At 39.3% G+C, this 144179-nt stretch overlaps 1 protein-coding gene and 1 non-coding gene across 3 annotated transcripts; one reads left to right on the forward strand and one right to left on the reverse strand.

Moving 5' to 3' along the window:
• Positions 1-7337: 7337 nt before the first annotated feature.
• dusp23b (dual specificity phosphatase 23b) lies at positions 7338-103893 on the reverse strand. 2 transcript variants are annotated; one of them, XM_028797381.2, is made up of 3 exons: positions 103618-103893; positions 45729-46010; positions 7338-8119 (listed from the first exon to the last, which is right to left on the reverse strand). In XM_028797381.2, exons 2-3 carry the CDS (start codon positions 45996-45998, stop codon positions 7934-7936), a joined length of 456 nt encoding a protein of 151 aa, XP_028653214.1. In that variant the 5' UTR covers positions 45999-46010; positions 103618-103893; the 3' UTR covers positions 7338-7933. The 2 variants fall into 2 exon arrangements, with proteins under 2 accessions (XP_028653214.1, XP_028653215.1); XM_028797382.2 differs by lacking the exon at positions 103618-103893 and adding an exon at positions 102575-102656.
• Positions 102913-102995, forward strand: trnal-cag (transfer RNA leucine (anticodon CAG)). The gene has a single exon. It is a non-coding gene; the product is annotated as a tRNA-Leu (tRNA).
• Positions 103894-144179: the final 40286 nt, after the last annotated feature.

The following is a 144179-nucleotide window of genomic DNA, read 5'->3' on the forward strand; positions in this document are numbered from 1 at the left end:
CGCCAGATGTAATGGGACACACACCTTCCAAAAAGTTCAAATTTTGTTTTGCCAGTCCACAGAATATTTTCCCAAAGGTCTTGGGGATCATCAAGATGTTTTTTGGCAAAAGTGAGACAAGCCTTTGTTCTTTTTCATCAGCAGTGGTTTTCGCCTTGGAACTCTGCCATGCATGCCATTTTTGCTCAGTCACTTTCTCATGGTTGAGTCATGAACACTGACCTTAACTGGGGCAAGTGAGGCCTGCAGTTCTTTAGATGTTGTTCGGGGTTCTTTTGTGACCTCTTGGATGAGATATCGCTGTACTCTTGGGGTAAACTTGGGGTACACCACTGTTCCATGTTTTTTCCATGTGTAGATAATGGCTCTCACCTTTAGAAATGGCTTTGTAACCTTTTCCAGACTGATAGATGTCAATTACTTTGTTTCTCATCTTTTCAAGAATTTCTTTAGATCGTGGCATTATGTCTTTCTTTTTGGGGTCTTTTGACCTACTTCACTTTGTCTGACAGGTTCTATTTAAGTGATCTCTTGATTCAACAGGTCTGGCAGTAATCAGGCCTGGGTGTGGCTAGTGAAATTGAACTCCGCTTCCAAAAATGTGATTAATCACAGATACTTCATGATTTAACAAGGGGGCAATTACTTTTTCACATAGGGCCCATGTAGGTTTGGGTAGTTTTTTTCCTTAATAAATAAAATCATCATTTAAAAACTGCATTTTGTGTTTACTTGGGTTATCTTTGTCTAATATTAAAATTTGTTTGATGATCTGAAACATTTAAGTGTGACAAACATGCAAAAAAAAAAAATCAGGAGGGGGCAAATACTTTTTCACAGCACCGTATGTGAAAATGCAAGTGGAAACAAAGGGTGTTTTTGTTTAAAAGCAGTTTTTGAATGAAAACATAATAATGTTGATTCAAACTTCGGAGTAATGTTTTAGGAAACGGATTGAATACTGGAAGAGTGTGCCTCTGAGGTACTGCCTTGTGTGCCTTTAAAATTTGGTTCCAGTTTTGTGTACCTTGACTTCTAGATTAAATGTTTGCTTTCAGAAGCTGATTTAGTTTCAGCATTTTGTTTCAGAATTTGGATTTACTTTTGATTTTTTTGAGTTCAAGTGTTATTTATAATTTAGATTAGTTAAAATGTGTAAGAATTTCACTACAATATGCAAAAGTGACATGGTAAACCTATATTTGGAGGTTCTGCTTAAGTTTAGATTTAGAGTTTTCTATTCTTTTGATATTTAAGAGCATTTTCTTTCTTTCTTGAACTTTTGGATTGTTTATTGGCTGTCGAACTGATCATTTAGTTAATTAAAGCTTTATTTGTTCCTCTCTTTGTTCTATGAATTATTGTTAACTAACCAGGAATTGTTTCTTACTGAAACTGAAGCCAGGAAGCATTTCTTCATGCAATGAGTTATGGGACTCTGGAACAAAGTACTGAGACATGTGGATGAAGCAGAAACTTTAAGAAGAATCTGCATGAGATACTGGGAGAACTTAGCTATTAGCTAAACAAATGGGCTTGATGGACTGAATGGTCTCCTCTCTTTTGTCAAGTTTCTTATGTATGTTCTTATACAACTGATTTAAAAGTTAATCTTGTGTTTAATACATCCTGGATTGGCTGTCAGTCTAGCACTGGACGCTCCTGTCAACAAAAGGCAAATTTAGAATTGCCAGTTGACCTTTGGGGTGCAAAGGAAAACATAAGATTACTGCAGATTTCTGCTGCAGAAATGGAAACAAAAATGCGCAGGAGAAATAAAGCTGTGAGGTTTCTCTCTAGTGTAGACACGGTCTGGACCACAAGATGAATGAATGGTTTTACATTAATCTCTGTAGCCCTGGCACATATGACACATTATTTTTATTTATTTGCCTTCTCAGGCAACACCAAAAAACTCTCCTATGAGGAAATTTAAAAAACATTTTAAATTGCATAACCTCAGTCACAAATTACTTTAAAAGAGCATCAATAAACTTTATTATTCACTTTTTGTCCAATGAAGATGTCATTACTGTCTGTAGTAGGAAGACTTCTTTTCATTTTTAACACTGACAGATAAGTTCAGTGCTGCACATCCATCATGAATAAGATGCTCTAATTGTGAAATCAGGCACAGGTCCACTGAAGCATGCTTAATGGTGTCAATTGAATTAGTCTTTGTAAATATTGTCATCACACTGTCAAAACTGCTGCAGAAAACAACATGGGTGTCGTAGCAGATGCCAGGTAGGCATGCAGGCAGCTATAGAGAGGAATGGTTTTAGCTGGAATGAAACTATTAAGAAATAACTAGGAATCTAATTTCTTTTCAGGATTGTTGGCCGACTGGAAAGTGTTAAAATAGACGAAGGGTTTTGAAAGGAATCCTTGCAGTGCACATTCATGGCAGCTGCTGTAAGCTTGCAAATGCAAAGCTAACAAACTTGTATAATGTGCCCAAACGTTGACATGAGGATCAGCAGAGTGGTGGCAGTTGGCAGTGATAAACCAGAATAAATTTGGGAGCTCATCAATGTCACAGCTCAACATCCAGCCAGCTGCTAATGCTAGATATATTGTCTTCTGTTATGGCTTTTCACAAAATGTCTGTTTAAAAGAAAATTCTGGACTGGATGGTTAATAAATGTACCAAAAGAATATATTTGCCGCCTTCTGGCATGTGCGTTCCAGTAGAGTAACATAACATTCTCAAACCTGCCTATTCCAAATCAGCCTCTCAAAGGACTGGTGCCTGTCTTCACAGTAAACACCCCTGGACATGACACTAGTCTATCAGATGGCTCACACACACCCACAAATTCTCTCACACCATTAATCACTAACACTAATTAGCTTAACGCACACGTTTGAAGATGCATGCTTTCAAATATACAGTATATCCATTCATATCAGTAGTGTGGCAGACAGCGAGAGCCCTTGCCTGGCTGAGATGCCTCCATGCTGGGAAGACCAGGGGAGCAAGTGTGGCCAGAGTGTTATCTCCGCCAGAGTGCTAGATGGCAGCCCCCCTGGGTTACAGTGGTGCCTAGGACCTCCGCAGGGCTCCATGTGAGTTGGGAGTTTGGCGCAGCCCTGTTGGAATCCATGGGCGTCACCAGGGAGTGCTGCAGCAGCTACTGAGCCCTCATGGACAGTTCTTCCACCACACCCAGAAGTGCTTCCGGAAGTAGGTCATCAAGCACCTGGAGCACTTCCTGGTGCCTTATAAAAGGGGCCAGCAACCACTAGTGTTTGTGCTGGGTAGGGTAGCTGGAACGCCCCTATTGGTGCCACAGTAGGTATGAACTTTCTTGGAAAACAGGTTTGTTTGAAAGAAACCAAAAAATGGCAATCTAGCATGCAAAGAGAACATACAAGTTTATGCAGCTAAAGAAAGAAGTGCTTTTAACTTTCTTTTATTTAATATTGGCATGCTTACCTCTTCAGCAACCATGGATAAAGAAGGCCTGTTTGAAAAAACATGCCGATAAGACAGTCCTCAAGTCAGTTTTTCTTAGCATTGGATGCCAGGAGTAGACCAGATGTCTTCCTTAACAAGTTTTACTGATGTTTTAAACCAGGAGTTGTACACATGTTCTTGTCTGATGGGACACATCTTCAGTATTTATACCCTATTTTATAGCTTCAGTTCTTTGCCTCTGATTATCTAATGAGGCACTTCTGTACATAAAGGATTATTATGAAGCTGAACCAATATGTTATTTCTCAAAAATATCCAGTTTAATTTAACCCCTGTTGTAGCTTCACATTGCATTTTATGATCAAAACACACATGATTTACTCCAAATGTTTTATAAAGTGCCTTCCTATAACATTTGTTTGGCTGTGCTTGTTAGCAGTGGCATCTCTCTACAGTAAGGACTATTAAGGAATTGCCCCCCCCCCCCCCCAATCTCCCAGGACAGGTCACTATTGTGCCAAAACTGAAACTAGTAAACTCGCTTTACTAATTTTAACGTATTCTTAAAATATTTATAGCAAAATCAACTCAGTCTTCATGATCAAATTTTTTCTATTTTCCATGATGTGCTAAATGCAATTTCCATCCATCCATTATCCAACCCGCTATATCCTAACTACAGGGTCACGGGGGTCTGCGGGAGCCAATCCCAGCCAACACAGGTCACAAGGCAGGAAACAAACCCCGGGCAGGGCGCCAGCCCACCGCAGTAAATGCAATTTCTTTATCTAGAAAAATATTTCTTTTTAGAACTTCAGAATTTTTCTATCACTGCTAGCCTATTTCTAAATTGCTTCATCAGGCCCTTCGATCCTGAAATGCTCTTGGCATACTTTTGGTCATGTGTGCACACATGCTATTTGAATTTCAGTTACCTCTTGGGGCTTTAGCGTTAGAGACCTTTAAAGCAACCCATTAATTGATATTTTTGTGACATAATGTAAAATATAAATGAATTTGAACATTTGGGAGCAGTTGTCATCACATCAATTACTTGCTGTATTTGCAATTTTATTTAGGACTTTCTCATTGAACAAAATTGAGATATTTATGAATACTCATCTACATATTTGTGTTTGGTATTGTATCATATGATGTTTAGCTGTAGACTGTCTCATCGGCTGACCTTCAGTACTGCTGCCACCAATTTTTCAACTCCACTTCTATGCAGCTCCAATGATCTATTCTCTTCTCTGGTTCCACTGCCTGCAAATACACGCTGCCGGCTCCACCTCAGTTGCTCACTTGGGGTCAGAGGCAACACCATCTATGCTCACTTCTCCTGACTCCGTAAGCTGATCCAAGCCATAATCATTCCTGGGATTGTTATTACACCGTAGCATAATGGTTTGGAGTCAGAATAATTCCACGGGCCCTCACAAGTATTGGAAAATATTTTTGATCAGTTTTTATTAGCCATTAATTGAAATTACAGTTAAAAGAATAATTTATTTACAACTTAGAATTTTTTTTTGTCAAAAGTAGCAATCCAGGCAGTCTTTACATTTTATGCCCACTTCTTTTATCCAGAATGGTTAAAAGAATATACAGAATAAAATAAAATGTACTAATCCACTTTCATGCCATACGTGAAGTTTTTTTTCTGGGGAAAAACAAAAACAATTTCCACAGGAAAGGCATTGTTGTTGAACTCAAATTTAACCTCTGTCATATGAGTGATTAAAACCGTGTGAATGAAATGGTTCTATGAAAAAAAAACCCATGCCTGTCACGACCACCCCTTTAAATTGGGGGAGGATCTCATATTTCAAAAGGGAAACCAAAGTTATTGCTAATACTGTGCACTTTTCTTATTTTATGCAGTTTGAGATGTGCCTGGGTCAGATGTGAGCAAAAAATTAATTTTTTTAGTTTAAAAGTTGAAAAAATGTACTGGTATGATCTCAAGATTCTTTTTTATTATATAATACTTGGGATCCAAGTGAAACATGTGACACCTCAGAGCCACTGTGGAACATTTTTTTTTTTTTTTTTTACAGTGGCTGGAGTGCCAATCCTGCCACCAACTCCCAAGTTTTCCCTGTAAACTGGAGGACCTGCTTGCTGGGTTGGATTCAGATTAACGTCATACCCAGAACAAAGTAATTGCAGGTTAAGGTTCCAAGGAGTAGAGTCACTTTTGGCATTTTCAGGATTTGAACTGGCAACCTTCCGATTACTGGTGTGGATGTGACCAAATTTAAAAGGGATAAAACTAATAAGCATTACTTGTTTCTAAATACATTCATTGGTGTCAATTCAAAATTTGTCATTACCTGCTGTCTGGCCCAGCTAAATTTCTTGGTTTGAAAATCTGGCCTAATTGAATTTGTACTTGAATAGCTCTGCTCTAAACTCTATTACCCCAGTAGTACACATTGACATGTAACATGTAGCATATAAGTTAGTTGGTGCCCTATTGCCTTGGCTTTAATACCTTGATTTATACAAGTACCCAATCAGAGGCTCTAAATATGCCCAATGGACCTACTATGGTGTAGTATCAACCTACTACTTAAACCTGTACAAGTTAAAAAGATAAAATGGGAAATCTGGTAATTAAGTAGTCTTATAAACCAAGACTTTTTTGTGTATTGAAGTATTTTGTAGTTTAACTTTAAAACTGGCTGCATGTGTAAGTGTGTTATATAGCATAGAAAGAACCTGTTTAGTCTAAACCATGCATATGCGTTACTTGAAGCAAAGTGAGCTAGTTAGCAAAAATAAAGAAAGGCCAACATTTAAAGATATAGAGTTGGGAAAGTGGTATGCAAGACCTGAAAGTGTGGGGAAGACCTGCACTTGACAGATAATGTTTGTTTCTGTCTCTCTTTTCTTTGCTATTTCGTATTCTACTTTTACTTATCCATCCCTATGTATGTTGTTATCACTGAGTAGAGAAACTGCAATGTAGCTCACCCCATTTCAATCCATTTTCCAGCCTACTTTATAAAAATGAGAGTCATATAGAGCAGGAGACTATGCCATTAGCACTGTGCATAAGGCAGGAACCAAACATGGGAGTGTCACCTAGCAGAACATCACAAGGAGATTCATGTAGTCACCATTTTCACTTAAACTTTCAGTTGCCAAGATACACAAAGTTTCAACAAATTGTTTAAAAAAAAAAAAAAAAAAAAATCACACTTTGTCCTGCAACTATTTTAAAAATGCTGCAGTACAAACATTTTACGGACCAATACATTAGCATCCAAAGTATAAAGTTTTGGCAACAAATATGCTCAGGACAATTAGGATAATGGAATATTTTATATATAATTTTAACAGGATAAAAACAGATTCAATTTCAACTTCAAGACTTTTAATGGGGCCACACTCTACTCTGCTAAATACAAGTGCAATTCAGCAGAAAAATATAGTTTACTGAAGCTATGAACTTATGTAGAGTTTAATCTTCAAGTATCCTAATCTTGGAAATTTGTACTAATTTTTACAAAGCAGACCAAAGATCCTTTTTCCCCAGACACAATCTTAGACAACTGGCACTTTTCACAAACTGTAGCAATAAGTAAATGTGTGTTTTTCAGATGTTCACGATGGCACCAGCTGCCGTAATTAAGTATGGCTGTACATCTGGCAGAAATGAATGAACCCATTTGGGACAGCACTTGAATAATTTGAAGACACAATGTTTACCCTAAGAACGCAGGCAACCAATAGAACATTTTCAAAATGATTTCCCTTTCACATTCTAGCTGCCCATTATGATTTGTTTTCCAGCACAGAGTGAAGCTTTATGTTTTCAAGTAATAAACCAAAAACAATTAAAATAAATGTAGAATATAAACAATCACATTATGCTATTTCCCAACTGAATACACACGAAAATAACAAGTTATGAAGGACAGCATTTAATTGCTTGACTGATAGCTGTAAATAAATACAACAGAAATGTTTTTCTCAGAGAAAGGCATCATAAAACATCAATGTTAATTCCCAATAAACTAAAATTGTGCTTAGGTTTAGCTGCTTTGGGACAAGTCTACATTAGGTCTAAACAAAATGCCACTTTGAAGATAAAGCTTCTTGGCATAAAAGTAATACTCATAAAACAATTGAATGCATTAGTCCTTTATGCTATGACACAAACAAATAGTTAATGTTTAAAATTAAGAAACACAGACAAAACTGATCTCTAGATTTATAAAAGCCACCAACGTTGTCAAAGTCTAAATAAACTTGATCACATCCTTCTAAATATAATACTTAGCTCTCATTGCCATCTGATTAATACACAACCAAAAATCAACTGTCATATTTGTATAAAGAGTAATTACAACTGTTGCCTTTAATATTTAAAATGGAAAAAAATATATATTTTTTAAAAACTGCTTTTCAAAAGCTTGAATGTACATTTTTAGATCAAAAGATTTAAGTAATATTTTATAACCAGAAGTTTTACTTGCTGTAAAAACATGCTTCATGAGAAGTCTATTTTATATGCTGATAAAACTGCACAATAGCTTTTTCTTGTTCATGAGTTTCAATGGAGCCAGGTCGAAGTCTTCTTATTTCATTGATTGCATCAATGCCTGTAATTTTATTTTTCTTCACCAGATAACATGCCAGCATTGTTCCCGTTCTCCCATGGCCATGAAGACAGTGGACAGCAACCCCCTGAAATTACAAGACATCGTTACTTATGCGGAAGATTTAACTTTTCAGTCTGCCTCACTGCCCTTGTCCTTCACATAGTACAATTAGATGGATTAATTATAAGCCACAAGATGCAAAGCAATTTAGAAGATTCTTTTCTATCTATTTTCTGTCTACTCATGAATAGCTGAAAAAATAATCAATTTTGCAACAGCTGCAAGCAGTACGGAAAAGGTGATCTCTCCTTCTTTCGCCTTCTATTCTTCTCTTAATAAGTCCTTTCGCCTTCTATTCTTCTCTTAATAAGTCCTGTTTTACATGCTAGAACATGGTATTGTGCTGCCCCTCTTTGTAGCCAAAACTACAAATAGTGGCATATGTCCTCAAAGCAAATCTTTCTTTAATCTATATATATATATATATATATATATATATATATATATATATATATATATATATCTGTATATCTATACACACACACACACACACACACACACACACACGCACACACACACACACACACACACACACACACAGAGTGTTCCTTTTTTAAAGTGGCTAAATCCATGTAGGTACTTGTGATACACTAGCATCTGTTGTGTATGCAGAACCTACATGATTGTAGCCACCTGGTACAGCACAAATACCAAGAGATTGTATAATAGCAAATTTTATAAATAGTAACTTAATATAGGATTAAGTACACCTGTATGATAAGTACTTATGCTTTTAATTTTGGATATCTATGCACAGCCCAAACATGCATTTTTCATTACATTTTCATAACCACAGGATTGTCGAGTTTGCTTTATAAAACACTTTACTGGTATGCTCTCTGAAGCATAACAAAAATTGATTACAATAAAATTAATAAATAAAATTAAAAAAAAAAAAATTCTCAAACTTCTTAATTCACATCAGGGTCTCTGGGATCAAAGCCAATCCTCATTAGATTTATTTGTAAGACCTGAACCAACACTGGATGGGACACAACTCACGCACCTGCCTACATTTACTGATCTACAGTTATCAATTAACCTAACACACACATTTTGGGGATAAGGTAGGAAAGATGAAAAACACAGAAGAACACCTACACAGACACAAAGAGAACATGAAAACTATACAGAGAGTGATGCAGCTTAGCAATCAACCCTACTGTAGAATGTTGGGTCTGTGAGGCAGCAGCACTAAACACAGCACCACCGTGCCATTCTCAAAACGGTCCTCTATAAAATAATAACAGTGATTAATGGGCTGCGGTGGGTTGGCACCCTGCCCGGATTGGTTCCTGCCTTGTGCCCTGTGTTGGCTGGGATTGGCTCCAGCAGACCCCCGTGACCCTGTGTTCGGATTCAGCGGGTTGGAAAATGGATGGATGGATTAATGGGGCATGCATAATTTACAAATAATTTTTTTAGACATTTTAAAAGTCGTTAGGCAGTAATCGCCATAGCAACATAATACACTTGAACTTTTAAATGACTTAAGTTTTTCCTACCAAAATAATGAAATTTTAACTTTAAGTCCTAAGTACTAACTTAAATTTTGACACTGCTGTTCTTTATACTGTAAATGGGTTACAAAAGCAGCACTCCGAAACAATACTTTTGCATTCCAATTTGTATAATTATATCTAAACGCACAAAAGAGGATGCAGTTTCATTTCTAGTTCTGTCAGATTTTTTTTTAGAATGGATGAAAAGATTTGACTTAACAACTAATTATATAAAATATAAATAGTAATGTAATCAACATTAAAACAATTAACCAAAGATTTACTCTGAAGGTTTTGTTGTTCCATGTTATTCATCCTCTAAGCCATTCAGGTTCCATTGTAAACAAGAATTCACACGAATAGCAAAGTCTTACTCACCTCTTTTCCTAACAGTCAATTCATGCTGCCTGAAAAAGGCAATGCCAACACTGTACGAAAAGTCATGGTGAATTCAGTGTAATCTCAGCTCTTTTTTTTCTCTTTTTTCATTCTGTTGTGGTATGACTTTGGGCTATACAAGAAACAAACAGTTGTTCCTGTTGTATGTAAAACACATGCCATCATGACATGACAGACAATCTTCTGTTTGTGAGGTCTAAAACACCTGTGTTCTGTATTCCTTGTTGAAAATTAAGCACAATGTATTTCTGGATAAGCATTCATTGGTTGTCAGATGTCATGCAGAAAAAGCCCATCCCAATGAATAATGACAAAATCAAAGATTTTATTGGAGTTAGTCACTGGGTATGTGACATCAGGTGAATAGCTTCACCAGAGCGTGCTGCTAACCTGTTCTAACTTGCTAATATTATTTAAATGAAGTCTATGACTAAAATTAACTGGAAAAGTCATGTAATGTGACATATGCTTTAGAAAGAATTAAAAAATGTTTACAACATTTTTGTAGAGTATTGGATGTGGCAGATTTCCTCCTTTCTTAATAATGGTATTCACAATGTTCCCTGTTGTATGTTATACTGTACTTTTTTTATATTCTTCTCTTCATCTGTAACTTTCAACCATAAAATAATTAGATTATTTTCTCATCTCTTTGTGGACAATGGCTGTCTCTTAACTTAGAAACCTTCAGGGAAATATTACATGAACAGATGATTTTATTGAGGAGTAATCAGAATTAATGTCAAAAAGAGGCAAATTACATTTGCACATAATTGATTAAATCTGGATACTTTGGCAAAGTGTTTTGCTTAGTATTATTTTTCCTAAACCCACTCATTTGTCTTGTATATAGAATGATGGGAATGGCAGTAACACACACCTGATTGTCCAAAAACAAAGCATGGGTGAATAATGCCTATTCCTATTGTGGTCACAAGATCTGTCTTGAAATTAAGCAATCAACATGAAACCAAAGCAATACGAGATGAAAATAACTGATTATTTCAATGTTACTATGTTATATGTCTTATAAGAAAAAATGTTATTTCTGCATCCTAGATAATGTTATAGGTGGTCAGAGAACAGACCCCCTGGGTTGCTGCGGCACCATGGATTCCTGCAAAGCATACTGGGAGTTGGAGTTTGCTACAGCACTTTTGGGTTCCTTGCGTGCCACCAAGGGTTGCTGCGGAGCCCTACTATGTCAGGCTTCAGCCAGACTTGGGAGTACAGGCTGACATTCAAAAATGAAATTTTAATGTTTACCAACTAAATAAAACAGTTCTACAGAATTTTATTTAGCCCTAGCCTCAGGAACAAAACATTTTTGAAACCAATCCAATATAATATCAGTGGTAACCAACCCCTTCTTGTTGGCTCGGATGTAAACTTTTCCAGATAACGAGCAACTTACATCTATGAGTACCCGCAGCATTAGAGCAACACATTACAGTGGCGCGATCCTTTGAAGCTTTAAACCCCGATGGTGATTCTGCATCCTCAGTTGTTAAGAGTACTTTTGGCGTACATCTCCAAAACAAGGCAGTCTCGTCAGCATTGTACACTTGTTCATCCACATATGCACTAGTCGCATCTTTGTCTGCTGAACGTTTTTCCCAACACACTGCACGAAACTGTAAGCCATGTCGCGACTTGAAACGATGCAGCCAACCTTCTGAATATTCACACTTGTGTAGCAATCCCAGCACTTCATGAACCACTTTGGCTTGTTCTTTTAATAAATCACCAGGAATTTCCACACCTTCATTTACACAAAGATTAAACCAGGTTATGAGAACTTGGCCCAGTTCTGAACTTTTTCCCTGTCATTGACTTCCTTACAAACATTTTCTTTTTTGATCCACTGTCAGAAAAGAACTTTAACAGTTTTTCTTTGTTTTTTAATATCATACACTGCTGAAGAGCCAATGTCATATGTTTCACAAATGGTTCGCAGAGACACACCGCCATCAAGATTATTTAGCATTTCCATTTTCTCTGCGATCGACAACGCACGATGTTTATGTTTTATGCCACCTCTTTTCTTTGCTGAATCCAAAATGGGGCTACACAGCAGCAAATAAATGATAAAATGAGAAGGAATGAGCAGGAATTCCTGTTCGCAGGTGCAAGCAAGACCCAACAACTGATTATCGACTACAGCGCCATCAAAGCATAAACGGCGCTTCGAGAAAACAGTGGCATGCCAACGTGGTAAATTTGAAAAGGCGTTCTGAAATCCATGCTGGAAATCTGAAGTAACCGGATGGCTGGATTTTTGAATGTCAACCTGTACTTCCCGTCCTAGCTAATGAGCCACATGCAATGCTCCCAGGAGCAGCTTAAGCGTTGTGTGCTTTGTTCATTGTGACCAGGTAGGAAACTAAAGAAAAGAGAATCCCAAGTTTAATAAAAACATGTGTTGTGCTTGGAGCAAAAAATATTAAAAAAAACAAATATTTATGATTTTGGTTATCAGTATTAAGTATAGTGGAAATACACTACATTACTTTTAAACATAAAAAGCTCTCGCGATTTCTGTTAGTCATATAGATTTGTGCCTTTGAAATGCCCATCTTAACCTGTCATGTCCTAACGAATAACTGTCAGCGATTCACCTTCTACAACTTTCAAGTGTCTTTGGCTATCTTAACATAAGGCCACTTTGTGCAGCATTACAATGTCTTCTTGAAGATACAAAATTTTAAATCATTATCTTTAATAGTAGATTTAATATATTACTGCCATAAACACGTGTCTCCTTGATTTATCCTCTTTAATAAAACCCCTGTGTGCGTCCAGTGTCCGTGTGTGTGTGTCTTCTGGTGAAGTGCGCATGTGTGGGGCACAGTGCGATGCTTCAAAGGCCGCCTGACGTGTCACACAAGACAGAGACGGCGGGACCTATAAAATATCGCGCGGCCAATCCAATCGGATTTTGGTAAATGAGGTAAGACCTAAAACATAAGGGATGAAAAATCCAATCAGTTACTGAGACGCAGAGACCAGCTTCCCCAAAGAGGTGGGATTAGTGTTTCTTGTTGTGCAAGTGTTCACTCTGAGGATGTCAGCTTGGCCTGGTAAAGTGTCAGTCATTAAAGGGGTTTTCCTAAATAAACGAATTTTCATGATATTGCAATAGGATGACTTTTAAAAGTAGATTTATTTTCGCGCACATAAAATCTGTTGCTGGGGAGATGCCACACATACAATAATCAGCTGCACGCCAGCACAGATTAAAATACTTGCTAGGGAACTGCACAGTACTTGCTGGGGAGACACAACAGGCACGATTATCAGCTGCACGCCACACATTACATCAGTTGCTGGGGAGAATCTGCTGATTGCCCACTGTTGTGACAGAAAATTAAACGCATATTATGGACACATCAAAGCCAGTATTACTGTTAGAGAAAATTACAGGCATTTTATGGAAATACAAACCAGTATTACTGCGAGAGAAAATTAAAGGCACACAATACAGTGACGCATATTGCAGCCACATACAAGCCAGTAAATATACAGCCATTTAATATAGACTATTCCTACTAATGTTTATGCACTACTGTTCTAGCACCTGTTATTGTAACGGGCTTAATGTCTAGTACAATAATAATTAATATTTCAAAGTACTAGATACTTAAAAAAAAAAAAACAATAAATAAGCCAAGTATGTTTATTAAGAAAAATGACAAATATTTTTGGCATCACCACCTATTTTTCTTGGAATATGCAAGTATATGAATATTTTATTAGGTTCAAAAATGCAGCAAGGGAAATCATTTTCAAAATAACCAGTTTATTTTTATACAATGAATATGAATACATTTCAGTTTCTATTAGTGATAAAAACCAAGCAACCTGCATGACAAACTGAAGGAGTACAGAAAAATCTCCCTGCAAATGCGGAACAGGGGGTACAAAATAAGATATAGATCTGTTTTAAATATACAGTTTGTGAATAGCTAAATAAAATATCAGACATTAACTGAAATTTATATAAAGCCTTAATGATGAACCAAGTAGTCGTATTTTACCTTATTTCTTAAAAGTAAATACAATGTATAAAAATTAAACATTTAATTAAAAAATAATAGATTTTGTACAAGGGATTAATTAATAAAAGATACTTATGTTACATATGTTACAAAGCAAATAAATTCAAAACAGTCACTAAAATATAGAATTGAACTATGAGGTATTGTTTTGTGGTAGTTTGTGATGATTGGGAGAGGTTTGTCACACCTCTTCGCCCACCCATAATATAAAGAAAAACATTTTTTCCCCTCTTTTGCTCTGACAGAATGGAAACAATGAAGAACTGAGTATTGATTTATTACCTTCTAAGTATCTCATGGAAGCCTAACTTGTTATTAGGTTCAGTCATACATGACAAAAAAGTAAGCCTTTTTTTTTAAAATCAGTTTTGAAACCACATCATGGAAAGGGAAGGGTTTAATGCAGTTATTAAAGCAGTCTCTGTGTCTCTTCTTAGAACAGAAGACGATTTTGCAAAGCAGAAGCCCGGTAGTGATTGCATCACTACATCCAGCTTGGCTCCTTCCAGTTCCGGTGGACAAAACCCACCAACACAGCAAGCGCTTGTTATTTGGATCAGAATTACTCATCTGTGGCAGTTGTCTTCACTGAGAAATTTATATGTAATCTTGTCCTGACCACCAGCCTCCATTCTTCATGACGCAGGCTCTCCCAGTCCTGCCTCCTTCTTCTTCCTTAACCTCCATTCTCTCTTCCTTGTTTCTGACTCAATCTCTTCTTTTTGATCTCAACTCCCCATCTCTGCCATGCTGGCTCCCTATATAGCCCCGATTGGGTACAATGGCTATCTTCCACATACTCTGAGATATGAATGAAGCACTTGACTGACAGCTAACATTTGCATGTGAATACATGATCAGCCAAGCACCCCAATAAACCTCAGTGTGATGCACATTCTGGGTACTCTCCATTTATTTATTTAAAAAGAACGCCACAAACCTCTCTCATCACAATAGCCCTTAAGAGTAATCATAATATGGAAAACTTATGATTTGATGAGATTTGAACTGTATGTCATTAGCATATTTCAAAACACATTTACATTAGGTCATATGAATTTTCTGCCTAAATATTCATTCCACATATAAATAAGATCACTTTGCAATTTAGCTAAAGGAAAGTAGTATTTGTTAACTTAAAAATGTTTGTTCCATAAAACTGAACATGCTCTATTTTAGATCAAAAGAGAAGGATAAAATATTTGAGGAATTGCATTAGAAGAGGAAATACTATGTACAAACACAACAGCTAAATAGCTGAATCATCTAGAAAGTAATATCAGAAGAAACACAATAGTGAATGAATGCTGTAATACAGTGCATCCGGAAAACATTCACAGTGCATCACTTTTTCTACATTTTATTATGTTACAGCCTTATTCCAAAATGGATTAAATTCATTTTTTTCCTCAGAATTCTACACACAACACCCCATAATGACAACGTGAAAAAAGTTTACTTGAGGTTTTTGCAAATTTATTAAAAATAAAAAAACTGAGAAAGCACATGTACATAAGTATTCACAGCCTTTGTCATGAAGCTCAAAATTAAGCTCGGGTGCATCCTGTTTTCCCCTGATCAACCTTGAGATGTTTCTGCAGCTTAATTGGAGTCCATCTGTGGTAAATTCAGTTGATTGGACATGGCTTGGAAAGGCACACACCTGTCTATATAAGGTGCCACAGTTGACAGTTCATGTCAGAGCACAAACCAAGCAAGAAGTCAAAGGAATTGTCTGTAGACCTCCGAGACAGGATTGTCTCGAGGCACATATCTGGGGAAGGTTACAGAAAAATTTCTGCTGCTTTGAAGGTCCCAATGAGCACAGTGGCCTCCATCATCCGTAAGTGGAAGAAGTTCGAAACCAGCAGGACTCTTCCTAGAGCTGGCCGTCCATCTAAACAGAGCGATCGGGGAAGAAGGGCCTTAGTCAGGGAGGTGACCAAGAACCCGATGGTCACTCTGTCAGAGCTCCAGAGGTCCATTGTGGAGGGAGGAGAACCTTCCTGAAGGACAACCATCTCTGCAGCAATCCACCAATCAGGCCTGTATGGTAGAGTGGCCAGACGGAAGCCACTCCTTAGTAAAAGGAAAATGGCAGCCCACCTGGAGTTTGCCAAAAGGCACCTGAAGGACTCTCAGACCATGAGAAAGAAAATTCTCTGGTCTGATGAGACAAAGATTGAACTCTTTGGTGTGAATGCCAGGCGTCACGTTTGGAGGAAACCTGGCACCATCCCTACAGTGAAGCATGGTGGTGGCAGCATCATGCTGTGGGGATGTTTTTCAGCGGCAGGGACTGGGAGACTAGTCAGGTTAAAGGGAAAGATGACTGCAGCAATGTACAGACACATCCTGGATGAAAACCTGCTCCAGAGCGCTCTTGACCTCAGACTGGGGCGACGGTTCATCTTTCAGCAGGACAACGACCCTAAGCACACAGCCAAGATATCAAAGCAGTGGCTTCAGGACAACTCTGTGAATGTCCTTGAGTGGCCCAGCCAGAGCCCAGACTTGAATCCGATTGAACATCTCTGGAGAGATCTTAAAATGGCTGTGCACCGACGCTTCCCATCCAACCTGATGGAGCCTGAGAGGTGCTGCAAAGAAGAATGGGCGAAACTGGCCAAGGATAGGTGTACCAAGCTTGCAGCATCATATTCAAAAAACTTGAGGCTGTAATTGCTGCCAAAGGTGCATCGACAAAGTATTGAGCAAAGGCTGTGAATACTTATGTACATGGGATTTCTCCGTTTTTTTATTTTTAATAAATTTGCAAAAACCTCAAGTAAACTTTTTCACGTTGTCATTATGGGGTGTTGTGTGTAGAATTCTGAGGAAAAAAATGAATTTAATCCATTTTGGAATAAGGCTGTAACATAACAAAAGGTGGAAAAAGTGATGCGCTGTGAATACGTTCTAGATGCACTGTACATTCTGAAGACAGAAACATTATGGAACAAACATAAGAGAATTGAACTACATTTAATATTACCATGATTAAATAAAAAGAATATACAAAGCAAATTATTTCTTCAACCACTTATAACCATTCTTATAATTTCTGACAATAATATTTATACTTTGCCTAATACAGAAAAATACAAAAAGATAAAAGTATGGTAATCACTGGAATAAAGTATAAAGCGGAGACTGTTAAATGTGGGAGCTGGACTCTGTGAAGAGTGTCTTATCTTTTCTCCTATTCATGATTTACATTGACAAGATGCAAAGGTACATTTGAGATATGGAGGGTATCCAGTTTGGCAAATTAAATGTTGCAATTCTGCAGTCTGTATATGATATGGTCCTCTGATCTCCACTGTACAGTGAAGTGTGATGCAGCTGGGATCTGTCGTTACAGAAGAACGTCTCCTTAAGTGGTAGAGTTCAAACAACATGATCTCTTGTTCATATTTGAGGGTAGAGATGAATGTGAGATTGACCAACATATTGATACAGGTCAGGTCAGGCTGGGCAGCATATACTGGTGTGGCTCGTTGCTATACCCACCACACAACGAAAAAGCTCGGGATACTGGTTGGCAACCTCCCAGGCAGGCACACAGTCCAGTCCCACCCTCTGGAAATGACCATCTTTCTATATGCCAGATGGGCACACAGATACACAGACACTTGTCCTTAGCTCAGAACTCTGGCAATTTATTCATTTTTGGTAACATACCAGTAAATAACACTGTCAAACATAAATTGGATTATGGCATGTAGAACAGTTGTTTATGCTGCTGTCTCATGGATTCAGCATACTGGAATTAAATCCCACAACCCTTAAACTGTGCATGCTATATTAATAGCTAATTTCAAATTGCGTCTGTGTGAGTGTGCCCTTTGATCTTCTTACGCCTTGTATGAAGTTGTTTCGTGCCTTGCACAAAGTGTTTTAAAATGCTACAGACCCCACTGATTCTGAATTGAATTAAGCTGGTTAAGAATGTCAAGTTTATTTATGCCAAAGCTGTATTGACTCTGGTTTGTGTGCACATAAAAACTATTGATCAGTGATGCGGGCTCTGCATCGGTCTGTCGTGGTGAAAAAGGAGCTGATCCGTAAGGCAAAGCTCTCAATTTACCAGTCGATCTATGTTCCTACCCTCACCTATGGTCATGAGCTATGGGTAATGACCGAAAGAATGAGATCGCGAATACAAGCGGCTGAAATGAGTTTCCTCTGCAGGGTGTCTGGGCTCTCCCTTAAAGATAGGGCGAGAAGCTCAGTCATCCGGGAGGGGCTCAGAGTAGAGCCGCTGCTCCTCCGCATCCAGAGGAGTCAGATGAGGTGGCTCAGGCATCTGATCAGAATGCCTCCTGGACGCCTCCTTACTGAGGTGTTCGGGCACATCCAACCGGGAGGAGGCCCCGGGGAAGACCCAGGATACGCTGGAGGGACTATGTCTCCTGGCTGACCTGGGAACGCCTCGGGATTCTCCTGGAAGAGCTAGAAGAAGTGGCCGGGGAGAGGAAAGTCTGGGCATCTCTGCTCAAGCTGCTGCCCCCACGACCCGACCTCGGATAAGCAGAAGAGGATGGATGGATAAAAACTATTAATAGTTAATTAAGCAATAATTTTTCAGTATATATCCATTACTGTAGATAAGAAATTTTGCATCTTTTAGTAACCATTCTTTTAAATCAGCATTTTCTTTCAGGGTGTGTAGCACCCTGAGTGTAATGCTATACTCATTTAATTATCTTTTAAAACTATATAGCACCCCTTCAGTATTTACTTCACACAGTATTGTAAAAAGTGACCCATCTAAGCTGAATGGCAGAAAAGATGACCAAAGGAAAAGTGATGACCTTTGTCATTATCACCCATCTGCATCTTTACTTCTTCTTGATGCTTCTGACCGTTTATGCTCCTTTTTTGACAGCTACAGATGGCATTACTACATGGCTAGTGGCCTGAAAAACTAGCTCTACCTCATTTTGCACAAACACACTGACCCCTGAAGGACAGGTGACTCTCTGTATTTAACCCACTATAAGACTGTAATGACACATTTCAACATTTCACTGTCTGGAAAAGATTAGAGTAGTCCCTGGATTCTTTTTTTTTTTGGTTGTATTAAAAAAAATGAAATAACTGCACAGTCCAGTTTCCTTCAAAAGATTTTGGTGCAGAAATGTAAAACTGATTAATGAAGAAATAAACCATCAAATACTAATGCCTTAAATTTAGGGGCCCAGGGATCCTTTCCTGGATCATGGTCTGTGAGAATTCCACATGTTATCCTGTCATATGCTGCATTCTTCTCTTATCCAAACAACATACAGACAAGATAGGTGTTAATTTTAATTTAGCTCACCATGAGCAATTTAAGGTAAGTGTGCACTGAAAGGTACTAGTATGTACCCTGAGATGATTCAGCTCCTCGTTACATTCTAATGATAAAATCAGATTAAAAAAAATTAGCAGATGGAGGCAAGTAAGAACTTGCTAGCAATAAGAAACAGCAAGGTAGATAATAATTAATGAGCACCACCCACTTTTACATCTCATTTACCTTTCATTTTTACAAATGATGAATGAAAATTTAAAAACTATGAATAATATTTACTGTATTTTAAGCCCTTGACATTTTCAGATATAAGCAAGCATATTTAACTTTAACATTCATATTTATTTATATCTTTTTAGTACTTAACACACTACATACACAAAGCCGTGACCAAAACGTTTAGAGCCTGAACCAGAATGAGGTATTTACTCTATGGTGATTATTTTGTCCTGTAAGTGGTGAAAATTAGCTGTTGTGTACTGAAGTATGTGAATTACAAGTTTCAAGCATTTGTAATAGTGTACTAATCTTGTTTCAGAAGGAAGTCAACATGAATGTCAAGAGAAGGACTGCAGAATTTCATCATGAGAAAATGGCTCTCAAAGTTAACCCACAGTATGGATGGACTTAAGAATAGACAGAATAAATGATACCATGGTAAAGTGATTGGAGACTCACAAACTGAGGGTAAATGAAACAGCTGTATTATATAAACTATGTAAACAAAATGATTCAAGAGTACAGATTTCAATTGCTGGACGTCTTTCAGTGAAAGCATTAAACAAACATATATGAAATGCTTCCTCTTGTAATGACTAATGAATATTCAACTTGTGCAATAAAAAAAATTGAAACGTTAATGTAAGAGCCATTTTCCTTGTTCTATAAGACTCATGAATATTTCTTAGATGACAATGCATAAATAACGGGAAGTTCCTATAACCCCCGCAAATAGATTCGCAGTGGTATATTCTTACCATTTCTAACAGCTTGGAGTAAACATTATTAGTCATTCAGCTAGTGATAGCCTTGCCTTGTATAAGGTGCAGAGGCATACGGTTTTTAACCGTGATCGCACGTCTCCGTGCCTGAGCACTCGCACTGTGCTAACCGGCCTACGGGTTCTTTGAATGTGAGAAATAGCAAGTAAAGAAAACTTATTTACTTAAGTATCGCACCGTACGCCAAGGCGTACAGAAGAAGAAGCTAAGAATCTTTAAGTATAGAAATAACTAAAGTCTTTCAAGAAAGGCTAAGTTTAAAGAAGATACCTTTTTACTTTTTTTTGTCTTTTATTCTACGTGTGTAACTATTTTTTCTTTTATTCTTGTGTGGACTATTTGCTTTTATCTTTCACTAAATACCTTTAAAACGAACTCCTGGACTCTGAGAATTCTTTTGACACGCGTCTTACCCGTGCCTGATGACACCTTATATATTTCAGCAGCTACACAAAAGTTAAAAACCTGCCTAAAACTGAAATCGAACTAAGAAAGAAAACTTGAAATTTCCTTGGATTTCAAAAGAAAGCAAGTTGTGTGTTCAAAGCTTGAGATCGGATTACGACGACTTAAAAGGGGTTTAAGCACAGTTCTTTGTGGAATAGCAATGGCATCTGAATCCGGGAGCCAGAAGAAATTCCGAACCCCCAACGAAAGTATCAGTGGCTTCAGCGAAAGCCGCTACGATTGTGACTCTATAACAGAGGATCATCTCCATGACGACAGAAAGCCGCTCGACTCAGCAACAATTAAACTACAATCGGAAATGGATTACAAATATAGACAATTATCTGATTCCATGAAGAACATAACGGAATTACAAAAAAATGAATATAACTGTGAAAACATAGAATTAATTTTCAATAATCAGTTCGCCAAACTGAGAATGGAATACAAAAAGTTAAGCGTCAAAATTTTATCCATCCAGAACACCGAAGATGCAAGGAAACTGATACAAACCAACGTTGACTCTAAAATGGAAACTATAAACAGGTTTTGTGGAAATACGACGGAATGGATATTTGATGCACAACAAAATAAAAGCCTCCATCAACAACCTAACTTTTCGGCTAACCAATTCAAGGATTACAGAACAACCACCGACATTCCTGACGTCTCACTGGAAGACAGTATCTCTCAGGTTTCCTTTCAAGGTAAAAGTCATGTAAGCTCAAGAGCTAATTCACCTAAAAACTCCCACATTTCCATAAAATCTAAACACAGTACAAGATCAACGACTACTTCGGTTAATGCCATCAGATCTCAAGAAGCAGCACACGCTGTGCTGTTAGTTAAAGCAGAGAACCAAAGAAAGCAACAGGCTCTAGATATGGAAGAAATGCAGTTAAAAGTTATGAGAAAGGCTGAGGAAATGCAATTAAAAGCCAAAAGAGAATATGAAGAAGCGCAACTGAAAGCTAAAAGAGATCAATTGGCTTTAGAAGAAGCCATTAAAGAATCCGACGCAAAATTGAAAGCGCTTAAAGGGTGCAATCGCAGCCCAAAGAGACTAGATCCCTATAACGTCCCCCCGAAATTAGATGTAAGAGATGTAAAACCACATGAAAGTACAGATTATCCCCAGCATTCGCTTTATCAGCAACAAAATAAAGTACCTTTTCAACAATGTTATGATCAACAGCAAAACAAAACACAAGCACCTAATATGCCCCATATAAAGGTGCCAATATTTGATGGCGATCCACTGACTTATATGAACTTTAAAAGGGCATTTGATCGAATCATCGATCAGACAACGAGTAACCCTGACGATAAATTAGAATATTTGATACAATTTACTAAAGGTGAACCTAAAAGCATTGCACAGAACTGCGCATACTTACCACCAGAAGAGGGGTACAGACACGCCAGAGAAAGGATAGAGACTATTTATGGAAATCAAATACAAATAGGGGACACCTACATGAAGAAAATCAGGATGTGGCCACAAATACAAACGAACGATGGAGAAAGCCTAAGAGCATATACACTCTTTCTAGGCAATTGCAAAAGCGTTATGTCAGGTTTAAAGAACGGAAACGAATTTGATAACAATTTAAACATTCGTACTATGTCATCAAAGCTTCCTCAAGAGCTAAGAGAGCGCTGGCAGAATAAAGCAATAAAGATCGAAAAAAGGGAAGGAAGAACACCAGGACTCACTGAACTATATGGATTTTTGGAAGATCGGCTCGTATCCTCCTTATACCCAATGTATGGCGCTTCATATGACAGTAATACTTACAAAAGGGAAAAGGTCGATTATGAAAAATATCCAGCAAAAAGCGGAATCAGAAAGGGCAACTTTGTCTCAAATTTTGTCACTACAGTAGAAAAGGGAGATAAAACAGAGAAGATTGAACGTATACCCGGTAAGCACTGTCTTTTCTGTGACAAGGGGCACGAACTTAACGACTGTAATGCAATTCAGAAACTAACTTACGAAAGTAAAATTGACTTTTTAAAATCCAAAGGCTTATGCTTTAAATGCCTTAAACAAGGACATCTTAGTAAAAATTGTGAAGAAAAAATAAAATGCAGCAAATGTCCTCATCTTCACCCAGTTATTTTACATAAAAATAAAGAAGAGAACTCTGATGATAAAGTTGAACTTCTCAAAAAAGAAAACACTAAATCGGTACAAAAGGACACTTCTCCTGTAAGTACGCCCGTAATATCGAAAGAGTCGTGTATGGTTACCGGGGCCGGAAACGGTGTCTTAGCTGTGGTCCCAGTTAAAGTTAGGTCTAAAGGCAACGAAAAATACATCGAAACATATGCTCTGATAGACCCGTGTAGCACAGCTACATTTTGCACAGAAAGTTTAAGTGAGCAATTAAATCTCACAGGAAGAAATTTTAACCTACATCTTGACACCCTAAACCACTTAGAAAGACCATTAAAATGTAAACTCATATCCGGTGTACAAGTCTGTGGGCTAGAAGACAACACATTTTACGACTTACCAGATGTGCATACCGCAACGGTTATACCTGGACATAAAAACAAAATCCCTATCCAAGAAGATATTTTGAAATGGCCCTACCTTAAAGACGTACATTTACCCCAAATAAACGCAGAAGTAGGCATGATAATAGGCACAGACTCTCGTAAAGTCATGGAGCCATTGGAACTTATACCAAGCGAAGGAGATGGACCTTTTGCAATAAGAACGGTCCTAGGATGGATTGTTATTTGTTATGAGAAGGAGTCAGACAACGAAGAAGTAAAAAGATGTTCAGTTAATTACGTGACGATAAAGAAGGTGGAGCAAATGTTGCTCCAGCAATACAATATAGACTTTCCAGAACGCGACTATGAGGAAAAAGAGGAAATGTCACAAGAGGACATTAAATTCATGCGCATAGCTTCAGATACTGTAAGCCTAGTGAACGGACATTACTGCATCAATCTGCCCTTTAAAAATGAAACTCTTGACGTGCCAAACAACCACTGTGTTGCAAAACAACGTGCTATTGGACTTAAAAGGAAACTCATGAAGCATCCAACATTCCATGAGGATTATAAAGCCTTCATGAAAGATATTTTAGACAAAGGATATGCTATCAAGGTACCTATTGAACAGCAAACCCTTGAAAAAGAGAGAGTGTGGTACATCCCTCATCATGGAGTATATCATCCAAAGAAAAACAAAATCAGAGTGGTTTTTGACTGTACGGCCACATACCAAGGTTTTTCTCTAAATGAACAGTTGCTGAAAGGACCTGATTTAACTAACACACTCATTGGAGTTCTTACAAGATTCAGAGAGGAACCAATCGCTCTCATGGCAGACATTAAATCAATGTTTTACCAAGTGAAAGTTCCAGAAAGGGACATGGATCTCCTTCGTTTTTTGTGGTGGCCTGAGGGTAATCTAAATAACGAACTTGAGGAATACAAAATGACAGTGCATCTTTTCGGTGCTACTTCGTCGCCCAGTTGTGCCTCCTATGCCTTAAAAAAAACAGCTGAGGATGCTAGAGACATAGCACCAGAGGAAGCAGTTAACACTGTGTTAAATAACTTCTATGTCGATGACTGTTTAAAGTCAGTTGCTACTGAAGAACAAGCCATAAAATTGGCCAAGGATCTATAAGCTTAAAGGGAGGATTTCATCTTACAAAATGGATAAGCAACAGCAGAGCGGTCTTGCTGTCAATTTCTGAAGAAGACAGAGCAATAAATCAAAAAGATGTGGATTTAAGTTATGACTTATTACCAGTTGAAAGAGCTTTGGGCGTCCAATGGTGCACACAAACAGAGAGTTTCAAGTTTCAAGTAAATCTGCAAAATAAGCCTGCTACAAGACGCGGTATTCTGTCCGTGGTTAGTTCAATATATGATCCGCTTGGATTTTTAGCGCCAGGCATATTACCTGCTAAGTTTATTCTAAGAGAACTGTGTAAAGAAAAATACGCTTGGGATCAAGAAGTGGAAATTAAATACGTTCGGCAATGGAAAAAATGGATGGACGATTTGCAATTACTTGCGGATTATAATGTGGACAGGTGCATTAAACCTCCTGAATTCGGTCAAACAATGACCGCACAAATACATCATTTTGGAGATGCCTCAGAAAACGGATATGGCACCGTTTCCTACCTCCTCCTGACTAATAAGGAAAATAAGAGACATTGTTCATTTCTAATGGGGAAATCTAGAGTGGCACCACTAAAACCTGTAACTATACCAAGGTTAGAACTCACAGCTGCAGTGGTAGCAGTCAAAATGGACAAAATGTTTAAACAAGAATTAAAGATTCCTCTGAAAGAATCAATCTTTTGGACAGACAGCACCACAGTACTACGGTACATAGCAAATGAAAACGCACGCTACAAAACTTTCGTCGCTAACAGAATCGCTGTGATAAGAGAGCACACACAACCCTCGCAATGGAGGTTTGCATCTGCACAAAACCCAGCGGATCAGGCATCAAGAGGATTAACAATAGAAAACTTTGTCAAAAATAAAACTTGGATACAAGGCCCAAACTTCCTGATAAAATCAGAACACGAATGGCCTAAGAGACCAGATGAAATGGATCTGTCTACTTGTTACGATCTAGAAATCAAAAGGTGCGTAGCAAATTGTGTAATTGTCGAAGAAAAAATCGAACCAGTAAAAAGACTTGTAGAGCACTACTCTAAATGGTTCAATTTAAAGAAAGCAGTAGCATGGTTCCTTAGGCTCAAAGAGATGCTAATGCGTCTGAAAGAAGAGAGAAAGGCAATTCAATACACAGTCAGCAAATCTGGACACAGCCCAGAGAAACAAAAAACACTGATCACAAAACATATGAAAGAATACAAATCATCGATGAGGCTAAATCCACTGTCCGTAGGACTTATCTAAAGCAGAAGACGAACTTATTCGCTTTAGTCAATTAAAGGCTTACCCAGAAGAACTTAAAAGCCTTATACAAAAATCAGCTTGTAAAAAAAAGTAGTAAAATCATCAAACTGGATCCAGTTTTACAAGAGGGAATATTAAGAGTCGGAGGTAGACTTAGCAAATCTGCTATGCCAAAAGAAGCCAAGCACCCTGCGATAATTCATAAAAGCTTGCATATTGCTACCCTCCTAATCAGACACCTTCATCAAATGCACAAACATTGTGGACGTAATTATTTATTAGCAGAATTACGCCAAAAATACTGGATACCTCAAGCAAACGCAGCTATCAGAAAAATAATTTCAAAGTGCACTATATGTAGAAGATACAATGCAAAAGTAGGTGAGCAAAAAATGGCAGATTTGCCAGAAGATCGCCTAGTACCCAACAAACCACCTTTCACTAACGTTGGAGTGGATTATTTTGGTCCCTTCTTTGTCAAAAGAGGACGAAGTTTAGTTAAAAGGTATGGAGTAATCTTCACCTGTTTAACAACAAGAGCCGTGCATATAGAGATTGCGCATAATCTGGACACAGATTCTTGCATACAAGCCATACTCAGGTTCAAAAGCAGAAGAGGCCGAGTTAAAATCATACGCTCGGACAATGGAACAAATTTTGTTGGAGCAGAAAGAGAGCTAAGGGAGGCTATAAAACATTTGGAGCACGAAAAAATCGGCAGCGAAATGATGCAAAGAGAAATCAAATGGATTTTTAACCCACCATCAGCCTCCCATCAAGGAGGAGTTTGGGAGAGACAAATCAGAAGTATAAGAAAGATTTTAAATTCGACATTAAACCAACAAACCCTCGATGATCAAAATCTTCCTACGTTGATGTGCGAAGTAGAATCAATACTTAACAACAGACCCCTCACAGAGACATCAAACGACCCTAATGATCTGGAACCACTCACACCCAATCATATATTATTGATGGACACTCAACCTGAAATACCACCTGAACTCGTATCAGAAAAAGATCCATATCCAAAAAGACGCTGGAAACAAATGCAATACATGGCTGATTTATTTTGGAAAAGATGGACTAAAGAGTATTTACCAATACTCCAGCAACGTCAAAAATGGCTTACACCAAGAAGAAATTTTGAACCAGGGGACATTGTCTTAATTGTAGACAAAGCTACGCCCCGCAATTCCTGGGTAATGGGTCGAGTCATCAAGACAATGCCAGATGCCAAAGGTGCAGTCAGAAGGGTTTGCGTGCAAACTAAAAACAACACATTGGACAGACCCGTGAACAAACTGTGCCTGATCCAGGAAGGATCAAGTAATTTAAATGATTGAATCTTAATTGCATGCTTATTTTTCATTGTGTATGTGAATTTACAGTAGAGTTTAAATTTTAAGTTTCTTAATTTAAGTAAGGAATAAGTTTAGTGAAGTAGTGAAGGCTCTTAGTAAGTAATGTTAAAGTAATTGATTTCTGCCCTAGCATAAACAATTAGGGGCCGGATGTGTAAGAGCCATTTTCCTTGTTCTATAAGACTCATGAATATTTCTTAGATGACAATGCATAAATAACGGGAAGTTCCTATAACCCCCGCAAATAGATTCGCAGTGGTATATTCTTACCATTTCTAACAGCTTGGAGTAAACATTATTAGTCATTCAGCTAGTGATAGCCTTGCCTTGTATAAGGTGCAGAGGCATACGGTTTTTAACCGTGATCGCACGTCTCCGTGCCTGAGCACTCGCACTGTGCTAACCGGCCTACGGGCTCTTTGAATGTGAGAAATAGCAAGTAAAGAAAACTTATTTACTTAAGTATCGCACCGTACGCCAAGGCGTACAGAAGAAGAAGCTAAGAATCTTTAAGTATAGAAATAACTAAAGTCTTTCAAGAAAGGCTAAGTTTAAAGAAGATACCTTTTTACTTTATTTTGTCTTTTATTCTACGTGTGTAACTATTTTTTCTTTTATTCTTGTGTGGACTATTTGCTTTTATCTTTCACTAAATACCTTTAAAACGAGCTCCTGGACTCTGAGAATTCTTTTGACACGCGTCTTACCCGTGCCTGATGACACCTTATATATTTCAGCAGCTACAGTTAATTTTTTAATAAAACTATGAACAGTGAACTTTAAAGTGCTTCCTAAATAAACTTGTTTACATAAAATGTGAAAGTATCTATTGTAGCTGTCCTGTATGTCTATTTGTCGGTCTATCAACTATCCATCTGCTTGCATGAAACAACTCAGATCCCAGTAGTCAGATTTCTTTGAAATTCAGAACACTTGCTCTTTTATGAAATTATACAGGAAGTTCAGTTTACACTAAGATATGTTGTGAGCTGTACACACTTGTGAAATTTCAAAAGCATCCATTTTAAAGGGACTTGTGAATGTAGACAGTTTTTTTTTTAAAGCAGAGCAAGATTTTGAGTGACCTTGAAATTTGAATTTACCTCGACAAGGGTGTGTACATTCTCTTTTTCTCCATGTCCCAAAGCCACTGCTAATGACAAAACAAATCCCTGAAACAAGTTATTGAAATGTCAGTAAAATCTTAACCAAAGTAAAAGCATCACATCAACTTTTCACAAGCTCAAAGGTGAACTTCAACACAGATCTGAACTCTCCCTCTGATGATTATTTCAAAAACTTTTAAGTTTAATAAATATGAACCATCATTAGCCATTGACCCTGTGCAACCAACAACTAACAATATTATATCAACTGAAAAAACTGTAAATCACAGCATTAATTATATGATATTGAAAAATGCTATTAAAAACAAGTACTTACTCTACAAATACATTCAATTACATTTTGCTATCCATGTTATTTTTGAGTATGACTCATGTTAATAAAAATATTTAATAAAATATTGTGGTCCTTGATTAAGTAAATAAACAAAAGTTTAAAATGTTCTAACTCTCAAAATAAAGTACAAAGTCTTAAACCATACCTACTTAAATGTTACACCATGTGCAGATTTTCATAATTAACTATGAAAACAAATGAGAGTACAACAACATAAATTAACCTAAACAACGCATGAACTGTGAGGCAATGCAGTGTGTGTTTGAAGCAGTCAATCCTGAATGTATGTTTTGGTTCTTTGATAGTTGGCTAAGTTATTGTGAATAACAGGTCATGTATTTCAATAAATATGGCAATACTTAATCTGTTGTTGGATACACAGCATGGTATAGTTGCTGCCACAGCTGTGGTGATTGTCACTACTGGCAATGGCTGTTGTAAACTTGAAAGGACAAATAGCCGCTCTGTCAGCAAGTGCTAAGTCGTCCTTCATCCCCCTTTTTTCCAACCAGGTCAAAACCACTTATTTTTAATGCTGCATTCTTTTGCACTTGTACCTTAAAGATACTGAATTATGCTTATATTATGCTCTGACTATGCTTATAGTGACTCACAGAAAGCAGCTTGCTGATGACTGGTTACCAGGCCACTTTGTTTGCATAGATTTGGCAATTGTGAGAATACTATTACACAGTTGGTTAAAATATATTATGAGGTTTCTGAACTGTTTTAGGACCCACCCCCCCAACGGGACGGCAAGCCACGCCACGTCTGTGGAGGGCTGCTTGTTTGTTGCTGAGGCAACCACAGGTTTGCAGCGTAGCAGCAGAATGCCGCAGAAACAAATATGAGCAGATCGAGATTGCACTATATGCACCTGTTACTAATGGGTGACGCAAGCGATATTATAAATGCAGGGAACATTATAACTTTGCCACTGACCTGGCCCCGAATATGCCAGTTTGCCGTGTCTGTGTATAGGTGAGTGGTAGCTCCCGCTGCAATAAATAACCCTGCTATTCCTGTTTCAAGTTGAATAAAGCTGGTTTTGCTGAAGTACTGAGTCTCAGCTTCATGTTCTGGGGTGGAAGACAATGACTCACACATAACAATATCTACACTCATGTTATTGTTTAATAATGTGGTTTCTGCTGATCTAATAAAAAGACATAATAGGCAGTGAAAATCAACCTGAAAATATCTGAATCACCTGTGACCAAAATACAATTCTCCTGTGGGATTTGGCACTGCATTTCTATATGAAGTGTACGTAGCATAAATGAATAGGTGGTTCTGTATCTATCATATATATTTCAATGGCTCTGGATACAGCCAAGAATGAGTCACCAAAAGAATGGGGTGACATGATGACATCATCAAAAGCCCCCTATAAAAATGGCAACTGTGATAAGTCTCACATTCTTTCAGTCTTTGTGTGGCTTAAAGCTAGCAGTCCTTTTAAGGATAGCAAGCTACTAAAAGACCATAAAATGAGCTGGAATCCAGGCAGGCACCATGCAGCATTACTAAATATATACTGTATATATATATATATATACACACACACACACACACACACACACAAAACACAGTGGATATAAAAAGTCTGCACACCCTTGCCAAAATTGGTTTTGTGTGATTAAAAATGAAACAAACAGAAATCCTATCACAATGTATTCCACCTTTACTGCAAAATTTCAATCTATACAAAGAAGGGGAAAACAAAGCAGAAAATGTTTAGTGAAAAAAAACTGAAAAAAACTGTATATATACAGTATATATCCATCCATCCATTCATTTTCCAACCCGCTGAATCCGAACACAGGGTCACGGGGGGTCTGCTGGAGCCAATCCCAGCCAACACAGGGCACAAGGCAGGAACCAATCCCAGGCAGGGTGCCAACCCACCGCAGTACAGTATATATTTTTATTTATTTTAATAGCTGTCAGGCTGGGATACAGGGAAATCTGCAAGTCTCCTGGTTATAGCTCTAGGTGTGACTGGAGATTTTGGTGCTCTGTTCTCAAACAGTTTTAATCCCTCAGAATTGTGTTTTTGGATCCTTGCAGCTCTACAAATGCACCTTTTGTTTATGACTACAGTTTAATGTTATACCGAATAGCTATGACACAAATGTGCAAACTGCAGAGCAAATTGTTACAATAACATAGTGGTTAATCAAAAAAAAAAAAAGTTTTATATGGCGTTTGTGCAGTGTCATCTTGCTGCCCAGGCAGTGGGATTAACTTTGTGAAATTGTAAACTGAGTGCATTAGCATTTTATGCTGTTCAGAACCACAAGTTACAGGGGGATTTTTTGTGTACCAGATTCATTTCATATCTCAAACTTTCACTTGTGCAAAACTGAAATCAACAAAAGCAACACCATGTTTTATGACCAGGAGTTGAGGTCCTAAACTATGGTGAAGTTATAAACTGGCTTTGACAGGGCTCCATATTCAAATGGACTAGTTTTTCTTTTACTTTGTAAGGCTTTTAAACAAAGAAATCTTTAGATATACCAATGGTATGCCAACCAGTTGGGTACTTACAACCAACTAGTTACATGTAAAAACCAGAGATTAAAAGTAAAGGAGTATTAGATACTAACAGAAGAAATGCAGAAGCTGTGAGACTCATGGTGACTGGTGTTGTAATGCAACTTGAATACACACCTTATAACCCGAGGAATTATATTTCACCTACTGCTAACTTATAATATATTTGAAATTGACATTTTTTTAAAATAAAATTACTGTATTGTACTATAAGGGTAGAAGTAATATTATCATATGTACAGTGAAAGTCATGCTATAGCTATTTAGTTTAATACCACATAATTGTCTTTCTGGCACAGCAGACTATTGCTTCTTAGTACAGGGGTATTTTTAGCGCAGACTCTAAAGTCTCAAGATTGATCTCCTCCCAGTCTACTGTCCATGCAGACTTTATATTGTTTGTATAGAATGGATTTAACCCTGTGTGACTACTGGAAGTCAAAGGATTAGTACAAGTTAAGGGTGAACAGAACTTTATTATCTCTCTATTAGAGCAGCTTTTTTTAGCTGCAGAGAAACAGTAGGGCGTCGAGACTTGATCTTCACGTTAAGATCACGGAAGACACTTAAAAGACCCGCGAGACTAAAGAGATTGACCCAGGACTGTCTCGCGATGACATAGAACATGAGATTCTTGCAAGACAAGCCCTACTTACAACCAAATAAGAGCATGGGCAGCAACACACTCAGTCGTGTTTTGGCTTTGAGCACACACAGATCCAGGGCTCAAATCGCATATAAAGTGTATAAGGACAATACGTTATAGACGAAACGTAGACGACTAAGCGAAGAAGAAAGCAGCGCGGAGAAAAGAGACTCAACAGCGCTGGAGACGCAAAAAAGAAAAAGAATAATCTAGGTGCAAATTCAGAAAATAAGGAAAGTAATTATCAGCCCGGAACAAGTGGAATTGAAAAAAAAAAGCACGCCCAATCCGGACGTTGGCGCTATACAAATGCAGAGCAGCTTAGAGATTATGAAAGTAATGACAAGTAATTATCAGCCCGGTACAAGTGGAACTGAAAAAAAAGCACGTCCAATCCGGACATTGGTGCTATACACATGCAGAGCAGGTTAGTGATTATGAAAGCAATGTAATTCGAAAGGCTCAAAAAAATAAATAAATAAATAAATAAAAGGTGCGATACACATGTGGAGAAAGTTAAAGAATATGAAAGTAGGAAAATTAGAAAGTATAAAAAAAAAGAAAGTAAAGATCACAGTAGCGCAAACAAATGGAAATTATTACTCGAAAAAGGGAAAAGGGAAAAAGGGAAAATGATCACCACAGACCAGGTGTCATTGAAACAAAAGCAGGATAAAGCAAGGTCAGAAATAAAAGACAGAGTAGAAAACAAAGTAAAATGTCATAAAGATGTTAAAAACAAGGGGGCCAAACACATGCAGAGCAGGTTAGAGATAATGAAAATTGGAATTCAAAAGCCTCAAAAAAACGTAGGCACGAAACACATGCAGAGCAAGATACAAAATATAAAAGCAGAAAAAAACGACAGTGTCAAAACAAAGAAAGTAAACATCGCATTAGCGCAAAGAAAGAGAAATTATTACTCAGAGAAATAATGAAAAAGTGAATAGAGATCGACTATATGGACATAGGTGATATGTCAGAAGTATGTAAATATTATAAGGCTTTGAAGTTTAAGTGAAGAGAATTTCAAAAACGGAGTTTACCTCACATGCATTTATTGGTTACTTAGCAAAAAAAATTATTAACTGCTGATGATGTAGATCGTTTTGTCTGGGCTGAAATTCCAAACAGAGAAACCTATCCTGAATTATGCTACAAAGTCATTAAACACATGTCTCACTGACCTCATTAAAAAGATTCAGCATATTGGGACTCGAAAGATTCCAAATATTGTTTTTACAGAAGTTCAGAAATAAAAGTGAAACTAATGAAATAGCAACAATTCAAAGAAAAAAAAATCTTAAAAGTGTGTATCCGGAAAAACAAAAACGGGGTTGGCAAGCAAGCAGGGGGCGAAGCCCCCTAGTTTTCCTTAAAGAATATAACTCCATTAACTTCAGCTGTTGGCACGTTATTTAAAAGTTTAACCTCATGTAGAGAACTGTACAGACATGCCAACACAACGAAAAATTTTGTATGAAACTTGAAGATCACTCTGGGCTCCTTTAATAAGTATGACGTTTAAGTCAGTTATTTGTTCACAACCAAAGCAAACAATCATATGTTGCTATGTTAAGCATTATTTAATTATGAAGAAAGTATTTTTCAAGGATTTTCAATGACATTTGAAATGCTACACAGAATTGTAAATCCTCCCAGTACTCAAAGAATGTTTTAGACATGTGGGACAAAGCAGGCATGTCTCTTATCAAGGCTGCCATTTGTATTACTGATGGAGAGGATTTTTAGCCATCATCAATAATGGCATTATGGAGACAATTTTCTATTTTCTAAACTTAAACCAGAAGAAGCTATGAAAGTTGGAAAGACATCTTTCATTAGAGTAAGTTTACTTATTGATTTTGTTAGCTGAAATAGTACTGTATATTACTTAATGCTGATGCCTCAAAGCTGCAAGTGACAGTGTGGCATTTACATGTCTTCCACTGTTTTTGTTCTCTTACACTTCAAACCCCAAACAAATGCATGTTATTATGTGGCCCAATGATTTTATAGGACATATCCCGATAAACTCTGCTGTGCAGCTACACTGTTCATTCATTGGTTTGTTTGAACCACAGAAAATGGTAATTAGAAACTGGGTGTCACAAACTCAGATACGTTTTCCAAAGGTCTTCGTTTGGGAAGTTTCATATAACCAAAGCATTTAATGAGACAGCATTTTAATAAGTGTTTATACAAATTTAAAAAAAAATAATTTATCTGATTTAAATTCACATTCTGGGCTTGCACATTTTCTAACCATTACAAGCCATTCAGTCCCTGTACAGGAGGAACAGGAGCTTGGTCCGCATAGTCGGTAATAAGTCGGACTTGTTTCCTGTTGAGGTTGGACTCTGCCAGGGCTGCCCTTTGTCACCGATTCTGTTCGTAAGTTATATGGACATAATTTCTAGGCACAGCCAGGGAGCGGAGGGGGTCTGGTTAGGTGACCTCAGAATTTCGTCTCTGCTATTTGCGGATGACGTGGTTCTGTTGGCTTCATTGGACAGTGACCTCCAGCTCTCACTGGAGCAGATCGCAGCCGAGTGTGAAGCGGTGGGGTTGAGAGTCAGCACCTCTAAATCCGAGGCCATGGTTCTCAGCCAGAAAAGGGTGGAATACTCTCTCCGGGTTGGAAACACATTACTGCCTCAAGTGGAGGAGTTCAGGTATCTCAGGGTCTTGTTCACGAGTGAGGGAAGAATGGAGTGGGAGGTTGACAGATGGACTGGTGTGGCATCCGCAGTAATGGGGGCTCTGCAACGGTCCGTCGTGGTGAAGAGAGAGCTGAGCTAAAAGGCGAGGCTGTCGATTTACCAGTTGATCTACGTTCCTACCCTCAACTATGGCCACGAGCTTTGGGTAGTGACCGAAAGAACAAGATTGCAGATACAAGTGGCCGAAATGAGTTTTCTCCGCAGGGTGGCTGGACTTTCCCTTAGAAATAGGGTGAGGAGTTCAGTTATCCGGGAGAGACTTGGAGTAGAGTCGCTGCTCCTCCGCCTTGAGAGGAGTCAGTTGAGGTGGTTCGTGCATCTGGTTAGGATGCTCCATGGACGCTTCCCTGGGGGCATATAAATAAAATTTTGGGTCGTATATATTGGGTGTTCAGAACATGGCGCAGTGGGAAACTTTAACTTTGTTTAAGGGTGGCCTTTTTCACTGCTGCACCGCTAAACACATGCAATGGAGTACATGCGTTAGTGGAGGTATTGAACAGTGAAAATGGACAGAGAACATTCTGAAACTGAAGCTGTAGCAGACAATAAAGCTGAACATAATGACACAGAAGAACTTTTGCCGAAAAAAGGAGCTGTGTCTGTTGTCTTGAGATACTTTGGTTTTAAAAGGTCAGATGTGGACCACTATGTTCAAATGTGTGAATATTGTTTCTATACTACTGGATAATACTGCAAGCCAAGTTGTATTTGTTTGATTTTTTTTCCAATACTGTGTAATGTACCTGGGTAATGTGTAATAGACTGACGACATGTTGACTTTATTCTCAACATTTCTACTTTATTCTCGCCCTTATGTCGAGACATGATCTTTACGTTAAGATCACGGAACACAGTTAAAAGACCTGCGAGGACCTTAAACATGAGACATTGTGCCAAGAGATTGACCCAGGACTGTCTCGCGATGACGTAGAACCTGAGATTCTTGCAAGACATACCCTAATTGCAATCAATATCAAATAAGACAACGGGGCAGCAAAACATTCAGTCCTGTAAAGGATTTGAGCACACACAGATCCAGGGTCTCAGCGCATATAAAGACAATACGTTATAAATAAAACGTCGACTAAGCGAAGAAGAAAGCAGCGCGGAGAAAAGAGACTCAAAAGCGTTGGAGAGAAAAAAGAGCAAAAAAGAAAAAATAATCTAGATGCAAATTCAGAAAATAAGGAAAGGAATTATCAGCCTTTGTGGAACAAGTGGAACTGAAACAAAGCACGTCCAATCGGGCTCAGAATTAAAAGAGAGAGTAAAACATAAAGAAGAACTTCATAAACACGTTCACAAATGTCGGCGAAAGTAGGAAAATTAGAAAGTGTAAAAAAAAGAAAGTAAAGATTGCAGTAGCACAAACAAACGGAAATTATTACTCGAAAAAGGGAAAATAATCACCACGGACCAGGTGTCATTGGAAAAAAAAAGCAGGACAAAGCGAGGTCAGAAATAAAAGACAGAGTAGAAAACAAAGTAAAACGTCATAAATTGGTTACAAAAACAAAGGGGCCAAACACATGCAGAGCAGGTTAGAGAAAATGAAAACTGGAATTCAAAAGACTCAAAAAAAAATGTAGGAGCGAAACACATGCATAGCAAGATACAGAATATGAAAGCAGAAAAAAATGACAGTGTCAAAAAAAGAAAGCAAAGACCACATTAGCACAAAAAAATAGAAATTATTACTCGGAGAAATAACTAAAAGGTGAATAAAGATTGAATATATAGACACAGGTGATATGTCAGAAGTATGTAAATATTATAAGGCTTTGAAGTTTAAGTCAGAGAAATTCAAAAACGTGTTTTACCTCACATGCATTTATTGGTTACTTTGCAAAAAAAAATATTAACTGCTGATGATGTAGATCGCTTTGTCTGTGCTGAAATTCCAAACAGAGAAACCTATCCTGTATTATGGTACAAAGTCATTAAACACATATCTCACTGACCTCATTAAAAGACTAAGCTTATTGGAACTTAAAAGATTCCAAATATTTTTTTACAGAAGTTCTGAAATAAAAGTGAAGCTAATGAAATAGCAACAATTCAAAGAAAAAAAAAATCTTGAAAGTGTGTATCCGGAAAACCAAACATGGGGTTTGGCGAGCGAAGCCACCTAGTACATATATATTATATTATATATACACACATACACAAACATATACACACACACACATATATGTGTGTGTATGCGTGTGTGTGTGTGTGTGTGTGTGCTGTCTAATTAATAGGGAAGCCGCAAATGAAGAAGAAAAACAAAAGAATAAACCATTTTCTACTCAAAAAATATATTTAAGTAAAGAAATATCATAAAAGAAAGAATGCAGCTGATTAGCTCCCTGTCAAGGTGTTGTTCCTGCCATGTGCCTATCCGATGATTACTGGGCTAAACTCTGGCTGCCCAATTAAGACGTTAGGAAAATGAATGGAAAAATGTAATAAACACAAAATGAATTAAAACTAGAAATAAATAAACCACAAGGAAGAAACTATCTTCAAAAATAAACAGCAGCTATTACAAGGACAAAATCACAAAAAGTAATTGACCCCAAAATGAATAAGACTTCTCTCAGGAAGATACCATGACTAATCTAATTCAAAAGCCACCTCAAGGAAGGGCAGCTGAAAACTACAGGCTACAAAATATTAAACACTCCAGCAGCTCGTCAAAGGCCAGGTATGTCTTTAAATAGAATGTTTAAAGGCACCAGACTTGCTTGATAGCTGACCTACTTAACAGGGGGTCCTGCTCCCCTAGGTTAAGTTAGAATGGCACAAGGAACAATATCATTAACAAATAATAAGGCAAATACAAAGCAATTCATAAAACAGAATGAATAAAAAAGTTAAAACTGCAAAAAAACAGAAACATCAAAGAATAATTCACAAATCTGAAACCAGACTGAGATGAAAACTAAACCTAAACAGTATACCAGGATTGTAAAAATAAAAAATTAAATAAACTGTACTTGAAAAATATCAGATTTTTCCTTCAGCATAATGCAGTATGAAACATAATGAATTATGAGAAAATATGGTTTGACCTTGAATGTATCTCATTTTACCAAACGGAGGTTTATTTCTTTCTTTTTATTTCTTTCTTTGTTAAGAAAATTCTTAAAAAATGTTCTCTTTTTTAATTTTAAATGCTTCATATATTGTGCTGTTCTAAGACACCAACATTAAAAAATAACAACTGAACAAGTTTAAATATCTGTAAATGAGGAATGTTGAATTTAACACAAACTCTAAAATTAATTTTATGTACTGTATGTCAAATGTGAACTTGTGACACAACTTATAGGCTCACTGAATCGTAATTCCACCCTAATTCGAGGGTTGGTACTGTTGCCTAATGCTTCTCCTTTATCCTCAACAGATCTTTTGCCTTTTGGTGTCCCAACACTTTAACATCGCTGTTTGTCATTATTCTTACAATATTATTTATATATATATATTTATATATATATATATATATATATATATATACATACACACACACACACACGCACACAGAGTATATCCCAAAGAGTACAGAAAAAACAAAAAATTACATTAGTGCAAAATCTGCAGAATTTCAATTCCATTGCTATGCGAGCATAAACAGTTATAAATAAAGTAACTGATTTTTATACTTAATTTTCCTTCATTACTTGTAAAGTCAACAAATGCAAAACTATTGTGCAACTGTCTAGGGAATCCATTCCCGGGAATTCGGGAATCCCAGGGATGACACAGTGCACGGGCATCTCACATGTGAACGGTTTTAGAACAACCGACACCTATTTTTAATAAAACTACTGCAATATGTTGACACAAATAAAAGACTAACCTTATCTACAAGCAGTTCATGCTGTCATACAAGTACATGTATCTTTAGTTGCGGTAATAAAAGCATAGAAAGCACAACGTCCTCACAGGTGGCGCAGTGGTAGTGCTGCTGCTTTGCAGTAAGGAGACTGGAAGATTGTGGGTTCGCTTCCCGGTTCCTCCCTGTGTGGATAGTGCTTTGAGTACTGAGAAAAGCGCTACAGTAATCCCTCCTCGATCGCAGGGGTTGCATTCCAGAACCCCCCGCGAAAGGTGAAAATCCGCGAAGTAGAAACCATATGTTTATATGGTTATTTTTATATTGTCATGCTTGGGTCACAGATTTGCACAGAAACACAGGAAGTTGTTGAGAGACAGGAACTTTATTCAAACACTGCAAACAAACATTTGTCTCTTTTTCAAAAGTTTAAACTGTGCTCCATGACAAGACAGAGATGACAGTTCCGTCTCACAATTAAAAGAATGCAAACATATCTTCCTCTTCAAAGGAGTGTGCGTCAGGAGCAGAGAATGTCAGAGAGAGAAAAAAGCAAACAAAAATCAATAGGGCTGTTTGGTTTTTAAGTATGCGAAGCACCGCCGGTACAACGTAAAGGTAGTCTTTCAGCATTTTTTAGAGGAGTGTCCGTATCCTCTAGGTCAGTGTGCGAACAGCCCCTCTGCTCACACCCCCTCCGTTAGGAATAGAGAATGTCAGAGAGAGAGAGAGAGAGAGAAAGAGAGAGAGAGAGAGAGAGAGAGAGACAGAGAAAAACAAACAAACAATCAAAAATCAATACGTGCCCTTCGAGCTTTTAAGTATGCAAAGCACCGTGCAGGAAGCATATTGCTTGATAAAGCAGCTGCACAGAATGGAGCAACGTGAAGGTAATCTTTCAGCATTTTTAGACGAGTGTCCGTATCATCTAGGGGTGCGAACAGCCCCCCTGCTCACACCCCCTCCGTCAGGAGCAGAGAATGTCAGAGCGAGAAAGCAAACAATCAAAAATCAATATGTGCTGTTTGATCTTTTAAGTATGCGAAGCACCGTGCTGGAAGCATATCGCTTGACAAATCAGCCATATGTAAGCCCAGCAAGAAAGAGAGCAATGTGAAGGTAATCTTTCAGCGTATATTGAGGAGCGGCCATATCTTCTAGGGGTGCAAACAGCCCCCATGCTCACAATATATTTGAGTTTTATTTAATACGTAATATGCGCTCTGGTTGGGTAGCTTCTCAGCCATCTGCCAATAGCGTCCCTTGTATGAAATCAACTGGGCAAACCAACTGAGGAAGCAATCCGTGAACCAGCAAAAAATCCGCGATATATATTTAAATATGCTTACATATAAAATCCGCAATAGAGTGAAGCCGCGAAAGTCGAAGCGCGATATAGCGAGGGATTACTGTATATAAATAATGAATTATTATTAACGTGTCCAGCGTGCGGTCGTCCAGGCACCTTCTTGCAGAAGTACGCCAGCCGCTGAGAAAGCACGCTCTGCCTCCACTGAAGTATGCGGCACAATCATCCGATACTGATACACTTGTTCTAAACAACGCCCGCGCTTGCCGTTGCTCTGAAACACCGCCATTTTAGCTTTTACTGATGCATCCAGTTTCTTGTCATCATTCTGTGATGGCAGGTTTCTTGGCACAGATAATGCAGATGCAACAGACTGACGCATTGCAATTTCAAGTTGCTGTTCAAAGCTGTTGTCTGATGAAGTGCAAGCTGCAGCAATGGTTTCACCTTAATTATTTTCAACTATAACTCTGTTATTTCTTGATCGATTTTTACACTTTTACAAGCTATATATGCGAGCTTGGCCGTTCCTGTTTTCCCGGGAATTACAGCAGTTTCATTCCCGGGAATGCGGGAATGAAAAATGTCCCACAACTATCTCCAATGAAAGTAAGGATTATTTTAAGGGATTTAACAGAGAAAAGAAACTTTAATATTGTCAGTTGTCTTGACTTATGAATAAGAACAGATAACATTATTTTTGTTGTTATATTAGATATTAGAGAAGGGAAGCTTCAGAGTGATTCTATGAAAATAAAGAAAATAGCAGAAAGATGTTAAAGAAACAATTTTTTATTTTCTCAGCCTTAACCAAATATATGACTATATAACATTCTATACAAAGTTTTTGAATGCAGTAGTAATGTATATGTTTCATTTAATAGTTTATTTATGATTTTCAAAGAATCATTTGCTGTTCATATAATCATTAAAATCTGCTTGAATTAAATTACTGTTATTTACATACTATACTATTTATACCCTACGTGTTAAAAATAAATTGTTAAATGGTTTAGTTTTAAAAGATTCACTTTCACAATAATCTCAATATTTATACAGTGATGTGTCTAAAAATATTAAAAGCAAGTTTGCATGAGTAGACTAGTCAGTGTAGCTAAATAGAGAGAGATGGCACTGATTAGGAGGATAATGGCAGTCAAAAATGTTTATTTTTCTAACTATTAAGTTTCTGAACCTGCAAGATTAAAACAAAGTCAAAGGATGCTAAAGCCTGTCCTAGTAGCAACAAACATAAGCCAGGACCCATCTTTAGGGCAATTCAATATAGGGCATGTAAACATTCATTTCTCACAAAATTCAGATATTCAATCTACTTCTTATACTGTATTTTAAAAAGGTATACTTGTATCATGTATATTAGATACAGCAACTTACCAGGCTATCAAGTTTGTGTATGAACTTTGAATTTATTTAAGTATGTATTACAGTAAAATTGAACAGAAATGTCAAAATGTAAATATTTACTTTTTTTCTTTCAACTTTTAAGAACATGATAAAAAATAAAGCCTACTCTTATGCTAAATTGTGTTTTGCATCCATTAGGATACTTTTGGCTTCATGGTTTGGTATCTTTTTGAGATTTTTAAACTATAATTTTATAATTTTAAATAAAATGAATAAAAATGCTATAAAAAATTTAAGGTTATAAGAAAGCTGGCTTCTGCAAACAAAACTATAAAAAATGTTTTGTTTTTTTTTTTTTTTTTCTTTTAACAATTTACTAAAATATGGTAAGCCATATTTGCATGTGCAAGAAAAGCAAGGGAATTTTAAAACATGTAATACATATAACATGAGAGCTGTAATATAGTAATATATATTTTAGCTTATAAAGTACATTATTAAATATAATTACAGTATGTAGGATTGTATTTATTTAGAAACTGTTGTGCAGTCACCCAAATTATGTGAAACTTGGTTGTGTCAAGACCGGCAAACCTGGAAAAAAGAAATGTATAATGATAAAAGCCTGAAATTTTGTATAATAATTCTGCTTAGTGCGTTATTACAAAACTAGTAATGTTTCTATTTTGCATACTTCAAAAAAGTCCCACCATTGTCCCTGTCAAAAAGTAATTCAGACTAGATGGGGAGGTCTTCTAACAGCCTGTAGTTTTCACGTTGGTAATTATGAAATGCTTTGAATGTCTGCTTATAGACCACATCTGCGGCTGTTTACCCTGAGACATGGATCCATTTCAGTTTGCATACCGGGCCAACAGATCCACAGATGATGACATTTCCCAGGTATTACACTCTTATCTTTCCACGCTGAACACTTTAAAAAGGATGCGCAAGGCTGTTTATTAACTTTAGCTCAGCCTTCAGTATAATTGACCCCACCAGACTTGCAAAAAAATTTCTGAATCTACATTTCAGCTCCACCCTATGCACATGGATCCTGAACTTTTTGTCTGCCAAACCCAAAGTAGTCAAGGTGTTAAAACATACCTACAGCTTTATTACCCTGAATATCAGCACCTCCTGGTATGTGTTCTTAGTCCCCTGCTGCATTCAATATACACATATGGTTGTGCAGCCAGGTACAGCTCAAACACCATTTTAAAATCTGTTGACACAGATGCGGTAGGCCTCATCAGCAAAAACAATTCGAAGTCTTACCCAGACAAAAGTGCTCATAGTGGATTTCAGCAGGTAGAAAGAGAAGCAAAGAACTGAGTGTACACCTCTGTTCATTAACTGCAGTGGAGGGGCTTAAGTGTTTCAGAAACCTGGGAATCAACATTAGGAGTGACTTAGCATGTAATAGACACGAAGACATTGTTGAGGAAAACAAAACAGCACCTTTACCATCTCAGGCAACTGAAGATTTCCAGAGTATCATAAAGAGTTGTGAAGTCCTTCTACCATGCTGCCATTGAAAGTATACTGGTAGGATGCATCATTGCCTGATATTAAAATAGATCAAAAAAGGACCATACAATGCTGCAGAGAGTTGTGTGCTCAGCTGAATACATTATGGGGCTACCAATACCATTCCTATTGGGCCTAAATACAAAAAGGTACAATACCAAGGCAACCAGAATCATGAAGGACTCCTCTCCACCATTCTACAGCCAGTTTAAATGGTTAGGAACTAGTAGGTGCCTACATTGCCTCAAATCAAGAACATGAAGACTGAAAAAGAAGTTCATATTCCAGGTGATAAAAATAACTGATAGTCATTTTATTGGACATATATAATTTATATTTAACTACTTTCTTTATTGAAAAATTATTTAACAATTATTATAACTCTAATGTGTTATGTATACAATTATAGTTACTTAAGTAATTTTAACTGCACATTTTAAAATTTAACATTAATTTTAAATGTATACTTTTTAATTTTACTGCAGAGTAGGGGCTGCACACTAAGCTGAATTTCACCTTATACCTGTGTGTGTGTGTGTGTGTATATATCTATATATATAATTCACTAAGCCAGAAGACAAGTAGCCACCCATGGAAAGCACGCCGGAAGGGGCGTGGATTCACTAAGCCGCCGACAAGTAAGACACCCATGGCGCACGCAGGCCGTCATTTCTGTTTGTCTGTGCCACAGTCCACATGCAGCTCTGAGCCACGTTGACTTTTCATTAGTCAACCTCAGTGGAACCTTGGTTCACACAGAGGCAGCGCCAGAGAGAGACAGAGGCGCACACACAGGCAGCGCGAGAGAGAGACAGAGGCACACACAGGCAGCCCGAGAGAGAGACAGAGGCACACACAGGCAGCCCGAGAGAGAGAGCTGCGCACACACAGGCAGCGCGACAGAGAGAGCCGCGCAATCCTTTAAAACTGAGGTTAAAACACAATGAAGGAAGCAGTCTTTAAAAACCAATATGCCCTGTGCCTCTTTTTCATTAGCGTCTCACCTGCTTCACCGCCCTGCAACAGTCGAGACGCTTTCTCAGCAGCTGACCTTCTCTGTGCCTGACTCCACTACTGTCAGTCGCCTGATTAAAAATGGTGAACTCCTGCAATGTTACTATCTTGGTTGGCTTTTAAATAAAGTTCGGATTTGTTCAAATGTTCCTTTTTTTCCCCCTGTGCTTAAAACTCATTTAAAAAAAAAGTGTTTATACAACTGCTGCAATGTTACAGAGAGAGAGGGCTCGCCTGCTTCTGAGAGACAGAGGGGGAGGGGGCTCCCGTGCTGCTGAGAGAGAGAGAGGGCTGGGGAGGCTCGTGTGCTGCTGAGAGAGAGAGAGGGCTGGGGAGGCTTGGGTGCTGCTGACAGAGAGACCCTTCTCATGCAGCTGAGCAGGGAGCCTGGGTTTTTTTCCCCCTGTGCTTAAAACTCATTTAAAAAAAAAGTGTTTATACAACTGCTGCAATGTTGCAGAGAGAGAGAGGGCTCGCGTGCTTCTGAGTGACAGAGGGGGAGAGGGCTCGCGTGCTGCTGAGAGAGAGAGAGAGAGAGAGGGGGGGGGGGGGGGGGGGGGGGCTGGGAAGGCTCCTGTGCTGCTGAGAGAGAGCCTGCGCGTGCATCTGAGCAAAGACAAGTTCCTGTTAGATTTGCCTTTGCAATGACAATTAATAAGGCACAGGGCCAAACTTTCAAAAAGATGTGAATGTATCTGCCAAAACCAGTTTCAGTCACGGACAGTTGTATGTTGCTCTCTCCAGAGTTCCATCTTTTCATTAATTATATATATATATATATATATATATATATATACACATACATACACACATATATACGAGGGGGGACCCAAAAATAACCGGAATTTTGTTGTTGTTAGGTTGGTACTTGTAGTACGTGGTGCAAGCGTCGTTTTTTTTCGATGGCCGATTATCGTGAGCAACGCGCGGCAGTGAAATTTTGTTTTCTTCTTGAAAAAAGTGTTGCAGAAACTATTGTTATGTAAAAAAAAGCTTACAAAGAAGATGCTATGGGTAAAAGCCAAGTCTACAAGTGGTTTGGCCGCTTTAAGAATGGTGAAATGTTGATTGAATACCACCAACGCCCCGGGCGTCCTTCAACATCACGAACTGATGAAAATGTCACCACAATCCGAGAATTAATTTATGAAAATCGACGTAGGACCATTGACGAACTTGTTAAGATTACCCAGTTGTCATGGAGCTCGGTTCAGCGAATTTTATCGCAAGATTTGAAAATGAGAAGAGTTTCTGCAAAATTTGTCTCGTGATTGCTGACAGCAGATCAAAAAGAGCGTCGCCTGGAAACTTGTCGTGAAATGAAGGATCAGTTTGACAATGACCCAGATTTTTTTTCCAAAATTATTACAGGAGATGAATCGTGGTGCTACAGTCATTGGAAAACCGCGAATTCTCCTCGAGCAAAAAAAGCTCAGCAGATGAAATCAAAAGTGAAAACAATGTTGATTTCTTTTTTTGATGTCAAAGGTCTCGTGCATTATGAATTTGTTCCAGCAGGTCAGACTGTAAACCAAGCATTCTACCTATTGCGCAACAGTGTGAGAAGGAAACGCCCTGACTTGTGGGAGTCGGGCGATTGGTTCTTTCATCATGACAACGCTCCATCTCACACTGCTCTCAGCATTCGCCAATTTTTGGCAAGAAACGGTATGACAACACTGAACCACCCACCCTACTCACTGGATTTAGCTCCATGTGATTTCTTTTTGTTCCCTTGGTTGAAAAAAGACTTGAAAGGAAGGCGTTAGCAAGATGTCGAAGAGGTAAAACAAGAAACGACCAGAGCATTAATGGGCATTACTTCAGACGAATTCAAAAAATGTTTCGAACAATGGAACAAACGGTTAGATAAGTGTATTTCCGCCAATGGAGAGTTCTTTGAAGGAGACTAATTGTAGTTTGTACAGAAAATTAAATTAAACACGTTTCAAAAATATTTCCGGTTATTTTTGGGTCCCCCCTCGTATATGTGACAAATAAAATCTAAAGCTCTTCTTCTACACATTTAAATTGTTAACATCCATACTGTAACAGTTAGTACAAAATTTAAAGATATCCACACAAGCTCTGCCAACAAAATAAAAAAAATACATATGAAAATCAATGTGTATGATTTAAATAGCTTAAATCTGAATAGGGGAAGCATTTTTTTTTTTTACATTTTTAGAATTTCTAAATTCACTTACTTTGATCTTTGATACATACCTCTCCTTTGGCATTGGATTCTTCAACCACATTAAGGAATCTTTTAGTCTGTTCTAATGTTGGAGGGCAGAAGTCATCAATTTTTATGTGGTGTAATGTCAAATCAGGACATGTGTCATGGTACGGAGGCTTACGTTCACAAAGTGTAACCAAATGCCGAATTCCATTGTCTAATAAAAACTGATAGTGGGCAGGCAGCCGAGGCAATGCCATTCCAGCTAACTTTTTTGGTTCAATCCAGGAAAAGTTGTGTGGAGCTGCAGAACTCATGATCTATACAGTCTGTATGGGGAAATGAAGAGACAAAAAATCAATACACCTCCAGGAGCACCTAAACAATACAAGTAGATATAATTGTTAGACAAATTATGGTAGTTAAAAAAGGACTAATGTAATAGGGATTTAATTTACCTCCTACAGTAGTTACCTTAGGGAATAAATGCATTGTAGGACTGTTATGATGAGCTCAAAACAGGAAAGCCATTACCGTCAAAAAACCTTACCTAACATAATAATAATTTTAACCAAAAGAAGGGAAAAAATAATGAGATATAACTTTAATTAACAAAACATGCAACAAAAATTAAAATTAAGAGTCAAAGTTCAAAAGTCCAGATTTAAAAATCCTAAATACCAACACTAAATCATCGAGAAAGTCTAAAATACTAAATGGTTCAAAGACAGCAAACTTTGCAACAAAAGGAGAAGCACAAAAGGGAGCCAAAGAATGCATTTGCAGATACAAACTAATGCCACAGCAACAAGGATTATACAGAGCCTCTCAGGTAACTGCAATAGCCGATAGTAATAATTGATTAAGTTTGGGGTAAGGGAGCAGGGATTAAAAAAAAAAAAAAAAACTCAACACAGAACAAAGCAATAGACAAACCAATAGCAAGTGAGTGGTGATGACGAAAACAAAAAACATTATAAAAGGCAAAATGGAAATCCTAAAAATAAAGGTTTGAACAGGTAGCGCATACATGGCTTGCATAGAGCCTTTACATAAACAATTATTAAAACTTAATACCCACTTTTCAAATTATAGCACACTTATATATAATAAAGTCAAAATTAACAAACATTTCTCTACAAAGAGACAAACTTTTAAAGAATTGTATGTTAATAAATTCCCCCCCCCCCCCCCAACAATTTCAATCATCCTTAATCAGAATGTGTGTGTGTGTGTGTGTATTGTGCTACAAGAAAAAATAAGCAATACAAACACAAAAAGACGTCAATCAAACGTCATAAAGCAATATGGATGATACAGTAGATGTACAAAGCAATTTACACTTCATGTCAGAGTAATCATATTGTAAATATGATTCAATTAATATCACAAATGGTAAATTTCTCTCTTTCTGGAATTCAATTTCCAGCACTTGAATAAGCAAATGTAGAAAACCTGTATCAAATTACAAGATTAGACACTCTTGTATATACATTGATAGGACTGCGAAAGCATTTTGTTTGTGCATGCTTGCCGTGCTTTTCAAAACCAGTCATATAAATGATTCAGGAAGGTGATGTCCGACAAGAAATCAGGGCAGCTGGTGCACAGCCACTTCTGAATTAACAAAGAATGTTTTTTTTTTTTTTAAATACACAAATGAAATTACTTATTGGAATTCATCATGCCTTGCACAACAACTTCTACATCTCTGACAAGCATACAAGTCCTAGAAAAAGCACTTTTAAATTTATATTAATCTTTCTTACCTAAAATATATCAATGTGTTTTTTTTTATAAGTGTACAGCTTCACTTAATTTGCTTGCATGTATATTTATACAACTGAACATGAGGTTGGGCAACAGACATGCTCAGTGTTACACACTGAATGACAGGTAAGGACTGAACTGTCAACCTTGTAGTCTGAAGTCTAATACCACTAGGCCCTACTGCTTGCTTCCACTTCATATGCAGCAGGTAATTTATCTCAAAAAGTTTCACAAAATATGGGAAGTAAAGAGAGCAAGAAGCTTTCAAACAAAGTGCCCTAATGTCAATGCGGTTTTAAGATTCTACACATTATAAGCTTATACTATTATCCCAGATTCTGCATTAGCTGGGGCACCATTGATTGGAAGTTTACTAATTCACAAAAAGTGACACATGGTATATTGCTGGATTCTTTGGAATGTTTGGGTTCAGAGAAACCTACGTATAGGAATGTTTTTTTTTATTTCAGCCCAAGTTCCCCCATTATATACATTATTACTATAAATCACTGCATTTAGGTAGGTAGGTGGATAGGTAGATAGATGGAACATTACTTGTCCCCAGGGGGAAATTTGGCTTTTTACAGAAGTGCTTTGAATACATACATACATACATACATACATACATACATACATACATACATACATACATACATACATACATACATAGGTAAACAAACAAACAAACAAACACATACATACATACATACACACACACGCACACACACACCCACACATAGATACAATTTGGTCTGAGCACACACCAGAATAACTTTAAGGCAGATCTTAAAAGTTAACTTTTTGGTTTTTTTTTTAAATGGAAAATACCTGTCATTCAGATTTAAAGTCAATCACACAACTTACCCATTGGGAAAACAAATCAGCATCTCCCCTACTTCATGCTTGCAATGTTATAAATCACTATATAAAATTCTAAATTACTTGTTAGTTTTTTTTTTTATATATATTTACTATTTAGCCTTTTAATATTAAAAAGTAAGAATAATGCCATCATCTATCAGGGCTTTGTAGATTTTACATTGTACTATGCTCGCCCAATAGCATAAGAGAAACATCAGTAATTTTAAGTAGCAGAATGTCCTAATTTACTGTTAACATTTTCTGTTATATTTAAATTATTAGTATAAACTAAACACAGATGTCCACAGCCTAAATTAGCACAGTGTAAATTTGGGGATTCAGATTGTACCAAAGTCTTTATTAAAGAAACAAAACTAGTTAACATGAGCATAACAACCAATACTTTAAATGTATTCATTCCTTCTTTTACTAACAACAAAACTAATGGTCTCCTCCATCTCTTCAATATATTTTCAGAAAATTACTGTGAATATAAATAACCCAGGTGCAGTATGGAAAACAACTAAAAACTTTCAGATGGATGGGAAAGTATTTTATATCATTTCCACTCCTAAACAAACACATTGTCTCTAACAAAATTTATAGGTAAATGCTGCCATCTCCTGGCCAATTATTGGAGAAGAATTTTAAAAAATTGCATTACTTCTGGGGATTTTGAGGCATTGAATTAAGGAATTGTTTTTGAGTTACACCGATTATCACAGGACCCTTTCCAAACATATCATACTAAACAATGATAAAAATAAAAAAATTATCTTAAAATGCAGCATATTCAGGAAACAAGTATTTCATTCTTTAAGAAGTGCTTATACTGTATGTCATTTGTCAAGTGGCAAGTCTTTCTAAGCATTTGTGTGGCTCTTAACTTTTTATTAAATAATAGTATTGTCTGCCTGAGCATTTCCTACGTATACATACATATACATCCCTATACATATATATACATACATATATACATATTGTCACGCACGCGCACATAGGGAGCAGTTTAAGGACCTGACACGCACTGCAACAAGTCGTGCCAGGGGACAACGGCAGCATACTAACCTCTCTCTCTTTATTCCGTCAGAAAGAACGAGGCTCCGCCACCGTAATACCGCCCAGACGATCCAAAGAGCCACAGCACTTCCGGGTGCCTTTATTTACTCTGGTCCCCCAGTGATGACATCAGTTACCCATCCAGCACCACGAATTTCCCAGCATCCCACCGTTTAATTTCAGGTCCGTCCCCATAAAATGTCCATCTACCCTTCCTTCTATGTCTTTGAGTTATTTTGAACTACTAACTGTAAGAATTTTGTTGCAGTATACGGGGATAAAAACCCCAAACCTTTACACGATTCTGTTTATTTATTAAAATATATATACAGTATCTCACAAAAGTGAGTACACCCCTCACATTTTTGTAAATATTTTGTTATATCTTTTCACGGGACAACACTGAAGATATGACACTTTGATACAATGTAAAGTAGTCAGTGTACAGCTTGTATAACAGTGTCAATTTGCTGTCCCCTCAAAATAACAACACATAGCCATTAATGTCTAAACCGCTGGCAACAAAAGTGAGTACACCCCTAAGTGAAAAATGTCCAAATTGTGCCCAAAGTGTCAATATTTTGTGTGGCCACCATTATTTTCCAGCACTGCCTTAACTCTCTTGGGCTTGGAGTTCACTAGAGCTTCACAGGTCGCCACTGGAATCCTCTTCCACTCCTCCATGACATCATAGAGCTGGTGGATATTAGAGACCTTGTGCTCCTCCACCTTCCGTTTGAGGATACCCCACAGATGCTCAATAGGGTTTAGGTCTGGAGACATGCTTGGCCAGTCCATCACCTTTACCCTCTGTTTCTTTAGCAAGGCAGTGGTCATCTTGGAGGTGTGTTTGGGGTCATTATCATGTTGGAATACGGTAATCCCTCGCTATATCGTGCTTCGACTTTCGCGGCTTCACTCTATTGCGGATTTTATATGTAAGCATATTTACAGTGCATCCGGAAAGTATTCACAGCGCATCACTTTTTCCACATTTTGTTACGTTATAGCCTTATTCCAAAATGGATTAAATTCATTTTTTTCCTCAGAATTCTACACACAACACCCCATAATGACAACGTGAAAAAAGTTTACTTGAGGTTTTTGCAAATTTATTAAAAATAAAAAAACGGAGAAATCACATGTACATAAGTATTCACAGCCTTTGCTCAATACTTTGTCGATGCACCTTTGGCAGCAATTACACCCTCAAGTCTTTTTGAATATGACGCCACAAGCTTGGCACACCTATCCTTGGCCAGTTTCGTCCATTCCTCTTTGCAGCACCTCTCAAGCTCCATCAGGTTGGATGGGAAGCGTCGGTGCACAGCCATTTTAAGATCTCTCCAGAGATGTTCAATCGGATTCAAGTCTGGGCTCTGGCTGGGCCACTCAAGGACATTCACAGAGTTGTCCTGAAGCCACTCCTTTGATATCTTGGCTGTGTGCTTAGGGTTGTTGTCTTGCTGGAAGATGAACCGTCGCCCCAGTCTGTGGTCAAGAGCGCTCTGGAGCAGGTTTTCATCCAGGATGTGTCTGTACATTGCTGCAGTCATCTTTCCCTTTATCCTGACTAGTCTCCCAGTCCTTGCCGCTGAAAAACATCCCCACAGCATGAGGCTGCCACCACCATGCTTCACTGTAGGGATGGTATTGGCCTGGTGATGAGCGGTGCCTGGTTTCCTCCAAACGTGACGCCTGGCATTCACACCAAAGAGTTCAATCTTTGTCTCATCAGACTAGAGAATTTTCTTTCTCATGGTCTGAGAGTCCTTCAGGTAGGTGCCTTTTGGCAAACTCCAGGCGGGCTGCCATGTGCCTTTTACTAAGGAGTGGCTTCCGTCTGGCCACTCTACCATACAGGCCTGGTTGGTGGATTGCTGAAGAGATGGTTGTCCTTCTGGAAGGTTCTCCTCTCTCCACAGAGGACCTTTGGAGCTCTGACAGAGTGACCATCGGGTTCCTGGTCACCTCCCTGACTAAGGCCCTTCTTCCCCGATCGCTCAGTTTAGATGGCCGGCCAGCTCTAGGAAGGGTCCTGGTGGTTTCAAACTTCTTCCACTTAAGGATGATGGAGGCCACTGTGCTCATTGGGACCTTCAAAGCAGCAGAAATTTTTCTGTAACCTTCCCCAGATTTGTGGCTCAAGACAATCCTGTCTCAGAGGTCTACAGACAATTTCTTTGACTTCATGCTTGGTTTGTGCTCTGACATGAACTGTCAACTGTGGCACCTTATATAGACAGGTGTGTGCCTTTCCAAGCCATGTCCAATCAACTGAATTTACCACAGATGGACTCCAATTAAGCTGCAGAAACATCTCAAGGTTGATCAGGGGAAAACAGGATGCACCCGAGCTTAATTTTGAGCTTCATGACAAAGGCTGTGAATACTTATGTACATGTGCTTTCTCAATTTTTTTTATTTTTATTAAATTTGCAAAATCTCAAGTAAACTTTTTTCACATTGTCATTATGGGGTGTTGTGTGTGGAATTCTGAGTAAAAATGAATTTAATCCATTTTGGAATAAGGCTGTAACATAACAAAACATAACAAAATGTGGAAAAAGTGATGCGCTGTGAATACTTTCCGGATGCACTGTAAATACAGTATATATCGCGGATTTTTTGCTGGTTCATGGGTTTCAGTGGACAATAGGTCTTTTAATTTCTGGTACATGCTTCCTCAGTTGGTTTGCCCAGTTGATTTCATACAAGGGATGCTATTGGCAGATGGCTGAGAAGCTACCCAATCAGAGTACGTATTACGTATTAAATAAAACTCCTCAAATATATTGTGAGCATGGCTGTTTGCACCCCTAGAGGATATGGACGCTCGTCTAAAAAATGCTGAAAGACCACCTTCACATTGCTCCCTTCCTTGCAGCTGCTTTGTCAAGCGACATGCTTCCCGCACGGTGCTTCGCATACTTAAAAGCTCGAACAGCACCTATCGGTTTTTGATTGTTTGTTACAAATCCATAAATAACCTTGCTCCATCCTATATTTCAGAATGCCTTTCACCTTACACTCCAAATCATAACATTAGATCTTCAAATGAGAGTCTGCTTATAATTCCAAGAGCTAAAGTTAAAACAAGTGGTGAGGCAGCCTTCTGCTGTCATGCGCCTAAAATCTGGAACAGCTTACCAATACAAATTTGCTAGGCTAATACAGTGGAACATTTTTTAAAAAACTGCTAAAAACTCATTATTTCATCATGGCTTTCTCATAGCTTCATTTTAGTTTAATTCTGTATATGCATTTAATTATCATTAATGGTGGCTCCAAAATCCGTACTGACCCCTACTTTCTCTGCTGTTCTTTTTCTGGTTTTCTGTTGTGGTGGTCTGCGCCACCACCACCCGATCAAAGCACTGTGCTGTCCCTACATTGATGGATTGAAGGACAGAAGGACAGAGGTCCACATAACCATCATCATCAAGTTCTTCCATGTGAAGCCTGAAAATCATGAGGACTGATTTAGATCATTTATGTTAGGTAGAATTTCTACAGGGGGCTGGGCGGTCGCGTGGCCTGGAACCCCTGCAGATTTTGTTTTTTTTTTTTTTCTCCAGCCGTCTAGAGTTTTTTTTTTTTTCTGTCCTCCTTTACTTTTATTCTATGTTAAGATTAGGAGCATGTAGCCAACCTGCACTATCACAAGATCAGCTTTACATAAAAGAATAGTTGTCAGATGGCTAAACATGTGTAAATGGTTTACTTAAGGTACCCTTGTTTTATCCTTTGCAATATCTCCAGAGTAGTGTTCAAGCATGGAAGTAATGGTGTTGTGGCACACAATCTGTGTTTTACACAGCAAACAAACAACTATTTTGTCATTTTTAGTGAAATATCACCAAAACAAAAGAGACTTTGGTTAATATTTGTAATGACCATCCTCGGCAGAATGTGGTGCATGATTAGCCTATCCTACTAATGGTACGGAATGAGGAAAGTGGAGGTGAAATAAATAGTCAATTAAGATAATATGAACAGACTATTATTCTTTAATTAATTTAATCAGTTAATAATGATAAATTGCTGTAACTAAATTCAAAACATCTCTCATGATATTTGCACCACTAATTTGTTGTATTAAATATTTCTGAGCTTTAAAACGTGGAGTGGAACCAGAAACCAGATGTAGTACAGTATAAAACAATACTTCAATGTAAAAATTGGGTACATTGGGTATTGTAAGGTTTCTAAACTCTTTTGGGACTCCCCCCAGCGGGGTGATACGGCAAAGAGCATCCTGAAGCGTGATCACCACGTCTTTGGAAGACAACCTGTCAGTTGCAGGGGCAATTGCAGGTTACCAGCACTGTAGCGGCTTGCCGCAAAAGCAAATCCGAAAAGATTGCGATCACGCTATAAGCATCTGCCATCGATGGGTGATGCAAGGAACATTATAAATGCAGGGTCTTGCACATCACATGGTACCATGAATGGGGTCCTTGCAAGGATGGATCTCCAAGAAATACAGCAAAACCCAGACTCCGGTGGCCACCGCTGCTTTGGCACGGCCACAAGATGTGCTGCCGAAGATGGAACCCTCAAATGACCCCGAGTGTTTCCTATTCTGCTTTGAACGTTGGGCAACATTGATGCGCTGGGACAGGGGAGCCTGGGCAGCTATTTTGACCCCGTTTTTAACCGGAGAAGTCCTCCAAACTAGTCCCTCCAAAAAGGCTTGATGATTAGGACTACGTGAAGCAACAGATCCTCCTCCACACGGCTGTGAGCCCGGTGGTCAAGGGGTGCCAGTTTCGGCTGTGGCATATTGATCCAGATCGCCCTGTACGAAGACAGATCCAGGGCTTAGTAGACCCGATTCAAAGCTGCATCTGTGGAGACCCTTTCGAGCGCATTGTGGAGAAGCTCACTATTGATGCAGTCTTGTCAGGGATAGATGAGAGCCTTTGTGATGAAATGCTACGGGAAGATGTTCATTCACTGCTGGATCTGACCCGCAGAGTAGAGGGTGCACAAGCCACCTGGAAACAATGGGGCTACCCAAGCTTGACCCCAATTTCAATCCAGCCAGCACAGACCTTCAGAATCGCCAGCACCATGAGCAGAAGACCCCTGATTGTGAATACCATAGTGCGGACTAAAAGCTGCTGCTTTCGCTGTGATGAACTGGGACATCTGGCTTAGGAATATCAATACCACCTGTCCAAACAATGGCTATCAGTCTGGCCCAGGTATGTGGCTCACAAGTTTCCCCCAAGATGTTAAAGTAGGACAATTTTAAGGTCTCTATTACATTGGCCGGACTGGAATTCTCAGCACTGTTGGACTCTGGTAGCGTCCTCTGTGTAGTCCGCTGTGACTTGCTCCGGAAGACCCCTTATAAAACCACAGTCAAAGTAAACATCCACTGCCTCCATGGGGACATTAAAACATACAATACTATATTACTCCCTCTGAAATTTAAAGGGAAGAACTTTAAGATTTGGACTGCCATATCAGACACCTCACCCTGACCACTCCTAATAGGAAAAAGGAATGCCCTCTTCCCACAGGTCATGGCCACCTGCAGAGCACCTACCCCCATAGTAGACAGAGAGGGTCTCGCCACAGACAATGTCAGTCAAGAAAATGGGTTTGAAATTGAACTGGAGTTGTCCAGCGAGTTGGGGGATGAATCCTCAATTGAAGCCCTGGGGACAGCTGGAAAGCTTTTCTGCACCATCACATACACCAACAGCCTCCACAGACCAGAGATGCAATATGGACCCAGACGAAAATGAAATAGTGGGAGGTGAATGCGATGCTGTATCAAATACGGAGGAAGCAGAGACTGCCATCCAGGCGGTGTTTGCTCACCTGCAACGAGCGAACAACTACTTGGATATTGCATTCAGACAAGCCCGCGTTGCAAATGACTCTTACTATCTGGAGAGAGAAGACCCAAATTTTAAAACACCACATTTTTTACTTAAGGATGGTTTTCTGTATCGGGTAATATTTGATTGCATGGGTGATGGACGTATCAAGCAGTTGGTAGTACCAACTGAGCATAGGGAGAAGGTTTTAAAAATTGCTCACAGTCATGTTTTGGGTGAAAATGGGCCGGGATGTGTAAGGCCTGTCCCGACTGTCAAATAGTTTCCGCTCAGAGACCCGCCAGGGCACCACTTATACCAATGCTTATTTTAGACGTCCCCTTTGAAAGGGTGGGATTAGATATTGCTGGCCTGCTTCCCATGAGTAAAAGTGGGTTTCAGCATAGGCTTGTGTTAATCGAATACACCACAAAATACCCAGAAGTAGCAGAGCTGCGATGGGCGGACGCCGAACTATTGCAAAAGCACTCTCAGATATATTCACATATATTGGTATCCCTTGCAAGATTCTCACTGATCAGGGCACACCCTTTATGTCTTGGATCATTAAGCAGCTAGGTGAAAGTTTCAGAATTAAGCAGTTACACTCCACGGTTTATCAACCGCAGACAAGTGGCCTGACTGAGTGATTTAATAAAACTCTTAAACAGATGATTCGGCGAGTAGCCCATGATGATCCAACTTCCTGTGATACTGTAGTACCTTTCCTCCCATTTGCTGTATGGGAAGTGTCTATTGGGATGAGTCCTTTTGAACTACTATTTGGCTGGTGACCGTGCGGGATGTTGGACATTTTCCAGATGAATGGACAGGGACTCGTGAGACATCCCTTGGGGGAAGGTTTGTTGACCAAGTTGTTTTGCTGCAAGAGCTGATTGCCAGATTGTCTTCTATTGTGGCGGAACATCAGCAGTGCAAGCAGTAGGCACAAAAACGTAATTATGACAAGACGAGTAAACTCTGTGAGTTTAAGAAGAGGGCTCAAGTGCTGGTGTTGATCCCATCCGATAAATTTTGGGCCGAATGGCAAGGGACGATACTGATAGAATAACGTATGTTCCCAGTGAATTATCCATATTACTAACCGAGAATGCTAAACCGGATGATGGACGCAGGCACATCCGGCAATGGGCCGTAGCTGCAAAAAGACGTACTGCGCAGGCGCAAAAAGAGTCCGCGAGAGTCGGCTGAGGAGCCGAGAAAGGCGGACAAAAGAGGGCGAGAGAGGCGGATGAGGGGCCGCGAGAGGCGGACAAGACCACAGAAAAAAGGAGTGAGCACAGGAAAAATGGAGAAATGAGGCGCAACGAGCACCGAAAAAAGGGAAAGGCACATAAAAAAGTAGTCAAACGCAGGCAAAGCACGAAACACATTGCACACGAAACTAGACCCCAAAAAAAAAAAAAAGAGGCTCGCGCACAACAGCAAGGCACCCCCACCCCCACCCCCCCCCCACAGGCACCGGACGGGACAAACACCAAGAGGGGGATTCAACAAGCCCATGGGACACAAAAAAAAGAACACAAAACCACCCCACAGACCCTACAAGCAAGGGACGGGACACACACACAAAGAGGGGGATTCAACAAGACACAGGAACACAAAAAGAAAGAAGACGCTCGCGCGACAACAATCCACAACCCCCACCCACACCCCCCCACACACACACACAGACACCTCCATAAGAAGTGACACCCAAAGCCACATATTCTACAGTGAACATCAACACCTTCACACTAGACAGCATAGGTGTCAGCATTGGTGGATCTCCTTACAATAAAGCACTATTAACCGTTCCAACTGCAGAAAAGGAAACATATTAACAGTGACTGCGATCCTCCTTATTACTTATCCATATTTCGCATGCTGAGAAAGAAACAAGTCATGAATACACGGTCACGGGTACAAAACGAAAAGGAAAGGATAACAGGAACAAACACACGAACACGAAAGAAACAACAAAATAGACGGCTATGCAGCATAGGTGGATCTCATTACAATAAGGCACTATTAACCGTTCAACCGCAGAAAAGGCTCCATATTAACAGTGAGTGCAATACTCCTTATTACTTATCCATATTTCTAAATGAAAAAATGTCTCGACTCCAAAAACACAAAGCTCAACTAAAGCTTCTAACTAACGATGTACCTAAAAGTAAAAACTTTATGAACTGCATTAGATCCTACAATAGTTCATTTGCTTTTGCATATACCGGAGTAAATATCAGGCCACCAAAAGGCAATGGCCCATACTGCTTTCGCATATGTGCACAGATACTGCATCGCATTGGAACAGTGCACCCTGAAACAAATCAACAACGCAAATATGCACAAATCTACATCCTAGATCCACATGACGCAAACTATCAATCAAAGTGCTGCATCGCAACAGGCACGGATTCAAAACGAAACACCTCCCGTCTCAGACATACGTTAATGGCAGCGAAGGCTACAACGGCTTCTCACACAGCACAGGCAAATCGATTACAGCTCCAAAACAACACGTCCCAAATACTGGACATACAACGACGCGCCTCTCAAAACGGCACAAGGCAAACATACACCAGGAAAATTCATTCGGATTAATGAATGTCATTTGCAATCATTCTCATTCAGTTCACTTCCCTGAAGAAACAACTGGCAATACAAGTTATACATTTACACGTTGTTGTCAAAAGGGTCAAATTAGACTGCCTTCTTTACATTCATATACTGAATATCTACAGAAGCTTATAACTGACGATGTACCTGAAAGTGAAATCTTTATCAACTACATTAGATCCTACAAATCGGTATCCACTATGAACATTAACGGTGGCACTGCACGTGACATCCGACTTGAAAAAAAATTGTTTATTGATGAATGTTCAATGGCATGAAGTCACTTACTCAACACCATTCATAAACTTCTACAAACGTTTATGAATAATAATATTCGATTTGGAGGAAAGGTACTTTTATGAGGAGGAGATTTTAGACAGTGATTAGCTATTCTTCCAGATGCCATGCACTCAGCTATTTTTCAGTGCACCTTAAAATACGCAGACAATTGGCATTGCTTTCAAAAGATACAGTTAGTAAAAAAGATACGATGTCCAGAACCAGATCATAACAATTGCTTATTACAAGTGAGAGATGGTACACTCACCAATACAGATGGACTTCAGACACATATTATTACAATTCCTCAAGCCTTTATCTGCGACGACTTAGTTACAGAGAGATTTGGAACAGCACTCTCATTAGACCAAATGCCCCTTTTAACACAACGCACTATATTATGTCCAAAAAATATTAATGTGGAAAACATAAATACCCAAGTCATTCCATTACTTCCTGGAGAGACAAAACTCTTTCTAAGCTCTGACAAACTTGACTCTGATCACAACAATAACCATCTTAAATGACCTTACAAATTCTGAGCTGGAATTACCTTTTACACTTAAACGGCGTGTACAAAGAAATTTTCAAATAAACCTTTACACTGTGCCACACACTTTATTGTGTGCTTTCTATTTGCATCATCTACACCGTCACACTATTCTATATCTCATTCATACATCACGCTCTTTGTCATTCCCAACACCAGGGGTTGGCGAGCGAAGCGAGCAGGGGGCAGAGCCCCCTAGTAAAGTCAGAATTCCCAGGCGGCAGACACTGGTATAAATTTTGTATGTCACAAAGTCCTAGTCACGGCCACAGTGGTCCCCAGATTAGTAACACTGGGTGGAGTGACAAACAGGTGCCCCCGTATCGCCTGCCACAGGCAACAAGGAAAGTGATACACAAGAAAGTCCAACAGATGCTCCAATTATGTGTTATTTGGCCAAATAAAAGCGAATGGCGAAGTCCAATCATACTTGTCTCAAGGTTCTTTATTGATTGTAGGCATTTGAATAAGATTTCCAAGTTTTGATGCATACCTGATGCTTCGTGTGGACGAGCTGTTAGAAAATCTCGGGCAGGCTTCATATATCTCCAGCCTTGATCTCACGAAGGGTTATTGGCAGGTCCCCTTGGAGGAGTCTAGTTGTGAGAAGACTGTGTTTGCCACTCCAGACGGGTTGTTTAAATTTACGGCACTCCCTTTTGGTCTCCATGGCACTCCTCTGACTTTTCAGCGAATGGTGGACCATATCCTGCGCTAGTGCTGGGCAGTACACCGGTTCATACCGAAAACCATTTTTCATTTTTGTTATGATATGGATTTTTCTTATACCGCAACATCGGTTTAAATTGCCTAAATGACATTCAGAACGTGGCACTGCGGGAAACTGTTCAAGTGGGGACCTTTATCACTGTTACACCGCTAAATAGTTAGTGGTAGTGTAGGTATTGCACGGTGAAAATGGACAGAGAACATTCTGAAACAGAAGCTGTAGCTGACGATAAAGTTGAACATGATGACACAGAAGAACTTTTGCCGAAAAAAAGGAGTCACATCCATTGCCTGGAGATACTTTGGTTTTAAAAGGTCGGATGTGGACCATTATGTTCAAATGTGTCAATACTGTTTCTATAATACTGGATAATACTGCAAGCCAAGATGTACTTGTTTTATTTGTTTTCAATACAGTGTAATGTACCTGGGTACTGTGTAATAGTGTGACGACAGGCTGACTTTATTCTCGACATTTCCACTTTAATCTCGACGCTTATGATGAGAATAAAGTCGACATGTTGACTTTATTCTCGATATTTCTACTTTATTCTCGCCGTTTATGTCAAGATTAAAGTCGACATGTTGACTTTATTCTCGTAATTTGTCATTAAAGTAGAACATCGTAAAATGAATATTTAATTTACTAGATTTTCTCAAACCCCGTCATAAGTTATATAGCACATTAAATGCTTTGTGTTAAGTGTTCCCCGAGCCATGTTAAATCGGTACGTGCTTCTTAAACTGACTTCCTCTTGTACTGAGGAGGCGCCGCAGTGATCGCCGCACAAAATACATTCACTTCATGATATTCCTGCTCTCAGAACATTTAGAATGCCAAGATAAATACTTGATATCATTTTCATGATGAAAGGCGTTAAAAGCATGTATTAATCATGTGGGGGCATGGCGGCGTGTTGGTTGCACTGCTGCCTCGCAGCAAGGATGTCTCAGGTGTACCCTGCCTTGAATTTGCATGTTTTTCTGGTGGGTTTACTCGGCATGCTTCAGTTTCCTTTCAAAGTCATGTAGGATGTGGGGTTTTGTTATACTATACTGACCCTAATAGTGTATGTTTTTGTTCGTATTCACCCTGCGATGTGCTGGCAACTCGTTCAGGATTTCCTCCTGTCTCTCACACAATGCTTGCTGGGATGGGCGCAACCCTGAATAGATGGCATAATTAAACATGTATAACGAAGATATTTTTAAGGTTCTGAACACTCCTAGTTTACAACTAGTTTTAATTTCACAAAGACGTTTATCGTGCGGTGATTGGTTATGTGGAGAAAGAAAAAGGAAGGATAGGAACTGGGGTTTTGGTACGTCAGACAGACAGCACGTGTGCAATAAAGAAAGCCCGCTCAGAAGAACATCCATTGAATTCTGTGTTCGTGTCTCCGACCATCAGATCACAAACCCAACATTTACACAATATTTAAGTTAAACCTTTGTGATACCCTTTCATACATCCAGTTTTTTGGAGCCTCGTCACACCTGCCATAAAGTTCTCTACACTCAACATACACCTGGGGACCCCTTACTGCAAGGGAGCACCACTACTGCCTCACTACCGTGCATGTTTAATACCTGCTTTAATGCATTTCATCATGAAAATGATATCAAGTATTTATCTTAGCATTCTAAATTTTCAGAGAGCAGAAATATCATGAAGTGAATGGATTCTGTGCGGTGATTGCTGCCGGCGCCTCCTTAGTGCGGAGGAAGTCAGTTTAAGAAGCGCGTACAGCAATTAACAACTGGGTCGGGGAACACAACACAAAGCATTTAATGTGCTGCATTGACTTATAACAGGGTTTGAGAAAGTCTAGTAAACATATCGACTTTATTCTCGACATATAAATTTTTTTTTCTTCACCGTGGCCCTAATACGATTCCGTAGGGCTATACCACAAATAGCATTATAAATGCAAGTTGCAGTTTTATTATTTATGTATATAGCTTAGCTTGAAGCAAGGTCCATATTAATGCAGTTTGCCTAAATGATGGTTCAATTGGTAAAGATGTCATCACCAAGTTGCACTTGTTTTAATTTATTTTAATTTGGTGAATACTGTGTAATGCACCTGGGCTTGAAGTCTTGAAGTAATAGTGCTATTATCAGTAATAATACTATTATTTATTTTATTGTTATTATTTATTAGTTTAAATATTATACAGTTTAATGATGGTAAAAGTTGTTTAAAAAGTCACTTTAACGTGTCAGTGGACAGAGATGGTTACCATTAACAGAAAGTGTAGTTGGTTTACAAAAAATATTTACTATTTATTCCTTTTCTAAGACATGTTCAGTGCAATACAACTTTTGACAAGCACCTCTGAATATTTTACTAAGTCTAAATGCCTCTTTGGATGGTTGAAAATATGTTGTCAAAATTATAGTTTAAAGTTTTTGCAAAATTTGTTCAATAAAAAGGTTCTATATTTTGACTGCATCTGTCATGCAATGTGATTCCTTCTCTTCATTAGTGCCACCCCCTTGAAAACTATCACTTTATGGTGCCATGCAAACCTGTATTAATACTTGTGTGCACATTAAAATGTTATTTTTTTTGTACAATACAATTCTCATGACAGTGGAATAGGTTATTCTTTGGCAGTCTACTGCAGTAACTGCAGTGGAAAATGTGGTTAACATCCACTTATGCATGGGAAAAAAATACAGTCAAATACCGTGAAACTGGGATAATTTAGAAAAATACTGTGATATAGAATTTTGGTCATACCGCCCACCCCTATCCTGCGCCCCTGTTTCGAGTATGCGGGTGCCTATCTTGACGATGTTGTCATTTTCAGTAATGACTAGGAATCTCATCTCATCCGTCTTCGGGAGGTGCTTGACAGTCTAGGGTTGGCGGCCAACCCTAAGATGTGCAAGAAACCCAATATCTGGGATATTCCGCGGGGAAAGGTTTGCTCAAGCCTCAAATGGACAAGGTGGGGGAGGTGCTTGCCTATCCCCGTCCCGAAACACAGAGGCAGGTTTGTGACTTCCTCCGGCTCGTGGGGTATTAGAGGTGGTTTAACTTTGCACATTGGGCCGCCCCCCTCACTGACTTGACAAAAGGCAGAAAGAATCGTTGTGTTGTCTGGGCTGATGCCTGTGAAAGTGCTTTATTGGACCTAAAAGCTTGCTTTATCATCGCTCCCGGTTCTGCACAATCCAGACTTTTCGAAGGAATTTATTCTGCAAACGGATGCTAAAACTTTCGGTTTAGGAGTAGTGCTCTCACAATGTTTTGAGGAGGAAGAGCACCCGTCATGTTTCTCAGCAAAAAGCTGCTACCCAGGGAGCGTACTTCATTCGACTATTGAAAAGGAGTGCTTGGCGATTAAGTGGGTGGTGAAGGTGCTCTGTTACTATCTCTGTGGACTGACCATGCCCCGCTACAATGGCTGTACAAGCAAAGGATACGAACGCCTGGCTCACTCGGTAGTCTATTAGTTTACAGGCATTTGCTTTTGATGTTCGCCACCGTCACAGGGCAGCACACACCAATGCTGACGTTCACTCACGCCTGGCTGAGCCCAGCTTGGACTGTCACTTTGCCCACTGATGGGGGAGATATAAGGTCAATAGGTGATGCAAGGAACATTATAAATGCTGGGAACAGAATTGTTTGGCCACAAACCTGGCCATGACCCTGCCTGATTGCTGTGTCTGTGTACAGGAGAGTGGTAGATCCTGCTACAATAAATAACCATGCTGTTCCTATTTCAAGGTGAATAAAGCTGGTTTTGCTAAAGTACTGAGATTCTGCCTTGTATTTTGGGGTGCAAGACAGAGACTCACCTGTCACATTATATATATATACATATATGAATAGGTAGGTTCTAAAAACCATGCCAAGTATACAGAGTTAAATTCTGCAAATGCGGTTTGGGAACAAGGCCAATAACATTTATATAGTGTATCTTAAAATGCCCTGCTGGTTCCAGATTTATATGCTGATTGTACTTTGTGTAAAAAGAATGAACTCAAATGGCTTTAAATTTGACTAAAAAAAGAAAAGCATATGCCAATCTACAGCTACTAAAAACTGTAAACAGTAGCAGATGTTAATGCAAAGTGAAAAAGAAAATAACTCCCAAGGCTGAAAGAGGTAATGCTGACTGTAAAGGTGCAATCTGAGATTTCTTTGATTAGGCAATAAAGAATATAACTTAGCAAGCTTTTTTTTATTAAGAAAATTCAGTTGTATAAATGATTTGTTTAACAAAGACACAGTCAAGAAACCTTTGAGCATAGAGTATGAACACTGTTTAACCACCCTGTGATTATACAGTAAAAGCCAAGGGAAAAAAAATAAAGTCAAAGAAATATGTTTATGATGAGTTTTAAAATGGATAAAGGAGTTATTCTTGCTAAAATTAACATTTGAAACCCATTCAACACTATAAATTGTTAATCCAATAAATATTTCTAAAATAATATAAACATAAAAGGTGAACTTTTAAACAGTTAAACAATAGTAAATAATAACTGCTGAATTGAAGAAGACTGAATACTTGATGAAAACTAATACAAACCTAGAGACAAATTAAGATGTGTAACACTAAGTTCAGACTCCAAAGAAGCAGAGATGTACTCTTAAAATCTTTATAATTTTACCACCCTTACAATACAGTATATAAACACACTAAAGGAAAGACACAGTAATAGGAATTCTCTATGGCTGTTTTCAAACACTAATTAATACCAGATAAGATTAACCAATGAGTACTCACTATCCATTTTCAGAACAAGCCTCATTCACCAGTCTTATATGGTCAGATCAAATTAAGACTTTATATTGTAAGCAGTAACATAATGCTGTACATTACTATTTACATGTTCTTTTGTTATTTTTATTGATTATTCTTAGTGTGCTCAGGTATGGCAAATTGGATCTACTGCAGCTATATGAGAGTGTACCCTTTCTTAAATTACATCCAGAACTGATTTTTTCATTAAGTAATTTTACTGATGAAATCAAAATACATGAGTCCTAGTGAAACCATTAACTTCAGGAAAAGGAAAAAAATGAGGAAGATATCAGACGCTTCCTTCTGTTGAAAGTTTAATCCTTGTTAAATAACATGGATGATCTGGTGTTCATTATCCAAACATGGAAGGGCTACATTGACTGCTCTTAGGTTACTAAAATGCAACTAAGCTCATCATCATCAGTGTCAAACATAGTGGGGGGTCTACCAAGTTCCTCATTGCCACAAACTAATCATCCAATCATTCACTTAAGCTTAGAGTTGGAGGGGACCTTGATTTTAAGAGAGGCAGCAATAGTCGCGAGATACCAGGTACTTTTAAAATATTGTATTTTGCAGTTTGAATCAGTTATTAACCAAAGACCATTTTATCTGAAAATAGAATAAACTGCTGATGTCCTTGTGGCTCTTTACATACATTCATTCCAGCATAAAATTAACACAAACAACAACTAGCAGTGAAAATGAATAATAGTGAAACTACATATCCAGACTCCCACCCTTTCTTGTTTAATTTGAGAAAGACTTTGCCAAGATACACACAGAATAAAAAAGTAGCAACTTAAAAAATAAATCTTGATTATTGTTAATGAATCCTCTCTGAGCAGAGTTCTAGTCAAATATTTTTCCAAAAGACAGTGGTGCCAAACAAAAATTTAAGGCACAATACTCAATATTTGAATTTTCAATGCAAAACTAATATTTCACTTAACTTATTTCTCAGATCCATGTAACCCAGTCCACAGCTGGAGGGCTGGAGCTTATCCCAGCCAGCATAGGGCACAAGGCAGGAACAAACACTGAAAAGGGCACCAGGTCCATCGCAGAGTGAACATACATCCACACACCAATTTAGTGTCACCAATACACCTAAACTGCATGTCTTTGGACAGTAGGATGACACCAGTGCACCTGGAGGAAACCCGTACAGGACACAAGGAGAACAGGAAAGCTTCAAGCACGGAGGTCCCGACAAGCAAACCCTGGCCACCTCCTTTGAGGCAGCAGTGCTACCACTGTGCCGCCCTAAACAAATATAAATAAACTGAAATGCTTAATTTGAAGATTTAATTTCCTCAAAAGACATTCTTTGCACTCTCTCTCAAAAACATCTGCTTCTTGTATATTAGTTGTAACTTAAACTTACTGTTGTTTTGTCATTGTTTATCCTGGAACAAGCTAAAAGAGTTTAATTCTTGCATATCTATTGATTCAAATCTGAGCCAGTCAACAGCCATCAAGATGACACATGCTCTTTGACCAGCCAGGATGTTATAGCCTGCATTTCCTTATTTGAGAAAGGCCAGCACTTTATACATGAGTCTAAATCACATATTTCTAGTGATAATCTAAAACAAAACCTACAAGGCTGCTACACTGAAAACATTACATGCTTTAGAATCAATATACTCTTGAGTAGAAAATCCACATTAACATTGGGCAGCAGATATTTGTAGTATTAGCATGATTTCAATTAAATATATAATATCTGAACCATAAAATATGAAGAGAAGGGATATTTTGTTAAATTGACCTCTCATAAACCAATGCAAGACTTGTCTAGAATATGTTACTTCATTAACAATTGAGCAGTCTGTATTTTGGGTGCACTACTTCAATATCACTAACATTTTAATCTAAGAGAACCATGTACCAGTTAGCCAAAATGGCAATATAATTTTCACCAAAGACACTAAAACTATATGAAAGAAAACTGAATGAGCTACTTCCACTAAAAAAATGCTATGTACTTCAAAATAGCTTTGCAAATTTGATGAGTTGAAGTCCTTGGTGTAGCTACCACAGTTTCTTTCATGAAGGTCATTCTAAAGGCTGTACAACTTTGTGGGTTCTTAAGCTTTGAAATATAATGTTAATACAGCTGTTCTGTGCACTCCTACATTAGTTCAAATTATTCTTCTCCATAACTCTGTTCATGTAAATCACAACCAGAATACAGCAGAAATTCTTGTAGCTGCTAGCTTTCAATGGTTTCTTTTCATTCTTAATGGTTGTAAGAAAGCTTCGCATCCATATTACAAAGCAAAACTAGGCTTTGAGATCTCTAAACAGAGATCATGTTAAAAAATAAAATTAATAACAAGATTGGTTTTTAAATTTCCTGCATAATCAGATTCTCCCCTCTTTGTATACAAGTTTTTAAAAGAAGTAGCAAGGTGCTCCATGTCGTGTATCTACTGTATGTTCTGCACCATTTTGTTAGATTCTTCAATCAAAGGAATTCTAACAGTGCCTGATAAATGTGAGGCAGTCAGAATGAAATCTTAGCAGATGATGTATACCATATTGTACAGTCCAACAAAATGCATTCCACTCATGCTTACATTTAGAGATCATTGGAATAGCTGTGGGGCGGCACGGTGGCGCAGTGGGTAGCGCTGCTGCCTCGCAGTTGGGAGATCTGGGGACCTGGGTTCGCTTCCCGGGTCCTCCCTGCGTGGAGTTTGCATGTTCTCCCCGTGTCTACGTGGGTTTCCTCCGGGCGCTCCGGTTTCCTCCCACAGTCCAAAGACATGCAGGTTAGGTGGATTGGCGATTCTAAATTGGCCCTAGTGTGTGCTTGGTGTGTGGGTGTGTTTGTGTGTGTCCTGCAGTGGGTTGGCACCCTGCCCAGGATTGGTTCCCTGCCTTGTGCCCTGTGTTGGCTGGGATTGGCTCCAGGAGACCCCCGTGACCCTGTGTTCGGATTCAGCGGGTTGGAAAATGGATGGATGGATGGATGGAAGAGCTGTTTCAGTGATCAGAACTGCCAATTCAATTCTGGGAGGTAAGCAACTAAATGAAACTTCATGCTTCAAAATTTCACTTCTTAAAAGTGCACATACACCTGCAATTTCAAAATTTCCAAAATCACTTATTTGAACTTGTCAGTTTCAATTACAGTTGCCCCTCTCTCAGCCAATAGGATTATAATATGGCATTAATCTTCACATTAAAAAGAGACAAACTGAAAGGCATGAAACAGTTATAAAGCCAAGAGATAGCTAAAATGGACCCAAATGCGAGGATTGCCTTGATACCATAGACTGTAACATGTTTAAAGATGTTGAGATGGTGATTGGTGGTGGAGAATTTCAAGGTCATGGGCATCAATGAGATGCAACTGCGATCACGGTCACCAAAATGCCTCAGTAGAGGCATTTTCTGGGATTGTTAAAAAGTTTCAAGGTGAAAAATTGAAGCAACAACCTTTTACACAATTTCATTATTTAAAATCTTTTAACCATCACCATTATTGTGTGGAATGAGAATTATTCTTTTGAGAAGATAAAACAATACATACACTCACATATGCACACATTCAGGCGTCACTTCATTATGTGAGAATAGCCTAAATACCTTGAGGAATGGATTCAACAAGGTGCCAGAAATATTCTTGCAGATTTTGGTCCATGCAGAGTTGACAGCATCACAGTTCTTGCAGAACTGCAAACTGCATATTCATACTGAATACTTCCTATTCCACCTCTGGGACTGACTGGGCCACTGGATTAATGTCACTGTCATATTGCTGGAAATAGCTGAGATGTAATTTTTAACATGACATAGTATCCTGCTACAAATATCCTCTTGAAGAAGGATAAACCGTAGCCATTAAGGGGTACAACTAGGCTAAAAACAATGCGCAAGTATACTGTGAAATTCAAATGATGCTAAACTTATAACAACATGCCCAATATGTGCCAAGAAAATATTATCTGCACTTTTACACTACCAACATCACATTGTACTTTTGGCATACTGCAGGATACTGTAAATCCATGGACTCCTGCTGTTCATTACAAATTTGGATATTACAATCTGAATATCTTAACAGAAATCAAGTTTCTGCAACCCAATATCATGTTGCCGACTTTCAATTGTCCACTTTTGGTGATCACATGTCCACTGTTGCCTCAACTCTCTCTTTATAGGTGACAAGAGTGAAACCAAACATGGATTCTTCTTCTGTAGCCTATTTCTTGGTTCAACATGTTATGCATAAAGTGATGCTCTTTTGTGCACAACTGTTGCAGAAAGCTGTTATGAATAGTTAAGGTATTTATCATAGTTTAAAAAAAATGTCTGACAATTTTGTTTAATAAAGGGAGGCAGGCATTTCTGAGATGTTAAAACCACCAATCCTGACTCTAGCAATCTCAAAACGTATTTAAATAATGTGCCTTGCCAACTCTTATAATTGGTCATAGAACAATTACAATTAACAATTGTATACTGTGTTTTGTATGTGTGACTAGTTGTGTGCAAGAGTAATCTATGCAAACAAGTAATTGTACTGAATAAAACAGCCAATTTGCTGTTGATAAAGTTAAAAAAAGAAAGGTATAATCAACAATAATTCAGGTTATGTAGCTGAAGAAACCTAGATAATGTACCTTCCGTTGCATTAAAAAAAAGTCTGTGCGATAGGCACTTATCTTGTTTGAAGATTACAAGGACAGAAAATGATTTGCTATACCATGGGCCCTTCTACATAACTTACATAGATGATTCCTATTCTTGAACAAAGCTGATCAAAATCTTGACTTCTTAAGTGGCTTTTTTAAATAAAAATTTAATCTACGATACAAAAACAGAATGATCAAAGCATTTAAACAGGTTACATTTATTGATAATAGCTTAAAAATACATAATTGTTTTCCGATATGCTTTTTGTCCAGAAGCCAAACCTAGTATTACAGGGAAGAGCTGAAAATTACTTGATATACATTTTAATAATCCACCAATATACATATAGGATCAACAAACATTATGGAAAATGAAATTCCAAACTTAATTGCTACATAATTCATCTATATATGCTGCAGTAAATGCCTTAGTAACTGTACAAGCTATCAGTCTACCTGTAGGTATCCAATTTTATTTTCATAAATAATCACACAGCTAGCTGAAAGGCATCTCTGGCTGCTAACCATGAAGATGCAACATTACTGCAGAAGTTGTGATCAACGCGTTGTGGGACAAACTCTTCACATTTAATTATGAATTCAATTTTGCAGCAAGGTGCAATTTACTGCAATATGTTACTGTCTACAAACTCACTCATCACTCAGCTAATCTGAGCTACCACAAGTATCATGCATTCTGTTGTATTTTAGTGAGATACAGTACATTTGAACTGGAAACTTCTACATTATTGACAGCCTTTAAAGTTCAAAGTGGTTTCAGGATTTATTTGTTTACTGGCTATTATCCTATTTGATAAAGTTATCTTTTAATAAATAAATACTGTATAATAACCAATATTTAAATGATTTTGGAGAATCAAACCAAAGCAATCCATTTCACTGATTTGTAAGATATGTAAAATTTATCAGAAGCAGATTAAATAAAAAACATTTTATTAGATATTTATACCATATTTATTAAGTATTGTTTGTTCTTTTTCTTTGTCTCCGACTAAAAGTTATGAAGAAAAACAGAACCTTCCTGGGATAGAAGGCAACCCCTACATGGTTGTTTCCTGGATTCATAAAATTTGATTTACTGATGTATAGGAGGATGATGTAGGAGGATCTACACTTACTGAGTGACTTGAAAGACAGAACGACATTCTGGAATTTCTGTCATGAAGAAATTTACACAAGTGTGTTAAAACTAGCATTTTCAACATGTGACAAATCTCCTTAAGACAGCTTCTGTTGAATGTGACTAATTTTATAAATCTATTTAGACATGTCTCACTAACAGAAACTGAATCACAAAGTGCTAATGTGAGATGATATACCAATGTGTATGTTATGCACCCAGATATTATCAGACATAAAATATGGTGAGTGTTAAGATACTTGAAATCCATTTTTATAATAAAAAATTAAGACTTAAATTGGATTAATGGACTCTGTATTCTTCTTATTAGAATGATCAATTATCACATTGATTCATAGCTGTCCATAATTTAATCAAATTAAAAAATGAATATATTGAAATATACTTTACAATTGCATTGCAATACTTTCTCTCTATTATCTCTCTATTATAAAAAGAAATCCTGTCCCCTGTCCTGATAGTCTACGATGCGCTATATAATTATTATTATTATACGTGATCTTCTCGAAAGATAATTTAAAGACCCGAGAGACGAAAGAGACCTGTCACGGTGTGTCTCACGGGAACATAGAACGAGAGTCTTGCAAGACACACCCTACTTACAAGCAATATCAAAAAAAACAAATCAGTAGTGTAAAGGCAGTCATGCAGCACACACAGCTCCAGGGCTCTCAGTGCATATAAAGGTGTGTAAGGTCAATACGGTAGAAATGAATAGGGTAGAAATGAAACGTCAACGATTAAACGAAGAAGAAAGAAAAGCGCGAAGAAAAGAGACCCAAAAGCGATGGAGAGAAAAAAATGATAAAAAGAAAAACAATAATCTAGGTGCAAATTTAGAAAATAAGGAACGTGATGATCAGCCCAGAACAAGTGGAATGGGAAAAAAAGCACGTCCAATCGGGCGCAGAGAAAAGAGACTCAAATGCGTTGGACAGAAAAAAAGAGCAAAAAAGAATAATCGAGGTGCAAATTCAGAAAATAAGGAAAGTAATTATCAGTCCCGGAACAAGTGGAATTGAAAAAAAAAGCACATCCAATCCGGCTCAGAATTAAAAGACAATGAATAAAAGAAAGTACAGCTTCATAAAGACGTTTACAAACGTTGACGCTAAACACGTGCAGAGCAGGTTAGAGACTATGAAACCAGTGAAATTAGAAAGGCTCAAAAAAAAAAACAAACAAAACAAAAAAAAAAACGGCGCTATACACATGTGAAGAAAGCTGCGACAGCATCTGCCTCAACCGAACGTGAGCAGCGTTATACATCCTGCAAGAAAGAATTCAACTACGCCCGTGGCCAGAAATAAAAGACAGGTATGCTTTTACAACGACACGCGAGACCAGGCAGTGAGCCATCATTTAAAACAAGTCAATAGACCTCTAAGCTAGCAGTTGTTGGATTGCTTTGGGCAGGCAAGCATCATGTGCTCTGAGCTCTTAAAACAATGACATGCGACAGGTAGAAGAGGCAGCTAGCAAGCAGCAAAAAGACAGCAAATGATCCAAAGGCATATCCTTAGCGTACATTCAGCCACAACACCCTTCACAACACGAGCAGTATTATACGTCTAGGAAGAAAGAGATGTAACCTCGCGAGAGGAAGGAAATAAAGAAACAAGTATTGTTTTTACAAAAGTTTTTAAAGTAAAAGTGAAAATAATGCATATGTAACAATTCACAAGAAAATAATCTCTTTAAATTGTAGATTGCCTGCCTAAGGTAAAAGTCATCCCTGATAAATGGGGACGTGGGAATGAAGGGGTCCTTTCATCGGCTTAGCGCTATTTCAGATGTGGAATGGCAAAATGGGCCAGGCAGCGTGATGAATGAGGTCTCCAGGACTTAAAACAAATCCAAATCATATTATGTGATATCATCTAATGTGAAATTCTACTCCATACTTCTAGAATTTTTATTTTTATACTGTATTGAGGATTTATTCTGTTCTATGTATTGTACTGTATGGCTCAGAATTAAAAGACAATGAGTAAAATGACAAAGTGGAACTTCATAATGACGTTTACAAACGTTGGCGCTAAACACACGCAGAGCAGGTTAGAGACTATGAAACCAGTGAAATTAGAAAGGCTCAAAAAAAAAAAAAAAAGGCGCTATACACATGTGGAGAAAGTTAAAGGATATGAAAGTAGGAAAATTAGAAAATATAAAAAAAGAAAGTAAAGATTGCAGTAGCGCAAACAAACAAACTGCCTCATTTAACTATGCCCCGGTCTAACTTTGGTTTTGCACAATAATTACTACACTATTGCACCTTAACACTTAATTCTACTTTATTCACATAATTTTACTTATTTATTATGTTCTACTATACTGTTATCTTTCAATCTATGACTTTTTGTTAATCTGATATTCTTCTAACTTTGCACAGTTTTTGATAAACGGATCAGGATGCATTTCACTGCGTGTTGTCTTGTATAACTATGCATGTGACAAATAAAGAATCTTTAGAATTTCAAAAACGGAGTTTACCGCACATGCATTTATTGGTTACTTTGTTCATGTATATATATTGATCTGTCTGCTTATTTAAAAAGCTACATTTACCCCAGGAGTCAAAAACGTTCTGTCTAGCCCTTGTACAAAAACCTAGACAAAAGCTGGGGTATCACCTTGGTAACCCCATGTACTTTTGGAACTGTGAGAGGAAAATAGCACGACTTTACAGACAGGAGTCCAATGCAGAACTCTACTTACTTTTTTACTTTGAGAAAAAAAAAAAAAATTAACTGCTGATGTAGATCGTTTTGTCTGTGCTGAAATTTAAAACAGAGAAACCTATCCTGACCTCATTAAAAAGATGCAGCATATTGGGACTCGCAAGATTACAAATATTGTTTTTACAGAAGTTCTGAAATAAAAGTGAAACTAATGAAATAGCAACAATTCAAAGAAAAAATCTTAAAAGTGTGTATCCGGAAAACCAAACACGGGGGTTGGCGAGTGAAGCGAGCAGGGGGCGAAGCCCCCTAGTTAAAAAAAAAAAATAAAATCTTGGATCGAGACGCAATTTTCTCTGAGACACTTTAACGTCCTGCGAGACAAGGCAGTGAGACAAAAGGGCAGCTGCTGTACAGGCTTTTAAAGTTCGAAGCGCTGAGCAACATGCAGATCACACAGCACAGCACAAGCAGCAGCAAGCCAGCTGATTGAGCATAGAGGAGGTAAAAAAAAAAAAAATGTAATTGTTTCCCATTGTGTCACCGTTTAAGTGGGGGTTTCGGAAGAGCGACCGCATCTCCTTAGTGTGCATTCAGCCCCACTCTTTGCAACGCGAGAGGCAGAGACGCGAAGTGCCTGGGGTGTAGAGCGTCCCGGGCTTGGGAAGGGGGTGGGCGAGCGAAGCAAGCAGGGGGCAAAGCCACCTAGTAATTTTACAAAACAAAAAAATGCATTTTACTCCATGACCCTAATTTGTTGATTACATTTTATCAAACTGCCTCTAGCAATTTTCATATTTACATCATAACTAGATCTACTTGAGCAAATAAATTCCAGTTATTGCCACATACAGCACATAGTCATATATGAAATCACCAAATATTATGATTGCACAGAGAGAGGTGGAAGGTTAACTTACCATCAGTTACCACTCATTTTACTTACTGTACCAAAACCATTAATAAACAAGGTACTAAAAATGAACACACTTAAAAACCAACAGAGTAGAAGCAACGCACCCCATAACACTAACTTACTGGATATTCCGACTACGAATGCTTTGTGAACATATTTGTTCTGCTCACATTTCATGAATGAGACCCAAAGTGTACAAAGTTAAATGAAACAGGTCAATTCTACAAAAGATGCACACATACAAAAAGTACACATAGCATGAAACACAAATATAATACATACAAACACACATATACACACAATACATGCAGCATCCTACTATACAAGGGTAAAGCAAGAAGGCAATTTGAAAAACAGATAGAAGCTGGTGAAATACAACATGTTCACAATGGCAGTTCAAACATGCACAGTACAGTGCTCCACCATTAGCCTAGTTGAAGCCAAGGTCAAATGAATATGGATGCTCTGCTGCGGGATTGCGCCATTTTGAACAATGTGCCATAATGAGACTTCTTTGGACAGAGGGAATAAAACTGCTAAAATTTAGGGATGCACCGATACCGAAACGGGTATCTGGTATCGGCCTCGATACCACATTTTCTAAAGTACTCGTACTCGTTAAAAGTCCCCCGATACCAGGGACCGATACCACGGTCTGAGAAATGTCTATGTTTGAGCGGCGTGTAAGGGGTTAATCACAGGCACCGAGTGCCCGCCCCCAGGCCCCGGCTGCAGCTCAGAGCGGGGAGAAGGCGAGGCGAGACATGTCAGCCGTGTGGAACTATTTCAAAGTGAATGAAGACGACAAAACAAAGGCGGACTGCAAATTGTGCTCAGCGAAATTGTCCAGAGGAGGCTCAAAAGGTAGCGCATTTAACACAAGTAATTTAATCAAGCACCTAAAATCCCAACACGACGAGTACAAAGAGTTCACCCACGCTTCTAAACCAACACAACCCACGCTGCAGCAAACTCTTGCAAGACGAGAGAAAATGTCCAGAGACAATCCACGTGCTGTGAAAATAACACAGGCAATTATCGAGTACATTGCATTGAGTGACCAGCCACTCTCGGAGGTAAAAAATGTGGGATTCCTGCGTCTCCTCCATGTTCTGGAGCCCAGATATGATGTCCCAAGCCGCCGCTACATGACTGACACGGAGCTGCCTAAACTACACGACTCCGTGAAAAAACATATCCACAGCCTACTGCAAGCCTCCTCTCCGTTTAGTTTCACCACGGATATTTGGACAAGCAGTGTTAGCCCCGTGTCGCTAATTAGCCTAACCTCCCAGTGGATAGACGAGAGTTTCTTGTTTTTTTTGTTAAATTATATGACTAAAGCTGTTACCTGTAAATTTAAATCATGTTTTTATTAAGTACTCGGTATCAGCAAGTACTTGGTATCGGCGAGTACTGAAATGCAAGTACTCGTACTCGTTTTCCAAAAAAGTGGTATCGGTGCATCCCTACTAAAATTCTAGGAAGGAATTATCTATCTATCTATCTATTTTACATATGAATCAAGTTCCATATGAAACTATTTACAGGTCCACATATTATTATAAATAAATATACTTGGTCAGAAGGAGATCACAAAAGTACTTAGCATTCAAACAAAAAATCCATTTATGAGTATTTATATAAAAAAAAGGCATTCAGAAAATGAGTTTGTTTTCCTGACCAGTGCAAAATGTCCATTTTGCTATGTTCTATCCATTTTTATGTTAAACCTCAGTCACTGACATGTATTGGATGTAAGAAAATTTAAAATGTGTTCAACAGGACCTTGCTAACTAAAGCATTATTTAGCAAAACTCTGTACAGGAAAGAACCCCAAATTCTGATTTTCTTCAGATTTTAGCATGGGCCACACACACACACACACACACACACACAAAGCAGAAAAAAAATCACTTCAATGAAAAATGTTCTGTATACTTAGTCCATCCATCCATCCATTATCCAACCTGCTATATCCTAACTACAGGGTCACAGGGGTCTGCTGGAGCCAATCCCAGCCAACACAGGGCGCAAGGCAGGAAACAAACCTCGGGCAGGGCGCCAGCCCACCGCAGGGCTGTATACTTAGTACAAAACTTAAAATTGTTTGCATGTACAGTATACACTGGGTATAATAAGAGGATCAACAAGTTTTCCTAAAACCATACTGTGAAATTGTGCATCTGACCTGAATTGACTTGCTAAGTGGAATGCAGTTGGACATAAATGTAGACAACAACAGTTTTGAAATATACTGTATGTTCGTACATAAGATATGTGCCTGGGTGGTTTACTAATCCAATCTTTTTAACATCTGTTAGTTTCTGAAAGCCATTGCTTAATTGTTGCATGACTTCAGGTTTAGACTTGAAATGTTATTTGATGTCTTTGGGGAAAAAAAAACAGGATAGATAGATAGATAGATAGATAGATAGATAGATAGATAGATAGATAGATAGATAGATAGATAGATAGATAGATAGATAGATAAAAAAAAAATTAATTTTTTAATATAAACTTTATTGTGCACAATAAACAGAAGACATGAACACATCAATACAAATAATTTTTTCATATAACAATGTCATTACTCCTCCACTACTCCCCATTCCCCACACATTAAATACACACGTCTGTATTTAGTATTCAGTACTCCAGCTAATCCTTCTAACATTTAAACATTACAATTTTCACACCAGGGGCCTCATGTATAAACGGTGCGTACGCACAGAAATGTTGCGTACGAACCTTTCCACGCTCAAATCGCGATGTATAAAACCTAAACTTGGCGTAAAGCCACGCACATTTCCACGGTAACTCATACCTTGGCGTACGCAATTTATCCGCCCGGTTTTGCAGACTGGCGGCACCCAGTGTCAAAGCAGTGCTACTGTTCCTGTGTGGTCACCCTTTCTTAGATCCACATCCACGGCGGCGGCTTTATCAAATACACTGAAATTAACCGCATATCGTTCATAAATTTAATGCATCTGATTGTAATTAACCTGTAACAATATAATGGTCCACAGAATGGTCAAACTACTGTTCCTGTGTGCTCATCCTTTCTTTCTTAGCTCCACATTCCTGACGCGGCTTTATAAATACACTGAAATTAACTGCATATTGTTTATTAGTGTAATACATCTGATTGTAATTAACCTGCTGCAATATAATGGGCCAGGGAATAGCCATAGTATTCCAAATAACAGAACTGCTTTAGCGTTGTTACGCTCACTGCATCTTGTTCTTCTTTTTGCTGTTCCCGTTAAGGGTTGCCACTGCGGATCATTTTTTTCCATATTACTCTCACTGCACCACTCGGAGTATTTATATCACTGTATCTGAGTGTGAATCACAGCAGCAGATGATCGGAAAGAGAATTATCGGTATACAGTTTCAAGTACACACTACCTCAACCACGGCAAAAAGCGTCAAACCCTTTCCTGTACGGACCTCGCGTTTCAGAAACAGTTTCATCCCACGAACTATAAACGCACTCAATCACCTCACTGTAAACTTGCACTACAGTTATAATATTGCACAACCTGCGCTACTTTATAAAGCGCGTATGATGACAATATCATTTTTAAGATGAAATGCAGCAAAATATGTTGCTTATAGTATACAGATAAAACTTTAACTTCATTTAAATAATCTGTATTGCTAATAATTAAACATGTGAGGACACGGTGCCGCAGCGCTAGCTAGTTCACGGATAGCTCCTGCCTTGCGCTGTATTCTTGCTGGTGCTGACGCGACACTGGAAGGATAGACGAATAGAATAATTAAACATGTACTACGAAGATATTTCAATGTTCCTTAAAAGTTTTGAAGAATCGGCGTTCTAAGCTTACAAATGGCTTCACGTCTATTACAGAGCTGATTGTGTGGCGATTGGAGAAAGAAAAGTATGGACAGGAATTGGAGGTTAGTACGTTTGAAAGAGACAGTACTTCTGTAATAAATTATTTCATCGAAGGTCACACATGGTGCAACAAGCCTCTTGCGTGAGATATGAACAATCACTGCGCCACCGTGTTCCCATGTTTAATAACATGCTTTCATTCCTATCATCATGAAAATGATATCACGTATACATCTCAGTATTTTAATTATTCAGAGAGCTGTAATATCTCGAATGTAATGCATTCTGTGTCCTGTCGGAGAAAGAGAAAGAACGGAAGCACGTAGTGATTCACACACATAGAGCACATAGAAGATCAAACACAGAAAAAAGCATTTAACATGCTACTTGAGAAACTAGTAAAATAAACGATTTTAAGAAATTTCGAGATTAAAGTTGACATTTCGTGCTTTTTTCCCACTGTGTGCCTATGTTTTTTGTTTGTACCCTAATACGCTTTCATATGACACTCGGACGGTGGCCTACAACTCGCCTTTCACAGCGACTTTGATATGTGATTTCGGGCACTGTGCGACTTTGTGAATTTGATCTTTCGAGTTTTTCCGACACTCTGTCACTCGATCAACTTTCTTTTGTTGATTATACCACTGTTTAAACCAACAAATAGCATGTTTTTCCTTTGCCTCCACTTGGTATTCGCTGAAATTCTTATATTTTCCTCTGTGCTTTTCCCATTGTCTTTTCACAGAAGGCTATTTATATTGATTTGCATATTCAAAGAGGCGTAATTCTGGGAGGAGTTGGGGCGGGACAGAAGGCGCGTGCACGTGTGTTACTTTTCACGCAAATCGGGATTTATGTAGTGGAAGAACGTGAAAGTATGCGTGCGCACAGATTCCTGCATCTGGATTTTTCTGTGCGTACGCACAATCCCGCTTTTGTGCTTACGCCATGTTATAGTGTGAGTTCTACGCACGGCGTTATACATGAGGCCCCAGGTCTTCCAAGTTATTCCAAATTTATTTTTAGTTGCCCCCCCTCAATAGAACACAGCACCCCCTTCACTTCCCACACTTTTTCAAATTCTTCGATATTACACATTGTTTTATAATATGTAAATTCTAGCTTGATTCTTGAAATTACATAAAATTTGAAAATAAACAGTACCTCATCTGGTAATGTACCACACTGTTTATTATTACGGCTTTTTAAAATGGCTAACTTTGCTTGCCCAAGCAAATAATTTAAAAGTTGAAATTTAGATTTTGATGTTTTGTTATATTTCATGCCCAAAATAGATAGATAGATAGATAGATAGATAGATAGATAGATAGATAGATAGATAGATAGATAGATAGATAGATAGATAGATAGATAGATAGATAGATAGATAGATAGATAGATAGATAGATAGATAGATAGATACTTTCTTAATCCCAATGGGAAATTCACATTCTTCAGCAGCAGCATACTGATACAATAAATAATATTAAATTAAAGAATGATAATAATGCAGGTGAAAAAACAGACAATAACTATGTATAATGTTAAATATTAACGTTTACCCCCCCGGGTGGAATTAAAGAGTCGCATAGTTTGGGGGAGGAACGATCTCCTCAATCTGTCTGTGGAGCAGGACAGTGACAGCAGTCTTCGCTGAAGCTGCTCTTCTGTCTGGAGATGATACTATTTAGTGGATGCAGTGGATTCTCCATAATTGATAGGAGCCTGCTGAGCGCCCTTTGCTCTGCCACAGATGTTAAACTGTCCAGCTCCATGCCAACAATAGAGCCTGCCTTCCTCACCAGTTTGTCCAGGTGTGAGGCGTCTTTCCTCTTAATGCTACCTCCCCAGCACACCACTGCGTAGAAGAGGGCGCTCGCCACAACTGTTTGATAGAACATCTGCAGCATCTTATTGCAGATGTTGAAGGAAGCCAGCCTTCTAAGGAAGTATAACCGTCTCTGTCCTTTCTTGCACAGCGCATCAGTATTGGCAGTCCAGTCTAATTTATCATCCAGCTGCACTCCCAGATATTTATAGGTCTGCACCATCTGCACACAGTCACCTTTGATGATCACTGGGTCTATGAGGGGTCTGGGCCTCCTAAAATCCACCACCAGCTCCTTGGTTTTGCTGGTGTTCAGGTGTAGGTAGTTTGAGTCGCACCATTTAACAAAGTCATTGATTAGGTCCCTATACTCCTCCTCCAGCCCATTCCTGATACAGCCCACGATAGCAGTGTCATCAGCGAACTTTTGCACATGGCAGGACTCCGAGTTGTATTGGAAGTCCGATGTATATAGGCTGAACAGGACCGGAGAAAGTACAGTCCCTTGTGACGCTCCTGTGTTGCTGACCACAATGTCAGACGTGCAGTTCCCAAGACGCACATACTGAGGTCTGTCTTTAAGATAGTCCATGATCCATGCCACTAGGTATGAATCTAATCCCATCTCTGTCAGCTTGTCCCTAAGGAGCAGAGGTTGGATTGTGTTGAAGGCGCTAGAGAAGTCTAGAAACATAATTCTTACAGCACCACTGCCTCTGTCCAAGTGAGAGAGGGATCGGTGTAGCATATACAGTGGTGTGAAAAACTATTTGCCCCCTTCCTGATTTCTTATTCTTTTGCATGTTTGTCACACAAAATGTTTCTGATCATCAAACACATTTAACCATTAGTCAAATATAACACAAGTAAACACAAAATGCAGTTTGTAAATGGTGGTTTTTATTATTTAGGGAGAAAAAAAAATCCAAACCTACATGGCCCTGTGTGAAAAAGTAATTGCCCCCCTGAACCTAATAACTGGTTGGGCCACCCTTAGCAGCAATAACTGCAATCAAGCGTTTGCGATAACTTGCAATGAGTCTTTTACAGCACTCTGGAGGAATTTTGGCCCACTCATCTTTGCAAAATTGTTGTAATTCAGCTTTATTTGAGGGTTTTCTAGCATGAACCGCCTTTTTAAGGTCATGCCATAGCATCTCAATTGGATTCAGGTCAGGACTTTGACTAGGCCACTCCAAAGTCTTCATTTTGTTTTTCTTCAGCCATTCAGAGGTGGATTTGCTGGTGTGTTTTGGGTCATTGTCCTGTTGCAGCACCCAAGATCGCTTCAGCTTGAGTTGACGAACAGATGGCCGGACATTCTCCTTCAGGATTTTTTGGTAGACAGTAGAATTCATGGTTCCATCTATCACAGCAAGCCTTCCAGGTCCTGAAGCAGCAAAACAACCCCAGACCATCACACTACCACCACCATATTTTACTGTTGGTATGATGTTTTCTGAAATGCTGTGTTCCTTTTACGCCAGATGTAACGGGACATTTGGTTTCCAAAAAGTTCAACTTTTGTCTCATCAGTCCACAAGGTATTTTCCCAAAAGTCTTGGCAATCATTGAGATGTTTCTTAGCAAAATTGAGACGAGCCCTAATGTTCTTTTTGCTTAACAGTGGTTTGCGTCTTGGAAATCTGCCATGCAGGCCGTTTTTGCCCCGTCTCTTTCTTATGGTTGAGTCGTGAACACTGACCTTAATTGAGGCAAGTGAGGCCTGCAGTTCTTTAGACGTTGTCCTGGGGTCTTTTGTGACCTCTCGGATGAGTCGTCTCTGCGCTCTTGGGGTAATTTTGGTCGGCCGGCCACTCCTGGGAAGGTTCACCACTGTTCCATGTTTTTGCCATTTGTGGATAATGGCTCTCACTGTGGTTCGCTGGAGTCCCAAAGCTTTAGAAATGGCTTTATAACCTTTACCAGACTGATAGATCTCAATTACTTCTGTTCTCATTTGTTCCTGAATTTCTTTGGATCTTGGCATGATGTCTAGCTTTTGAGGTGCTTTTGGTCTACTTCTCTGTGTCAGGCAGCTCCTATTTAAGTGATTTCTTGATTGAAACAGGTGTGGCAGTAATCAGGCCTGGGGGTGGCTACGGAAATTGAACTCAGGTGTGATACACCACAGTTAGGTTATTTTTTAACAAGGGGGCAATTACTTTTTCACACAGGGCCATGTAGGTTTGGATTTTTTTTCTCCCTAAATAATAAAAACCATCTTTTAAAAACTGCATTTTGTGTTTACTTGTGTTATATTTGACTAATGGTTAAATGTGTTTGATGATCAGAAACATTTTGTGTGACAAACATGCAAAAGAATAACAAATCAGGAAGGGGGCAAATAGTTTTTCACACCACTGTAGATGATGGCATCCTCCGCTCCCACCTTCTCCTGATATGCAAACTGCAGAGGGTCAAGGGCGTGTTGAACCTGTGGCCTAAGGTGGTGAAGCAGCAGCCTCTCCATGGTCTTCATCACATGTGATGTCAGAGCAACAGGCCGAAAGTCATTCAGCTCACTAGGACGTGATACCTTTGGGACTGGGGTGATACAAGATGTTTTCCAAAGCCTCGGGACTCTCCCCTGTTCCAGGCTCAGGTTGAAGATGCGCTGCAGAGGACCCCCCAGCTCCGATGCACAGACCTTCAGCAGTCGTGGCGATACTCCATCTGGACCCGCTGCTTTGCTGGCACGAAGTCTCCTCAGCTGTCTGCTCACTTGCGCTGTTGTAATTATGGGTGGGGATGTCTTTCCTATGCTGGTATCAGCAGAAGGATGTGTGGAGGGCAGAATGCTTACATCATAAATACTATATCAGCCAGCAGCACAAGCAAGCATTTTCAGAATTCAATTGGATGGCCATTCTTTCTGAACAAGCCAATAAAAGAATAATTATAATAATTTCATTACCTATGCTTTATTGACACTAATGCTGCCTTTCCATTATTCCATAGTAGTCATACATTCAAATTCCCAATTCATGTTTGCATCCAAGTTGCAAAGACATTTTGTGGACTAAGAAAACATCTACAGTTACCGGCTACACCAAGAAGCTGACTGTTGATGTTATCCAATATATAGCATCAAGTTTGGTCATGATTACAGTTGTTAAGTCCTCAAACCTGTACTCCTGTAAATATCAATGCGAATTCATATAAAATGCCACGTTAATAAGTCCCTCGTTCCACAATGTCTGTGTGGGTTCTCCTCTATGGACTGGTTTACTTTCCATTATTCCACCAGTTCAATTGCCTCATTCCTGTATTATGATGAGACTGACAAGAGTGGTGTCATCAGCAAACCTCACCATTTTCACAGATTGCATATACTGTACAATACTCCTTTCTGTTAATTTTCACTTGCCAAAGTATGACATTGCTGTCATCACCACGTATAATCTTCCACGGTCATTTTATGTTCAAAAATTGCTTATGACATGACAATGAAGGTAATTTTTACTTTAATCATTGTTGGTAAACACTTCATACTAACATTAATTTTAAATTACTATGTATGTTGAGTTCACTTCATGCTTTGAGATTCAACTCAAACATCTGGATAACTTGGAGTGAAGACTTGCAGATTTTAAATTAACTTAAACCTTTAAGAACCCAAAATGGAAAAAGATCTTATCATTTTTTTAAACTGTTGCTACTAATTGGAATAATTAGATTTATTTACATTTAATATATACTTTATGACCAATTTGTTAAAAAAATATAGTCTTATTTTTGTAGTTTACAATTATAGTTGTCATAGATTAACTAAATGTAATCATTTGAATTGTCCATTTATCCATTTTGTAACCTGCTTATTAAGTGTAGGATTGTGGGAAGCAAGAGTCTACCTTAGCAGAATTATGGTGCAAAATAAGAACAAACCCTGGATGGGACATCTATCCGCCATAACGCACACTCACTTATTCTTGGTCAATGTAGAGTTATCAGCCAACCTAACTGACAAATCTTTGGGTTGTAATAGAAAAACCCACACAAACGCTGAGCAAATATGAAAATTTCAAACAGTGATAAGGAGGAATTAGAATCAAATCAAGCAACTCTAAACACTGTAGCACTGCCTACCAAGCAATAAAAACAACATATCAAGTTCTTGGTAATTTTGTGTTTTCTATCTGAGAGAATTGCAAAAGACAATAAATTACGCATTTAAACGTACTCTTCTTAATCATGACACTGGAGAGGGGGTAACAGCCATGTTGGTTGGACATACAAGTAAAAAATTAATACACATGATACTACTTCTACAATCATCATTACGTAAATAACGAAGGCGTGTGTCAGCATATACCTGCAACAAGAAAAAAAAACCATAAGTAAAAGTAATTTCCACAGAAAAAAAAATTAAACAAGGCTACACTTTTTCAGCTGGTTTGATTTGAAAGGTAAGCAGAGAACAAAGGGAGGATGAAAGAGTGATATAGAATCCTACAAAAAGTTTTAAATGAAGAATGGTGGGATGCAGAAGGGGTCTAATGTATAATGCCTTGTGTAGAATTCACACTAAAACATGGGATACGAACAAAATTATAAATGTACAAATGCACAATAAAACTCAGATGCATGAAACTGTGTATATAAATCCCAATCAACATGAATTTTAATGTACATGTACGACAAATTTCAACAAATGCGAAATGGAGGTACTGCACTTCTCAGTGAAGTGGAGACAAGGAAGAACACACTGTTTAGAGGCTTAAGCAGTGTTATAAGCAACAAAAGGAAATTGATGTAGTGGCACAAGATGTTGGAGGCACTCAAAAGTTCAAGTTCAGAAGGTCACACAGTTCCTGAAATAAAAAAAGAAGTGTTCAGATATTAAAGTCAACATGAAAGGGTGAGTCGTAGCCCCCCACCCCAAGCAATCAGTGTACTGGGAGGAGGTAGCGGAATTTTGTGGCTCACACCATTTGAGCAGCGTGCTGCTGCAATTATTGGTGAGACACTTATAACCACCATTTTACTGCTGCCCAAGCCTGAGAGTGGCAGTCATTATAACGTCACTCTTGTTCAGTCAGTGGGTTGGCAAGCAGGGTGAGAAAGCTTCGTCTTCAGCAGGTGCCTACTCTCACCTTAGTGAAAGTTTTATATGGTTACATCATACAGTTAACTTACATTTTGACCAAAGGAGTAATAATAAATGTCTTATCTTACTGAGAAGCCAGCCAGCCATCACACACAACACCATTTTCAAGTTTGTTCCCAACACTATTACTCAAAATGAATGAATGATGAGTTGAGCCAGGCCATCTCAGCACAACATTAATGAGACGGATTTTCACATCAAAGATAATTTGCAAATTAACAGAGTGGAAATATTTTCTGTTTACTTAAGCAAATTAATTCTTTGAAGCCACCTTCATAGCAATGTGCTTGCAGTCAACCACTCTGACTACAATTGGAAAACTGGACGTTGCTGTGAATTGTGCTTTGATACTTGCCTGTTTAATGACAGTGTAAGGAAATATATGTATATCTGGATGACAAGCAGATACCATCCCATACAGCTGGCATGGTACAACTCAGTGATGAGTGAGAAATATCCGATCAGTCAGCCAGTTCACGTTGAAAAGCTCCTGTGGCTAAAAACCGTTCACCACACAGCTCCAAGAAGATAGCTCTTAGAAATCTAAATCAACTTAGACCTCCTAAGAACTCACTAAATTAATTAGATCAGCTGACTCAATTCATTCTTTTAAAAAACAACTTAAAACTCAACTGTTCAGGAAGGCTTTTAACTTAACCAGACATTCTGCCTCCTCTTTTGGTATTCCTCTCCGCCGAGATGCTCAATATAATTTTTCTCTTTTAGTATTGAATTTAGTATTTTACTGTGGTTTAGTATATTTTAGTCTGTTTAATGCTTTTGCATATCTTGTATCTATCTGTTTTAGTGTTCTATTCAGGAAACATTTGTATCCAATGTTACATATATCTACTGTTTCTTGAGCATGGGAAAGGCACTATATAAATAAAATTTATTATTATTATTATTATTAGAAGTCAGTCATCATCATGGGAAAAGCAATCAGTATGATCTCTAAATACGTACTCTCTTCTAATTCTTCCATTTGCGATGTCTTCTAACAAAGCTAAAGCAGTCATGGTAGTTGAATATTTTGGCCATTCCATGCACCATTATATAGTTACAGGTTGATTACAATCAAGGGCCTTAAACTTGTAAACGGTATGAAATTAATTTCGGTGTATTTGATAAAGCCCTCGTCCTGGAAGCGAATCTAAAAATGAAAGGGAAACCACACAAACAGTAACACTGCTTTGATGCTGGGTGCGAACCGTTTACAAAAATTAGCAGAAACGTGTGTGCATTGTCCGACACTTCTGTGAAAATGTGTGAAGCATTACGCCAAGTTTAGTTTTTATATATCTCAACATGAGCATGGAAACAGGCGTACGCACCATTTATACGTGAGGCCCCAGGACTCTAAAATTCATTATAGGTAGAAAGGGCTGCATCGGAGCACATTTGTAAAAAGAAAATATAGCATGAAGATTATAATAACAATAGAAAAAATAGAAAGTAAGATTAGAGACCCAACACTTTGGTTATGTTGTTTTTATTCGTAATATTTCCAAATGGGAAATCATAACCATACATCGATAATTGAATTTTATAACCATGTACTTTATAGTAATTGAAAACAAATACTGGAAAAGGTAATCCAATTTTAACATCCACTATACTATATGCTGAACATATAAAATGTTTAATCAAAGAGAAATTAAATGATAAAAAGTGCTTTTTTGAAATATGAGGTCTGTAAGAATTAATTATAATTTCACACATGTGGTGGAGTGGTTACTATTGCTGTCTTACAACTCTGGAAACCACTTTAATTTGAGTCCCGAGTCCAGAGTATAGTAATCCCTCGCTATATCGCGCTTCGCCTTTCGCGGCTTCACTCCATCGCGGATTTTATATGTAAGCATATTTAAATATATATCGCGGATTTTTCGCTGCTTCGCGGGTTTTCTGCGGACAATGGGTCTTTTAATTTCTGGTACATGCTTCCTCAGTTGGTTTGCCCAGTTGATTTCATACAAGGGACGCTATTGGCAGATGGCTGAGAAGCTATCCAGGTTACTTTTCTCTTTCTCTTGGGCTGACTTTCTCTGATCCTGACGTAGGGGGATTGAGCAGGGGGGCTGTTCGCACACCTAGACGATACGGACGCTCGTCTAAAAATGCTGAAAGATTATCTTCACGTTGCTTTCTTTTGTGCAGCTGCTTCCTGAAACGACATGCTGCACGGTGCTTCGCATACTTAAAAGCTCGAAGGGTACGTATTGATTTTTGCTTGCTTGTTTTTCTCTGTCTCTCTCTCTCTTTCTGTGCTCTTGACAGAGGGGGTGTGAGCGGCCGCCTTCAACAGCTTTGTGCCGCGGTGCTTCACATACTTAAAAGCCAAACAGCCCTATTGATTTTCCTCTGCCTTTATGACAGTCTCTGCTCCCGACTCCTTTGAAGAGGAAGATATGTTTGCATTCTTTTAATTGTGAGACGGAACTGTCATCTCTGTCTTGTCATGGAGCACAGTTTAAACTTTTGAAAAAGAGACAAATGTTTGTTTGCAGTGTTTGAATAATGTTCCTGTCTCTCTACAACCTCCTGTGTTTCTGCGCAAATCTGTGACCCAAGCATGACAATATAAAAATAACCATATAAACATATGGTTTCTACTTCGCGGATTTTCTTATTTCGCGGGTGGCTCTGGAATGCAACCCCCGCGATGGAGGAGGGATTACTGTATAGTGTATATAGTTGACACATTAAGTACATGTTCAGTTTAGCGATTCTAACTTTCTGACGAAGGCATATATGGAACGTTTATTTGGTGGCTCCAAACTGATTAAAACAGAGTAAGTGTGCTGATGGTGCGCTGTGATGGAATGACAACCATACTTGGAGGCTAGCAAATTATTCTTTGGCATATAAGTAAGCCATGTAACTGAAACAGCAGTCGCAGCTAACAAATTTTTTAACAGACATTTTATTTATTTATAAAGCACTTTAAAAACAACCAAAAGACTGACCAAAGTACTATACAATAAAAAAACCAACATATCAGACAAACAATAACCAAAGGGTAAAAGATACAGAAACACATAAACACATAAGAGCTGAAGAGATTCATAATAAAAAGTACACAGTCAGTCAACATATAATACTGGGTTAATGGCCAGGGAGTAAAAGTGCGTTTTTAAATAAGATTTAAAGACAGCAAGTGAAGGAGCCTGCCTAATGTGCAACGGCAAATCGTTCCAGAGTTTTGGAGCTGCAACTGAAAAAGCCCGATCACCTCGGAGTTTGCCTCGTGCCTTGGGAACACGTATAAGCATCTGGTCGACTGACCTGAAAGAGCAAGACGGTACATAAGGGTGCAGCAGTTCCGACAAATAAAATGGGGCACAACCATCAAAGGATTTAAAAACAAATACAAAGATCTTAAAATGGATTCGAAAACGAACTGGAAGCCAGTGAAGGGAAGCCAAAAAATCGGGGTAACGAGCTCATGCTTTCTTGTGTCAGTTAAAAATCGAGCAGTGGCATTTTGCACCAGCTGTAGGCGAGAAACGGAGGCCTGGTTAATTCCAAAAAGAAGTGCATTGCAGCAATCTAGACGAGAGGTTATAAAAGCATGTATCACTGTTTCAAGGCTGCATTTAGACAAAACAGGCTCGATTTTTGACAGCTGCCTCAACTGGAAAAAGCAAGATTTTAAAACTTGACAGCCATGTGAACGCAGTGGTAAAGTGGAATCCATTTTCACACCTAAATTAGCGATTATGGATTTCTCAAATTGAGCCAAAGTGGAACGGTTGATGCAGGGAGTCCCGCTGGTGCCATTGGGTCTAAATAGCATGACTTCTGTCTTGTTCTCATTAAATTTAGAAAATTTAATGCCATCCAACTCATGATGTCAATAAGGCAATCAAGCAGGGGCTGGACAGAGCATGGACCAGGACGCTTCAGAGGGAAATAAACCTGACAGTCGTCTGCATAAAGATGAAATGAAATACAGTTTTTCCAGAAAATAGCACCGAGTGGCAGCAAGTACAAGGAGAAAAGATGAGGTCCCAGGATGGAGCCCTGTGGTACCCCCCAGGGGAGGGCAACAGAGGTGGAAGTAAAATCATCAATGCTGACACAAAAACTTCTATCTGAGAGATATGACCTAAACCATTGGAGAGCTGAACCTGTGATGCCCACCCACTGCTCTAGCCTGGAGATGAGGATCTCATGGTCTATAGTGTCAAAGGCAGCAGTTAAATCCAGAAGCATAAGTAGTACACAGTCACTAGAGTCCACTATTAAAAGAATATCATTAAAAACCCTTAACAGAGAGGACTCGGTGTTGTGGTGAGTTTTAAACCGAGACTGGAACACTTACAGAATTGCATGTTCGTCCAGGCAGGACTTCAGTTGGGTGTAGATGACTTTTTCCAAGAGTTTGGACAAAAAAAGGTAGCTTGGAAATAGGCCTAAAGTTAGACATAACAGAGTGGTTTTTGAAATTTTTAGGCACCACAATACAGGTTAAACTACTATTAATAATAGTAATAATAGACGGACCCAAGGTATTAAAGACCTCCTTAATAAGTCAAGGAGGGACAACATCAAAGGGGGAGCCAGATGGCTTCAGACTGGAAACCAGCTGCTTTAAAAAGGGAAGAGTGACAGGTTCAAAGTGGTCAAAACACAGCTAAGCAGGGTATTAAAATGGATGGATCATGAGAAGGTGGTGAAATTAGGGCCCTAGTGCTTACAACCTTCTTCAAAAAAAAAAAGTAAAAAAATTTGTCGCAAGTTTCTCTAGAAGTTTCCAGATAGACAGGTTAATGAACAGTAAGAACAGAACTTAATGTGTTAAAAAGTACACAGGGGTTGTGAGAGTTAGAGCCAATAACTTCAGATAAAAATTTTGATCTGGCAGCTTTCAAAACTTTCTGATAACACAACCAACTATCTCTTAAAATTTCAAAAGAAACCTGCAACCTGTCCTTTTTCCACCTCCGTTCAGCTCTCCTGCACTCCCGTCTATAGGCATGGGTATTAGCATTTAACCATGGCTCTGGGCAGGGCTTTAGTTGCCTGCTTTTTAATGGTGCCACAGAGTCCAGAGCAGTTTGGCAAGCAAAATTAAATTGAAGTATTAGCTCCTCAATATTGGAAGACACCGAGAGCTGTGAAGTCACTTCATAATTAAAAACAGCAGAAAATTAAGCAGCAGTGGAAGATTTAAGAGCACATCAGTGCCGAACAGGTGCATATGGTTTAGCAAATTGACAGAGAGGAACAAAATCAAATAAAACAGGGATATGGTCTGAAAACACTACATCACCAATTTCCAGATTAAGAACAGATTCACCATGAGAAAAGACAAGATCCAATGTATGCCCACGTTCCTGAGTGGGACCATTTGCAGACGGAATTAGACTAAAAGAGTCCATTAAATCTAAAACGTCCTTCACCAAAGGCTTCTCAGTACAACAAACACGAATATTGAAATCCCCAACAATTAAAACTTGGTCATATTTTGGTGGAAATTCTGCCAAGAAATCAAAAAAGTCACTTATAAAATCCTTATAATACTTTGGTGGATGATAAACCACTGCACAGAGCAGCACAAGAGAACGACCCAACTCAAAAAGACTCCGTTCAAAGCTGGAGAAAGAAACAGCTAGAAGCCACTGTTTACAATCGAAGTAGGATTTGAAGACAGTCACTAAACCTCCACCATGACCTGAGAACTGCAGGGAATTAAAATACGAGCTGCCACACAGCAACAATTCAGATATGGCGCTGGACTCACTGGAGACAACCAGGTTTCAGTTAAACAGAGGAAATCCAATCTATGAGAAGCGAAGAAATCCTTTAAGATAAAAGTTTTGTTCATTACAGATCAAGCGTTCACTAGACCCATCCTGATGGTTGCCGGGTCCGAAGCCGCAATAGCGAGCGTGCGCCAGAGGCCGCAAATTCTGAAGATTCGCTCCTTGCCAATGCAGGTGAAGTGGGCAGGGGCATGGAGGCGGAATCGCCTGATCGGAGCCAAAAACAGGTACCAGCCAGGAGTCCACAGGGTCCCAGGAGCACCATGACGCAAAAAGGTGAGGAGCCAATCTATGTTGAGCCAGAAACTTTGGGAGGTCGAGCCAAACAGGCCTTTACCTTCACCAACCGCCCGCCGCATTTACCTTGCCGTCTGTGACGCTTCCTCCAGCGAGGTGAACCTGAGCAAGGTAGAGGAATGCCGGTATTCCAGATAGGAGCTGGGGAGGAGGAAAATCTTGTCCTCCATGGTCCAACTGTACAAGTCTTACAGCAGACAAACGAAGCTCCAGAAGTGTTTGGTGATCATACACCAGTAGCGAGTTGACATTTTGCATGACACACACAAAAATAACAACAAAAACATAAGCAAAATAGAGAGCGGTAGACAAAATGCCACACACACTGGCACCATCCATTCCCCTTATTTTGTGGTAATAGATGTAATTTCAATGTTAATTTTTATTTGTACTAAAAAAAAGAAAATTCCAGATTGATTTTATGGTACCTTTATTTACATCATTAAAGTCATATTTCTTGATTGAATCATCTGCTGTTTTGGTAACTTGATTGTTTTAAGAGAGTGAGACAAGAATGAAGATTGTGGAATGTGTTTAAAGTAAAGTTCCAGTCAGGATGAAGGCAATTTCATAGACATAATTATCTGATCACGTACACATACAAATAAAAAGATAATATGAAACACCAATATAAAAATAATGAAATTCAAAAATATTTTGGATTTAAATTTTTGGAATGATATGTTTAATACTTTCTGGATTGGTCAGAAAATTGATTCCAGTTTGTCTAAATTTCATTCTTTTTGTTTATAAATATAAAATTAAATGATAGAGAGTACAATTCATATTTGTTACTCATATATTTCTTAATGATGTGTATTAAAAAATAAATCTCATAAATGATGGAAAAAGAAGCATGTATTAAACAAAAATGATGGATTATGGAAGGTCTTTATAGTGAATAAAATAATCACCACCTTATTTTGAAAAGTAAAGCAATAAGTTAAAAAAATTACTACTGTATCACCGTACTTTAAAAAGTTATAACAATAAAGAGTCTGATCGAGTCAACATTCAAGTACCGGGGAATGGGACGTTATTATTGGAGAAGGAGGTGGTGAAAACTGTAGAGGGGTAAATCTATTACATTATACTAGCTGTGTAGTAACTATTGAAATCGTCAGAAAAAAAAAAAAAATGAAATGTACAGATGTCAGGTATTTGAAAGGAACTACTCTGGGCATCTCTTTCCTAGGAGGATTAATTTTGCCGACGTGCTCACATCGCTTGTGTATAAGCGGCTGGAGGAACTGTAAAAGGGATACAGTTTTGCTGATGTTAGCGGCTAATGACTTTGTCTTTCGTCTGAGGTTTTGTTTTGCTGATATGCTGACCCAGCTTGTGCTATTAGGAGCTAAACGAGTTTTTTGTTTCCTCGGAGGTGGAGCCCTTACCCTGACTCCACCTCTCACTTCCGGGCCGGACAGACACACACACTTCTACACGTAGACGTTTACAAAAATACAAAGTGCCCTGTTTCCACTTCAGTGTAAATAAATATAAATTATGACAAAATAAAAGGCAAATTTTTGTCACATTAAATATTGCAAATAAACATTGATTAATTCAGAACAACAATAATGTGTGGTCTTCGGATTTTGTGAGACAGTTTAGATGTGAAGATTGCAGTACGGATTAAAAGATCATATCTTGAAGCAGCTTGTCTATTCTGTTGCTATTTCTTTTGTGTACATCCTTTATATTCTTCTTTATCTTACTCTTTATATCATTTGTTTTGCCCTCTTATTTAAATAATCATTACCTTTAGCTCAGACAAATCATTTCTATCTTTTCTGCACGGAGGCAGAGTTGCGAGTTCAGCTGGAGTTGATGCTGCTGATTCACAGGGGATATTGGTAGTAGATGACAGCAGGGATAGAGAGGCCATGCTCAGTTCCGATAATTGGCCCAAGATCAAAGAATTATCATTGACCGCATCACTTGCAGTTTTGCTCCCACTTTCAGGCTTGACTGGAACCGATACTGCAGTGTGAGGTCCTGGCAGAAACTTTAATTTGCCTATTTCTTCCAAGTCATTATCTGGCAGGCCATATCTGGCAGCTTTGAAAAAAGCTTTAGCTGCCTTTTTCTTATCTTTCTGTACCCTTGGTCTGCTGCTCATGCTTTAAACATACTTATATACAGTATACTTGTAATTAAATCCTCTCGGGTTGACTAAATACTGGATACCTCAGAATGATAGTAAAAAAAAAAAGTAAAAACACTGCTGCTACTGGGTGTATACGTCCTACACTTCCACCTCTCATATTGGACAAGACCAGCTGCTTCAGGATATAAAAGACCAGGAGGTACTTTAAGTAATAACTTTGCTGCAAGTTTTAAAGACATTCTAGCAAGAATTGAAAAAATATACAGGAAAAATATGAGTACGTTTGAGAATAAAATCAGAGAACCTGGGGCCTTATGTATAAACGGTGCGTACACACAGAAATGTTGCGTAAGAACGTTTCCGTGTTCAAATCGCGATGTATAAAACCTAAACTTGGCGTAAAGCCACGCACATTTCCAAAGTACCTCATACCATGTCATAGGCAAGTTCTCCACTCGGTTTTGCAGACTGGCGGCACCCAGCATTAAAGCAGTGCTACTGTTCCAGTGTGGTTTATCATTCTTTTTCAGATCCACATCCCTGACGCGGCTTTATAAATACACTGAAATTAACCGCATATTGTTTATTAGTTTAATGTATCTGATTGTAATTAACCAGTAACAATATAATGGTCCACAGAATGGTCAAACTATTCCAAATACCATAACTGCTTTAACGTTGTTACTCTCACTGCACCTTCTTCTTCTTCTTTCAGCTGCTCCCGTTTGGGGTTGCCACAGCAGATCATCTTTTTCCATATTACTCTCACTGCTCCACTCGGGGCAGCTGATCGGAAAGATAATTATCGGTATACACACGCTGCCTCAGCCATGCTTCCTATTTAAACTGCTTCTCACACGGCAAACGCTTCAAACCTTTCCTGTACGGACCTTGCGGTTCAGAAACAGTTTCATCCCAAGAGCTCTAAACGCACTCAATCAGTCCATCAACTGCTCCTTGTAGAACTGTTTGGACTTATAAGTACAATTACCTCACTGTAAACCTGCACTACAGTTATAATATTGCACAACCTGAGCCACTTTATAAAGCGCATATTTACATATGATGACGATATCATTTTTAAGATGAAATGCAGCAAAATATGTTTATTATATTATACAGATAAAAGGACTGTATGCTTCACTGGGACAGGCATGAACGATTGAAATATCTTCGTAGTACATTATTCTATGTTCCTTAAAAGTTTTGAAGAATCTGCGTTATAAGCTTACAGATGGCTTAACGTCTATTACAGAGCTGATTGTGTGGCGATCGGTTACTTGGAGAAAGAAAAGGAAGGACAGAAATTGGAGGTTAGTACGTTTGAAAGAGACAGTACTGCAGGGGCGGCCTTAGGCATGTGCAAACTGTGCACCTGCACAGGGCTGCCAAATCCCAGGGGCCGCCACACCAATATATATTGAATATAAAACAGAAAGAGAAAATAACGACACAGCTAAAAACGCAGCGGGAAAATTTCGGCAAAAGTTAAATGCTTGTGTCATGAGCATGAGGCGGCTATGCAGTGTCCGCAACGGACGTGGCCATCCGCTGTGCATAAGATACCATATTGACATTGGCGGGCGAAGGGGCCACCGATTCTTTCTCTGACCAGGGCCACCACAAACCTAGAGCCGCCCCTGAGTACTGCTGTAATAAATTATTTCATCGAAGGTCTTTCTCTGACCAGGGCCACCACAAGCCTAGAGCCGCCCCTGAGTACTGCTGTAATATAATTATTTCACACACAATCACTGCGCCACCGTGTTCCCATGTTTAATAACGTGCTTTAACTCCTATCATCATGAAAATTATATCACGTATACATCTCAGTATTTTAGTTATTCAGAGAGCTGTAATATCACGAATGTAATCAATTCTGTGTCCTGTCGGAGGAAGAGAAAGCCGGTTTAAGAAGTACGTAGTGATTCACACACAGAGCACATAGAAGAACACATACAAAACAAAAAAAGCATTTAACGTGCTACTTTAACTACGATGTGATTTGAGAAACTGGTTAATTAAATGATTTTAACATGAAGTTTATGATGTTCTACTTTAATTACATAGTTTATTTTGTCATTAAAGTGGAAACTTCGAGACTGAAGTTGACATTTCGTGCTTTTTCCCCACTGTGTGCCTTTTTTTTTCTCTGTACCCTAATAAGCTTTCATATGACACTCAGATGGTGGGCTACGTCTCGCCTTTTCACGCCGCCTTTGATATCTCACAACTTCTTTTTTATTTCGGGCACTGTGCGACTTTGTGAACTTGAGCTTTCGAGTTTCTCCAACACGCTATGTCAGTCGATTAGCTTCCTTTTATTGTTTATGTCACAGTTTAAACCAACAAATAGTACGTTTTTCCTTGCCTCCACTTGGTATTCGCTGAAATTCTTCCATTTTCCCTCTTGCTTTTCCCATTGTCTTTTCACAGAACGCGGAGCTTAAGGGCTATTTATATTGCTTTGCATATTCAAAGAGGTGTAATTTTGGGAAGAGTTGGGGCGGGACAGCAGGCGCGTTACTTTCACGCTGATCGGGATTAATGTAGCGGAAGAATGTGGAAGTTTGTGTACGCACAGATTCCTGCATCTGGATTTTTCTGTGCGTAAGCACATTTCGGCTTTTGTACTTACGTCATGTTATAGTGCGAATTCTACGCACGGCGTTATGCATGAGGCCCCTGGTGCTCAGCTTGAAGAAGTTAAGCAAACGCTTACGACTTGTATAGAAAATGTTGAGCAATTGACATCTGCCGCTGACAAAAAAGCAACTGCTGTAGAAACCAAATGCAAAGTGCTCAGTGATATAGATATAGGAGGAACAACATCAGATTCAAAGGTCTCTCTGAAAACTGTGAAAGTCCAAACCCAGTGAAATTCATAGATGAACTACTATCTAATATAATTGGAGAGGACTTTAAATTGGAAACCAACATCTCAGCAGCCTGCTACATAAGTGTATTAAATGTCTCAAACCTGACTATCTGTTTTGACAAATTACTGTACTATCACACATTATCTCAGCTTCCAAGGGGACTACTTTACATCACTCTGCGCCAGGTTTATTGCATCTGGTCTGTACTATCATAAGATATCTCAATTTTAATTTTTTCTACACCACTGCTGGGGTTTGTTTTGTCTTGGATGTGCGGTGTCTCTTGGCATGTCAGTGGACTGGGACTTTGCTAAGTGTGGTCTAGCCTCACTTGGGGAGGCAAAATAAGGGAGGACTATGGGGGCTTCAGGGTGGAGAGCAAGTTACTTCTTATTTATCCTTTCTACCCCGACAGCAATAAGTGTCAATATGTCAGTAGGCTCTGTAGCCTTAATACTTTTCAAAAATTTGAAATCATGGTTAAAGTTATTTTATAAAACAATGTAATACTTTTACTTATGTTTACAAAATGTCCCCAAATGTTCAGAAGCAGCTTTGTGAGATGGAATGTCAAAGTTCTCAATCACGATCTAAAGAGAGAGGGGAAAAAAAATTATATATTTTCTCACCTAACAGGTATAAATGCCAAGATATTTTTACAGGAGACTCATTTAATAAATAAGGACAAGTTTCGGTTTCAACAAGATTGGACTGGCCAAATCTTTCACTCCAGTAATACAAAGAAAACTAGAGAAGTGGGAATCTTAATACACAAAACAATCTCATTTGTAGTATTAGACGTAGTATCTGATCCTGAAGGGTAATATGTCATGGTGTAATTTATTTCATTCTTAACTAATTTTGATAAATATCTATGCACCTAATGCGGACGAGATAGATTTAATCCAAAATGTATCTGCATCTATTCCTTACATGAATACTCATAAAATTATAATGGCCAGAGACTTGTGTTTTAAATCTAAACAAGGATAGGTTTTCAACTATAGTGGTGATAACACCTAACACTGCTAATATCACCACACAGTTAGTAATAAATCAAAACTTATCAGACCCACGGAGATTTTCAAATCCAAACTAAAGAGTATACGCCTTCTCACCAGTACATTACAATTACTCAAGAATTGATCATTTCTTTATTAACAACAGTTTATTGCCCACTATCAAATCTTGCAAGTACAACGCTACTGTTATCTCCAACCACGTCCCTCTGATCACGGAGCTTAAATCACTATGTCCTACACAATCCTCTTGTACCTGGCATCTTAACCTCCTGTCATTAGCTGATGAGAAATGAACAGAAATCATCTCCAAGCAAATTGATTATTTTTAGAGACAAATGCATCCTAGAGGTCTCTGCAGGAATACTATGTGAAACTCTGAAACCTTTTTAAATTAATAAATTGGAAACCAAGGAGGTATCAGAGATAATCAATGAAATTACGAGAATAGATCAAGAATATGTCTGGTTTCCAAATGAGGCACTTTATAGGCAAAGAGAGGTTTTGCAAACAGAATTGAACCTCTTGACAACAAAAGAAACAGAACAGGGGGGTATTTTCCGTACGTCGCTTAAATCATCCGAGATCAGATGTCTCATCTTGGATGAGTTAATACCGGTGAAACTCATCCAGATAAGTTGGTTTTTCAAACGCAGCCGTGTAGGAGATTAGTCTAGCTGGATCTAATCATCCGAGATGAATGCGCGCGCCCCCGCCGAATGAAAAGCCCATATATATCGAGTCTAGAAAACATGATCAGCAAGTCTTTGATAGGCTGTAACAAAATGACGAAAGAACGGGCGCATTTTTTTTTTCTCACGCAAGCGGAGCAAGACCTTTTATTCGAAGGATATGAAGAATTTCAAGATTTAATATGCACAAGGGGTAACACTGCAAAAGCAGCCCAAACCAGAAAAGACGGCTGGCAAAAAGTGGCCGACAAATTAAACGCTAAGTAGTATGCATTGTACTTACTGAAAGCAGCGTTTCATTTCCTATGTGTCAGATTAATTATTATTTAATATGTCATAATTCCAGATCAAACGTGAGCACAAGGAGAACATGGGAACAGGTTAAAGTGAAGTACAAGAATATACTTCAAACTGGTAAATATTGGTATATAACTATTTAAAGAATTGACATAAAGAATCATATATAATGTAAAGAACATTAATTTTAAAGCTAATAAGAAGGCAGACAAGCAAAAAACAGGCGGAGGTCCATGCGGTCCAGACCTAACCCCTGCAGAAGAGTTGGCTCTCCAGCAAAATGCCCATTGCCCTGTTTCTGACAGCATTCCAGGGGGAAGCTCCTCCTCAGAACCAGTGGCAGGATGCAGTGGTCACTTCATTTCAGGTAAAGGATGGTCATTGCATATATTTGTCCTCAATGGGTGCCATAGGTAGGTTCCATATAGCCCTCTTTTTTTTGGGTCAGATGCAGGGAATGTCATATCCCTAGAACCTGTGTCTGACCAACGAGATATTAACAAAGGTCAAATATTTGATGAAGACACTAGGTCTGATTATTCATCGGGAGGAGAGGTACATTTTCCAAATAATGTTTGATCAAACTCCACTGTGATCAGTCCCATGTGCCCCAATCACATTTGGAAACCCTGGGTAATGAGAATGTTAGGCTGATTGTGAGATTCTTTATGGAACTGTGGGTGTTTTTACTTGTGTATTCCCCATACCTGCAATGGCATGAAACACCTCTTTTATTGTCTGCACATGCAGGTGTTCAGGAAACACTATGAAAACCCGAAGGAAATATTTCAGAGCCAAACAGACTTTACGAATTGCCTGGTAAACTGCACTTTTAGATTAGATTTTCTGCAACGCCTACAGTATATAAAAAAGTGCCGCTTGCAAAAAACCTCAAAGCAATGCTTACTGTCTGTGTGGTTGTGAGAGCCCGACTTTGCCGAGTTTAACTTCGAATATAAGGTCCTAATACATTTTTGAGGTACAATATTTCCCCTCGGCTAAAGCGGTATCTTTCGAAAAGAATTTCCTCCGGGAGCAATAAAGGATCTTGACGATCGCGCAAACCCCTCTCTATATGAAATTCTCTTCTTATAATTTGCGTACCGACATCAATTGGTCGCTCATTCATGAACAGTGAAGCCATGACTGAATGAATTCCATGCACGGACACTGATTAAGTGTGTGAGCTAATCCTTGTTTACAAAGAACAAACCTGCTCTGAGCAGGTTTGAGGATTAGGATGTGTTGCTATGACAACACTTCCAGCAAGAGTTTCGAAAAACCGACAGATCCAGGATCAGGCCAAATCGTCAACAATTACATCCGGCTAAACGAGTAATCCACGTACGAAAAATACCCCCCAGCTCTTCTTTAAATCACAACATCAATACTATGAACATGGAGAGAAGGCGAATAAGATCTTAGCTCAACAAATCCACAAGCAGGAAGTTCATAATGCAATAACAGAAATTACCAACACAGATTTAGTTAAAATCATTGACCACAGAAATATAATCCGCACATTTAGAGTACAAAAGTCCTTTAATTCTACGCAGTTTAAAGATGATAAAACACAATCTCAAGAGTTTTTGACATATTCCAAATAACCACACCTAGATACTCTTGGTGTAAAGGAAATGGATAAACACCTCTGACACCCTCAGAATTACTAGACACTAAAAACACACTCCAAAGTGGGAAAGCAGCAGGCCCTGATGGATACCCTGTGGAATTTTATTTCAAAAAATTCAAACAAGTTAGCTCAACTACTATAAACATTTACAGAAGCTTGACACAACAAAATTCTACCTCAAACTTTTCGCCAAGCAATAATCACTGTCTTTCCTAAACAATATAAGGACTTATTACAATTTGCATCATACAGACCAATTTTACTTCTGAATAATGATGTTAAGATACTCTCCAAAGTTCTAGCAAGAAGAACTGAGAATGTGCTTCCCTCTGTAATAAAGACCAAACTGGATTTATTAAATGCAGGAACTTACCTTCTGATCTTCTATGTTTGTTTAATGTAACATACTTACCCATATATCACAGATCTTATTATCTTTGCACACAGAAAAAGCATTTGACGTGGTTGCATGGAACTACCTATTTACCACATTGCACAAATTTGTGTTAGGCCCAAATATATGTGCATGGATCAAACTACTCTATACAAGTCCAAAAGCCCCCATTCATATTAACAACATTATTTCAAGCTACTTCAAACTAGAATGTGGTAATTAATAAGGATGTCCCATATCACCATTGCTCTTTGCAATCACCATTGAACCATTGACTTTTGAAATGCATTACAGATAAAGGGGATTACCAGAGAAGGACTTGAATAGAAAATATCACTATATACAGATGGTACTGTATATATCAGACCCATAAACGTCCGTACCACTAGCCCTCAATGTACTAGAAGAATTTCAAAAATTACCTGGACTCAAAAAATTAATTTGAATAAAAGTGTGCTTTTTCCAGTGAACTCTCCAGTACACAATATTAGACTGGACACCTTGCCATTTATTTTAGCAGATCAGTTCAAATACCTAGGGGTAAATATCAAAAGTAAATATAAAGATCTTTTTCCACAAAATATTGCTATCTGCTGGAAAAAAATAAGATGTGAATGGGCAGTCTGCCCTTCATCTCACATTAGCAGGGAGAATCAATGCTGTCAAGATGAACATCCTTCCCAAGCTTCCACTTCTATTTATGAGCATCCTCCTATACATTAACAAATTGCTCTTTAAGAAATTAGATTAAATTATAACCTCAATTATTTGGAATTCAAAACATCCATGCACCCAAAGGGTGACTCTACAATGACCTAAAGAAGAAGGAGGCATGACACTACTTGACTTTCAATTTTATTACTGCGCAGCTAATATACAAGTTATCAGGACCTGGAAATTGACACCAATTGATGAACATACACAAACAGGTCTGCAATAGAAATAAAATCTCATTGTACTTCTTTATATGCACTAATTTGTGCCCAAGCAAATACAAATTATCATCAATATGCTGTAAACACAATTGTCCATCAATCATTCGGAATATGGAACCAATGCAGGAAGCACTTTATGACAAAGAACCTTTTATCTGTTGCACCATTACATGATAATCACTTTTTTCTACACTCTCAAGCCTACATAGTATTTAATGTATGGAAAACATCCAAGATTAAAAAACACTTAAGAGATTTGTATATAGATAATGTCTTTGATTCTTATGAACGATTACACTTTAAATTTAAGTTCCTATCAACATAACATTTCCACTACTTTCAAATCAGAAACTTTGCTAAAAGGAACCTGCCCAGAGGCAATACTGATTAGTCTTGAAGACTCAGACAGCATTTCAACAATGTATAAAAACACTTTAAAGTCTCTACCTTTCAAAGATCCTAGGGCAGGGGTGGCAAACTCCAGTCCTGGAGTGCTGCAGTGGCTGCAGGTTTTCATTCTAACCCTTTTCCTAATCAGTGACCAGTTTTCACTGCTAATTAATTCTTTTTCCCTTCATTTTCATAGCCCTGTTTTTAAGGATTCAGTGCTCTGAATTAATTATTTTCTTCATTAAATGTCAGCCAAACAGAAATCAAATATGAAACAAGTCAACAGTTGAGCAGCTAAATTGGGGCTTCAAACTCCCAACTAATTTATCTCCAACCAGTTTCTTAATGAGAAGTGAGTTCCTGCTGTTAATTGAACTCCTTATTTAATTCTATGGTTTGTTGCTGCTCTAATTCTGACACAGCAGAAATTTCCATAACTGTTGATTTTCTCATTTTTCTAAGAACATTGTCAAAATGTTTTGGGGACCTGACAGATCAACCTTACTTAGACCCTCACATTTCTTTATTTTCAGATAATGTGTGATGGGCACAGGTGAGCTGGTCAGGTGGAACCTTGTTTTGTGTCTCATTATTGTTTGGCAGCTAATTAAAGAAACAACTAATGGGCCTGAATCAAATTAATTAAAATGAAGGCAAAAGAAGTTAATAATAAGCAAAAACTAATGAAGATGGTTAGAATGAAAACCTGCAGCCACTGCAGCACTGGAGTTTGCCACCCCTGTCCTAGGGTATGTTGGAGAAAAAAATCTTTGACTTAACATTTCTGGAAATGGGTGGAAGGCTGTCATGCATAGAAAAAAATCAAAGAGCAAAATATGTGACTTAACTTGGACAATTCTATCGATTGAAAAGGATACAGCTACGACGGACAAAGAATTGTTGTAACTGAGGCGCAAATGCCCTCCCATTGAAAAATAATTAAAATATGTTTGCATGATAAGAACTTGAAAATGCAGAGTGGAAAATGAAAATTCAATGAGCAACAGGAGGCGCCGGTGTTTATTTGCGTTTTACTTATCATTTTTGTAGATTCAATGTTTTTCAGACTGAAAATGCAAATGGTTTTAATTAATTTTATTTTTAATTCTTGCTGCATTCTTGCGTATAGACGTTGAAAAATAAACGGCAAAAGAGAGATTGCATTTTCATTTTTTGCCGAAAATACCTCCCACACTACGTAAGGATACCTAAAAAAGCCCACATTTCTACATAAACTTCGCACGTCGCAATACTGTAAGAGTACTTGGTTAGCAATTGATCGGTGTAAAGCGATTTCACCATCAATGTCTACAAATAGTGTGGTTAAACTGCACATTATTTCCAATCGTTAAACGTCTACATTAATTTTACTTTAACATTCCGAAGTATTGCGGACAGATGCATACTAAAAGTGAAGTATGTAAGCTCTCAGCATAGAACTATCCATTTGTGCTCGAGAAAAACTATTTTTAACTCGGCGTGTGCCAACTGTAACCTGTCTTATACACTAGATTACTTTTTCAGATAAGTAAATTAAATACACCAGTCTGCATGGACACAGTACCATTAATTGGCAAAGGGTTTTCTCCCCTTTTTAGTTTTTCAACTCACATTAAACAAATGTCTATACAAATTCAACTACCAATATACCACAACAAAAACACACGTTTACATGCCTTCCTTTAATATTAAACAATAAATCCACTTCTCTTTGACAAAATGACTATTGTGGACATTTCTGAAGAAAAACAAACCAAAATGAAAGAGATACAAAAGCTGATTGCCAACCTTTCTCTGCATGTAATGAAAGTCCAAGCTACTCAATTTAGACGAGACGAAATAAGACAACAGGACTCTAACTGGCTGGCAGCAAGAAGAGGCTCCGAATGTCCGTGACGTCTACCAATCCACATACGCCTCCATTACACTTCCGCATTCGGTAAGCCAATCAGTCGTTCGGAAAGCAAAATACAAATATTTTGTCCATGCTTTATCTTAGTCAGTAAATAATAGCATAGAAAAAAAACATGCAAAGTAAAATAATATACTAATAAAAACATTACAAAAAGAGAACTAAAAATGTATAATTTCATACAAAAACAATATATGTGAAACGTTTTCGTAATGTCAGGATGGCCGAGCGGTCTAAGGCGCTGCGTTCAGGTCGCAGTCTCCCCTGGAGGCGTGGGTTCGAATCCCACTTCTGACAAGTCTTAATTTTTTTAACCCTTGCATTTAATGCACTGTCTTCATTTGTAGTAGTGTTAACCAAAAATTCTGTCAAAAAAATTCATGTCAAAAATTCTGCAAAAAATGCCTAAGGTGATTCTGCTGGCGTGTCGCCCACGTTAATTCTTTAAATACTAATTTATTTGAAAAAAAAAGTTTATTTAAAAAGATACCGCCCAATCAAGTGTGGTGCTATATATTAAAAAAAGTAAAGGATAAATCAGTGACGTACATGAGCACGGGTAATTGGACTTAAAATATTGCACTAAAATTACCCTATTTTTAATAGTAACTTTGAATTGAACTAAAAAATATGAAACACATTGCATTTGATTTGATATCAATAAATGGTGTTTATGTTGCCGAGTTTTAATAGAAAGTCTGAAATTGAAAGTAGGTACTTTGTGCACTTCAAGCCAAAAGAAGCAGCACTAACGTAATCTGTCAATCGGTTTCTTTTGTCAGTTTTAATATTGCCTAACACCAAGAATAAGGTCTCGTCAAAGTGTAACGCAGAAAATAAGACAGCTTTAGGAGGGATTAAGAGGGACACTACGGACACAGTATACCAAAATAGTCTTTGAGCTTAATAAATTCCTTACCTCTGCAACAGTGTTGTTTAGGGAAGCTCTGAACAATGAAAAAAACGGAGAAGGGTGTCTCTGCAGAACACTGACCCGAGTGGGCGGATTTCAAGTACTGGAAGTGTATTACAGTGGGTGGTTTCAGAGCGTTGTTCTGATTGGCTAAAACAAACACTGGGTGGATTTCAAGCGGAGTAGGCGGGTTCCATTGGAGTTTCTGATTGGCTAAAACGACAACTGGGCGGATTTCAAGTTAAGTATCTGATTGGCTGTGTGACGGGACTTCTTATGATACCGGAAAAAGAATCTTAGTCTGGATGCGTGCAGCTAGTGATGGACAGAGTGAAGCCTCACGAAGCATTGTCGCTATCCGATCTGCGTGCATTTGACACTCACCTCTCTAGTGACACCTCCTGGCAATTTTCATTAACATTACACAAACTTATGATCCACTTCAATGACGTCAGTTACAACTCTTATTGCTTTTATCTTTTCGCAGCTACAGACTGAAAACGAAGAGAAGGGTTCGTCAGCAGCTTCTAGTGTCTGATGTCTAAAAAAAATAAATATAACTAACGCCGACAGGCAGAATGCACTATACGATAGCAAGAGTTAAACAAAATAAGACGCCTCACTCATGGATTCCCGGCTCTTTCAATTAGTATTTACTTTTGCACTGTATCATTATAATCGCTCCTGTTATTAGTATTATAATTAACCCTGATCTTTTCTTGAGATCACATTTAATAGCCTTAAATGTTTTCTTTGGTCTGACTTAATTAAAACGGAGTAGACAGAAAATAAAGGTTTATCCCTGTACTTTGCCATGATATAGGTAAGCACATTTGAGAAAGAGAAGGTGAAATCCGTAAATCACAGATGTTATTATTCGATCAATATTTTATTTCATTTATTAATACGTTACAATATTTTTTGAAGCTCAAAAGTAACGAGTTCGGTATGAAGAAAAGACGCCGTCAGTGTCTCAATTAACTAAGGTGGTTGCTTTTTTTTTTTTTAAATTATGGGCGTAGTACTAGCCCGAGTTCGATCCGAACTAAAGACTCATCATAATTAAAAGTCGAGTGAAATCTTTATAACCAATTTGACTAAATAATTTTGAGAGATACTGTGGATGGATTGCATAAGAGATCTGTTCGGGAATCATCCCCACAGATCTAATTTATTGCGTAAGGCAGCTCACGTATTTACATTAATTCATCTTATATTCATCGTCATTTGACGTCCATGAACTCCTCCATTGAATAAGGTGATAACAAACCCACTGTGGTAGATCTGGTTGAATTTGCTCTGCTGCACCAAACATTCAAAGGTGTCAATCCGGAGCACATGAGAGAGGCTGAGAGACACGGCGCAGATCAGTCACCGGCACACCAACACACACGAGATACTCCAAGGTGAGCAGAGCATGTATCAAGTGAGCATTGTACGTATCAAGGTCGGCATTAAAGATCCTCTTGAGTGCTGAGGCAACAACAAAAAGCAGCGGGATAAACACATCTGGACCTGCTGCCGAAAAAAGCATTTGCTTTTAACAACAGCATCCCTCCCTCGTGAACACATCTTCAAGGTCCGGACAGGCGATCAGTAAAACGTTGTCTTAGTCACAGCACAGTGCAATAATAAAACATTTCCTAAAACATATAGTTGTCCAGTCTGTATCATTCCTAAGCAATCTTCCAGTTATAGAGGCGCAATTCCAGTTACTAACATATTTCACTGTGTAGCTCTCCCCCCCCCCCCCCCCACCCCCCCCCCCCCCAACACTCAAAGTAAGAACACATTCCACCTTATTTATTTAATATTTAAAAATTTAAACCGCTAAACCCGCCATCAACAACTACAATAACAGTTGAAATCGTCACTCAAATTTTTTTTTTTGTTGTTATAGACATAAAACAAGATGCCCATTTCCATTTGATATATCTTTACTAGTGTTCTCGCCTTGCTCGCTCTCGGTCCACGGTGGAATTTGCTGTTAAATGGAAAAAAAAAAGAAAAACAGACTCTTTTGGGTCACAATCCACAGTGGGTGGACGTGGGACCCGAACCCACGCAAGTCTTATTATGAAGCGGCAACGCTACCGCTGCACCACTACTGTTTTCAGCTGTATGTATGTATGTATGTATGTATGTATGTATGTATGTATGTATGTATGTATGTATGTATGTATGTATGTATGTATGTATGTATGTATGTATGTATGTATGTATGTATGTATGTATGTAATGAAGACAAAAACAATGATATATAGATGTATACTATATGACATACAGCGCATCCTTTTTCCACATTTTGTTATGTTACAGCCTTATTCCAAAATGGATTAAATTCATTTTTTTCCACAGAATTCTACACACAACACCCCATAATGACAACGTGAAAAAAGTTTACTTGAAGTTTTTGCAAATTTATTAAAAATAAAAAAACTGAGAAATCACATGTACATAAGTATTCACAGCCTTTGCTCAATACTTTGTCGATGTACCTTTGGCATCAATTACAGCCTCAAGTCTTTTTGAATATGATGCCACAAGCTTGGCACACCTATCCTTGGCCAGTTTCGCCAATTCCTCTTTGCAGCACCTCTCAAGCTCCATCAGGTTGGATGGGAAGCGTTGGTGCACAGCCATTTTAAGATCTCTCCAGAGATGATCAATCGGATTCAAGTCTGGGCTCTGGCTGGGCCACTCAAGGACATTCACAGAGTTGTCCTGAAGCCACTCCTTTGATATCTTGGCTGTGTGCTTAGGGTCGTTGTCCTGCTGAAAGATGAACCGTCGCCCCAGTCTGAGGTCAAGAGCACTCTGGAGCTGGTTTTCATCCAGGATGTCTCTGCACATTACTGCAGTCATCTTTCCCTTTATCCTGACTAGTCTCCCAGTTCCTGCTGCTGAAAAACATCCCCACAGCATGATGCTGCCACCACCATGCTTCACTGTAGGGATGGTATTAGCCTGGTGATAAGCGGTGCCTGGTTTCCTCCAAACGTGACGCCTGGCATTCACACCAGAAAGTTCAATCTTTGTCTCATCAGACCAGAAAATTTTCTTTCTCATGGTCTGAGAGTCCTTCAGGTAGGTGCCTTTTGGCAAACTTCAGGCGGGCTGCCATGTGCCTTTTACTAAGGAGTGGCTTCCGTCTGAGCACTCTACCATACAGGCCTGATTGGTGGATTGCTGCAGAGATGGTTGTCCTTCTGGAAGGTTCTCCTCTCTCCACAGAGGACCTCTGACAGAGTGACCATCGGGTTCTTGGTCACCTCACTGACTAAGGCCCTTCTCCCCCGATCGCTCAGTTTAGATGGCCGGCCAGCTCTAGGAACAGTCCTGGTGGTTTCGAACTTCTTCCACTTATGGATGATGGAGGCCACTGTTCATTGGGACCTTCAAAACAGCAAAAATTTTTCTCTAACCTTCCCCAGATTTGTGCCTCAAGACAATCCTATCTCGGAGGTCTACAGACAATTCCTTTGACTTCATGCTTGGTTTGTGCTCTGACATGAACTATCAACTGTGGGACCTTATATAGACAGGTGTGTGCCTTTCCAAATCATGTCCAATCAACTGAGTTTACCACAGGTGGACTCTAATTAAGCTGCAGAAACATCTCAAGGATGATCAGGGGAAGCAGGATGCACCTGAGCTCAATTTTGAGCTTCATGGCAAAGGCTGTGAATACTTATGTACATGTGCTTTCTCAATTTTTTTATCTATAATAATAAAAGGCAAAGCCCTCACTGACTGACTGACCGACTGACTGACTCACTCACTCATCACTAATTCTCCAACTTCCCGTGTAGGTGGAAGGCTGAAATTTGGCAGGCTCATTCCTTACAGCTTACTTACAAAAGTTAGGCAGGTTTCATTTCGAAATTCAAAGCGTAATGGTCATAACTGGAACATATTTTTTGTCCATACACTGTAATGGAGGGGCGGAGTCACGTATCGCGTCATCACGCCTCCTACGTAATCACGTGAACTAAAAACAAGGAAGACATTTACAGCACGAGTCACACGCGGGAACAAAGGTAAATGACGTTAATTTTTGACTGTCTTTTAATACTGTGTAAGCATACATATTAACACATGTGCAATTAAACGTGTGCATTTACGGGGTGATTTCTCAGGCTTAAAAGCTCACCTTTTATCAAACGCGGGAACAAAGGTAACTGACGTTGTTCACTGTCTTTTAATACTGTGTAACCATACATATTAACACATGTCCAATTAAAACGTGTGCATTTACGGGGTGATTTCTCAGGCTTAAAAGCTCGCCTTTTACTAAAAAGGTAAATGCAAAACTATTTTCAATCAGTTTATTGAAACGCTCCCGTTAAGGATTGCAATAACATATTCGCGAGATAAAAGAACGAAGTAGGGGGAAATGGAGGAAGAGCCGCAAACAGCAAAGAGCAAAAAATTAATTAAACAATTGAGAACGGAGCGAGTTAAGCATACAAGCATGTTCATAAGGGAAACAAAGCACGGTGTAAAACGTAAGTTTAAATTAAGTTTATAGAAACGCTCCCGCTGCGGATTGCAATAACATATTTGCGACATAAAAGTTTAATGAGAAGACACGAGGTATAAAAAAGCACGGTGTAAACCGTAACCTTAACTTTATAGAAACGCTCCCGCTGCCGTTTGCAATGCCATATTCGCGAGATACAAGTTTAATGAGAAGACACGAGGTATAAACGACAGTTTGCATCACTTTGTAACAGAGTTAAAATTGCTGTAGCGACAAACTTTTAACTGCCGGGTCTTAGCTAACATTAAATAAACCCGTGGACATCGCAACATCACACAAGAGAGTGGCTCACGTGAAGTGACTGAACGCAGCAGGAGTGATCACTTCCATGAATCAAACCTCTTCAAAAAACACATTACACAATTGATAAGGTAGGAAAAGAATATGAAACAAGGCATGGTATAAACCGTAACTTTAAGTTTATAGAAACGCTGCCGTTTGCAATACCATATTCGCCCCTGCGAAGCGCGGTGATTTTGCTATATATATTAAACTATTTCAACCATTGTATGATCTGCTTCTCGCAACTGAAAGAGGGCACCGTGGCAGAAGTTAGCCGACTTGCTCACCAACCACAAGCGTTACCTGGTAGGTAACCACCCATACAATCAGATTGTGAATCAGACTACGAATGCCTGCAATGTAATTACCCCGATCTACATGCTGTCAAATGAACGAACCTCACGCCGTGGCACAACGTTAGGGGCTTCGCCTCTACGTCCGAGGATCAATTCGCGTAAGGGAGTGCAGTGACTGTGTACTCCTGATGAGCCCACAATTACGGCGAAACACGTGTCGCATACTATGCATCTTCAAAGCACGGTGTAAACAGTAAGTTTTAATTGAGTTTATAGAAACGCTCCCGCTGCCGTTTGCAATACCATATTAGATGACTTTGTAACAGAGTTAAAATTGCTGGAGCGATACATTTTTAACTGCCGGGTCATGTCGCGTGTTCTTGGGTAGGTACACCAAAAAATGTATACATTTATGCATGTAATGGGCAAACAAAAATGTACTATACCCGAAAGCACTACAGTAGTACTCAATGTATCTTTACTTCTTAAATGTTAATGTTTTACTGTTTAATAATTTATACGATTCTTATATGTTATTCAGATTCTTTTATCAAAATACCAGTAACAGCGCACTCCACGATAACGTGGAGTGAATACACTTGACATGACCATTCATAGTATTTATCCTCTTTCTCTGTACGTTTACCATTCATTTGCTCAGAGGTTGATGCGCTTGCTGCTTAATGAGCAGCTCTTGACCCTAGCGTCCCGCTGCTTCTCTTCTTTCGTCGCCATCTTTTCCCGTTAAAACTGATTTCTTTTAAAACTTAGTATGTTTTCTTTAATTTTTCAGTTAAGCTGGCACTTAAGTCTTCAATCTGCCTCAAGAATGATTAGTGAAGGTGGTAGACAATGAAAATGTCAGCCGTACGCATCCGCCACGCACGCACTGGTGCGCGCAGCTGTGACTTGATTCTACAATAAAATAAAATAAAAATAAAAAGAGTAATAACTTGCACCACCGCTATTCAATTACACTTGCCTAACGCCTCTCCTAAGGGGAAATACTGTGGGATCTGGACATCCGTCAAAGCAGCAATCACAAGCCCGATTACAAAGCGGGAAGCTGTGATTTGTCGTCTCCCTCCCATGTAACAATCACAGCCCGTGTTGCAACGCACTATGTATGTATATGTATATATGTGTATCTGTGTGTATATGTATGTGTGTATATATATATATATATATATATGTGTTCATATGTGTGGGAAAGCGAATAGTAGACGTGACGTAGTATCTGTGTACCAAATTTCAAGTCAATAGGTGAAACGGTTTGCGAGCTACAGCTCATTTAAAATCCTGGACAGACAAACTAATAGCCACGGTACTGTTTTAAAGAAGAACATTTTAATGTTTAATAATTTATATTTATATGCAATGTGCTTCTTATATATTACTTCATATTCTCAAATGATAATGATGTTCATGTTGTTTATATTGATTTCTATGTTATTGTAAGTGCTCTTTATTTGTGGAAAAATAAATTTGGCAATTTAACTTATTTTATACATACATTTTATTTTTTTCTCTTGCACTCAGTGAGCGAATCCACTGGCTAATCAGCTATATATATATATATATATATGTGTGTGTATATATATATATATATATATATATATATATATATATAGATAGATAGATATATGTGTATGTATGTAGATATACAAATATGTATATATGTTTATATATATGTAGATATACAAATATGTATATGTATATATATGTATATATGTTTATATATATGTAGATATACAAATATGTATATGTATATATATGTATATATGTGTATATATATGTAGATATACAAATATGTATATGTATATATATGTATATGTGTCTGCATGTGTGTGTATATATATATATATATATATATATATATATATATGTATGTGTATATATATGTTGATATATGTATATATGTGTGGATGTGTATATGTATATATTTATGTATATACACTATGTTTATGTATATATATGTTTACATTACCTCTTTAACACACTACTTCTCCACTGCGAAGCGCGGGTATTTTGCTAGTAATTTATAATTTTATTTTTTGCCACAAAGTATTATCGGGCACAATCATTTAACATGTATGGATCATCCACAAACATTCATTTCAATGGGAATTCTGTCGAGTTTTTGAACTCTGTTGATGCTATCTGTACTTCAAACGGGAGCTGGATGAATAATGATTCGAAGCACTAAGCAGACATGCACACTGGAATCGACAAGCTTGGTTAGAAGCACTGAGCAGACATGTGTACTGAACGGGGCTTCGAAGCCTCAGACATGCGTAGTACTGAGATCATGACGGGGCTCCAAAGCCTCAGACATGCGCACTGGGTTAACTGAGACTTCGAAGCCTCAGACATGCGTAGTACTGAGCTCATGACAGGGCTCCGAAGCCTCAGACATGTGTAGTACTGAGATCATGATGGGGCTCCGAAGCCTCAGACATGCGTAGTACTGAGATTGCGTCATGACGGGCTTCGAGCGGGGCTTTGAAGCCTCAGACATGCGTAGTACTGAGATCATGACGGGGCTCCGAAGCCTCAGACATGCATAGTACTGAAATTGGATCATGATAGGGCTTCGAAGCCTCGAGCAGACATGGTCACTGGTTACTGAATCTTTGTGAAGCCTCAGCACACTCAAAGGCATTGACCTCCATATTTTGAGAGTCTATCTGACACTTAACTCTCTAGTTATATTTTGTAATTCGTATTGACATTACACACTTCAGTTGATATAGTTAAACTACAATTCAGGTAGTTGCTGAGAATTAATTATTGTTCTTGTGGATTGCTGTGATTTCCTTTGTCTGATACATAGTGTCAAAGATATATAGTCATATATCAACTTTATATATATAAAAAGATTAGGTAAATCGTGCAACCTTTTTATGGAACGCTTAATTTTGTTCAAAACTGTACGTCATATAGTATACATCTATAAATATAATTTTTTCGTCTTCATTAGGAGAATACAACAATGATACTATCATGTCAATTAAACCAATTTAACGTGTATATGTCAAACAACATATTTCTACATCCGCCGCAGTAAGAACAGTAGTAGTAGTTCAGTTGTGCGAAGCTCGTTAATTATCCCGATTAGGTGGCTCAATGGTATCGCAACTGTCTCTCAGTAAAAACACCATGGGTTTGCGTCGTTGATCCTCCACTTGTGAAAGGTTTTTTTTCAGTTCCTCCATTTAACAATATTTTCAGCTTGGACAGATAGCGAGCAAATCCAGCTGTCGAGGGAAGGTTGGGCCGCTGTAGTCGGGCAGGGGGCACACGTCCCTAATTATATTGTGTATGTAAACAGTTTCACTGTAAAACGTAATAAGCTTCATATTTGTGTGTTTGGAGACCCTGGTGTCGTACTGAATTTGTATTGTAGAAAAACAAACTACTGTGCAGCATGCCTAAATGTGTCTTTTCTTTTCTGATCGCTATACGGCACTTCCAACTTGGGACAATTCGCTATAAACAGTTTCAGCCAATCAGCGCCTTCTAAACATGCAGAATGACAGTGTGAACCTTTATTGTAACGGTGCAGCATCTTCGTTTCAGTCAATCATTGTCCTGTTAGACTATTTACTGTTAAGTGCTGCTTGAGGTACCGTTTATAGTACAACAGGTAACCTACGTAGTTCTTAAATTGGTATTGAAATGCACACACAAGTCTCCTAAATTATTTATTGAAATGCCTACATTTACAGTGTCCGTTTTAGGAAGTCATAGTTTTTACTTGTTCCCGTTATTAGGAATTATAATTTCTCAGTGTCACATACTGTATTATTCGTTACTATTCGCGAGTCCCGTATCATTGAGATTCTGTTTTATATTCTGTATAAGCAAACTTTTTGAAAGGAGAGTTAATTGAACTGACTATAGCAGACTTGTCATCTTCGTAAAATGACTTTATTGATTTGATATTGACAATTAATCATAAGGTCAAAAACCAAGGAGGATATGAGTTTGCATGGACTGTGCTGTTTCTTTTTTTTCGTGACATCGCGTCAGTAGAGAGTGCGTCAAGTTAACAATGCATTCTGTCCTAAATGACAGCGCACACGCTTTTTGATATTTCCTAAAGGCCAATGTGTCTCAGTTTGCTCATTAATATATTTTGACAGTGTATTTTAGTGAGAATGATTATAAACATATTACCCATGTTCATTTCCCATGTAGTTATGTAACGTTTGTTGAGAAAAAATAAAAAGTAACAACACATATAATAGTTATGTTGCATTGTTTATGATTAACAAAATTCATAGTTTATCTAAACTATTCTACTTATACAGTCGAATTATTCCACTTCTGAAGGTCTACATTGTTGGTATTCTCCATTGCATTTGCCCCCGAGTGTAACGTGTGCCAGTGCAACTGAGGGGTGGCAGACGAGCTCACGTAATGGGTGACAAGGCACATTCCCACCCTGATGCCGAGGCTCTTGTCATGAATATTCCCATCTTGTGCTTTTTCTCGTTCTTGCCAGTTTACTATTATTATTGGACACGTATGTAGAGGAAATGTGTGTCTTATTTTATGTCTATTAAAGGAAGGACGGTAAAGTCTTGAATGAAACGGAGTGTTGATGCTTTGGGTAACAAGACAGGTAAGGAGCAGGGAACGTTAAACATGACAGTGACTGCGGGGGATTGTGTAACTGGAAGATGGTTTAAGAATACAGAAATGACAAAAGCTTACTCTTTCAATAATTCTATTTACATCAATGATTTACTCTGTTGTTTTGCAGTTTGGAAGATTACTTATTTACTCTCCCACGCAGCCTTTGATAAGATGCATTCAGAAGGAAAGGATGTTGCTGACAAAGTCAGGTGCTTTTTTGAAAGTTTAGCTCCAGATGTGCTTATCCAGCTGCTCCTTCTTGTCAGTACTTGAGTGATCTTTATGTTCACCTCTGGATGAATTCGCAACGTTTCTTTACAACTTTTTTGTCTCATTAACTCAGAAATCCCGAGAATTTCCTAAAATTGCAGAAGACACTGTTGATGGCGCTGGTTCTGTTTTAAAGACAGTTGTGATTAGTTATGCAGCACATGCTTTTACTCACATTGCTTTTTGGAAATCAATAATACAAATCAGCTACAGATCTGGGAATCACTGAATAGTAAAAACGTTTAATAAGAGTGTCTTGTGCATATACTGGTGTAATGACCACATCAGCTTTCGTGAAGCGTTTCTTAGCCTCTCTGATATGATCGACATGGGGTAGAATAGATTCTGGATTGTTATAATACGTGCTACCTTATGCAAAATATGCTCATTAATTTGTTACAGATTCTAGGTGGACACGATTCCACACCAAGGAAAAAGGTGCCCCATGTAAATCGTTCATAATGTCTCCAAAATATATTACTTAACTTTCAGACAAGTACTACTTAACTGTTTTATACAAAATCCTTATTTCAACATATGCGAGCCCCAATTAGGATTTGAACTCGGATTAGCACACCTTATCGCTGTAGCAGGAACAACTGCTTTTACGCTTTGAGCCAAAGCACTTCAGCAGACTAGTGAGTGACGAAATCAACTGCTGACTGCGCAGATATCAATGACGTCATTACGCTAGCGTGACTCAAAATCACGTGACGGGCGCATTTGAAGCAAACCTCGAAGCAGCACTTCGATCTCCAGTGCTTCGAAAGCTCGACACAGTGTCAACACCTCAGTATCGAGTGGCCCATCACTACGTGCAGCACAGCGTGCAGAAACAATGGCGGCGGATCGGATGCAGTACATGACTCGTGTAAGTAAATGTTTATTTAGTTATACGAATTGTTTTTTGATTATATGATTATAATTATTTCTGATCATATTTCATTAAAATGGCGCCTCGCGATTCGCGTTTCTAAATGGCCGACTCACCATTATTCAGTTTGTTTGCTTACGTATGTGTGCTCCATATCTTTGCCCTGATGATATATTTTACTTATTTATATGTTAAATCTCATGAAGGATAGAGGATGTTCAATGATTGTTTAGGAAAACAATTAATTTAGGTATTGTTAATCATTTATTCTCGTTGCTGTATATGTATAGGGATATTCACTAGACTAAGATTCTATGTAATTTTTATGTAATCTCTGCATTTTTGTTTTCAACAAGCATGTTTTTACGTATTTATGCATATTTATCTTCTCTAACAAATGTTTGATAGGTTAAAGTGATCCGACTTAAATAAGAATCTGAATTACTGATATGTTGTATAAGTAAGTGTGCAAGTAATTAGAACCTATATATATAATTCACTAAGCCGCCACCAGCGCAAGCAAGACACCCATGGAAGCACGCAGGACGGAGCCACGGCCACCAACTCTAAGACCATTGGATACAATGACAATTCGCAGAGCCACGCCCACCAACTCGGACGCAGCATCTCACAAAACACGGTGTCATTGGATACGACGACAACTCACAGAGCCACGGCCACCAACTCGGACGCAGCAACTCACAAAACAGGGCGTCATTCGCGTTCGTCTCTGCTACACTCCACATGCACCTCTGAAGAAGTATGTTTGTCGCGGATGTGAATCGCTGTATGCAGCGTGTAAACCAGTTTGTTTGTCGCGGATGTGAATCGCTGTATGCGGCGTGTAGAACAGTTTGCGAGGGGTATCCCATGGTCTTACAGTTGGTGGGCGGGTCTCTGTTAGTTGCTCTTGCAAGCAGACACATGACCAGGCAGTGAGTATGCTTCGAGAGCGAGGGTGGACACGACAGCACCATCTAAGACGAATTATATTTGTCACGGATGTGTTCCGCCCTCCACGTGCGCCCGCCGTCCAGCCCCGTCCCTCGCTCTGGGAGATAGGGGCGCGGTGGCGGTCCTCCAGTTTTCAGTCACGGACAATTGTATGTTGCTCTCTCCAGAGTTCCCTTACAGTCGTATCCTCAAACCCACCCCATAAGAAGAAGCATGTTTGTCGCGGATGCGAATCGCTGTATGCAGCGTGTAAAACAGTTTGTTTGTTGCAGATGTGAATCGCTGTATGCGGCGTGTAGAACAGTTTGCGAAGGGTATCCCATGTTCTTACAGTTGGTGGGCAGGTCTCTGTTAGTTGCTCTTGCGAGCGGGCATATGACCAGGCAGTGTGTATGCTTCGAGAGCGAGGGTGGACGCGACAGCACCATCTAAGAAGAATCATATTTGTCGCGGATGTGTTCCGCCCTCCGTGCACACCCACCGTCCAGCCCCGTCCCTCGCTCTGGGAGGTGAGGGAGCGACGGTGGTCCTCCAGTTTTCAGTCACGGATAATTGTATGTTGCTCTCTCCAGAGTTCCCTTACAGTTGTATCCTCAAACCCACACCATAAGAATAAGCATATTTGTTGCAGATGTGAATCGCTGTATGCGGCGTGTAGAAAAGTTTGTGAGGGGTATCCCGTGGTCTTACAGTTGGTGGGCGGGTCTCTGTTAGTTGCTCTTCCGAGCGGGCACATGACCAGGCAGTGTGTATGCTTTGAGAGCGAGGGTGGACGCGACAGCACCATCTAAGAAGAATGATATTTGTCGCGGATGTGAATCGCTGTAAGATAGATAGATAGATAGATAGATAGATAGATAGATAGATAGATAGATAGATAGATAGATAGATAGATAGATAGATAGATAGATAGATAGATAGATAGATAGATAGATAGATAGATAGATAGATAGATAGATAGATAGATAGATAGATACTTTATTATGCAGCGTGTAAAACAATTTGTTTGTCGCGGATGTGAATCGCTGTATGCAGCATGTAAAACAGTTTGCGAGGGGTATCCTATAGTCTTAGCAGTGTCTATGCTTCGATGTGAATCGCTGTATGCAGCATGTACAACGCTGTATTGTATGTTGCCCTCTCCAGAGTTACATCTTTTCATTCACCTACAGTCGTATCCTCAAAACCAACTCCATTTGGACAACTGTGTCTTTCAGGAAGTGTTCACCCATCAATACATACGCCGCAGGTTGGCTAGTACTGCTATATTATTTGAAACCTGTCAGTGGAATCTGTAATGTGTCAAATATTGATTTTTTCCTGGAATAAAGAAGAGCATGACTGAGTGAAGGACACTAATGTCTCTCGCTTATCTTTTCCTTTTAAAAACAGAGCACCCTAATCAACACAGTAAAATCTGTACATGAACTCAGGACCTGCAGGTCATGAATGATGTAGTTTCCATTTCCCAGGTTCAGCAAATGCAGCAACAGATATTATGTTGCTGAAAATTGCTGTCTGCATGTTGGTCTTCTAAATAAATACACATTAAACCATTATAGGCATCATCTTCTTAACCAATAGTTCACATAAAACGCTTGAATTAATAAGACATTGAAAATATAATAAAAAGTCTTCAGTTAATTATAACCTTTTTTGGATATAAACTTTTTTAATCGTAATGTATGAAACTCTGAACATTATTAGATTAATTTTGTTAAAATAATTAAGCTAATTAAGTTAATAATTAAGAATATTATCATTAAACAATGCATATTTTGTCTTTGCAGCATGTCACTGTTCAGGTTAAGGACCATCCGGTGCCTCAACTTCAAAGAATTCGTGAAAATTCGAATCTGTTTTCTTGCCCTTTTTGCACTTTGGACAAGTATGTACAATCCAAAAGAGTATAATTCCGTTACAGTCCATATTGCTTCCCACAGGACAAGGGCGGTTTAGTATGGTGGTGAGTGGTTGGTCTTGTTATGTTTTACAGTTCATTCATAATGGCCAATGAACATCTATTAACATGATGCTTTTAATCTGTTTTAGACTATGTCATATATAGCTGCAGCCTTGGATGCCGTGGGAGGACTACACATTTCACTGCTGTCTGTGTACAGCTGTATATGTAAACAAAGGTGATCTGCAAAAGCATCTTTGCCTTCACCATTCCATTGTTGCTGAGCCTCCCGCCGGCCATCCTCCAGCGCCTCCCGCCGGCCACCCACCAGCGCCTCCCGCCGGCCATCCACCAGGGCACTCTGATCAAGCACTCAAACCATGCCAACAAGCTGTCCATAGAAAGCAAGTAACTGTTGAATGTCCTCACTGTAGAATGAGCCTAAATAAGAAGAATCTTAAACAACACGTGGCAAGAAAACATCAGGTTGTTACAAATACCATAGCTGCAACTTACCATTTAAAGTCACAGTATATTGACAAACTTAATGGGATTTATGTTGTGTCAAAAAGTTTTTATGGGCCCAGTGTCCCTGTCCATGTGGTTAAAAAAATTTGGGGCTCATCCCATAAAGTGATGTGTGACGTTGACCTGTGCAGAAGTAGCACAAAGAAGTGACATCCTTGTTACACACTGTGTACACCTCAGGTCAGCAGACTATGCATGTGGTGATGAGTCCGAGGAGTTATCTGAATCCATACTGACCGAAATGGTGGAGCAAAAGTGGTTTGGGGAGGCTAGAAAAAAACAATGCCTTCAGCGACAAAATCAGGCCAAAAGTGAAGGCGCTAAATTTAGTAGCCTGGTTAACATTGGAGGGCCAGAGAACAAAATGTATTTATCAATACATGAACCAAAGTTGGTGTACTACAGTAGACTAGGCAGGATCTTGGTCTGCTACAATGCCAAGACCAATACATGGCACTGCCCTTGCAGCAGAGGGAGGGTACCATGCATACACACATCCATTGCAAAATGGCATCTCTTTCAAATTAAGCGTGAAATCTTCCAAAGAGTATCAGACTCAGAAGAAGAGTCCAGGCCGCAAAATGTGGATTCCTCTGGCCAGCGGTGGCAATACCCTCCGGAGACAGAAGGCCTGAAGCAGATGGTTCAGTACATATACAACTGCAAGAAATTGCCTGTGACACTTGCAGAGACTTTTACTGAGGACTTAAAAAAGGAAGATATTCCAAGGTGCCTTATACCTGAAAAGGAGGTCTGCTCTCAGTGTCCCAGAAATGTTCCTCTCAGTGATCCTGTTCTTATTTCAAGAAATACAAAGGTGGCAACCCTTACAGGAGTGGTAAATGGTAAGTATTATTTGTTGGTCAAATTACATCTGTTACTCTTATACTTGTCCTTAGAGAGTTAGGGCATTTTTAGTTTAGTTTTTTCCAATACAAGGCTCTTGCCAGTATACTGTTAAAAAAGTACAGTGCATGTTATCTATAGTATCTTGTTAATGTTTTGTCACCAGGTGTATCCACTTACTGTAAAAAATGCAGCTGCTGTTGTTTGTATTACTGCTACCAGGACTGGACTCATGGCCTTCACAATTTTAATGATAGAGTGCTGCTCAGCATCCACCTTTGCCTTTTCATTAGGAACTCTTTGCAGGTTTGAGTTGTTTCTGAAATGATTCATTAGTAAATTTTATCTTTCATATTATTAATCTTAACCGTATTATTGTTAATTTAGACTTCTATTTTATAACATTGCACAGTCAAAAAGGAGTGGTTCAGGATACATTTCACTGCGTGTTGTACTTGTATAGCTTGGGACACATTTACTTTTAAATAAGTTTTAACCTTTGTATTCCTTAACAGGCTTATGTCTCCGTCGGCAGACTAAGGACCATATTGCAAAGGATGACACAAGTGGCTTATCCTTCTGAGAGAGACTTTCTGCATGCCTACTTGCATTTTGAGGCACTGACTGCCCATGATTACTCCTATTCGTGTGTAAAATTTGATCATCATCCTCCAGTAGTTGTAATGGATTTACACACAAAAGGGGTGTTTAACATGCCAGGTAAAGTGTAAAATCATATTACTTTTCATATAGATTTTTTTTTTATATTAAAATAAAATTGATTTATATTTTCCAATTTCAGTCAGTGAAATAAATATGCCACAAGAAAACTTCAATGGTTTTGGTATTCATTTTTTCATATTTCTTGTTCCTGTTTTGACTTGATTATTTATTGTTATTTATTTTCAAAAACTCCTCAGGGATGTAGTGGGTCTTAATAAATAATGAGTGAACGGACTCTGTTTGTGTGCCTTTTTGTACCCAAGTAATTGTTGTGCAGTATTTTTGTCTTCAGTCTCGGAATGTCTAATTGGATGATGCAAATTATGATGCAATTATACAGAACCTGCATAATGTTTAAAATATAACATCCTACAACAGATATTGAATGATTTTACAATGCAACAAAAATATTAAACTTACCAGTTACTATGAATAAGATGGAAATTCAAAATTAGTTTTTGTTTTAATACAAATTAAAAGTATAGATTAAAAAGTATAAAAATGTTTAAGTATAACTATGAACAAGATAGAAAAAAACTAATTACACACATGAATCTATACACTCAATGGCCACTTAATTAGGTGCACCTTGCTAGTAGCGGGTTGGACCCCCTTTTACTGTATACAATGACACTGCAAGTCCGCATCTCAGTTGAATTAAACATTGAAATCACACAACACAAGACTTGGCATGAAAAACAACGTATAAACCACAACCAAGGCAGGTAAAAGTTAGTAAAATTGACAATCATGTAAAAGATAAAAATATAAAGTGCTTAAAAGTGTAAGGCGTAATGAGTGCCAGATTACAGCAGCCAGTACATGTATTATGTACAAAATTTATGAGTATGGATATTAAAGACGTTCAAAGTTATTATTGAACGACTGGAATTCTTTTTGAAATAAGCTGTTCGGCAGTCTGTTAGTGTATATTTTGATTGACGTTACGTTTTCCTGAGGGCAGAGGTTCGAAGTGTTGATGACCGGGATGACATGTGTCCTTGATGATGTTCTTTGCTCTGCTATGGTACCGGGTGTTGGCAATGTCCTCCAGTGAGGGAGCCATTTGTTTTAAAAGCTGGTGTTAGGTTTGTGGAATACCTACACATGAATAACCGTATAAAAGGTAAAGTGCATGAGCATTGCACAGAGACAGAATATTATATAGGAGCTAAATACACATTAATTTGAATATTGTAGCAGAATATAAATATATATTGGACAAAAGAAATATTGGTATTGTACAGTCATGTTACTGTGCTAAGGGGATGGGGAGGTAGACAGAATGTACACATAACACAGTGACGAGAATAAATGACATCCGGAAGAATGGTAAGTTGATTAAAAAAAAGCGTGCTCAGCAGGAGATTGCGTGTGGATGTGTGTGGTTATAAATTGGAATGGTACCGCTCAATGCAGAGCAAAGCAGGCACATTACACATCCCAGCTCATCGCATTTTAAATATTGAAAGTTAGTGGTGGAACCAAACCATTACAGTTGTATTTTGCAGGTTGCTTTCCAGTTTCCCTGTTTTTTGTCACTGAAAAAAAGGTTTAACGATGATTGGATGCTTGAAACCAGCCCATACAGCTTGGGGAACGCCCATTACGTTCTCTGATTGGATGCTTGAAACCCGCCCATACTGCTTGGGGAACGTCCATGTTGTTCTGCAGGGACTAGTACTTGAAAAAAAGGGATAACTCTCATCTCGTACGTATCCCGTATGTATGTGAAACTATCACGAACGTATTACGTACGGTATACGTATGAGATTAGGGTTATCCCATAATTTTTTTTCATTGTACGGTTCAGAGCTTCCATATTTGTTGATCTGGCACCTAGCAAAAAATAACTCAATACACTTCACATGAGCAACGAATGTAAAAGCAGATTTCACACTAACGCTGATAGTGCGCTTTTTTTGGCGACTGCAGTTCCAGATCTCGCACTTGCGCCATTAAAATGAAGTTCCATTCCAGCGGTTAGAAGTCATCTGAACTGTGCGGCTGCCATGATGACAAATGATGTGCTGATATGGATGGTGAAAATCCACTTTATGCATGGTGCAGGGTCTTATATTTTTGTTATTTCATATATTTTTGTTCATTATGTTTCTTTACTAACTTGGGTGTTGGTAACTCTGGCGTGTCACCCGGCCTTTTTTTCTACCGAGAGAGCTAACAGTAGTGATTGTCATGGCTGTGTACATTTCACCCGACACCAATATAAACACGGCGCTCTCTCTCCTGCTGAATACCATTAACGAACAGCAGTGAGCCCACCCTGACGGAGCTCATATAATTGCAGGAGACTTTAACAAGGCCAACTTGAAGACTGTACTCCCGAAATTTTATCAACATGTTAAGTGTTCTACTAGAGGGGAGAACACTCTGGACCATGTTTACTCCAACATCAAGCTCGCGTACAGAGCTATACCCCTCCCCGAACTCGGACAGTCCAACCATCTTTCTCTCCTGCTGTCCCCAGCCTACACCCCCCTCAGACGAAGGGCCAAGCCCACCATAAAGACTGTTACAACCTGGCCTGAAAATGCACTCTCCAAATTACAGGACTGCTTCGAACAGACGGACTGGGTCTTATTTGAACACCAAGAGCTGGAAACATTCACAGGAACGGTACTGGACTATATCAGGTTCTGCATCAGAAATGTGACTGTGGACAAAAACATTCGGGTTTTCCCAAACCAGAAACCCTGGATGACCAGCCAGGTTTGTACACTCCTCAGAGCCTGCAATGCTGCCTTCAGGTCAGGTGACAGAGCTCTGTACAGGGCTGCCCGAGCCACTCTGAAAAGTGGAATTAAAAAAGCCAAGACGGACCATAAAAGGAGCATAGAGTCCCACCTGTCCAACCACAATACGTGGGAGGTGTGGCAGGGAATACAAAACATCACAAACAACAGAGGCGGTGATGCAACAACAGGAGATCTGAGTGTGCAGCTAGCAGAGTAGCTAAACTGCTTCTTTGCTCGCTTTGAATCATCACAACAGCAGCACTCACCTGCTCCAGCCCTGCTCCCACCCTCACCAGGTTCCCGCACTACTCCACTCACTGTAAAGGGGCACAATGTCAGACGGGTGCTCCTGGCAGTGAACCCCAAGAAGGCTGCCGGCCCAGATGGAGTGCCTGGTAGGGTGTTCAGAGCGTGTGCCTACCACCTCACCTTTATCTTCACCAAAATCTTCAACCTCTCCCTAGCCCAGGCAGTCATTCCGTCCTGCCTAAAATCATTCCAGTGCCGAAGAAGTCTCCCATCACCAGCCTAAATGATTATCGCCCTGTGGCCCTCACTCTGGTAATCATGAAGTGCTTCGAGAGACTGGTTCTCCAGCACATCAAGGACTATCTCCCCCAAGACTTCGATCCCTACCAATTCGCATATCGCGTGAACAGATCCACAAAAGACACCATCGCTGTAGCTCTCCACTCTGTGCTGAGCCATCTAGAGCAGCAGCAGAGCTATGTCCGGATGCTCTTTGTGGATTACAGCTCAGCTTTTAATACAATCATTCCTGATAGTCTAATCACCAAAATGGTCACTCTTGGCCTCCTCCCTCTCACATGTGTCTGGATAAAAGACTTTCTTACCAACCGGCTCCAGACTGTGAGACTCGGCTCCCACCACTCCTCCATTTGCACACTGAACACCGGTACCCCACAAGGCTGTGTGCTGAACCCCCTTCTGCACTGTCTCTACACGCACGACTGCAGTCCAGCCCACAACAACAACCTTTTCGTCAAGTTTGCTGACGACACCAAAGTGGTCGGAATCATCTCAAAGGGAGATGAGGCAGCTTACAGAGAGGAGGTCCTGAAGTTGGCAGCTTGGTGTTCAAAGAACAATCTGGCTCTGAACACCAGGAAAACCAAGGAGATCATTGTCGACTTCAGGAGGCACAGCACAGACTTAGCTCACCCTTTACATCAATGGCAAGTGTGTGGAGAGGGTCCAAACCTTCCGGTTTCTCTGCGTCCTTATCTACGCTGACATCTCCTGGACAGAAAACATCACAGCAGTCATCAAGAAGACTCAGCAGCGGTTACACTTCCTGAGGGTCCTCAGAAAGCACAACCTGGACTCCAACCTGCTACTGACCTTCTACCGCTCGTCCATCGAGAGCCTGCTGACGTACTGTATCACAGTATGGTACGGCAGCTGCACCATGGCAGACAGGGAGAGGCTTCAGAGAGTAGTAAAGGCAGCACAGAAGATCATCGGCTGCCCTCTCCCCTCCCTGATGGACATTTACACCTCTCGCTGCCTCAGCAGAGCAAAAAACATCATCAAGGACAGCTCCCACCCTGGCTCTGATCTGTTTGACCTGTTGCCTTCAGGGAGACGCTACAGGTGCATCACAACAAGGACAAACAGACTCAAGAATAGTTTTTTCCCAAAAGCCATAATCATTCTAAACTCACACATGCACTGACTACACAGTCTAACCCCCCAACCTCTGGACTTCCTTCTATCCATCAACTGTGCAATATCCAATATCTAAATGGTACTGATAATAACTGTGCAATATCTGTATACTGTACAGTATCATTACTCTCAGGGTCCAACATCCACTACTCACTGCATATGATCATCATTATTGTCCAATATTTAAATTACAAGGGGGCTCCGCCCCCTGCTCGCTTCGCTCGCCTACCCCTGGTGTTTTGAACCCGTGCCCGCTGGTCAGCCGTAGTTTTAGACGTGCGTTGTAGGAGCTTGCGTTGTTTTGAACCCGTGCTTGCCCTGCTTCAGCGGTTTCAGACGCGCGTTGTAGGCGTATATCTGTCAGTTGAGCTCGGTCGGTTTGAACCTGTGCCTGTTTTGCCTCCGCAGTTTCAGACGGTGGATAGGAAGTAAAGAACGCATTGTATGGCAAATCACAAAGATTTATTGGAATATCTCTTTATGTACAATATTTGTAGTAAAGATGGTTTGTTGTCCTTGAATGATTTTTTCTTGTTATTGGAGTATTTATAAGTTAAAGTTTAATGTCAGATGAACGTCGAACTCATGAGAAGGCTACATAAAGTTGTCCATGTCCAAATACGCGCTTAGAGAGGTCTATACCAACTTTGTTCATAGTTTGTGCTTGGGATTTGTTGATTGTTATGGCAAATGCAGGTTTACTGGGAAATTGGCGTCGCCCAAGTGTAAATGGCAATTCAAGGGCAGAACTTGTAAGGTGAATTCTAGGAATTAAAACAGTATTGTCAGTATGTGATGCTGTAAGCATTTTTGCTTCAATAACATTGTTTGACATGGTGTTGATGACTAAACGTGTACCGTTGCATAAACCCTGTTTAGTATTAACGTTTTTTAATAGCATGACAATTGTTCCGATTTTAAGGTTAAGATTGTGTTGTGGCAATCCGGCTGGGTTAATAGTATTCAGATATTGTAAAGGAAATTAAGATGTTCAATGTCGTCTGCAGAATCAATTTTGTCAGTACTTAGAAAGAGGCGGTTTTTTCCAGGTAGTAATGCAATGACTTGGTTAATTATGTGATCCACATCAATATTCTTTGGACATAATATAGCCCGTCGCGTTAAGAGTGGTATCTGGTGTATTGTTTTGGAGGCGTGAGCGCAACTACATTAGTTCTTCCTTGTTTAGCGTTAGTAACATGGATAATGGATTGCACTTATTGTTAATACATAGCGTTTTCTGTGGTTGAATTGTTAAAAATGTATGACTGTAATGTGATGATTAAGTTATGCTATATAGTCTTCACGTGTGAGGATGACGAACCTTTAATACGGAGTGTTCGTTTATTGTTATTGCCTATTAGGTGTTGTGCCTGTGTCTTGTGTGGTTGCACTGTAAATATTGTATCACTGTAATGTGATTCAAATATGTTGTGGAGTCCGTATTTCGTTTCTTCATATTATTACCCATCAGGTGTTGCGCCTGTGCTATCTGTGGTTGTCCTGTTAAAATTGTATCACTGCAATGTGATTCCAATATGTATTGTAGTCCGGTCTCTTGTTGTTTATGTATGACGTCGTTTGTCAGCGTGCATTTTTTTAGAAGTGCGTGGAATGTGCTGTGTAGTGTGTACGTTGAGTTCAGATGCGCGTTGTAGGCAAATGCTTCTATCGTAGTATCTTCCATTTTCCGAACCACAATTCGCTGAGGCGGGGATAATCTGATTCAAATATGTTGTGTTGTTCGTATGTGTGGGGTTTCTGTACGATCTCGAGTGTTCGCTTACGGTTGCTCTTTCGTTTTTGAGCCTCAATCTGGGGCTCGATGGGTGACCGTGTGTGGAGTCCGTAGTCTGTCCTGTTTCACTTTGGGGCGTGTGTCTGACTCCTCTTTTTTGTGTGATATGGGCGTGTTGCCTCATTTCTTATTTCTGTTAGTGGAGGGGTGCTTTGTGTCTCATTTCTTATTTATGTTAGTGTGTGGAGTCCGTAGTCTGTCCCGTTTCGTGTGCTATGGGCTTTGTGTGGCGCTTGCGTCTGACTCCTTTTTTTTTGTGTGCTAGGGGCGCGTTGCCTCATTTTTTATTTCTGTTAGTGGAGGGGGGCTTTGTGTGTCGTGGGTCTGAATCCTCTTTTTTGTGTGCGTCCCGTTTCGTGTGCTATGGGCTTAGTGTGGCGCTTGCATCTGACTCCTTTTTTTTTGTGTGCTAGGGGCGCGTTGCCTCATTTCTTATTTCTGTTAGTGAAGGGAGGCATTGTGTATCGTGGGTCTGAATCCTCTTTTTTGTGTGCGTCCCGTTTCGTGTGCTATGGGCTTTGTGTGACGCTGTGTGCCATGGGTTTGTGTGGCGCCTGCGTCTGACTCCTTTTGTTTGTGTGCTGTTGTCACGTTGCCTCATTTCTTATTTTCCGTTGGTTGGAGGGGGGCTTTGTGTGGCGCCTGCGCACTACGTCTTTTGCGTCCACGGGCAGGTCCCTGCGTCCATATCCGGTTTACCATTCTCGTTTAGTAATATGGATGTGCAATAACCCAATAGTTATTTATACTTTCCACTATTTAAATAATGTGCAATAACCCAATAGTGCAATAGTTATTATTCTTTCCATATGTATACCTGTATAGCGTCGCAGAACTTTTTTGCAACTTCTTTGCAACTTTTTGCACCATTTGTTTATTTGTTTATTTACTTGTTGTGTTCTACATATATGTCTGCACTGAAGGAACTGCTTTTAATCTCATTGTACATGTGTATAGTGACAATAAAAGGCATTCTATTCTATTCTATTCTAAAACGTTAGGTTCTCCATCAATGTAGTACGTTCATAAGCAGCTTTCCACAAGTTATTGAAAGCAGACATGAAGAGATTGATTCTGACTTAACATCTACTTAATACTAACATTTGCTGCAATTTGACAAATTGTTTTCTGTAAATAATGCTCAAATATTAAAAAAAACACAAAAGTAGATAAATTAAAATACAAAACGGTGCAGATTTACGACTGATAAAGTGAAATGTGACAACAATTGGGAAAATTATTCCACCAAAACAATTATTCACAGATCCCAGTCATTTCCTCACCCTTTCCTTTTGGTATAGAGTGTATGACTAGCTCTCACATAACTAGATTCGGGACCAGTTGTTAACAGGTTATAAGGCTAAACGCAGCCATGGCAACTGCGACAGTTACATACACAGTGTTGTCTGATGTGCATTTAATGCAAGGTTCTGTATTAATGGTCTGTGCTGTATTCAATGTTATTTAAATTGTATATTAAATTGTCCCTGGTGCGTGTGTCCTGTGGTGGGCTGGCGCCCTGCCCAGGATTTGTTCCTGCCTTGTGCCCTGTGTTGGCTGAGATTGGCTCCAGCAGACCCCCATGACCCTGTGTTAGGATAATGACTGACTGGAACATTGGTAAACCTGGAAATAATATTTGCCTATGATTGCTTATTACGTTAGATTATTGGAAAAGACAACTTTGCCTCCTATATACTTTGCATGTTTACCTTCATAATAACACATCTTTACAAGACACAAGAGCAAATAGCAGAATTCCGATCATGTTATACGAAATGCCAAATCCAGTTTCTTTCTGTCATAATGCAATAGTTCATATCAACAGCATTACACTTAAGGGTTTTTTTTCCATAAAGCAACAGTAGTAGGTAAGATATTTAGGAAGCAACTAGAAGTGATTATCTCGTATCATCCATCCCCATTCTCTTTTATGCGTTTTTTTTTCAGCACGGTAAAGTAAAATTACCATGGTTCAGAACCATGAACTACAATGTTGAATGGTATTATATATAGCATATGTAGTATGATCCAATAGTAACAAAAATAAAATAAAAATAATAATTCCCTTTTACTTTCTAGGTTTTGTAAACTTCCTTTTTGATAGATTGCAGTGACTTTGGCTTTATTAACATAGAAAGAAGCAGAAGATCAGAGAGCCATTCTTGTTCTTGTCCAAATACGTAGGTTTCTAGGTCTGGAATTAACCAATTAAGCTTTTAAAAACTTCATTCAACAATTCCAATTGACAGATTAAAAAAAAAAAGAAGATCAAAATCACGTGCCTTAACTTGGAGTATTCTATCAATGAAAAGGCTACAGCTACGAAGGACAAAGAATTGACCAGTGATAATTAAATATACTTACATGTTGAGAACTTGAAAATGAAAATGCAAATGGAAAAATGAAATTTCAATGAGCAAAAGTTGGTGCCAGTGCTTATTTGTATTTTACTAGTGAAATGGTGTTATTTCTTTTTATTTTTAATTTTTACAACCTTCATTGTGCGTAGACTTGGGAAAATGAATGGCAAAGAAGAGATTGCATTTTCTTTTTATAATTTTAATTTTCATTTGATTTTTTTTTGCAGAAAATACCTCCCATCCTACGTAGTGATACCCAAAAAAGCACACATTTCTAAATAAACTATGTAAACTAAATAGGCATTGTGACACCCCGTGTAGTGGGAATCAAAACACCAATCTACACTCTGGATGTCTAGTAAATGGGACCGAGCGTGACCAGGATGATAATGGATGACAGGGAGACACGGACACAAAAAAGGTTGTGTTTTTAAAAATAAAGTGAAGTTTTATTTACAGGTGCACTTAACAAAAATAATGTCCTGCGGAATTTATATATTAAAACACAGTTCAACACCGCAAAAGACACACAAAAACAGTAAATAAAAGATGTTCAAAAATAGTGACTATATACAAAAATAAACAGTGCACTAAAACTCATAACCCAAATAAATACCTCCACCGAAAAGTATTCCAGAGATATTTTAAACAATGCACAAGCCATAATGTTTAGTAAATCTAAGTCGTTCTACTGAGTACCTTTCTCCTAGAGCAGCTGTGCGCAACCTGCGGCCGTACGGCCGCATGCGGCCGTGGGCAAGGACTTTGGCGGCCGTGGACGTGTATATTAAAGTGTACGTAATGGCGGCCGTGCAGGTGTAGGGTCTCTGGACTCCAGCGAGTAAGGGGTCTCAACGCCGCGGAATCTTTGTCGGCCGGGTCGGTATGGTGACGCCGAAAGCCGGTTGAAATGGGCTGACACCCAGGAGTACATTTGAAGTCACGTGACTAGCGGCTAGCCAATATGGAACTGAGAAGGAAATGGGAGTGTACGCCTGTACCGCCTTGTGGCTAAGTCCATACACTGCCTATCGCCATTAGCAAACGGTCATCATACGATTCGCGTTCTACGTATAAGTCGATAGTTAGTCTTAATCATTAATTTCTATTTAAATATATTCTAATTTTGCCCAATAATGTCTCTGAAAAGGAAAAGAACATTGGCAGAAGAGAAGAGGAGCTTCAATTCCAAATGGGAGCTGGAGTTCTTCATGATGGAGTCAGCAACACATTCTATGATGTGTTTAATCTGCGGTGAAGTTGTGAAGACTGTAAAAAGAGATAATGCAAAGCAGCATTTTCGCCATCACGCGTCACACACATCTGCAAATTTGCAAGGCGAGTCTAGGAAGATCTGTGTAGAGAATTTGAAGAGGCGTTTCCTACAGCAAACATCGGTCATGTCTACTTTCGTAAAGTCTACGAATAATCGAAGTGAAGCATCCTACAGAGTGGCATATCGTCTTGGTGTTGCAGGGAAGCCTTATTCAGATGGGGAACTCGTTAAAGGGTGCATCATGGACGTTGTTAAGTGTATTCATCCTGGTAAAGAAGCTGACTACTCGTCGATCCCTCTCTCGCGTGATACTGTGCAACGCCGACAATTTGATATTGCCCAGCAGTTAAAGCTTTCTATGCTGGCCAAGGTGAATGAGGAGGAAAGTTTGTTTGCACTGGCTGTCGACGAATCAAAGGACATAAAGGACTCGGCGCAGCTGTTAATCTTCGTTCGCTCTCTGTCTCCTACTTTTGAGTTGTGTGAGGATCTTCTCTCCATGGAGACGCTTACTACTCATACTCGTGGAGAAGACATATTTCTTGCAGTGAAGAAAGCCTGCATTCAATCCAGCGTTGATCTGAAAAATCTCCGTGGAATCTGCACAGATGGCGCGCCTGCCATGATCGGTAAGCAACAAGGCCTTGTGGCAAGAATGTCAGATTACTTGTCCAAGGAGCATGGTAATAAACAACTCACCAACCTTCACTGCATCATCCATCAGGAAGCACTCTGTTCAAGATCTGTTGTTTTTAGATAATATTCTGAAGGAAGTGAATCGTGTTATCTCGTTTATTCGAGCAAATGCTCTTAACCACCGGCAATTTCTAGAAATTCTACACACGAGTGAATCGTTTGCCGAGGAAATTCCTTATCACACCGACGTTCGTTGGTTGTCTCAGGGAGAAACTTCTCGCCGTGTTCTGCTGTTGCGCAAGGAAATAGTGGAATTTTATTCGATGAAAAACAAGGACTGCCCCTTGCTAAACAATGACTTTCTAACATCTCTGGCGTTTCTGGTTGACTTACTAACGCATGTTAACTATCTCAATCAAAACCTGCAAGGCAAAGCAACAACAGTTTGCCTCATGCACAGAAAAATAAAAGACTTCTGTGACAAATGTCGTCTCCTGAAAAGCCATCTGCAGCAGGGTAATTTCTACCACTTTCCACAACTGACGGCTCTGATTGACAGCAAAGAAGTAAAGCCTGACCAAATTCCTACTGTCCGTTTTTCGGGCACTTTAGACGGGCTGTTGCAGGAATTCGCTAACCGTTTTCAAGATTTCGAAAAGATTTCAGCAACAATAAGACTCGTTGCTTCTCCTCATCTGGTGGAGACAGAGAGTGCACCGTTACATCTACAAATGGAGCTAATAGAGTTGAAGAACAATGAGCAGCTTGTGAAAAAGTTTACGGAAGAAAGCGACCTGCTGGATACGTGGAAATCAGCAGTAGAATACCCACAACTACGAGAACTGGCCAGGAACATTCTCGTTCTTTTCGGAAGCACTTATTTGTGCGAAGCAGCGTTTTCCAGAATGAAATACCTGAAAAACAAGTACCGAACCCGATTGGTAGACAGCAATCTAGAGTCTGGAATACGGCTAATGGTCTCCAGCGAGTCCCCTGACTTTGCAAGTCTGTCTGCAAACATGCAAGAGCAAGGAAGCCATTAATGGCGATGTTTTCCAAACTTCCTGAAACAATTGCTGTAAGTGTAAAGGTTTTTTTGTCCTATATGACGTTTCGTAGACATTTTTTTACATATGTAGACCAGTAAATTGAATATTGTCAGATATATCATACTCTGTTTTAATGTGTAATCTGTAAATTTTTACATAAATCATAAAACATTATTAAGTTTACTTGGACTTACTGGCGGCCGTTATTAAAGTAAAAAGTCTGTAGTGCGGCCGTTATTAAAGTAAAAAGTCTGTAGTGCGGCCGTCAATAGCGGAAAGGTTGCGCATGCCTGTCCTAGAGGGTCTAATCAGAAAAGCACCATGCTCTGTAGTGATGTGTCGTTCGTGAACGAGCCGGCTCTAAGAGCCGATGCTTTGAAGCGAACGAGAGGAGCCGATGCCCGTCGAACAGAGCCGAAGCTTCAGCGGCTCCTGCTCAGCTCTGCTGAAAATCCATTCGGCAGGGGCGGGACTTTACTTATATGGGCACACAGAACATTGGCTCATAATGCCGGCTCGTTCACGAACAACACATCGGACTAGGATCGTACCATTATGTGAAAGAAGGAAGGGGGGCAGACGCTCCGAAGACAGCGAGTGTTGGTACAGGCCAGGTACTCAGAGCGACACTGTTGCTGCGACAGACGAGGAGCCAGATTTAAATGCAAGCGCATCGTGAAGGAAAAAAGAAGAGTGAAGAAATGAGTGAAAGCCGAAAAAGAAGCAGCATCTGGCTGCATTTCAGTGATATTGGAGACTGCAAAGCTAAGTGCAGAATTTGTAATATGAAAATATCCGTTAGAGCAGGGTCAACAACAAACCTGCACAGACATATAAGAACCACCCATCCATCCGTGCAACTGGAGGAGAGCGTGCCCTCTCTCCTGCCATCCACTGAGCCTGGAAAAGAGCCAAGTACTTCTGCTGCAGCATCCACTGTCTTACCGAAAACTGCAGGTATAACACGGTCTTCAGTTCAAACCAAAATAAGCACATTTATTCCAAAACAAATGACGCCAAACAAACAAATAAGTGTCGATGAGGAGCTGGCTAAAATGATAGCTAGCGACTTTCAACCATTTTCCATTGTGGAGGACAGAGGATTTACAACTTTTGTACAGGCCTTAAACCCCATGTATGTTCTCCCTAGCAGAAAAACTTTGTCCCAAACAATTATTCCATAACTATATATCTGAGGATGGAGTACAACACTGTGCTTTCAGAAACCACTGCTCTGGAAAAAAAGGTAGCATTTAATGACAACAGAGCTGTGGATGAGGCATTTCAAAGAATAAGTGCAGCAGCAGCAAGATGCAACCCCAGCAGCCTGTCTGCTCCTCCATCAGAGGGCCAAGAAGAAGAAACCAGGGGCATGTTCACAGGAACCACAAGCTTCTGCTATGTGGAGGCTCTTTGACGAAAGAGCAACAGGAGACACTGCAAGGAGAAATCCCACAGCTGATGCTATGCTGGAGTTGAGGTCCTATCTTGAGAAGCCCCTCATCCAAAGATCCGAAGACCCACTGAGTTGGTGGGAGGCCAAGGCTGCAGTCTACACACGCCTGGTTAAGGTAATGGTAGGAAGACTTTGCATTGTCGCTACATCGGTCCCCTCAAAAAGAGTCTTCTCAAAAACAGGACAAATAATCACGGAGAGGAGAAATCGCATCAGCCCATCTAAGCTGAGGCATCCAGCATTTCTGAATGCCAACCTGGCCTAAAAACTTTTATTCAAAGAGTCATAGTGTTGTGTTGTTGTTGTTGAGTTTGGCCTTTATTTAATTTGTTTGCTGTGTTTTTGTGTTAAGTTGTTCATTTAAAGCTTTTATTAAAATGTTAAACAATAGTAACTGTGTATTTATTGTAATGAAAAAATGCATAAAAATACGTAATGTCTGAAAACAATGAATAAGAAATTACTTATACACAAACCATTCATAATTGCTTAATCAGGCTAAAATATAAGCATCCAAGTGATACTAAACGAAGAGCCATTCGGGAGCCGTAAGAGCCAGCTCTTTAAAGGGAGCCGATCCAAAAGAGCCGAAGCTTTGAAAAGAGCCGGAGTTCCCATCACTAATGCTCTGGGGCAATGCGTTCCTTTTATATTCGGCGCCCTTGTACCGACCAATTAAACTGTCCATTGTCATCCCTCTACAGCCGCGCGATGACGAGAACTCGTCGGCGAGAAGTGGCGTCTCTTGCCCTGCAAAAATGCTATATTAAATCGAGCAGCCGGCGCTCGCGCGCATAGCTGTGCCGGCTTTTGAGACGCAACTGCGCTTCTGCCTTAAGTTACAGTAAGCACTTTTAACTTTTCACGTCCTTACCCTGAGCTCCTGCCCAGACAACTACACACATGGGATCCCTTTTCTAAACCGCGGTAAAATATTATGACGCTTCATCCTTTCTTTTACACTTTTAGAGTTATGGGGTCGCAAGAAGCACCCGCAAGAGTGGAAAACCGTTAATGCCATCCCGGCCGGTTAATGGCAAGGCTGTCTCTCCATATTACACGAGACCTACCGCGACACTCTCCAAAAGGCGCTAATAAGGTCAGAGAAGACGTCCATCTGCATTCTATACAAAAGGAAAAGGCAAGTTTCCTTTCTCTAAACTTTGACTTTTTATTACAAACAAATGCCTCTCAACACTGCAGAGGACACTTGACAAATTTTAATTCTAGGTAATGCCAGTAAGGCACATTACCACAGGCATTTGGGCACTATTCTTTGAGCAGGTATAAGCAGGATGATATACGCTCAACTCAGTCAGTAGACCTAACCCAGGTAAGCCCAAATGGTACTGCCAAATCTAAAACCAACATTTGAAATTAACCCAACTATCTTCCTTTCAGAATGTACAGAACCAAATGCAGACACGGACACTTAGAGTTTTACAACACTGGTTTTATGGGGCTTTGCTTGGTTGTAATTTTCTTAAGTTGATGGGAAGAAAATGCTGTGCACAATAAAAAAATTTATTTTATAACTCTTTAATAGATAGATAGATAGATAGATAGATAGATAGATAGATAGATAGATAGATAGATAGCTATTTATCTATCTATCTATCTGTGTCTTGAAAGGGCTGATAACCATAAGAATCCAACAAGAAAATCTGGTATAAGCAAAGTGAATATGTTTGGCTTGTGCACAGACATTACAGCTGCCTTCCATTTTACACATTATCATACATTATTCCTATATGGTGTGAGGGATTGCCAGCCGTATATCCCAGCCAACACTCCCAAGCCGCCAGGTGGAGCCATCCCTGCAACATGGAAGGGCCCAAATTCCAGCAGGGCATCATGGAAGTTGGAATCTTTCGTCACAGCCTTGCTGGATACCATGGGGGCCACCGGAGGATGTTGCAGGGAGGCCCAGGGATTTATACTTTCCATATAGCCCGGAAGTAATTCACAATCGCAGAAATGGAAGAAATGATATACTTCTGGGCTGAAGAAAAGAGGAGCTTTGATCTGACCCAGAAGTGCTAGGAATCACATGGACTGGGGAGATTAGAAAAATTTCCGGGTCAAAGACTTTTAAAGGACTCTGGGAAATCCCAGCAATGAGCCGAGTTGGGAGGAAGGGTGACTGAGCTGCTGGGAGTGGAGAATTGATTATAGTTTATTGATTGTTTAGTAAGTATTGTGGAGTGGAGGGTGCTTTGTGCACTTGTTTATAATAATAAATTCAATATTTGGATTTTATCTGGTGTCTGATGAGTGGTCTGAGGGTTCAAGGGGTCACAGCACCCTCTATCTGTTACAGTTGACGTAGTAGTGGCAGGATTCTCTGGCCATCAGTTTGGCAGAGGACCTGAATAAAACAAAATTCTGTGGACAGAGAACCCCAAGAAGACAGCGCCAGGACATACAGAAAAATCGCCACAAACCCCGTTGTCCAAATACGTCATGGGGAAGAAAAAAGGAAAGCAGAACGACAGCGCCAGCGGAGCATCCACGCTCATCAGGGCCGACACTCGGGATGAGTCACGGAGCGGCCACACGAGTCGGGGAAAGCCTCCGGAGGAAAACTACCACGAGGTATGTGCCGGCGATTCAATTTAAATCCTATTTAAAATAACTCATTTTGTACCGTGCACATACCTCGGAGAAGACCACCTGGAGGCTCTGCGGGAGGCAGGAGAATTCCCCGAAGACGGTGGTGCGCTCCTGTTCGATCCTACGAGCACAACAGACTTCCGTATGTCGGGTGCTGATGAGGAACACGTGACCAACCCCAATGGTTTGCGGGAAGGTGAAGTTCCACGTCCTGCTGCTTTCAACTTCACCCTTAAGAAGACGGACTCAGACTTTCCGAAGGGGAAGGGGGAGGTGAGCAAAGCGCCGCTCACCCCACAAAAAGGTAAGGGGGGCCGGGAAATGACTGATCGATCCGCTGACAAATTAATACAGGCGGGTTGCAGTCCGCTAAAGATGGCGACCCAGTCCTCTGAAATAGAGAACTCCAATTCCCAGAAGCCTGTGCGCAGCCCAACAGAACACGTGCCAGGAACGGGCGTGCTTATTGGCTCCCAGTCGGGAGCTAAGACTATTGATGGCGTGAGCCTGCCTTCGGCTGAACTAATTAATATGGACGTGTGCGAGCTGGAGAAATTGCTTTGGCTCGTACACAGTTTTTTACAGGTGGTACAAACAATCCAGAAGATCGTTGCAGACTTGCGAGGAGCGGCTGAAAAGCCTATGAAGAAATTAGATTAGTACCTGCGGCGATTTTCTCGGGAGCCTCCTGTCTTAATTAATTCGGTGATACAGGTAAGCGAGACCTGTACCGTATATAATAAAGGGATGCAGAGTGAAACGGGCCCGCGATTGATTAGTTGCGGATGCCAAGTAACTGTGAGCCCTACAATAGACGTTTATGTTATGACCGAGTGTTCAGGGGAAGGAGCGATCGAACCAGAGCAGCTGAACAGTGCTACCTCTCGGTACGATGCGATCCTGAAGACGCCAACACTGCTTCATAAATCAAAAGGGGTTCAGATAGCAAAGGGTCTCTCTCTGACACATAGAGAGACTCAGAATGTAGAGAAGCCCCCAATTAAAAAGAAGATCCCGAAGGTGAAACGGGGGTCTCCTGATAAAGTGGAGAAAAGAGCTGAGAGCTCAGAAGTGGCTGTGGAACCCTCCTCAGCGCGAAAAAGGGCAGAGCCAGAGTTTCCGAGCTGTTTCCAGTCTCACAGGGGGAGACTAGCAGGGGGACAGTGACTGTGTTATGCATGCCGCCGGCCGGGCCACATTTGGCGAAATTGTCCACGGAGAACCGGGGAAAAAATGTTTTACTCATGTGATGTTCCCCCTAGGTTCTCCAAGAGGTATTTTCCATGACATAGCCTAGGTCCGGCCACAGCCAGAGGCTCCTCCTGGAGGATGAATAAAAGCAAGCCAAGCTCCAGTGAGTTAGAGTCAGGGTGCAGAAGGCAAAGCTCACATGGAGGAGGAAAGGAGGGATTGTGTATTGATCGGCTGTGGAGTCTTCTGTAAAAATAATGGTATTTTGTGAAAATAAAACCTTTGTTTTGCACCTGGGACTGTTTAGTGTGGTGTGTCTGGGGTTTTGGGGTTCAGTGAAGCCCCCTGTCTTTTACAACTGGCATAGTCAGCAGGATTTCCTAGTTGTCTGTTTAGCAAGGACCTACATAAATAAATTTGTAGATTTGTAGATGGGACTCCATAGACATGACTACTTTAAAAAGTGACCATATACTGAGGCAATGGAGAGATAATCAGCAAACAAGAACAGGAGATCTTTGGGAAGCATGTCTCCTATAGATGCTGCTTGGTTGTGGACCTGTCTGCCGAGGAGTGAAGTCAACTGGATTGCATGTCAAGTCAATGACTGGCAGTCATGCGGCAGACGAAAAAGCTGTATCCATAAGGTGACCGAGACGACGGTGGCAGCAAAGGATCCGTTAAGGAAGTAGGTAAAGCCGCTGGAGTAGATATACCAGAGGCTCACAAAATGTGTGCATAGTGTACCTATCTCCTAGATAGCTGGCCCATGACCTGCAACCTGCTGGATCAGTATTCACATGCAGCCTCATGTATAAATGGTGTGTACTCACAAAATTGTTGCGTACACCTGTTTCCACGCTCATATTGTGATGTATAAAAACTAAACTTGGTGTAAAGCCACGTACATTTTCATGCCAGATCAATCCCTTGTGTACACAAGATCTCTGCTCGTTTTTGTAAACTGGCAGCACCCAGTGTCAAAGCAGTGCCACTGTTCCTGTGTAATTTCCCTTTCTTTTTTAGATCAACTTCCCTGACACAGCTTTATCAAATACACTGAAACTAACCGCATGTTGTTTATTAGTATAAGGCATCCAATTGTAATTAACCTGTAACAATATAATGGTGCACGGAATGGCCAAATTATTCCAAATACCATAGCTGCTTTAGCGTTGTCACTCATAGTACTCCACTCAGAGCACTGTAACCCACTGTATCTGAGTGTGGAATCACAGCTCAACAGCAGCTGATTGGAAAGAGGATTATCGGGATACAGCATCACACGCTGCCTCTATTTGAACTTCTACCATACAGCAAACGCTTCAGAGCCTTTCCTGTAGTTTCATCCCAAGAACTCTAAACGCACTCAATCAGTCAATCAAGTGGTCCTGGTAGAACATTTTGTATTTATAAGTACAATTACCTCACTGTAAACTTGCACTACAGTTATAATGTTGCACAACCTGAGTTACTTTATAAAGCACGTATTTACATATGATGACAACTGGCTTCTAAGTCGATTTAGATTTCCAAGCGCTACCTTCTTGAAGCTCTTGATATCATTTTTAAGATGAAATGCTGTAAATTATGTTTATTACATTATACAGATACATTTTTAACTTCATTTAAGTAATGTATATTGTTAATAATTAAACATGTGAATTGGTTACTTGGAGAAAGAAAATGAAGGATAGGAATTGGGGGTTAGTACGTTTGAGAGAGACAGTACAGCTGCAATAAATTATTTCATCGAAAGTCACGCATGGCACAGCATGCGTCTTGCAAGAGGCAGGAACGATCTCTGGACGGGGAGCCAGCTCGTCACTATCACTACGCCACCGTGTCCCCATGTTTAATACATGCTTTAATTCCTATCATTATGAAAATGATATCAAGCATATAGTGCATCCGGAAAGTATTCACAGCGCATCATTTTTTCCACATTTTGTTATGTTACAGCCTTATTCCAAAATGGATTAAATTTATTTTTTCCCTCAGAATTCTACACACAACACCCCATAATGACAACATGAAAAAAGTTTACTTGTGGCTTTTGCAAGTTTATTAAAAGTAAAAAAACTGAGAAATCACATGTACATAAGTATTCACAGCCTTTGCTCAATACTTTGTCGATGGGGTGTTGTGTGTAGAATTCTGAGGAAAAAAATTAATTTAATCCATTTTGGAATAAGGCTGTAACATAACAAAATGCGGAAAAAGTGATGCGCTGTGAATACTTTCCAGAAGCACTGTACATCTCAGTATTTAAATTGTTCAGAGAGCTTTAATATCATGAATGTAATGTATTTTGTGTCATCGGCAGAAGAGAAAGCCTGTTTAAAAAGCACATAGCGTACACAGAAGAACACATAGAATACGAAGCATTTAATGTGCTACTTTAGTTATGATGAGATTTGTGAAATTAGTAAATTAAACGATTTTAAGATTAAGTTTATGACCTTCTACTTTAATGACAAAATAAACTATGTGATTAAAGTTGACATTTGGACATTTGTTTCCACTGTGACCCTATTTTGTTTTTCATTTCTCTATACCCCAATACGCTTCCATATAACACTCAGATGGTGGGCTACACCTTGCCTTTCATGGCAACTTTGATATCTGACCACTTCTTTTTTATTTCGGGCACTGTGCGACTTTCTGAACTGAACTTTCAAGTTTCTCCACCACTCGATCAACTTCCTTTTGTTGTTTATATCACTGCTTAAACCAACAAATACAGTGATCCCTCGCTATATCGCGCTTCGCCTTTCGCGGCTTCACTCCATCGCGGATTTTATATGTAAGCATATTTAAATATATATCGCAGATTTTTTGCTGGTTCGTGGATTTCTGCGGACAATGGGTCTTTTAATTTCTGGTACATGCTTCCTCAGTTGGTTTGCCCAGTTGATTTCATACAAGGGATGCTATTGGCAGATGGCTGAGAAGCTAGATTGCTTACTTTTCTCACTCTCTTGCGCTGACTATCTGTGATCCTGACGTATGGGGATTGAGCAGGGGGGCTGTTCGCACACCTACACGATACGGATGCTCGTCTAAAAATGCTGAAAGATTATCTTCACGTTGCTATCTTTTGTCAGCTGCTTCCTGAAACGACATGCTGCACAGTGCTTCGCATACTTAAAAGCTCGAAGGGCACGTATTGATTTTTGACTGAAAAACAAACTCTGTCTCTCTCTCTCTCTCCCTGCTCCTGACGGAGGGGGTGTGAGCTGCTGCCTTCAACAGCTTTGTCTTTTAAGTATGCGAAGCACCGCGGCACAAACAGCCCTATTGATTTGTTTGCTTTCCTCTCTGTTTCCTTTGAAGAGGAAGATATGTTTGCATTCTTTTAATTGTGAGACAGAACATGTCATCTCTGTCTTGTCATGGAGCACAGTTTAAACTTTTGAAAAAGAGACAAATGTTTGTTTGCAGTGTTTGAATAACGTTCCTGTCTCTCTACAACCTCCTGTGTTTCTGCGCAAATCTGTGACCCAAGCATGACAATATAAAAATAACCATATAAACATATGGTTTCTACTTCGCGGATTTTCTTATTTCGCGGGTGGCTCTGGAACGCAACCCCCGCGATGGAGGAGGGATTACTGTAGTAAGTTTTTCCTTGCCTCTGCTTGTATTCACTGAAATTCTTCATTTTCCCCCGTGCATTTGCCATTGACTTTTCACAGAATGCAAAACATAAGGGGCTATATATATTGATTCGCATATTCAGAGGCATAATTCTGGGATGACTCGGGGTGGGGCGGTAGGCACATGCACGAGCATTTCTTTTCACGCTGACTGGGATTTATGGAGCAGAAGAATGTGGAAGTTGGCATACACACAAGATTTATGCATCTGGATTTTTTTGTGTGTATGCAAATTTCTGCTTTTGTCCATATGTTTTAGTATGAATTCTACGCATGGCGTTATGCATGAGGCCCCTGGAGAAGATGGCTAGAGCCACTCTAACAACAGTTATCTTGGCCCCCTATTAGCAGATAATACTCACATAAACAAGCCCTGTGTTCTCAGGGAAAACCATAATGGTGACTGGAGTATAGACCTTCAGGTTTCGCAGTTCGCACAGGGAAACCACAAAGGGAGAAACTGTTAATAAATAACTCTACTTTTTGTTCCAGGGAAAAGAGTGCATCCCTGGGATCATGTCTGGAACTCATCATTAAATCAAATTAGACTGGACAGGCGGGTGAAACGGAGTAGTCCTGAACTGCCTTTCCCAGTGTTCTGCTGTCAAAACCTGCTCATTTAGAATGTGTGTCAGCTGACTTACCTCCTAGAAATCCTGTTAGACAACTGCTGATGGCACCTGAAGCTCAAATCAACTTGTGTGAATTAGAAGACCTGCTACAGCCAGTGCAAATGCTTCATTTGGTGCTTAATTATATGGAGGCCATTATCAAAGGACTGGAGGGCACCACATGTGCACCTCTTGAAACAGCTAAAAATATATGAGACATTTGGGAATAAGCATGTTGTCTTATGTGGATTTAGCTACACAGGTAGTGATCTCTATGTAGTAAATCATAAAGGAACACAATGTGAAACGATCCTAGATGAATGTGATGGGAATCTAGTAGCACGTGTTTCGACAGTTGTATTAAATGAAATAGAAGGTGTGTGTGTGTGTGTCTGTTCCTCTAGTAGTTCTACAGAGGTTGAGCGAAGGGGTTCTGGACAGATGTGAAGGTGATTAAGTAGCCGCAGCTCCTATATTCAAACAATTTTGTGAAATGAATGGCCCGAGGTCCAAGGCTCAGGTCTGCAAGTTTGAAATCCAGACAGGAGGATCCACATTTGTTAAAAAGAAGAAAACTCAGAGGAATAGTGGCCTGTATATGAATGCAAGCACCTAGTTATCTCTGAGTCCTACAAATGTTGATAATGAGGACTCCATTAATATAGGTGTGGTACTGGCAAAAGAGGGGACTTCACTACCTCACGGAGATCCCCGGAGCATCAAGTCACCCTAGAGGAAAAGGGGGAACCAGGCTAAGATGGCTTCCTCACCCAATAACCACGTAAAAAAAAAAAAGTCATGTGATCAGAAGTATCCCGACTCTCCAGCCTTATTAATGCAAGGCAAATTAACAGAGTGGGAGTTTAATAAAAGAAGATGAACCCCAGTGATAAGGGGACAGTCTGGACTTTTCCCTTTGTTTTAAGAAAAAAGTCCAAAATATAAATTATGGACTATGTGAAGTTTTGAGTGTCAAAATCCACGTCGCTACTGGAGAAATTGTCCCTGGCGATGGATCCAGATTACCTCAAGTCCAGAGATTCCACCCTGTCATCTGCAGGTCCAAGACTATGCTGACCATCTGAATTGTAATACAATGTCTAACTACGGTTTTCTCTTCCTTACAGTGGACAGCTGTTTGGAACCTGGTGTCCACGGACTGATGTGGATTTAACTTTACCCCTTGTGGGACTGGCTGCTATGTCCCAAGGGGCTCAGCTGAGGGAGGAGCCTGTGAGTGCTGTGCGGACCCTCTCCCAGCCAGGACACCATAATTGAAGGGCAGTATGGAAGGAGGCATAACCTGGCAAGGATGGGACTGAAGTAATATCCCATATGAAGGAATAAATTAATGGATAAAGTGGGGGGAGTAGGAGCATCAAGGGCAGTTCCTCCCTCGGTAGATGGCAGTGCTGCACTGGTATAGACTCAGTAAGGATGTCCGCAGGGATGTATGGGAGTTGTAGTTCTGAGGGACAAATATTTTGGGGTCCCTGGGTGCTCCCAGGGGGTGCTGCAGGGAGAGGGACTCTGTACTTCAGGAGGCTTCCATCGGGCTATGCCCCGGTACCAGAAGTACTCCCACATCTGACATAAAAGCAAGGTGTCTGGCCTCCTCCAGTGAGTCAGAGACAGGAGGCAGAAGGCAAAGCTCACCTGGAAGAGGAAAAGAAGGATTGTGTATGTAAAAGGCTGTGTAAAATGGTGTTTTGTGAAAGTAATCACCTTGCTCCATTATTGAGTATTGATGCCCAGATGTAAACTACAGTCTCTGTTCTGTAGACAACTAGACAGTAATAACTTAAAAAGTCATGTTACAATTGTTTGCATTCTTTCATTATGCAGAAGCTTATTTCATTATATCACACTTATAAGCAGGTGCTGGACTGATAATGGACATGTGTGCTTTAGTGAGAGGAAAGACTGAGTAGACCCATAACGTGCAACACCATGAAATAGAACCAAATTACATTAATGAGTTATTAATTTTATATGTACATTGGAGTGCATTAGAGGTCTGGATCAACCTTGGTGATCAGGGTGTGTTGACATTAGATGATGATGTTAAAGAGTGGTGGTGTGAGAAGAGGTCCAACTTAGAGATCCAAGCTTGAGGTGCCTGTACACATTGGTAAGCTCACTTCAAGTCCTGGTTATCCACACCTCCATCCTTCTTTCTAAATCACTTATTAGGAGTAGGATTACGATGCACTATCTTCACTTGTGATAAAGTGCTATGAGAGACTGCTGCTAGGATACATTAAACTGAATATTCTAGATTGTCAAGATCACCACCAATTTGCATATAATCACAACTGGTTCACAATGTTATGTAACAGCCACAGTTCTTTCTATGGCTTACATGTACTTTTCATTTTTATGGTTTCTTAGGTTATTTTTGAATTAGCACTTTCATATTTTTGTGTATTTGTCATTTGTTATTATGTTCTGTAAGTTTGAATGTGAAGCTGTTTTGTAGCAGGGCTACATATTAAAGGACTCCATTTACCAGCAGCCCTGAGGGTATATCCCTGATTGGACAACTGCAGAGGGCGCAGGGGCTGCTTGGGACAAGAGGGGCCTGGGGGAAACTTTAAAAGAGAGCCGGCTAGGATCATCAAACCTCTAAGGATGTATGGACTGTCTTGTGCCTGTCTGTTGTGTGAGTAGTATTGGATTGGTCATCATGCCTTTTTGGCGGGAACGCTCCTAAATCTCATCACCCCTCACCACATCAGGACTACCAGTAGGACTGTTTAGTACATTACTTACAGAAAGCTGTTATTTGAATCTTTACTTTTTCTTCTATTCCACTTCATCTGTTACAGCTGCATTTTGACTGTGTTAAGGACTTTGTCACAAGTGCTTATTGTTACGTGGGGATTTTTTTTTTTTTAGTTCTTTATTTCACCTTATACAATTTCTTGTATTAGGAATTTTGTTAGTTTTCACATACCCCTTGGGGTCAGAGCGCAGGGTCAGCCATTGTACAGCACCCCTGCAGCAATTACAGGTTAAGGGTCTTGCTCAATGGCCCAGAAGAGTAGGATCTCTTTTGGCAGTGACACGGATTTGAACCAGCAACCTTCTGGATACCAGCACAGACCCTTAGATTTGACAACATTGTGGAGGAAAGGGAGAGTTATCCGTTTATATGCTTTTTATATTTTTTTGTTTCATTCAATATACAGCTTTACTAGCTTAATTCTGTTATTTCGTGTGTGTGTGAGTGGTGCGAGTCGGGCCAAGGCTGTGTGTGTTCCTGGGGTCCCCACCAAATAAATAAACAAATCCTGTAACTACAATGGTGTGAATCTGAGAAGTTCCAGACCACTACAACTCTCTGTACTTTTTGGGTGCAGCCCCAGAAGACAAGGCCATGCTGATGCTACAGGTGCTGGGTACTCCTTTATATTCCCAGTCAAAAGCAAGACATCGCAGTCAAGCACCACGTTTTTTGGAGTGCAAAATATTATTCTTGTTTTGTTAGTTTCTGGATTTTAGCACCTGTTTATTTGATTCTAATTTTGGGCTGTGCAATTTTACCATGTTTAAAACTTCATATTACAGCGCATAGATAATGCCATACACCTTGCACTTCATATCATCTT

This window comes from Erpetoichthys calabaricus, chromosome 3 (assembly GCF_900747795.2).
Source record: "Erpetoichthys calabaricus chromosome 3, fErpCal1.3, whole genome shotgun sequence".
In the NCBI taxonomy this organism is placed as follows: domain Eukaryota; kingdom Metazoa; phylum Chordata; class Cladistia; order Polypteriformes; family Polypteridae; genus Erpetoichthys; species Erpetoichthys calabaricus.

What these genes read in the sequence shown, in the direction of transcription:
- dusp23b (XM_028797381.2), bottom strand. Translation starts at nt 45,998, where the DNA reads ATGAGTTCTGCAGCTCCACACAACTTTTCCTGGATTGAACCAAAAAAG. An exon ending in AATCCAATGCCAAAGGAGAG is followed by an intron (nt 8,120 to 45,728) that starts GTATGTATCAAA and finishes TTGTAATTTCAG; the next exon opens with GGGGTTGCTGTCCACTGTCT.